The sequence below is a fragment of the Heterodontus francisci genome, chromosome 34 (genome assembly GCF_036365525.1).
Source record: "Heterodontus francisci isolate sHetFra1 chromosome 34, sHetFra1.hap1, whole genome shotgun sequence".
In the NCBI taxonomy this organism is placed as follows: domain Eukaryota; kingdom Metazoa; phylum Chordata; class Chondrichthyes; order Heterodontiformes; family Heterodontidae; genus Heterodontus; species Heterodontus francisci.
Window position 1 is genome coordinate 41876955 of NC_090404.1, and position 144179 is coordinate 42021133.

The 144179-nt window shown below is 44.4% G+C and overlaps 1 protein-coding gene, 1 non-coding gene and 1 pseudogene across 2 annotated transcripts; all 3 read right to left on the minus strand.

Moving 5' to 3' along the window:
- Positions 1 to 12918: 12918 nt before the first annotated feature.
- Positions 12919 to 68812, minus strand: LOC137348852 (zinc finger protein 135-like; annotated as a pseudogene).
- Positions 68813 to 98462: 29650 nt separating this feature from the next.
- LOC137348853 (gastrula zinc finger protein XlCGF49.1-like) lies at positions 98463 to 100244 on the minus strand. The gene is made up of 3 exons (XM_068014088.1): positions 100155 to 100244; positions 99081 to 99238; positions 98463 to 98703 (listed from the first exon to the last, which is right to left on the minus strand). The coding sequence occupies exons 1-3, from the start codon at positions 100242 to 100244 to the stop codon at positions 98463 to 98465; spliced, it is 489 nt and encodes a 162-aa protein (XP_067870189.1).
- A 32627-nt stretch (positions 100245 to 132871) lies between these two features.
- Positions 132872 to 132966, minus strand: trnai-uau (transfer RNA isoleucine (anticodon UAU)). The gene is made up of 2 exons: positions 132929 to 132966; positions 132872 to 132907 (listed from the first exon to the last, which is right to left on the minus strand). It is a non-coding gene; the product is annotated as a tRNA-Ile (tRNA).
- Between the last annotated feature and the right edge of the window lie 11213 nt (positions 132967 to 144179).

The following is a 144179-nucleotide window of genomic DNA, read 5'->3' on the forward strand; positions in this document are numbered from 1 at the left end:
GAAAGACAAAGCATTAGTACAGATTAGGTGTGAATATACTGAATATTGAACAGCAGCAAGTGCAAACCTGAAGAAAAACAACCTGAATTATCAGGATTATCCTATGAATCGAGGTCTTCGCTTTGGAAGATGGAAGTGAGATGAATTTCCAAGCACAAGTCATTCAAACTGCAGGCCGAGTGGTTGCGTTGTTGAATTGGTAATCCAGGGTTTGTGGATGAATAGCCTATTCAATATTTCCTCATTGCTGCAACTTTCGAGCCCTGGCAGCATTCTTGTAAATCTCCTCTGTACTCACTCCGGAACAAAAATGTCCTTTCTGAAATGTGGTGAGCAGAAATGTATGCAACACGCCAACAGTGGACTAAACAGCATTTTATACAGTTCCAGCAATACATCCCAGCTTTTTTCTTAGAGTCATAGAGTTATACAGCACAGACAAAGGCCCTTTGGCACATCTTGCCATCAAGGACCTAGCTATTCTATTCCCATTTTCCAGCACTTGATCCGTAACCTTGTATGCTATGGCGTTTCAAGTGTTCATCTAAATACTTCTGAAATGTTGTGAGGGTTCCTGCCTCTACCATCCATTCAGGCAGTGTGTTCCAGATTCCAACCACCCTCTGGGTGAGAATTATTTTCCTCAAATCCCCTCTAAACCTTCAGCACCTTACCTTAAATCTATTTAATAAATGCATCACCTCACAATTCTCAGGATTAAATTCCATTTGCCACTGCTGTGCTCATTTTACCAGCCCATCTCTATCATCCTGCAATCTAAAGCTTTCCTCCTCACTATGTACGACATCACCAATTTTTGTGTCATCTGCGAACGTACTGATCATACCTCCTTTATTCACCTCTAAGTTATTAATGTATACTGCAAACAGCAAGGGTCCCAACAGATCCTTGCAGTACAGCACTGGTCACAGCCTTCCAATCGCAAAAACTGTCAAACCTCATCCTCTGCCTCCTGCCACTAAGCCAATTGTGGATCCAATTTACCAAATTGCCCTTATTCAAGAAGGGTAGCAGAGATAAACCAGGTAATTACAGGCCAGTGAGTCTAACATCAGTGGTAGGGAAACGATTGGAAAAAATTCTGAGTGATAGGATTAATCTCCACTTGGAGAGACATGGATTAATCAAGAAGAGTCAGCATGGCTTTGTCAAGGGGAGATCATGTCTAACAAAGCTGATTGAATTTTTCGAGGAGGTGACTAGGTGTGTAGATAAGGGTAACGCAGTTGATGTAGTCTCCGAGGTCTTCAGTAAGGTTTTTGATGATGTTCTGCACGGGAGATTGGTCAAGCAAGTAAGAGCCCATGGGATCCAAAGTAATTCGGTAAATTGGATCCAAAATTGGGTTCGTGGCCGAAGGCAGAGGGTGATGGTCGGTGGTTGCTTTTGCAATTGGATCCTGTGTGCAGTGGTGTACCACAGGTATCGTTGTTGGGACCCTTGCTGTTTGCAGTGTACATTAATAACTTAGAGGTGAATAAAGGAGGTATGATCAGTACGTTCGCAGATGACACAAAAATTGGTGATGTCGTACATAGTGAGGAGGAAAGCTTTAGATTGCAGGATGATAGAGATGGGCTGGTAAAATGAGCACAGCAGTGGCAAATGGAATTTAATCCTGAGAATTGTGAGGTGATGCATTTTGGGAGGACGAACATGGCAAGGGAATATACAATGGATGGTAGGACCCTTGGAACTACAGAGGGTCAGAGAGACCTTGGTGTACTTGTCCATAGATCACTGAAGGCAGCAGCACAGGCAGATAAGATGGTTAGGAAGGCAGATGGGATACTTGCCTTTATTAGATGACATATAGAATATATGAGCACGGAGGTTATGATGGAGCTGTATAAAACGCTAGTTAGGACACAGCTGGAGTACTGTGTACAGTTTTCGTCGCCACAGTATCGGAAGGATATGATTGCATTGGAGTGGGTGCAGAGGAGATTCACCAGGATGTTGCCTGGGCTGGAGCATTTCAGCGATGAAGAGAGACTGGACAGGCTCGCTTTGTTTTCCTTAGAGCAAAGAAGACTGAGGGGGGACATGATTGAGGTATATAAAATTATGAGGAGCATTGATCTGGTAGATAGGAAGAAACTTTTTCCCATTGCAGAGGTGTCAATAACCAGGGGACATAGATTTAAGGTAAGGGGCAGGAGGTTTAGAGGGGCATTGAGGAGGAAAAAATCATCCAGAGGGTGGTTGGAATCTGGAACACACTGCCTGAAGGATTGGTAGAGGTCAGAACGCTCACAACATTTCAGAAGTATTTAGATGAGCACTTGAAACGCCATAGCATACAAGGCTACAGGCCAAGTACTGAAAAATGGGATTAGAATAGCTAGGTCCTTGATGACTGGCACAGGCACAGTGGGCCGAAGGGGCTGTTTTTGTGCTGTATCACTCTGACTCGATGACTCTATATGCTAAGGCAGAAATATTTTGTAGCACATTTCAATTACGATTTCATTCAGGATAGAAAGAAAGAGGCAGAGCTATGGAAAGAGAGAGAGTGATAGAGCACGAAAAGGAGAGACAGGGATGTAACCTGGATAGTATTTTAGGAGAACAGATTATGGAAATACAGGAACAGAGAAAGGTAAGAGACACAGAGATAAAGAGACAGAGAGGACACAAAAGGTCGGAAGGAGTGAATGTATCAATCTTTTAAGCATCTGATTTATAATCGTGATTTGGATGTTGCTGAGAGATTGTCTGTGAAACTGAGAGAGGGAACCCTGGACTCCGGTCTAACAATGTTCCTGCCTTGTTTATTAATCAACTCCCACCTACAACAGATTTATCTGGCTATGATCGAATTGCTGTTTGTGGGATCACGCTTTGCACTAATTTTGCAGTGTTTTCTGCATTGCAATGGTGTACAGCCCTATTTCTGTCTCTCTCCAGCCTCCTCTCTCTATTTCTCCACAGCCTTCTCTCCTTTTTTCTGTTTAAGCATTTGATAAATAATAAAAATGCTACAGACAGCGATGTGATTTGTTGTTATTATAAGTGGGAAAGAATGGGGAAGGAGTGGCTCCCATTTATCTGACTTTCATCACATTTCTACTTGTGGCATCTTGCTGTTCACACAATGCCTTCAGCGTTTTGGACTTTTCAACAATGGCCACACTTTACACATTAACTAATTGATTAATTTCACAGCATGAGGACTGCTTTCACAATGTTTGTTATAATTCCTGAATAATGCTTGTGTTTTAGGCAGTGAGATGCATTTTGATGTTCAAATGCAATGTGAAACAGCCATTTTAACTCATTTTCGAGCCATAGAGTCATTTACAACATAGAAGGTCATTCGTTGAGTTTCTGATTGTGGATTTCTCTCTATGTGTGTCTCTCTTCCTCCCTATCTTTCTCTCTGAATGAGAAAAATGGGAGAGTGAAAAAGGAGAAAGCGAGGGAAACAGTGCGTTGTCATCCTTTCATCTACGAAAGATGATCGACATGCAGCAAACAAGCCATTTCGGGGGGTGGGGGAAGGGGGGTATCTTCTCTTGGTTCACCTTTGCTAATGGCCATAAAAGCCAATCGTTGAGAGGCAGGCTCTGCCACAAGTGCTGCACATGAAGCTGCCACGTGATGCTGTGAGTTGTTGTGTTTGACATTGGCGTCTGTTGCCAAGCTGCTGCAGCAACTGGTCATCGTGGTAGTGCACACCAGTCCACAGGATGTGTTGCCATTTCCCTCTTTCGTCAGTTAGTGACTCACAAGTGCGATAGTCGACATTTAGGGCCTTCAGGTCAAGCTTGCAAGCATCCTTGAAGCGGAGCTTTGGGCGCCCACTGGTCGTCTGGTCCCGGCTACCTTGGTCCTTGGGTTTGCAGCCATCCTCTATCTTGTGGACTTGTCTGATCCACCAAAGCCACCTCTGTTTGATTAGTGCCAACACACTTGGGAGCTCTGCCTTTGAGAGGACTGCCACATTTGTGATTTTGTGCTGCCAGGATATACCCATAACGGGCCACAGACAGCAAAGTTGGAGATTATTGAGCTACTTTTTCTGGCAGTTGTCAATCACCCATGTTTCAGAGCCGTCGAGCAAGGTGTTGAGAACACAGACATGAAAACCATTGGCTTGGTCCTAATGGTCAGCATGATGTTATTCCATGCACCTTCCACAGTTGGACAAAAGTGGTAACTTCTTTCCCTCTGTGTGTGTCGAGCTCTGCAATCACGAGACAATTTATTTCTCACCGTGGAACCAAGGGAGGAGAATTTGCTAATCACTTTCAATTAGGTGTTATTTGTGTGATCAAGGCTGGAGTTTCAAAACCTTGTCTCATGACCCTGGTTTTCTTGATGCTTTTTGTCAAGGAGAACAAGTTACAGGCATGGGAAAGACAGTCCATGAGGCTTTGCAGTTGAGTTTCTGTGCGAGCGACTAGTATAGCATCATCAACATAGAGGAGTTCTCTTAGCAGGACGTGACGTGTTTTTATCTTTGTTTTCAGCCTTGAAAGATGTGGAGAGGCTGCGAGCCAGGAAGGTGCAGTGATAAAGTTGCTGGAAGAGATAGAGAGGGTGAAATATAGAGGTTACATCGTGTGCTCTGGAACAGCGGTTCTCAACCTTTGTGTTTCTGAGGCCCCCTCCCTCTCCACCTTGTTGTAAAAATATCTCAAACCCCCTAAAACACAAGACTTTTTTCTTTAGGTAAGAATGAGTGACACAGAGAAACGTATTTATTTATTGTTATTCCGCTCTGGATGAAGCACTTGTCCAAGGATACCTCGTGTCCAAACACACACACACTCTGCATTGACATGTTACAGCTGCTGACGTCTCCTGGAGTCAGAAATGAAATATTGTTGAGAACAATGTAAAGACTTTTTAAAATAAAAGACACATCAATAGCCCAGGGCTCCTTTTCTCTGTCACTCACTAACATTGACGACCTCTGCATCATTTACACATCGCCCACCGTAAACCCAGAGACTGTAAAGTGGGAACAGATTTAAAATGTGAGAGGGACTATTAGGTGCTGAGAGCTTGTCCATTGTCATGTTTATGCAGGTACCGGGGCTGCTTTGAACAGAGACATTCCAGGGAGCTGCTTTTGATGATCCGTGAACTTATTCCGACAAGGTCATTGTTGAGAACATTTACTGCATCTTTCAGCTAATCAACAGGGGAACAGTGACATGACCAGGCCCCAGTCTGTCCAGAAGCTGCAACACTCTCTTTAAAACTGCCATTATGGTGCTAATTACTTATCATTGTCCCAGGATTTATCTTTACACATCAGACCTATGGGAAGGGTGTGAGAAGGGAGTGGGGAGGGTGGTTTTCTATCCAGGCTGGGAGCTGGGCAATCACTGGAGAGCCCCAGAGACTGTGTCTCTCCCTCTGTGTTTAACCTGTCATTGCAATCTCTTTCTCTCCCTCTATTTCTCTCTGTGTCTCACCATCTGTTTATGCCTCATTGTAAAAACACAAACATTGGTGATTCCCCATCCCTTTTCTGTTCACTGTCCCCATACCCACTCAGCTCAGGATTCGTGTTCTGTACATTCAATGTCACAGTGCGAAGAAGCTGATGATTTCTTCGGGAGACCTTTTAAACTCACTGTCACAGGATTTACCTTTTTGCAAATCAGATCTTCTGGAAGGTGAAATAAAAACAGAAAGTGCTGAAAATACTCATATATAAATACATATAAAGTGTGCGGCACTGTATCAAATGCATTTTGAAAGTCCATGTACCCCACATCAACAGCATTGCCCTCATCAATATAATAAAAGTAAAACACTGCGGATGCTGGAAATCTGAAATATAAACAAGAAATGCTGGAAATACTCAGCAGGTCTGGCAGCATCTGTGGAAAGACAAGCCGAGTTAACGTTTCGGGTCAGTGACACTTTTTCGGAATTATTATTATTATTATTGTCCTCATCAAACCTCTCTATTACATCTTTAGAAACTCCAGCAAGTCAGGTGAACATGATTTTCCCTTAACAAATCTTTTGCTGGCTTTCCTTAATCAACCTAAATACTGAGTTAGGTGGCACATTGAGTATTCTGGAAGGGAGCAAAACATTACAAAGAGACATTGACAGATTTAGCGAGCAGAGAAAACAGTGACAGCAGGAGGTCAATGTGGGGAATTGTGAGGTCATTAACATTAGAGTCATGTATGGAACAGAGGAGACCATTCAGCCCATCACGTCCATGACAGTTCTCCACACAGTAATCCAGTCAGTCCTACTCCCCTGCTTGACTGTCGTCGCCCTGTAAGTTTATTTCCTTCAAGTGTCCATCCAATTTCCTCTTGAATTCAGTGATTGTCTCTGCTTCCACCACCCTCATGGGCAGCGAGTTCCAGATCATTTACTACCCACTGCATAAAAAAGTGCTTCCTTATATTCCCTCTGCATCTCTTGCCCAAAACTTTCAATCTGTGCCCCTAATTCTTGTACCATCAGTTAATGGGAACGGTTTTCCTTGTCTAACTTTTCCATGCCTGTCATAATCTTTTACACTTCGATTAAATCTCCCCTCAATCTCCTTTGTGCCAAGGAGAACAACCCCAGCTTTTACAACCTCACCTTGTAACTAAAATCTCCCATCACTGGAACCATTCTGGTAACTTAGATCTAAGGAAGATGAATCAGAATATTTTCTAAATGATTAAAAGTTAGGAACTGTGAAGGGACAGAGAGATTGAGGGTTTCATGCAGAAAAATCACTAAAAACTACAGGACTGGGAGAAAAGGAAATTAAAATGTCCAATGGAATATTTGCCTTTATCTGAAGGGTGAAAGTAATGCTGCAGTTATATGCAACTCTGGTTACACATCATCTGAAGTGAGATAAATAAAAGCAAAATACTGCAGATGCTGGAAATCTGAAATAAAAACAAGAAATGCCGGAAATACTCAGCATGTCTGGAAGCATCTGTGGAGAGAGAAGCAGAGTTAATGTTTCAGGTCACTGACCTTTCATCAGAACTGACAAATGTTAGAAATGTATAAGGTTTTAAGCTAGTATGCTGGAGTTTGCAAGTTCTCCCTCTGTCTGCGTGTGTTTTCTCCGGGTGCTCCGGGTTCCTCCCTCAGCAAAAGACTTGCATGTTGAGAGGTAAATTGGCCATTACAAATTGCCCCTAGTATTGGTAGGTGGTAGGGGAATTGAGGTAAGTTGGGGATGTGGTAGGAATATGGGATTACTGTAGGATTAGTATAAATGGGTGGTTGATGGTCGGCACAGACTCGGTGGGCCGAAGGGCCTGTTTCAGTGCTGTATCTCTAAATAAATAAATAAATAATAAACCGGGGATGGGGCAAGAGATAACAAAAGATATGTTTTTCTGGACAAGATCACAGAGAATAACTAACCAGTAGATCATGGCACAAAGACAAACTGTATGTTAATGGTGTGATGAAAGACAAAACGTGTGAGGTGTTCAGTTCTGGGCAGCACACCTCAGGAAGGATATATCAGCTGTGCAGGAGGTACACTGCACATTCACCTGAATGATATCAGGACTAAAAGGGTTAAATTGTGAAGACAGGTCATATAGACTGCGCTTGTATTTCATTGAGTATGAAGATTAAGGGGTGATATAATTCATGTAACAAAGAAGATTAAAGGTTTTAAGAGGGTCGATAAAGAAAAATGATTTCCTCTGTTGGTGGATTGCGGAATAAGATGGAACAACATTAAAATTAGAGCTGGGCCATTCAGGAGTGCTGTCAGGGAGCACTTCTTCACACATGTGATAGTGAAATCTGGAACACTGTCCCCCCAAAAAAGCTGCTATGGATGGGGATAAAATGAAAATGTCAAAACTTGAGAGTGACATATTTTTATTGGGTAAAGTTATTGGGATATGTAATCAACACTGGTAAAGGTAGTTGTGATCTGGATCAGTCATGACATAAATGAATAGACGAACAGGCTTGAGGGGCTGAATTGCCTCCTCCCACTCATACGTTCCTCTGTTTTACAGGATCACTGAGACTGATCCCCTGAGGCTCCTCTCATAATACCGAGACCGTCTACTCCTGACCATTATGGAGCAAGGGTTTTCAGGGTGGTCTAGAGAGGACAACAATCTCCCCTTCATAGATACATGATCCTGACTGTGAGGTGACAGTGCGTCTGGGAGAATGATGGGTGGACTCAGTGTGTGTTGTTATTTTAATGATAATCTGAACCTCAAGAAACAAACTACCCTCAGGAGTGAAATAAGGCTCGTTGGCTCTTGTTATCTGGGCTGTTTGAGCTGGACAAGGCCTGACCCAGCACTAACAGGACAGTATAAGTCCACTGGGAGATGACATAAGGCTGAATTAAGACTCAAATGCATCACTTTCATGAAATAATGAGCTGAGAAAGGGTTCATTAATAACCTTGTATTAAAGAGCCTCAAGGGAAGTGTAATCATAATATGGTCGTATTTTATATTGAGTTTTAAAGTCATTTAGTTCGGGACAATACTGCGGTCTTACATCCAAACAAAGCAAACTTTGCAGGATGAGGGGCGAGTTGGCTAAAGTAGATTGGGACACTATGTCAAAAGATATGATGGTTGATAAGCAAAGGCTTGCATTTTAAGAATTAATACATAATTTGTAACAAATGTGCATTCCTTTAAGTCACAAAAATCCCATAGAAAAAGTGGACCAACCATGGCGAACAAGACGAGTGAGAGGCAGTATTAGATTGAAGGAAGAGACTTATAATGATCCCCAAAAAAGTGGTATGCCTGAGGATTGGATGGATTTTAGAATTCAGCAAAGGAGGATCAAGAAATTAATAAGGAAAAAAATCTGAGTGCAGATTAACAAGAGACATAAAAACAGATTGTAAATGTTTCTATACCTAAAGAAATAGGAAGAGTGAGAGAAAGGAAATGTGGCCCCATTAGAGAGAGAGACAGTGGAAATTGAAATGGGGCAGAGGGAAATGACAGAGACATTAAACAAATGATTTGTATCTGTCTTCATGGTAGAAGACACAAAAACATTCCAGAAATAGTAAACCAGGTGTCTAGTGAGAATGAGGAAGTGAAAGAAATCAGTATAAGTAAAGAAATAGGAATGGAAAAATTAAAGGGACTAAGTGGCAACAAATCCCCTGGACCTGACAACCTTCATCCTCAGGTTTTAAAAGAGGTCGCTGCAGAAATAGTGGATGCATTGGTTTTGATCTTCCAGAATTCCATAGATTCTAGAGCGGTTCCCAAGGATTGAAAGGTAGCAAACAGAACCTTACTATTCAAGAAAGTAGAAAGAGAGAAAATGGGGAACTATCGGACAATTAGCCTCACATCAGTTGTCGGCAAATTGCTAGAATGTATTGTTCGGGGAAATGGTAACAGGACACTTTGAAAATCATAATATGATTAATCAGAAGCAACATGGACTTGTGAAAGAGAAATCACGTTTAACAAATCTTGTAGTTTCTTGAGAATGTAACTGGTAAGGTGAATAAGGGGGAAGCAGTTTTTCATTTGGATTTTTAAGACGCAAGAAGCATTTGATAAGGTGCAGAGGTTATTACCCAGTTAGGACTTATGGTGATTGATTTAATATATTAGCATGGATTGAGATTGGTTAATAGACAGAAAGCCGACAGTAGGAATAAATGGGTTATTTTCAAGTTGGCAAGCTATAACTAGTAGGATATAGGAAGGATCAGTGCTTGGGCTTCAGCTAATTACAATCTAAAGAAATGGCTCAGATGAAGGGATTGAGTGTAATGTATGCATGTTTGCTGATGATACAAAGTTAGGTGGGAAAGCAAGAAATGTGGAAGACAGAAAGAGGCTTCAGAGGGATACAGACAGGTTGGGTGGGTGAGTGGGTAAGAACATGGCAGATGGAATACAATATGGTGAAGTGAGACGTTATCCACTTTGATAAGAAAAAATATTTTTTTTTAAAAAATTTTTAATTGAATGTTGAGAAACTGAGAAATGTTTGCATTCAGAGGGACCTGAGTGTTGTTACGATCAAGGTGGGAGTAATGCACTGTTAATTCAGTCCCACTGTGTCTCCGGTCACAACATTTTAGTAAAGTTTCCCACCTACTGGAAATTAGACAAATTAAACACTTTATTTTTTCCCCAAGAATAAAGCACAAAAAACAAGATTTTTTCAAACAACAGCAAAATTAACTATTTATTAATAAACTAAATCTTAAACACTAATGGGATGTATCAATGCATTTATATAAAAAAATAACTTCTTATTCTTCCTAAGCCTCATGCACACACACATACATTCAAAAACCAGTTCACTGCGGAGAAAGAGTTTTTGGTGTTCAACTGTTTCTTCAGAATAATAAAATCGTTGGTGGTCTGGTAGGATATTTCCGAATCGGTGAGGTGGCCCAGAGTTGAAATGTCAGAAGCCACTCAAAGTCTCTCCAGGCAAGTTTGTTGAGCAGTCTGTGATGAGTAGACGGTCGTGGCAATTCGTCAATAGCAGGCGTCACACAGATCTTTCAGCAAAAGGTGTAGCAACAGGTCTACTTAAATTTTAAAGTAGCAGTCCAGCAATAGTAGCTTTCTTGAGATTTCAGGATCTCCCAAAAAGCACATGAGTAACAGGAATCACTCTTGAGGCAGAGATTTTTCAGAGACTGGAGGCAATAGGAATTTGCTACCTTTAACAATGCAAGGCTTCCTCTCAGCAAAGGAGCCTTTCTCCACAGGCAGCAGCAACTCCTCTTTGTCTGGGTCTTTTCCTCTCCAGGCAGAACACAGACACAACTCAAATGTGGAATTTCGTTCTCCAGATGCCTTCTTTCAATGGAAAGGCCTTTTTCGAGTCTGCCAAAGAACACAAGTCCCAGCCAGTTTGTTCTGCCTCCTGCCTGCCCAGTGCTGATCTTTCACAAAGTAAAGTGAAATTGAACTCTTAACAATGTCATGTGACCTATCATTTTCCTTGCTGTTGTTGCTTGGAAACAAGTTGCCTTGGAGACTGTTCCCCACACAGTTCAGCATTCAATTATCTCAGTCTTGCAAAACACAGAACTCCAAGTTTTTTCCATTGTTAAAAGCAAAGCACATGTAACAGTGTCCTTGTACATGAATCACAGGAAGCTAACATAGAGGTACAGCGAGCAATTAGGAAAGCAAATAGTATGTTAGCTTTTGTTACAAAGGGATTGGGGTAGAAGAGTAAAGAAGTCTTACTACAATTATACAGGACATTGGTGAGGCCCCACCTGGAGAAAAGTGTGCAGTTTTGGTCTCCTTACCAAAGGAAGGACATACTGCCATTGAGGGAATGCAATGAAGGTTCACTCGTCTGGTTCCTGGGATTGTTCTATTTATTCATGGACTGTGGGTGTTAATGAACTGACAAGCATTATTTGCCCATCCCTAATTGACCCTGAGAAGGTGGTTTTGAGCTACTTCCTTGAATATAACTGAGTGACCAGCTAGGCCATTTCATAGTGTAGTTAAGAGTCAATCACATTTCTGTGGGTCTGGAGTCAGACCAGATCGGGTAAGGACAGCAGATTTCCTTCCCTGAAGGAAATTAGTGAACCAGGTGGGTTTTTAGGACAATCTGTAGTTTCATGGTCACCAATATTGATCCTCGTTTTTTAATTGCAGTGGTGGGATTTGAATTCATGTCTCAGCATCATTAGTCCAGGCCTCTGGATTACTATTTCAGTAACAGAACCACTATTGCACAGCAACCCCCGCTACACTCCATCTACTCCTTTGAGGAGAGATTGAGTAGATTAAGCCTATATTCCCTGGGGTTTAGAAGAAGAAGATGTGATCTGACTGAAACATAAATCCTTAAGGGACTTGGCAAGGGCGATGCTGAGAAAATGTTTCCCCTGTCTGGGGAATCTAGAACACCGGGTCACAGTCTCAGGATAAGGGATCAGACATTTAGAACAGAAATGAGGAGAAATCTCTTCACTGAAAGGGTTGTGAATCTTTGGAATTCTCTTCCCCAGGGAGCAGTGGATGCTCAGTCATTGAGTATATTTAAGACAGAGATTGATAGATTTTTGGGTACAAAGGGAATTAAGGGATATGGGGATAGTGCGGGAAGGTGGAGTTGAGAAGATCAGCCATGATCTGGGTGAATGGCAGAGCAGATTCCAAGGGCCAAATGGGCTCCTCCAGCTCTTATTTCTTATGTTCATTAAACCTCAGTCTGGTTCCTCTCAAGCTGCTGAGTGAGTTAATTAAATCTTTCTCGTCAAACCACCAAGATACCAGATGACAAGTCATACCCGAAACATAATTTATTGGTTACAAATCACAACTTAGTTAAGTCTGGACACACAGACACTTTATAAACATGTAGAAACACATTTAAATGTAATTAGAGTTATCCAGCAGTTCAGCACTTCTAGTTAGAGTATTTCACAAAACAAGTAACAAAGATTAAACAGGCGATTCAGTGATTGACTGTAAATCAACACTCATAGATGCTGAGTATTAATTACAGCAGGGACTGGAGTCTGAGCTTATAAATTGGTGCGTTTACTTTAAGACTAATTCCTTCACTATCTGACATGTTAACAGTTGTGAACAGCCTGTCTATCCAACAGTCTACGAGTGCTTAGAAACGCACAGATCTTAAACAGCCTCATTCTTGAGCTAAAGAACAGACTTTCTCCTGTCAAGATAGAGTTACAGGATTTGCCTGTGATCTGTTTATTGTTCATCTTTTCTTCAGTACATTTACTGAGTGGATTTCAATTAAAAATAAGGTTTGAAGACACGATGGTCTATTCACACATGAATGAGAGATGCTGTGGGGCAGACGCTCAGTCCTAGAGGAGCAACTGACATCAGAAATAAACCTCAACTGTCAGAATGAACATGGTTGTGTCTGGATATGATTAACAGCAGCAACAGCAGAATCCAACCCCTGTAGTTAACTGTGAACTCACTGGTGTGTCAGCAGATAGGATGGCTGAGTGAATCCCTTCCTACACACGGAGCAGATAAATGACCTCTCCCCAGTGTGAATGAACTGGTGTGTCACCAGGTGGGATGACTGAGTAGATCTCTTCCCACATACGGAGTAGGTGAACGGCCGCTCCCCCGTGTGAACTCGAATGGTGCCTCAGCCGAGCGGATGAATTAGCAAATCCCTTCCCACACTCAGAGCAGGTGAACGGCCTCTCCCCAGTGTGAACTCGCTGGTGTATCAGCAGGGTGGATGAATAAGTGAAACCCTCCCCAAAATAAGAGCAGGTGAATGGACTCTCCCCAGTGTGAATTCGTTGATGTGCCAGCAGGTTTGATAACTGAGTGAATCCATTCCCACACTCAGAGCAGGTGAATTGCCTCTCCCCAGTGTGAACTCGCTGGTGTGTGAGTAGGGAGGATGAATGAATGAAACTCTTCCCACATTCACTCCAGGTGAATGGTCTCTCCCCAGTGTGAACTCGCTGGTGTGTAAGTCGGGAGGATGACTGAGTGAATCCCTTCCCACACTCAGAGCAGATGAACGGCCTCTCCTCAGTTTGACTGTGTCGAGGAGTTTCCAGCTCAGACGTGTAATTTAATTCTTTCTCAAGGTCCCCACATTTCCACAGCTTCTCCCCAGTGTGACTACACTTGTGTGTCGACAGACCAGATGATCGTCTGAAGCCTCGTCCACAGACAGAGCACGTGAACGGTTTCTCCACACTTTTTGCTTGCATGATCAAAGGCCAATGATATTCAGATCCTGATGATACGAGTGACTGTCATCTCTTGACGTCATATTTTGTTTGACTTTCCCGTCCGCAAATCCTCCCTTTCTAATACCCTGTAACATGAAGTTACAACAGGAAAAAGGGAGTGAGAGAGAACCCACAAAAACACAAAGACAAGTTGTGAAATTGAGCTGAATGAATCTGGCAATTTGTGGGACCAGAACAGAGAGTGGGCGGGGCTTCAGGGTCCCAGTGACCAGGAGAGAAAATCATTGACTCATTAATTTTATTCTCACTCTGCACACAGGGGCTGGAGAACTGAACCCAGCCACAGTAGAGGGAGGGAGAAAACTGGCAGAGGAAGAAAGAAATGGTGCAGATGGTGTCATGGGTTTGGATTTCAGCACAGGGAGGAGGGAGAGTGTGTGGGACTGCGATTTACAGCTTTGGGGAAACAAGAGAGGAATAAAATGTTCCATAGGATCTCGAATTGTCTGTTCTGAATTTCTATCCTGTACTGTCAGTGATGACTTTTATTACCTCCTTTTACAGGGTATTAGGAGAGGCTTTACACACATTGATTTTATGCTCACTCTGCACACAGGGGCTTTCGCACCATCTCTCCGGAAATTGCTGGAGTTACTGTTTACATCCCACTGAACTGTACGAGAGAATATCTTATTAGATGATCTTTAAGATAGTATTATATTATAATAATATAACGAGAGGCCGTTCACCTGCTCCATCTGTGGGAAGGAATTTAATCGATATCCAAAATGCTGAGACACCAGTGAGTTCACAAGTGACTGTAGCTGTTGCATTCTGTAATTATTGCTGCTGTTAATCACATCCAGGAGTGAACCATATTCATTCTGACAGTGGGGTTTATATCTGCTGTGTTAATATTCTTTATAGCTGGGGTGGAGTTTAATATTCCAGCAACTGATTTGCTTTACTTTGTAACGTTTACTCTTGAAATAGAATAGCTCCCTTTGGGCTATTCTCAGGGTTTTGTGGGATGAAAACAGACAGTGACTTACTTGTCCTTTTTGCAATTTTGTATATTATATTCACTGCTCACAATGAGACCTGTTCTACATTGGGACGACCAAACACATGTATGGGGTGATCACTTTGAGGAACATCTCCATTCAATCTGCAAGCATATTCCTGAGTTTCCAGTCACTTCCCATTTTAATTCTCCATCCCACTCCCACTCTGACCTCTCTGTCTTCGGCCTCCTGCCCTGTTCCAATGAAGCTCAATGGGAGCTCAAGGAACAGGACTTTACAACCTTCTGGACTCAACATTGAGTTCAGCAGTTTCTGTAACAACAGACAGTTGTCAGGATCTGGAATGCTCCACCTGAAAAAGGTGGCTGATCCTGATTCAATCAGTCATTTTGAAAGGGAGTTGACAGGTATTTGAGAATGAGGAACTTACAGGCTTACAAACAACAAGTGGGTGCACGGGACTAAACACAGTTGTTCTTTCAAAGGGCCAGCACAAGCACAAAGGGTTGAATGGCCTCCTTCTGTGCTGTAAGTTTCTATGATTCGAGGAGTTGCCCATTTAGCCCCTCGAGCCTGTTCCACCAGGCATTGAGATCATGGCTGATCTGTGATCTAACTCTATATACCCGACTTTGTCCCATTTCCATTAATACCTTTGGTTAACAAAGATCTATCAATGTCAGATTTAACATTAACATTGATCTCGCATCAACTGCTGTTTGTGGAAGAGAGTTTCAAATTTCTGCCACCCTTTGTGTGTAGAAATGTTTCCTAACTTCACTCCTGAAAGGTCTGGCTCTAACTTTTACTCTACGCCTCCTAGTTCGACACTCCAGAACATCCAGCCCATGGTCCAGAATCCAGCCTGCAAATGGTTTCCATCTGACCTGCCAAAACATTCAGTGACTGACAATAATTACAGCTCCTTTACCAACATGGCAGAGACGCTGCACTGCACATGTCTTCATTTACCAAGATGACAGACAAGCTTCAGGATCTGATATTTTGGCTCCTTTAGTAAGATGGTCGTGACCGAGCTGAGCTGCCTTTCTGGCAGCGCTTCCCGCCCAATCTCCATATCCAGTGCAGCCTTCCATGCCATGAGCTCATGACCCAGGCCAAGCACTGGCTCTGCCTGCGTATGGACTAGGCCTGGGCCTCAGGCTCTTCATCACCGTCCCCGAGCAGGAGCCATCTGAGGAGCCGCAGGCCCAGGAGCAAGGTGCTGTGGTAACTGGGCCCTGGGAGCAGGGTGCTGTGGTAACCGGACCCTGGGAGCAAAGTGCTATGGGAACCGGGCCCTGGCAGCAGGGTGCTGTGGTAACCGGGAGCTGGGAGCAGGGTGCTGTGGTAACCGGGAGCTGGGAACAGGGTGCCGTTGTAACCGGACCCTGGGAGCAGGGTGCTTGGACAATTGAGCCTCGGGAGTAGAGCAGAGAGACAGACAGACAGAGTGAGAGAGACAGAGAGACAAACAGAGACAGTCAGATAGGGAGTGAGAGAGAAACGGAGGCGGAGAGAGAGAAATGGAGGCAGAGAGAGAGACAGACAGACAGACAAAGAGAGACAGACAGACAGACAGAGAGAAATAGAGACACACAGAGACACAACGAGACAAAGACACACAGTGAGAGAGACACAGAGAAAGAGGTAGACAGAAACACAGAAACGAAGTGAGACAAACAGACAGAGAAAGAGAAAAACTGAGGCAGAGAGGGAGAGAGAGAGCACGAGGGAGAGAGACAGAGACAGTGAGAGAGCAGCAGAGGGACAGCGGCAGAGGGAGAGACAGTGAAAGAGATTAAGATCACTCCTCACAGGTGGAATCTATCTGGAATTCTCTGCATCGCTACATCAAGTGTGCAGGCAGACAATGTCTGCTACTGCAAGCAAAAACCATGCCAGGTAACTCACTAAATCAATGTTCAACATAGTGATGGGAAAGTAAGTTAATACATTCGTTTTCATTTAAAGATTATTCACAAAAATGCACATTTTTCTGGTTTTGATGAACAGTAAAATAAATTTCTAATACCTTTAACTTTCCGAAAGTTGCTCACCTCCGGCCCCCTATGTAGGACAAGATTTAGAACGTAGCCCCTCATGCAAAAAGGCTGGACACTAGTGATCCATACAATCAGGTCTATTATCCTGAAAATTTCGATCAACTCAACCCTTAATCTTCTAAATCCAGGGAATACAACCCTCATGATAAGATTGTCAGAATGGATGCAAAGAGGCAATATATGCTTAATGGCACAAATCTAAAGAGTGGGCAGGGACAGAGGGACCTGGGAGGTTCATATGCATAGATCATTGAAGTTGGCAGGACATATTGAAAACAGTTCACAGAATCACAGAATAATACAGTGCAGAAGAGGCCCTGCAGCCCATCGAGTCTGCACCGATGCATTAAAGACAACAGACCTGTCTGCCTAATCCCATTTGCCAGCATTTGGCCCATATCCTTGAATGTTATGACATGCCAGGTGCTCATCCAGGTACTTTTTAAAGGATGTGAGACAACCCGCCTCTACCACCCTCCCAGGCAGTGCATTGAGCATAGTATATAGGATCTTGGGCTTGCTAAAGAGGTATTGAGTGCAAAGGCAGGGAAGTTAAGGGGAACTTTTATAACACTCTTGTTCAGCCACAACAAGAGTATTACATCCAGTTCTGATCACCACACTTTAGGAAGGATGGGAAGGTCCTTGAGAGGGTGCAGAGGAGATTTACCAGAATGGTTCCAGGGATGAGGGAATTTACCTGCAAGGTTAGGTTGGAGAAGCTGGGATTGTTCTCCTTGGAACACGGGACGCGGAGCTTCTTATTGGGGGTGCTGAGGCCTACACTAGATGTTTCTGAAGCCTCCTCGCACATCCGCCAGCTTCATTCCTCCCCTGCACTCGGCGATTTCCCACCCACTGAGGATCTGTCACGACTGCTTCTGTCCAGCTCTTGCACCTTCACTGCCTTTGATTCTGTGAGCAACTCGTGCAATAAAACAAAAGCAAAGTCCTGCAGATGCTGGAAATCTGAAATAAAAGGAGAAAATGCCGGAAATACTCAGCAGGTCTCTGTGAAGAGAGAAACATATTTAATGTTTCAGGCATATCAAGCCGCCGGTGCCTGCAGCCTGGAACTCGGAGTGGGAGAGGGAAGAAGAATGAGGAGAGGCAATATAGTCTAACACTCACAGCAACCTACAATCCACCGACATTACCGGGATAGGGAGACAAAGTTTAGAAACACACAGCAACACGACTCCAGTAAAAGATCCCAGGAGGAAAAAGGGGGAGCAGTGTGTGTACCTGCCCTGATATCCCCCTCCCCAGGCCTGTCAGTCAAACCCCCCTCTCCTCCCAGTCCACAGCTCAGCCGAGCAGCTTGCAGCTTCCTGCACCTTGAGCCAGCCCTGCCCAGGTGTGGCCCAGTCCAAGGGGAGTCTTTGTGGAACAAGGGAGTGGGGGAGGAGGGGGGACCTCCTGCCCTGTGCTGTGTCCCAAATGGTTCCTCCCTCCCTCCCCTCCCCCAGGCCCCTTTATAACTGAGCTCAGTTTCCCGCAGCTACCGCCCCACTTGGTGCAAACGCGGGACCGGGAGTTTGTTATTGGGGATGTTGAGGCCTACACCGGGTGTTTCTGAAGCCTCCCCACGCCGCTTCCCGGCCGCAGAAGCGGCTCACAAGCGTCTCTCCGCCACCATCACACACTCGCTCCAAACACTGGCCCACAATGCGCCTGTGCACTCGGTACCTGACCTCTGACCTGTCAACTCACAATGTCCAGTTGATTGACGGCAGCTGGGTCTGTCCTGCTGGTGGTACACCTCGGGATGGTGATGGCAATGTCTGGGAAATTGTCTGTAAGGTATGATTCTCTGTCCAGACCTCTCATGATTTTGAATACTTCGATCAAAGCACCTCTCAGCCTTCTCTTCTCTCCACGGAAAACGGTCCTTACTTCTCCAATCTATCTTCATAACTGAAATTCCTCATCTCTGGAACCATTCTTGTGAATCTTTTCTGTACTTTCTCCAATTCCCTCACATCTTTCCTAAATTGCAGTGCGCAGAGTTGGATGCAGTTCTCCAGCTGAGGCCGAACTAGTGTCTTATACAAGTTCAACATAACTTCCTTGCTCTTGTACTCTATGTCCCTATTAATAAAGCCCAGGAAACTGTATGCTTTATTAACCTCTCTGTTAACCTGTCCTGCCACCTTCAAAGACTTATACACTTATACACCCAATTCCTTCTGCTGCAGCACCCAGTGTACCCTTTATTTTATATTGTCTCTCCATGTTCTTCCTATCAAAATGAATCACTTCAGATTTCTCTGCATTGAACTTCATCTGACTCCTATCTACTATACCACCAACTTGTCTATGTCCTTTTGGAGTTCTACACTATCCTCATCACAGCTCACAATGCTTCCAAGTTTCATATCACCAACAGACTTTGAAATTGTGCCCTGTACACCAAAGTTTAGGTCATTAATATATATCAGGAAAAGCAACCGTCCCAGCACTGATCCCTGGGGAACTCCATCACAAACCTTCCTCTAGCCTGAAAAGCATCCGTTAACCATGACTCTATTTCTGTCACTCAGCCAATTCCATATCCATGTTGCTACCATCCTTTTATTCCATGAGCTATAAGTTTGCTCACAAGTTTGTTGTGTGGCACTGTATCATTGTCTTTTGAAAGTCCATGTACACCACATCAACAGCATTACCCTCATCAACCCTCACAGTTACCTCCTCAAAAACTCCAGCAAGTTGGTTAACCATGATTTTCCTTGAAGAAATCTATGCTGGTTTTCCTTAATTAACTCCCATTTGTCCATGTGACTGTTAATTTTGTCCGAAGTTATTCTTTCTAGAAGTTTCCCCACCACCGAAGTTAAACTGACTGTCCTGTAATTGCTGGGATGATCTTTACACCCTTTTTTTGAACAAGGTTGTCACATTTGCAATTCTCCAGTCCTCTGGCACCACCCCCCAAATCGAAGGGAGACTGAAAAATTATGGCCAGTGACTCTGCGATTTCCACTCTCATTTCCCTCAGTATCCTTGGATGCATCTTATATTTTCCTGGTGCTTTATCCACTTTAACTGCAGACAGCCTATCTAGTACATCCTCTTTATCAATGTCAAACCCTTCTCGTGTCTGAATTACCTGCTCTTTTAACATTGCCTGGGTTGCATCTTCTTCCCTGGTAAAGACAGAAGCAAAGTATTAATTTAATACAGTTCCGAAGAAGGGTCACTGACCCGAAACGTTAACTCTGCTTCTCTTTCCACGGATGCTGCCAGACCTGCTGAGTGGTTCCAGCAATTCTTGTTTTTATTTCAGATTTCCAGCATCTGCGGTATTTTGCTTTTATCTTATATTAATTTAATACCTCAGCTATTCCCTCTGTCCCCTTAATGGTCCCTAATCAGCCCCACACATACTTTTACCACCCTTTTACTATTTATATGTCGATCAAAAATTTGGGGATTCCCTTTATTACTAGCTGTCAGTCTCTTTTTATGCTCTATCTTTCATTCTCTTTCTTGCTTTTTCATGTCCCCTCTGGACATTATATTCAGCCTGCTTCCAGGAATTTTCTACCTGCCATCTGTCATCAGCACAATTTTTCTTCTTTATCGTAATCTCTACCTCTTTTATAATCCAAGGAGCTCTGGATTTATTTGCCCTACCTTTCCCCTTCGAGGGAACATATGCTGACTGTGCCCGAACTACCTCTTTTTTGAAGGTAACCCATTGTTCAGCTATCAGGTTTCCTGGCAAGTTTTGAATCTCATTTATTCAGCCAGCTCCATTCTTACCCCATTGAAGTTGTCTTTCCCCCAGTTAATTACTCTTACTCTGGATTGTTCTTTGTCCTTTTCTATAGTCAGTCTAAATCTTATGATACAATGATCAATCTCCCCTACATGCTCCCCTACTGATCCTTGATCCACTTGGCCCACCTCATTCCCAAGAACCAGGTCCAGGAATGCCTCCTTTCTCAATGGACGAGCAACATAGTGCTGTGGAAAACTTTCCTGAACAACTCGATGAACACTTGTCCCTCACTGCCCTTTACACTACTACTATCCCACTATATGTTTGAAAAATTAAAGTCCCCCATTATAACTACCCTATAATTTTTGCACCTCTCTGTAATTTCCTTGCAATTTTTTCCTCCACGTTCTTCCCACTAGCTGGTGGCCTAAAGACAACACAGAGCAATGTAAATGCACCTTTTTTGTTCCTTCATTCTAGCCAAATTGATTCTGTCCTCGACCCCGATGGGACATCCTTTTTCCCCAGCACTGCAATGCTCTCCTTAATCAATAACGCCACTCTTCCCCCATTTTTCCCCTTTCCTATCTTTCCTGGACACCTTGTATCCGGGAATACTTAACACCCTGTCCTGCCCTTCTTTGAGCCAGGTTCGAGCCACAACATCATATTTCCACATGGCAATCTGCACATGTACCTCACCAATTGTATTAACCACACTCTGTGCATTCACATACAAGCACATTAAACCTGATTTAGACTTTATTATTTTCACCCTTACTTTGACTCTACCTAATAACTTTCTATTCCCACTCTAGAGCTACCTATCTCCCCCAGTATTCTGTACACCTTGGTGTTCCTGTCTGATATTTTCCCCTGGTTCCCATACCCCTGACAAGTACCAGTTTTGCTTCCCTCCAATCTGAGCTCCCTCTCAGATTTCCATCCTTTGCCAATCAAGTTTAAACCCTCCCCAACAGCACTCGTAATCTCCCTGTGAGGATATAAGTCCCAGTCATGCTAAAATGCAACCCATCCATCTTGTATGGGTCCCACCTGCCCCACAACTAGTCCCAGTGCCTCAGAAATCTGATGCCCTCCCTTCTACATCAGTTCTCCAGTCACCTGTTCAATCGGTCAATTCTCCTATTCCTATGCTCACTTGAACATGGTACTGGGAGTAATCCTAAGATTACTGCTTTTGAGGTCCTGCTTATTAATCTCCTTCCTAGCTCCCTAAAATTAGCTTTCAGGACCTCATTCCCCCTTTCAATCGATGTTATTGGTGCCAACGTGGACCACAACCTCTGGCTGTTCACCTTCCCCCAGATAAATGACCTGTAGCCATTCCATGACATCATTGATCCTGGTACCAGGGAGGCAACACACCATCCTCGAGCCCTATCTAGAGCCGCAGAAACACATGTGTGATCGCATAATTCATGAATCCCCTATCATTACTGCTCTTCCATTCTTCCTCCTTCCCTCCTGTGCAGCTGAGCCACCTGTGGTGCCACAAACGTGGCTCTGTCTGCACTCCTCTGAGAAACCATCACCCTCACCAGTATCCAAAATGGAAAGCCGATTAGCAAGTGAGATTGTATCAGGATGCTCCTGCACTACCTGCCTGGTTCTCTTAGACTGTCTGTCGGTCACCCATTCCTTATCCTCCTGCATGCTCCTAACCTGTGGTGTGACCACCTACCTAAACCTGCTATCCATGCAGTTCTCTGCCTTGTGGATGCAACACAGTGACTAGCCACTGCTTGCGAAGTCATACGGGATACTTGTCTTCATTGATGAGGCACAGAATACAAAAGTAAGGAGGTTATGCTGGGAATGGTTAAGCCACAGCTGGAATATTGTGTGCAGTACTGGTCACCACACTGCAGGAAATACATGACTGCATTAGAGAGGGTGCAGAGGAGATTTACGAGGATGCTGCCTGGATTGGAGAATTTTAGTTATGAGGAAAGATTGGATAGATGAAGGTTGTTTTCTTTGGAACAGAGGAGGCTGAGGGGAGACCGAATTGAAGTGTTTACATTTATACAGAGTCCACATAGAGTGGATAGGAAGGACCATTCTCCTTGGTTGAGGGGTCTATAACCAGGGGGCATAGATTTAGGGTTTAAGGTAGGAGATTTAGAGAGGATTTGAGGGGAAATGTTTTCACCCAGAGGGTGGTGGAATCTGGAACTTACTACCTGGGAGGGTGGCAGAGCAGAAACCCTCATAACATTTAAAAAGTACTTGAATACACACATCAAGTGCCCAAGTCGACAAAACAATGGATCGAGAGCTGGAAGGTGGGATTAGGCTGGATAGCTCCTTGGCATGAACATGATGGGCTGAATGGCCTCCTTCCAAAGCAAAAATTTCGATGATTCTAAGTTGAGGAGCAACCCCTTCAGGAAACTACACAGGGATTGAGACATCTCACACTTATTATATACATCATCCATGCATTCCCCTGGGTTGCAAACATCACATGCAGCCTGGCAGTGTGTAAAGCTGCTTAAAACCCTGTTGTCTAGGATGTTCCATCGCCTGGGCACTAGGATCCAGTTGGGAACAGAGTCTGTGAAGTCCTGTCCACACCCTGTGCGCTCACCAAGATGGCTGTACATGTGCCCTGACCCCGCCCTGTCCAAGATGGCGGCCAGTGACCCCCCCACCCCCACCCCATCCCCTCCCTCTCCCCCGGGACTGTCACCATGAGGTAAACATGGGGCCTCTGGCAAACCTCCAGGTGTCTATGAAGCCTCCCAGTCTACCCATGGCTCAAATTCCTGCCCTGAACCCACAATCTCTTCTCGTGCCCCGATCCACCTGGTCCATCTCAGTCCATCTCCATCACCTACACTGCACACAGGAAGGGCACAGTCTGATTCCGCGCTGGTGCACTGGGCTCCTGTAGTCATTGATAAGGGACGTTCTGGCTCAAGGAGAGTCCAGGGCTCCAAACTTTGAATGGATGATTTCGTGTCATCACATGGGGATTAGGGCTGGCAAGGCAGTGAAGAAAATTATTAAATTAATCATACAGAATCCCAAGTGCCCGGGCCATCAACTATGGTGTGAAGTACAATGGGAATTCTGTTCTTCACCCACATTTGGGCCCAGGAATTAGGGGAATGTTTTAATGATGTGCAGATGACACCAAATTGGGTGGTAGAACGAATAATGTGGAGGAGTGCATTGAAATCCAGGAAGACAGAAACAGGCTGGCAGACTAGACAGATAAATGGGAAGTGAAATTCAACATAGTGAAATGTGAGCTGGTTCATTGTGGGAGGAGGAATAAGGAGGCCAGTTATTGGTTAGAATGTAAGAAATTAAATGGAGCAGAGGAGCAAAGAGATCTGGGAACAGAGTCACTTAAATAACTAAAAGGAGCAACACAAGTCAATAAGAGAGCAAAGAAAGAGCTGATGTTCTTTTCGAGAGGAATACAATGTAACAGCAGGGAGGGAATGTTAAATTTATAGAGAACCTCACTTAGAAGTCCTGTGAGCAGTTCTGGTCTCCAGATTAAAAAAGGATATTGAAGACTGAAGAAAGTACAGAATAGATTTACAAAGATGTCACCAGAGAGGATGCTAACATCAAGCAAGATTGAGCAGGCTGGGGCTCCTTTCTCTGGAACAGCGAAGACTAGGAGGAGAACTGATCGAGGTCTTTAAAATTATCAGTCAGTCAGAACAAGGGGGCAGCAATATAAGACAGACATTAACAGGTCAAATAGAGAACTTCGGAAGAATTTCTCTACTCAGAGAGTGGTGAGAATATGGAACTCACTGCCATGTGGAGTGGTTGAAGCTGATAGCAATGATGTGTTTAAGGGGAGGCTGAATACGCTTATGAGGAGAAGGGAATAGAGGGATATGGGGACAGAGTGGGACGAGATAATCAGATTGGGAGGAGGCTCATGTGGATTATAAACAGCAGCACAGACTAGTGGGGCTGAACGGCCTGTTTCTGGCCTGTAATTCTGTATATATACAGCAGGGGTTCATTAATGTTTAAGTCGGCACATGGGTGGATTAATGTTCAGGTTTACAGGGCCCAGTGGTGGATTAATGCTCGGGTTTACAGGGTCCAGTGGTGGATTAATGCTCGGGTTTACAGGGCCCAGTGGTGGATTAATGCTCGGGTTTATGGGGCCCAGCGGTGGATTAATGTTCGGGTTTTCGGGGCCCAGTGGTGGATTAATGCACAGTTTTACAGGGCCCAGGGGTGGATTAATGCTCGAGTTCACAGGGCACAGTGGTGGATTAATGTTTGGGTTTACAGGGCCCAGGGGTGGGTTAATGCTCGGGTTTACAAGACCCAGGGGTGGATTAATGCTCGGGTTTACAAGGCCCAGGGGTAGATTAATGCTCTGGTTTATGGGGTCCAGGGGTAGATTAATGCTCGGGTTTATGGGATCCAGGGGTGGAATAATGCTCGGGTTTACAGGGCCCAGGGGTGGATTAATGCTCGGGTTTTCAGGGCCCAGGGTGGATTAATGAAAAGTCTGCCTCTAATTTTTATACTCTGACCTCTCGTATTTGGTTCCCCAAACATTGGAAATAGTTTCTGTCTATCTTACCTGTTCCAATTAATAGCTTGAAAACTTGGTTAAATGCACACCTTAATTCTCTAAATTCCTGGGAATACAACCATTGTGTGGTGATGCATTTTGGCACAAGGCATTGGGAGAGGCAATATATCCTTAATGGCACATTTATAAAGAGTGTTCAGGGACAGAGGGAGCTCAGGATTCAAGTGCAGAGATCACTGGAGGTGGCAGGACATATTGACAGAATAGTTGGGAAAGTATTTGGGATCTTCGGCTTCATAAACAGAGGTATTGAATGCAAAATCTGAGAAGTTATGCTGAACCTTTATAAAGCTCTGGTTAGGCCACAACTAGAGAATTACATCCAGGTCTGGTCACCACACTTTAGGAAGGATGGGAAGGTCCTTGAGAGGGTGCAGAGGAGATTTAACATAATGATTCCTAGGATGAGGGCACTTAGCTGCAAGATTAGGTTGGAAAAGCTGGTATTGTTCTCCTTGGAGGAAAGCAGGTGGAGGGGGAGATATGATAGAGGTGTCCAAAATTATAGAGGCATAGTATTATACAGCACTGAAATAGGCCCTTCGGCCCATCATGTCTGTGCCGGCCATCAAGCACCTAACTATTCTAATCCCATTTTCCAGCACTTGGCCCAGAGCCTTGCATGCTATGGCGTTTCAAGTGCTCATCTAAATACTTCTTAAATGTTGTGAGGGCTCCTGCTTCTACCACCCCTTCAGACAGTGTGTTTCAGAAAACAACCAACCTCTGAGTGAAAAATTGTTTCCTCAAATCTCCTCTAACCCTCCTACCCCTTACCTTAAATCTATGCCCCCTGGTTATTGAACCCTCTGCTAATGGAAAAAAGTTTCTTCCTTTCTAACCGATCAATGCCCCTCATAAATGTGTATACATCAATCATGTCCCCCCTCAGCCTTCTCTGCTCTAAGAAAAATAACCCTAGACTTTTCAGCCTCTCTTCATATCTCAAATGCTCCAGCCCAGACAACATCCTGTGAATATCCTCCAGTGCAATCACATCCTTTCTACAGTGTGCTGCCCAGAACTGTACAGAATACTCCAGCTGTGGCCTGACCAGCATTTTATACAGCTCCAACATAACCTCCCTGCTCTTATATTCTATGCCTCAGCTAATAAAGGCAAGTATCCCATATGCCTAACCACCTTATCTACCTGTGATGCTGCCTTCAGTGATCTATGGACAAGTACACCAAGGTCCCTCTGACCCTCTGTACTTCCTAGGGTCCTAACATCCATTGTGTATTCCCTTGCCTTTTTAGCACTCCCAAAATGCATCACCTCACACTTCTCAGGATTAAATTCCATTTGCCCCCCCCCCCCCCCATCTTACCAGCCCATCTATATCATCCTGTAATCTAAGGCTTTCTTCCTCATTATTTACAACGCCACCAATTTTCATGTCATCTGCGAACTTACTGATCATACCTCCTATATTCACGTCTAAATCATTAATGTACACAACAAACAGCAAGGGTCCCAGCACCGATCCCTGCGATACACCACTGGTCACAGGCTTTCACCCACAAAAACAACCCTCGACCATCACCCTCTGCCTCCCGCCACTAAGCCAATTTTGGTTCCAATTTGCCTAATTGCCCTGGATCCATGGGCTCCTATCTTCTTAACCAATCTCCCATGTGGGACCTTATCAAGAGCTTGCTGAAGTCCATGTAGACTACATCAACTGCTTTACCCTCATCTACGCTTCTATTCACCTCCTCAAAAAATTCAATCAAGTTAGTTAGATACGATGTCCCCCTGACAAAGCCATGCTGACTATCCCGAATTAATCCCTGCCTCTCCAAGTGGAGATTAATCCTCAGAATTTTGCCAATAGTTTCCCAACCACTGATGTTCGACTGTAATTGTCTGGTTTATCCCTACTACTCTTCTTGAATGATGATACAACATTTGCTGTCTTACAGTATTCGGATACCTCTCCTGTGGCCAGAGAGGATTTGAAAATTTGTGTCAGAGCCCCTGCTATCGCCTCCCTTGCCTCATATAACAGCCTGGGATATATCTCATCTGGGCCGGTCGATTTATCCACTTATAAGCTCACTGAAAGAGCTAATACTTCCTCCCTTTCAATTCTAATATGTTCAAGTATGAGGGGGAGGGTTTTAGATTCCTGGGACATTGGGACCGGTTCAAAGGGAGGTTGGTCCAGTACAAACTGGACGGATTACACCTGGGCAGGACCGGGACTAATGTCCTAGGGGGAGTATTTGATACAGTGGTTGGGGAGGGTTTAAACTAAAATGGCAGGGGGTTGGGAACCTTTGCAAGGAGTCAGAGGTGGGGTATCAAGAGCAAAAGACAGTAAGGGGAATAAGAAAAGTGATAGACAGAGAATTCAAGAGCCAGAATCAAACAGGGCCACAGTGAAAATAGTGGGAAGGGGACAAGTAATGTTAAAAAGACGAGCCTTCAGGCTTTGTGCCTTAACGCTCAGAGCATTCACAATAAAGGAAATGAATTAATTACGCAAATAGATGTAAACAGTAATAATATAGTCGGGATTACGGAGACATGGCTGCAGGGTGACCAGGGATTGGAAATGAACATCCAGGGGTATTCAGTATTTAGGAAGGACAGACAAAAAGTAAAAGGCAGTGGAGTTGCATTGCTGGTTAAAGCAGAAATTAACGCAATAGTGAGGGAGGATATTAGCTCTGACGAAGTGGAATCTGTATGGGTAGAGCTGCGAAACATTAAGGGGAAAAAACGTTAGTGGGGGTTGCAGATAGACCCCCAAACTGTGGTGGTGATGTTGTAAAATGCATTCAAAAGGAAATTAGTGATGCATGCGATAAAGGAACATCTGTAATTATGGGTTTAATCTGCATATAGTTTGGGCAAATCAAACTATTCACAATACCATAGAGGAGGAATTCATGGAGTGTATACGGGATGGTTTTCTGGACCAATACATTGAGGAACCAACTAGAGAACAGGCCATCCTAGACTGGGTATTGTGCAATGAGAAAGGAATAATTGACAATCTAGTTGTACGGGACCCTTGGGGATGAGCAACTATAAAACGATAGAAATCTTCATCAAGATGGAGAGTAATGTAGTTGATTCTGAGAAGAGGGTCCTGAATCTTAATAAAGGAAACTACGAAGGTATGAGATGCAAGTTGACTCTGATGGATTGGGAAACGTTACTTAAAGGAATGACGGTGGATAGGCAATGGCAAACATTCAAAGAGCGCATGGATGAACTTCATTACTTGTTTATTCCTGTCTGGTGCAAAAGTAAAATGGGAAAGGTAGCTAAACCATGGCTTACAAGGGAAATTAGAGATAGCATTGGATCCAAGGAAGAGGCATTCAAATTCACCAGAAAAAAAACAGCAGTTTTGGGAACAGTTTAGAATTCAGCAAAGTAAGACCAAGGGATTGATTAAGAAGGGGAAAATAAAGTACGAGAGTAAGCTTGCAGGGAACATAAAAACTGACTGTAAAAGTTGCTATAGGTATGTGAAGAGAAAAAGATTGGTGAAGACTAATGTAGGTCCCTTACAGTCAGAAACAGGGGAATTTATTATGGGGAACAAAGAAATGGCTGACCAACCATATGCATACTTTGGTTCTGGCTTCACAAAGGAGGACACAAATAACATACCAGAAATGTTGGGGAATACAGGGCTTAGTGAGAGGGAGGAACTGAAGGAAATCAGTATTAGTAGAGAAATGGTGTTGGGGAAATTGATGGGATTGAAGACCGATAAATCCTTAGGGCTTGATAATCTACATCCCAGAGTACTTAAGGAAGTGGCCCGAGAAATAATGGATGCATTGGTGGTCATCTTTCAAGCTTCTATCGTCTCTGCAACAGTTCCTACCGATTGGCAGGTAGCTAATGTAACCCCACTATTTAAAAAGGGAGGTGGAGAGAAATCAGGGAATTATAGACCAGTCAGCATGACGTCGGTAGTGGGGAAAATGCATTATCAAAGATTTTCTAGCAGAGCACTTGGAGAACAGTGGTAGAATCGGACAGAGTCAGCATAAATTTACGAAAGGAACATTGTGCTTGACAAATCGACTGGAATTCTCCAAGGATGTGACTAGTTGAGTTGATGAGGGGGAGCCAGTGGATGTGGTTTATGTGGACTTTCAGAAGGCTTTCGACAAAGTCCCACTTAAGAGGTTTGCACGTAAATTAAAGCACATGGAATTGGGGTTAGTGTATTGCGATAGATAGAAAATTGGTTGGCAGACAGGAAACAAAGAGCAGGAATAAATGGGTCTTTTTCTGAATGGCAGGCAGTGACTAGTGGGGTACCACAGGGATCAGTGCTAAGACCCCAGCTATTCACAAAATATATTAATGATTTAAATGAGGGAACTAAATGTAATATCTCCAACTTTTCAGATGACACAAAACTCTCTAGGAGGGTGAGTTTTGAGGAGGATGCAGAGAGGCTTCAGGGTGATTTGGACATGTTGAGTGAGTGGGTAAATGCATAGCAGATGCAGTATAATGTGGATAAATGTGAGGGTATCCACTTTAGTAGCAAAAACAGGTAGGCAGATTATTATCTGAACGGTTATAAACTGAGAGAGGGGAATATGCAGAGAGACTTGGGTGTTCTCGTACACCATTTGCTGAAGGTTGGCATGCAGGTGCAACAGGCGGTAAAAAAGGGCAAATTGTACATTGGCATTCATAGCGATATGATTCGAGTACAGGAGCAGGGATGTCTTGCTGCAATTATACAGGGCCTTGGTGAGGCCACACCTGGAATATTGTGTGCAGTTTTGGTCTCCTTATTTGAGGAAGGATGTTCTTGCTATAGAGGAAGTGCAGTGAAAGTTTATCAGACTGATACCTGAGATGGCAGGACTGAAGTATGAGGAGAGATTGAGTCGGTTTGGGTTATATTCGCTGGAGTTCAGAAGAGTGAGGGGGGATCTCATAGAAACCTATAAAATTCTAACAGGACTTGACAGGGTAGATGCAGGAAGGATGTTCCTGATGGTGGGGGAATCCAGAGCCAGGGGTTATAGTCTAAGGATACGGTGTAAACCTTTCAGGACTGAGATGAGGAGAGATTTCTTCACCCAGAGAGTGATGAGCCTGTGGAATTCGCTACCACAGAAAGCAGTTGAGGCCAAAACATTGTATGTTTTCAGGAAGGAGTTAGATATATCTCTTGGGTCTAAAGGGATCAAAGGATGTGGGCGGAAAGCGGGAACAGGTTACTGCATTGGATAATCAGCCATGATCATAATGAATGGTGGAGCAGGCTCGAAGGGCTGAATGGCCTACTCCTGCTCCTATTTTCTATGTTTCTATGTGTGAGAGATGCACAAGAACTGCAATGGATGAAATATCATGTACAATTCATGTTGGATTGTATTCTTTCATAATTTATACAATTTAACAATTAGACTCAGTGGATATTTCACCCCATTCTTTAACTCTTCTCTGAATTTACTTTGGGTCCCAGCATAGATAAACGGATTGACACAAGAGCTCAAAAGCTGAAGCATAAATCCAACTTCCTGCAGAATAAAATTTGATTCACTAAAATTGGAACCAGAAAAATAACTAAATTTAGCAATTCGGATGTAAAGGAAATGTATAAGAAGTGGCAAATATAACAGGATGAAACTGCCCGAGATGCATAAGAGTAAAACGATGGACTTTCTCCGCTTCTCCATCTCTGGGTTACTCTCAGTCTCTCCATTGCTATGGGCTTGGAGTCTCCTGCGAGCTCTACTGGCCACTAGAATGTGTCGGACAGTCAGAACATTGAGCAGTAAAATCAGAATGAATGGGAGACAAGGGGTTATACTGTGGCGAATCCAGTCATATGCGACCCATGCAGGTGCTGTATAGTATGCTAATTTTATGCCGCAGAACCATGGTATATTGCTAATTATATACAAAGGCTCATAAATAAAATAAAGGAAGCTATTTTTTAAACAGCTCAATGTAGACACGGTTCCTATAACTCGTGCCGCTGTTTTCTTGGTGCAATATTTTATTTTCAGCTTCTGGCAACAAATGGCCATAAATTGATCAAAGGTGAAAGTGACTGTTACCCAAACAGACCAGTCAAGGATCACATAATTTAAAACAGAGCGCATACTGCATACGGGTGTGATGGACAGGAAACTGTCTGGGAAATACGTCCCAACAATCCGGTTTAATATCACAACGGTAATAATGACCAGCAGATCAGTCACTGCCATAGACACCAGGTAATATGTGATACATCTGGAGCGACCGCATCTTCCTCGGGACAGGATCACAATCACTGCCAGGTTAGCTGTAACAGAGACAGAGAGACTAAGAGAAAGAGGGAAAGGGTATTTGTGTGAGCGAGCGAGAAGAGGAAAATCATTGGTCCAACTCTCAACAAAATCATCCATTTTACAGAATTCTATGCAAAATTCATAGCTTTGACACCTGATAGGGAGTGAAAAACTATTGCTTAACCTCTGGGCACTTGTTTCTGAGTCTGAAATAATCTGCATTCAAAATAAGACAGATCAATAACATCGGAATGTAAAATAATACAAACAAACATAATGGAGAACAAGAAGGCATCAGGAACCCATTGAAACCAAACCAGGAATATCAAACAAGCAAGAAAAATAACATCAGTAAAATATTCTGGAAGATATTATAGAGGGCGGCACAGTGGTGCAGTGGTTAGCACCGCAGCCTCACAGCTCCAGGAACCTGAGTTTGTAAGTTCTCCCTGTAACTGCGTGCGTTTTCACCGGGTGCACCGGTTTCCTCCCAAAGCCAAAGACTTACAGGTTGATAGGTAAATTGGCTGTTGTAACTTGCTCCTAGTGTAGGTAGGTGGTAGGGAATATGGGATTATTGTAAGGTTAGTATAAATGGGTGGTTGTTGGTCGGCACAGACTTGGTGGGCCGAAGGGCCTGTTTCAGTGCTGTATCTCTAAATAAATAAATATTGAAGACTGTAACTAATACAGGAACAAACAATAAAAGTGGAAACAAGCAGGGAAGTAGGAAACATTTGCCTTTAAAATGGATTCTAACCTGCTGAGGCGCTAAAAGCCCTCATCCAACAAATTACTGTAAAATACTATACTGTTGAAAAAACCGACTATCAACTTGTTCAAAAAGCTCCACAGAGAGAATCAAACAGACAGTTAGTGATTACTGACTTTGCGGAGGGGATGTTAGTCCCCTGGGAACTTCCATGCCAATCTGTACCAGCGAAAGTGGTGAACTATGAGGTCTCATTTGCGGAAAGGACCCTCCCACACTGCTACACTTCCTCAGTACCGCACTGTCGACATAGATGATCAGCTGAGTCCTATCATGGGTGTTGGAATTAAAACTTTTTTGACTCAGATGTGAAAGATGCCATCAGTTAAACAAATTATGGAGAAAAGATTGAAGACGGGAAAAACCTGAGAGATTACTAGGGGCTTGGTGCAGAAAGAGCATTCGGTCTCAGCATTGGCTGCTGTAGAGCAGTTAGCAGCAGATAATGTGTAAGAGGAGAGCCGGGCATCTCCAAGATGCACTGCAGCAACGCACCAAGGCTCCTTAGACAGCACTTTCCAAACCCGCGACCTTTACCACCTCAAAGGACAAGGGCAGCAGATGCATGGGAACATCACCACCTGCAAGTTCCCCTCCAAGTCACACACCATCCTGACTTGGAACTATATCGCCGTTCCTTCACAGTCGCTGGGTCAAAATCCTGAAACTCCCATCCTACCAGCACTGTGGGTATACTTACCTCACATGGACTGCAGCAGTTCAAGAAGGCAGCTCACCGACCTTCTCAAGGGCAATTAGGGATGGGCAATAAATGCTGACATAGCCAGTGATGCTCACATCCCATGAATGAATTTTAAAAAACAGTGAGAGTTAGGGACTGAGAGCGGAAACACTGAGCGCTGTGAGTTAAGGGTAAGTGCAGAATCAGTCATAAAAAGGCCACTTGTTACATCACTTATATTTCTGTGAATAACTCGATGCCTAATGATGTATCTTCAATGAATTCACTCATTCAATTCAGTCACGAATTATGCAATTTGAATAATTTCAATCAGTGATCATTTGCAAAGATCAGACAGCAGCTGTCAATATCATTAACGCATTAAACCTTGATGTACCCTATGGTAAAAGTGATAATTCACCCACAATAACAGCGTCAGTAACACAACAGAACTGCATTTACATCATGATAACAGTGTGATAATGCACCGACAGTAACAGTGTCAATAACACAGCAAAACTACATTTACACCCTGATAACAGGGTGATAATGCATCGATAGTAAGTGTCAATAACACAGCAGAACTACATTTACACCATGATAACAGTGTGATAATGCACCGACAGTAACAGTGTCAATAACACAGCAAAACTACATTTCCACCCTGATAACAGGGTGATAATTCACCCACAGTAAGTGTCAATAACACAACAGAACTACATTTACACCATGTTAACAGTGTGATACTTCACCCACAATAACAGCATCAATAACACAACAGAACTACATTTATACCATGATAACAGTGTGATAATTCACCCGCCGTAACTGTGTCAATAACACAACAGAACTACATTTACACCATGATAACAGTGTGATAATTCACCCGCAGTAACTGTGTCAATAACACAACAGAACTACATTTACACCATGATAACAGTGTGATAATTCACCCACAATAACAGCATCAGTAACACAACAGAACTACATTTATACTATGATAACAGTGTGATAATTCACCCACAATAACAGCATCAATAACACAACAGAACTATATTTACACCATGATAACAGTGTGATAATTCACCCACAATAACAGTGTCAATAAAAGAATAGAACACTGCACCAAATGCTGCTGGAGAGCAGAGTGTGAAGAAGGGAGCTTGGTAAGTGAGGGGATTTTAAGTGTTAATCTCTCTATAGTCTAGTCTTCTTTTGTTTACATTTAACAATTAGCTGAAGTTACTATTTAAGCTAAGATGACAGTTAAGTTTCATAAAGTTTTAAACAAGGGTATACAACCTCTCAGAATAGCTAGTTAAATAGGTAGTGTAACGATATATCAGGACAAAACCCCCAAGCAAAGTATATGATTTTGATTGCGGTGGGAGCAATGCACTGTCAATTCAGTCCCGTTGCTCCACAGGTGACATCATATTTCCTTAAGCTTTCCAAATCAAAGAAAGCAGCAGCCGAATTGAAAGAATATAGTAACCCACGAATGAGGCGAACCAAACCAGTTATCTTTAGATATCAACAAATTAACTACTTATTTAAAAATAAAACTAACTCCCGCATTCACATACATATACTCGGTTTTAAATTAGCTGTCTGAAAAAATAGAAAGAAAATAAAATCTTTGCAGATTACGCTGCTGATGAATGGTTTTCTAATTCAACACAGTCAAAGTTCACTTGCAGTCTTCCAAGGTCCCATGAGAAAAGGATCCTTCCAGAGATAAGGGTTCAACTGTTGAGTTCGGCAGCTGCAGTATTAAACTCTTCTTTCTTACAGCGGTGAACACAGTAGATCTCAATAATGTCTTGTGAAAGAAAAAAAAGTATATTTTCTTGTTACTTTATGGAATTAATTTGGTTTGAAGCTTTTTGAAATGTTGAAAGTGAAATTACACAAGGGTTAAATTGACTTAGAGAGCTCTCCTTCTTCCTTCACATGCTGGACCAGTCTGTCAACTGAAAAAAAAGCAATTTTTTGCAGCCTGATTTCAAAAGACAAAAGTGATACAGTGAATCTCTGTTCCCGCTCTCTGTATGGTTGTTGCCTGGCAACGTGAATGAACTTTAGCTCACTGACTCCGGAACTTGCTGCCTTAAAGATGTAGTGATGTTTTACACGCTTCAAGGTGCACCACAATATTTCTGAGGAGCAAAAAAAAAATAACAGGACCGTAACAATCGCTAGCTAAACTGGTTTCTGAGCTCCAACGAAGCTGATGTATCATTTTTCAGAGAGTACAAATTCAGGGGACTCTCAGTGCTGCTTGGCTGCACTGCGTGCTGTTGAAGGGCACAGAGTGTGAAGAAGGGAGTTTGGTCATTGAGGGAATTTTAAGCGTTAATCTCTCTAAAGTCTAGTTTGTGTTTTGTTTTCATCGAGCAATTAACTGAAATTGCTGTTTAGATTAAGGGGCAAGTTGGTAACTTATAGTTTTATCAGGGTCATACAAGCTCTCAGAGCAGCTGTAGCTAGTTAATTAGTTTGCTAGCTTAAACTGGTTTCTGAGCTCCAGCAAAGCTGGCATATCATTGTTTTCTGACAGTATAAATTCAAGGAGTGCTACTGGAGGGCACAGAGTATGAAGAAGGGAGTTCAGTAAGTGAAGGAGTTCGGTAAGGAGGTGAACTATAAATTAATTAAGAAAAATGAATTTAATTAAATTAGCATAATAAAGATGGGAGGACAGGCGATGCATCCCAGCTGCAGAATGTGGGAGCTCCTGGATACCAAGGCAATCCATGGAAACCAGGTGCTTAGTAAGTTGCTCCGGCTTGAAGAGCTTTTTCTCAGAGTCATTGAGCTGGTGGCTGAGCTGCAGACACTGTGATACATCAGGGAGGGAAAATATTACCTGCACACTTTGTTCCAGAATGCAGTCACACTCCTTAGGATAGGGTCGTCTCTTTTGGTCACTGGTCAGGGACAGGAGTGTGTGACTGAGAGTCAGACAGGTAAGGGGATTGAGAAGGTGGGAGTAGAGGAGCCTCAGCACTTGAAATTGAGCAGCAAGTTCGAGGTTCTGGTAACTTGTATGGACCAGAGCGAGGGCTGTAGTGTGGATGAGCAGACTGACCATGGCACCATGGTACAGGAAGCCGTTCAAGTGGGAGGAGCAAAAATGAAAATAGTGGTAGTAGGGAACAGTATAGTGAGGGGGATTGACACTGTTCTCTGCAGTAAAGAGCGAGAGTCCCGGTGCCAGTGTCTGTAACATCTACTCAGGGCTGGAGAGGAACTTACAGTGGAAGGGAAAGGATCCAGTCGTTGTGGTCCATGTAGGTACCAATGACATAGGCAGGACAAGGGAAGAGATTCTGCATAGTCAGTATGGGGAACTAGGCATCAAATTAAGAAGCGGAACCTCAAAGGTGATAATCTCTCGATTATTACCTGGGAAGTATGCAAATTGGAATAGGGCAAATAAGAATAAAGAAATGAATTTGTGGCTCCAAGACTGGCGTGGAAGAAATGTGCTTCAGTTCGTGGGGCACTGCCACCAGTACTGCAGAAAGTGGGGCTGTACGGTTGGGACTGTCTACACCTGCACTGTACTGAGTCCTGTGATCTATGAGCTGCATAACTAGGGAAGTAGAGAGGGTTTTAAACTAAATAGTGGGGAAAAGGCATCAAATTTCGGAAGAAGCGGTACATCAAACAGTAGAGTCAAAGCAAGAGAGAAAGGTATTAATCGGGAAAAGATAAATGGACCATGATAGGACTGGACAGTGAGTACAAATCTAAGAGGAGCTTAAATAATGTTTTTGGGATAGTTTCTTAGAACAGCACGTTCTGGAGCCAACCAGAGAGCAGGCTATACTTGACCTGGTATTATGCAACGAAATAGGACTAATTGATGACCTCATAGTGAATGCAGACCGAGGCAGCAGCGATGATATCATGATTGAATTTTACATTCAATTTGAGGGAGCAAAGAGTGGGCCAATGATGAGTATTTTAAACTTAAATAAGGGCAATTATGAGGACATGAAAACAGAGCAACAAAAGTGAACTGGCACAGTAGGTTAAGGGATAGATCAATAGAGATGCAGTGGCCAACATTTACGGGGATATTTCAGAATACACAGAATAGATACATTCCACTGAGAAAGAAAAATTCCAAGGGGAGGACCACCATCCGTGGTTAACTGAAAAAAGGATCAAACTTAAAGAAAAAGCATATAATTGTGCAAAGATGGGTGCAGGTCAGAGCTTCACACAGAATATATAAAAAAACAAATAATGACGAAAAGATTAACATGGAAGGAAAATTAGAGTATGAGAGAGAGCTGGCTCGAAATATAAAAACAGATAGTAAGAGTTTCTATCTTGAAAAAAGATATATTTTTAAAAAAGAAAAGTGTTCACAAAGTGAGCGTTGGTCCCATAGAAATTGAGTCTGGGGAATTAATAAGGGAAAATAAGGGGATGGCAGATGAACTGAACAGGTATTTTGCATCGGTCTTCACCATAGAGGATACCAGTCACATCCCAGAAATAGCTGTAAATCAGGAAATAGAAGGGAGGGAGGAACTCTAGAAAATTGCAATCGTCAGGGAAGTGCTACTGAGCAATTTGTTGGAGCTACTTGGTAACAAGTCCTCGGGTCCTGATGGACTTCATGCTAGGGCCTTTAAAAAGTAGCTGGTGAGATAGTTGATGTGTTGGTTTTAATTTTCCAAAATTCCCTAGATTTGGGGAAGGTTCCAGTTGATTGAAAAATAGCAAATGTAACTCCTTTGTTCAAAAAGGGAAAGAGACAGAAAGCAGGAAAGTACAGGCCAGTTAGCTTAACATCTGTCTGCGGGAAAATGTTAGCAGCTGTTATTAAAAACGTTATAGCAGGGCACTTAGAAAAATTCAAGGTAATCACGCAGAGTCAACATGGTTGTGTGAAAGGGAAATCACCTACAACCAAATTTTTGGAGTTTTTTGAAGGAGTAACGTGCTGTGTCTAAAGAGGAACTGATGTATGTACTGTACATACATTTCCAAAAGGCATCTGATAAGGTGCTACATCAGAGGTTATTGCAGAAAACAAAAGCTCATGGTGGAGGAGGTAAAATTTTGGTATGGATAGAAGATTGGTTAGCTAACAGGAAACAGAGAGCAGGCATGAATGGGTCATTTTCTGGTTGACAAGATATAACGAGTGGTGTGCCACAGGGATCAGTGCTGGGGATTCAACGTTTTACAAATTATGTAAATGACTTAGCTAAATTTGCTGACAACACAAAGATAGGTAGGAAAGTAAGTTGTGAGGAGGATGTAAAGAGGCTACAAAGAGATATAAATCGGTTAAGTGAGTGGACAAAGATCTGGCAATTGCAGTATAGTGTGGGAAAATGCGGAATTGTCCATTTTGGTAGGTAGAATTAAAAAAAACCATTATCCAAATGATGAGAGTTTGCAGAGCTCTGAGGTGTAAAAGGATCTTGGTGTCCTAGTTCACGAATCGCAAAAGGTTAGTATGCAGGTTCAGCAAGCAATTAGGAAAACTAGTAGAATGTTATCATTTATTGTGAGGGGAATTGAATACAAAAGTAGGGAGGTAATGCTATACAGGGCAATGGTGAGACCACATCTGGAGTACTGTGTACAGTAGTGGGCTCCTTGTTTAAGAAGGATGCAAATGCGTTGGAAGCAGCTCAGAGAAGATTTACTAGACTAATACCTGGAATGAGCGGGTTGTCTTATCAGGAAAGTTGGATAGGCTGGACTTGTATTCGCTGGAGTGTAGAAGAGTAAAAGGCAACTTGATTGAAACATATAAGATTCTTGATAGGGTGGATGTGGTAAGGATGTTTCCTCTTGTGGATGAATCTCGAACTAGGGGGTCACTGTTTAAAAATAAGGGGTCGGCCATTTAAGACAGAGATGAGGAGATTTTTTTTCTCTCTCAGAGGGTCTTGAGTCTTTCGAACTCTCTTCCTCAAAAGGCGGTGGACACAATGTCTTTGAATATTTTTAAGGCAGAATTCGATAGATTCTGATAGTCCGGTGAAAGGTTACTAGGGGCAGGCAGGAATGTGGAGTTGAAGTTACAATCCGATCAGCCATGATCTTGTTAAATGGCAGAGCAGGCTCGAGGGGTCGAGTGGACTACTCCTGATCCTAATTAGTATGTTTGTATATTTGTATTTACACCATGATTACACTATGATAATTCACCCACAATAACACTGTGAATAACGCAACAGAGCTATACTTACACCGTGATAACAGTGTGATAATTCACCCGGAGGGGCAATAACACAATAGAACTACATTTAGATTAGATTAGATTAGAGATACAGCACTGAAACAGGCCCTTCGGCCCACCGAGTCTGTGCCGAACATCAACCACCCATTTATACTAATCGTACACTAATCCCATATTCCTACCAAACATCCCCACCTGTCCCTATATTTCCCTACCACCTACCTATACTAGTGACAATTTATAATGGCCAATTTACCTATCAACCTGCAAGTCTTTTGGCTTGTGGGAGGAAACCGGAGCACCCGGAGAAAACCCACGCAGACACAGGGAGAACTTGCAAACTCCACACAGGCAGTACCCGGAATTGAACCCGGGTCCCTGGAGCTGTGAGGCTGCGGTGCTAACCACTGCGCCACTGTGCCGCCCTTTACACCGTGATAACAGTGTGATAATTCACCCAGAGGGGCAATAACACAATGGAGCTACATTTACACCGTGATAATAGTGTGATAATTCACACAGAGGTGCAATAACACAATAGAACTACATTTACACCGTGACAACAATATGCATTCTACCCAGAGTGGCTTTAGCATAATGGAACTCCATTTACACCGTGATAACTGTGATAATTCACCCACAGTAATAATACCAATTACTCAATAAAATTACATTTACACCGTTATCACCATGTGTCATAATTCACCCACAGTAAGTAGGTTAATATCACAATACAGTTCAGTTTGCAAAGTAATAACAGTACGATAATTCACCCACAGTAACAGTGCCAACAACACAATAGAACTACTTTTGCACTATAATACCAGTGTAATAATTCCCACGCTGTAACAGTGTCAATGACCCAATAACTGCATGTCCACCATGTAAACGGTTGATAATTCACCCACAGTAACAGTATAAATTACACAATATAACTGCATTTACACAGTGAAATGGCACACCCAAAGGGGGGACATATACAGTTCGATGCATTAAATTATACTTTCAAACAAGAGAAATAACACCGGTTAATGGGAGAATGATGCCGCTAAAGAGGATTAATTGTGCTGCTAAAGTGGAACGTGGGGCAAGTTATGCTGGTAATGTAAAGAAATTATACCATCAATGCAGAGAAATGACACTTCTAAAGGGAGAACCTACAATATTAATGATGACAAATTATATCAGTAAAAGCAAGACATCATGCATCATATCATTAAAATAGAGAAATAATACCTTTCAAGTGAAAAAATACCGTAAAAGGGGAAAAAATATACCAAATTATGGGAATAAATTGTCCCATCAAAGGTAAGAAAGGATATCCATCACGTGGAGTCGTGCTTAAATGAGAACAGTGACACAGCTAATCAATAACTCCTGTAACTATTAACTAACTACAATGCTTTACCTGGAACCCCAATAGCAGCAAGGACAGGATAGTAAATGGCAAACACTGGACCTTTGGCTGTTGCATGCATTTCTATCAGACGTTCTGAGCACACTCTGAACTCCAGTCAAATATTATCACATTTATAGCAGATGTCAGGCTCCAGGGAGATAATTAGATGGTTTGATGTTTTACATTAATTACACTAATTGAAACACACAGATTAGTGCAGCAGCTGCTGGACTGATGTTTTTGCTTTAATGGGATGAAATGTTTTTTCAAGGGATCAAGCACGGCTCTAAGGTGAAATACCCAGAGGCCACAATAAGATTATTTACGGTAATGCAAAGTTTAATAGGCGGTTGCAATGGTGAAAGTGATCTTTGTTTACAAGGAATCCCTGGATTTAAACACTTTAATGCTGAGTTAGGTGCCCTCAGCAGAATGTGTAACTGACCAGAGATATTCTGGTCCAGAAGGAAACTGCAGCCAAGTTCTCATCCCGATCACTATTCAACTCCATTCTGTGTGATCAGGGTCATATGCAGCTGACTCCAAATCCCTCTGAGATGGTGCATCCACTTCAACGCAGCTGACTGTATTCAGTGTGGACTGGTGTAGGTATGCACGATACTTTCAGTGTGCATAGGTGCAGTTGTGCGTGTTCATGATTTGTGTGGAAACGTCCAATTCAGCACGGTTGCCTTCCGTATTGATGGTCAAGTTCAATACGGTTATATTCAGTGGGGACATGTCCAATTGAGCACATGTACATTTAGTGTGGACTGCTCGAGGTAAGCATGGTTGTGCTGTGTGGAGATATCAAGTCCAACACGGATATTATCAATGTGCACACGTTTAGTTCAGCACGTTTACGTTTTTGGTGCTCAGGTTTAGTTCAATTCTGTTATCCTCAGTGTTAGCGGGTTCAGCCCTGTTACATTGAAAGTACACAGGTCCAGTTGTGCACGCTAATTCTCAGTGTTGGAAAGTCCAATTTGACACCGCTGTTTTCAGTGTTGACTGTTAAAGTTCATTAGAGCTGTGTTTGGTAGAGATTGATTCAATTAGCGTGGTAATATTCAGCGTGGTTTGATCCAGGCCTGCAGGGTAATATTCAGTGTCGAAAGTTCCATTTCAGCACATTCACATTCAGAGTGGACAGATCCAGTTCTGCATTGTTAGTTTCAGTGAGGGCAGCTTCAGTTCTGTCCAGCTCCATTGAATATGGACAGGACAAATTCAGCACCATCGCAGCCAATATGATTTTGTGCATGTTGGCGTGCTTATATCTAGCATGCAGAATCCTCGTTGAACACGGTTACTGCCAGCCTGCCCAGGTCCAGTGCAGAGGTGCATACGAACAAACGAACATACAAACATACAAATTAGGAGCAGGAGGAGGCCACTCGGCCCCTCGAGCCTGCTCTGCCATTCAATAATTTCATGGCGGATTTGATTGTAGCCTCAACTTCATATTCCCGCCTACCCCCAATAATCTTTCACCCCCTTGCTTTCTAGAATCTATCTACCTCTGCCTTAAAATATTCAAAGACTCTGCTTCCACCGTTTTTGAGGAAGAGATTTCCACAAACTCATGACCCTCTGAGAGAAAAAAGATTCTCCTCATCTTTGTCTAAAATGGGCTACCCCTTATTTTTAAACTGTAACCCCTAATTCTAGATTATCCCACAAGAGGAAACATCCTTTTCACACCCACCCTGTCAAGATCCATCAGAATCTTATCTGCTTCAATCAAGTCACCTCTTACCCTTCGAAACTCTAGTGAATACAAGCCTAGCCTGTCCAACCTCTCCTCACAAGTCAACCTGCCCATTACAGGTATTGGTCGAGTAAACCTTCTCTGAACTGCTTCCAATGCATCTACATCCTTCTTAAATAAGGAGACCAATACTGTGCACAGTACTCCGGATCAGCCGCCTTCAGACACAGAAGCACTGCCGAGGAGTACTTGCGAAATGACGCGTGGGAAATAATTTAAATGAACGGGGTGCTACTGTCGTCCCTGATGACGGAGAGCTGTCGGCCGCCACGCCCCAGCAATGGCGTATGGCACCAACGAGCAGGTGCCAGCACCATTTTTAAAGGGCTGCAAGCCCTTAGGAGAAATTTGAATTTTTAAAGTGATATTATAAAATATTATATATTAACATTTAATTAAATAATGTTTCCCACCCCCCCCCCCAATGATTTTTAGCATAAAAAGAAAGTTCATGACCAACCTGCATCTTGCCCCCAACCTCTTATCATTTGCCCTTCAACCCCTTTCCACCATCCCCACATCCAATAAAAAGTGATTTCCCCGCTCTCCCACCCCTCCCAAACTAAAAATGTTATTCCTCCCCTTCACTATCAGCGTATCACCTCAGAACTCCGTACAGAGTTCCAAAGGTGCATGAAGGATGCACGGCCACTGTAAAATCGGCGTGGGATGGCCGCTGCCTGCAGGTAGGTTTATTTCCATCTCATTAATGGTTATTTGAATATGCAGATAAAGGGCCCGGCGCCAGGCAGCGGGGTGGTGGGGTGTGCACCGAGGACCCCGGCCGCCAGTAATACGCGGCAGGCCCTTCTCAATGTCGTGGGTCGAGGAGGGCCTCTCGCTGCAAAATTTTACCAGCCCCCATCCGCGATCCGTAGCATCGAGGGGCCGTATAAATTCAGCCCGTAGTCTCGGCAATGCCCTGTATAGCTGAAGCATAACCTCCTGACTTTTGTATTCAATTCCCCTCTGAATAAATGATAACATTCTACCTGCGTTCCTAATTACTTGCTGCACCTGTATAATAACCTTTTGTGATTCATGAACAAGGGCACCCAGATCCCTCAGCATCTCAGTTGTGTGAAATCTCTAACCATTTAGATAATATGTTTCATGCATATTATGCATTAGATAATATGCATTAGATAATGATGTATTAGATGGTATGCTGATATACTGCACAGTTATTTTCAGTGTGGAGGGCCCCAGTTCATCAGGGTTACAATTACTCTAGAAAGGTTCAGTTGTGCACGGCTACATTCAGTGTGAACAGCATTTCATTAAGTAAGGGTGCATTCGGTGTGGACAGGCTTTGGGAAGTCAGGTGGTAAATTACTCACCGCAGAAATCCCAGCCTCTGAACTGCTTTGCAGCTAAAGTATTTATATGGCTGGTGCAGTTAGGTTTCGCCCACTGAATGTCAACCTTTGTTACCAGATTTTTTTATTTCTTGATATGTGTCAATGACAAGGCAGGCATTTGTTGTGCATCCTAATCACAGTTGATTTACAGCATATCCAACAGTATAGCTTCTACTAGGAGGCTTATTAACTGCTGTCATATGTCTTAGCTTCCTCTTGTTAATTCGTATCTCTCCCCATATTGATGATATTTCCTACTTTTTCGAGCCCAGATCCTTCCTTACTACTGTCCTTATGTGATCCATTATTAAGAGATCTGCTCCAACTCGCTCTTCATTTTGTCTTTTGCGAAATGTCAAGAACCCTGGAGTATTTATTTCCCAATCTTTTTCACCATGCAGCCACGTCTCAGTAATGCTATTAGATCATTACAAAACTTCCAGGCATTCAGATAAAGCAGTTCTAATTTTAACATCGATCATTTCCCCCTAATTTTACTTTGTTGTTGTTCTTCTTCTTCTTTGGCCTCCTTGTCTCGGGAGACAATGGGTAAGTGCCTGGAGGTGGTCAGTGGTTTGTGGAGCAGCGCCTGGAGTGGCTATAAAGGCCAATACTGGAGTGACAGACTCTTCCACAGGTGCTGCAGATAAAATTGGTTGGCGGGGCTGTTATACAGTTGGCTCTCTCTTTGCACTTCAGTCTTTTTTCCTGCCAACTGCGAAGTCTCTTCGACTCGCCACGCTTTAGCCCCGCCTTTATGGTTGCCCGCCAGCTCTGGCGATCACTGGCAACTGACTCCCACGACTTGTGATCAATGTTACAGGACTTCATGTCGCGTTTGCAGACGTCTTGAAAGCGGAGACAAGGACGGCCAGTGGGTCTGATACCAGTGGCGAGTACAATGTGTCTTTGGGGATCCTGCCATCTTCCATGCGGCTCACATGGCCAAGCCATCTCAAGCGCCGCTGACTCAGTAGTGTGTATAAGCTGGTGGTGTTGGCCGCTTCAAGGACTTCTGTGTTGGAGATATAGTCCTGCCACCTGATGCCAAGTATTCTCCGAAGGCAGCGAAGATGGAATGAATTGAGACGTCGCTCTTGGCTGATGTACGTTGTCCAGGCCTTGCTGCCATAGAGCAAGGTATTGAGGACGCAGGCTTGATACACTCGGACTTTTGTGTTCCGTGTCAGTACGCCATTTTCCCACACTCTCTTGGCCAGTCTGGACATAGCAGTGGAAGCCTTTCCCATGTGCTTCTTGATTTCTGCATCGAGAGACAGGTTACTGGTGATAGTTGAGCCGAGGTAGTTGAACTTTTGAACCACTTCCAGACTGTGGTCGCCGATATTTATGGATTTGCGACGTCCTGGCCCATGATGTACATTTTCTTGAGGCTGATGGTTAGGTCAAATTCGGTGCAGGCAGCCGCAATCCTGTCGATGAGTCTCTGCAGGCACTCTTCAGTGTAAGATGTTAATGCAGCATTGTCAGCAAAGAGGAGTTCCCTGAGAGTACTTTCCGTACTTTGGTCTACGATCTTAGACGGGCTAGGTTGAACAACCTGCCACCTGATCTTGTGTGGAGGAAAATTCCTTCTTCGGAAGACTTGAACGCATGTGAGGGCAGCAGGGAGAAGAAGATCCCAAACGGTGTAGGTGCGAGAACACAGCCCTGTTTCACGCCACTCGGGATAGAAAAGGTGTCTGATGAGGTGCCGCAATGCTGAATTGTGCCTTTCATATTGTCATGAAATTAGGTGATGATACTTAGTAGCTTTGGTGGGCATCTAATCGTTTCTAGTAGTCTGAAGAGACCACATCTGGTGACAAGGTCAAAGGCTCTGGTGAGATCAATGAAAGCAATGTAGAGGGGCATCTGTTGTTCACGGCATTTCTCCTGTAGCTGTCAAAGGGAGTACAGCATGTCAATCGTGGATCTCTCTGCTCGAAAGCCGCACTGTGCCTCAGGGTAGGCACTCTCAGCCAGCTTCTGGAGCCTGTTTAAAGCGACTCGAGCAAAGACTTTCCCCACTATGCTGAGCAGGGAGAGTCCACGGTAGTTGTTGCAGTCACCGCAGTCACCCTTGTTCTTATAGAGGGTGATGATATTTGCATCGCCCATGCCCTGTGGTACTGCTCCCGCGTCCCAGCACAGGCAAAGCAGCTCGCAGAGTGCTGAAAGTATTGCAGGCTTGGCACTCTTGATGATTTCAGGGGTAATGCAGTCCTTCCCGGGGGGTTTTCCACTAGCTAGAGAATCAATGGCATCAGTGAGTTCCGATTTTGTTGGCTGTCCGTCCAGCTCATCCATGACTGGCAGAGACTGGGCTGCATTGAGGGCGGTCTCAGTGACAGCATTTTCCCTGGAGTATAGTTCTAGGTAGTGCTCCACCCAGCGGTCCATTTGCTTGCATTGTTCAGTGATTGTGTCCCCTGATTTAGATTTGAGGGGGGGCAATCTTCATGATGGTTGGCTCAAAAGCTCTCTTAATGCAATCATATATTCCTCTGATATTTCTGGTGTCAGAGGCCAGCTGAATATGACTGCATAGGTGTTGCCAGTAGTCGTTTGTGCAGCGCCTGACTGTTCTTTGTGCAGTGCTTCTGGCTGCTTCAAGTGCTATGGATGTTAACTCGCTGGGGGCTTTCTTGTAGTTCAGCAGTGCGATGCACTTAGTGGCTATGACAGGTTCCAGCTCTTCAAAGTGAGATTGAAACCAGTCTGTATTCCGCTTCACACAATTGCCATAGGTGGTCATTGCTGACTCATAGATGGCGTCTCTGATGTGGGCCCACTTGGTCTCTGCATCCCCTGCGGAAGTGTTTTGAAGGGCTTTTTCGAGTGAATTTAGAAACTTACGTAACAGCTGTGGATGAAAAATTCTGCTAGTGTTGATACGCGGGCGGCCCTTCTGCTTGGAGTGATGCAGCTTCTTTGATTTGAGGCTAACCTTGCTGCACACCAGGGAGTGGTCGGTGTCGCTGTCCGCACTGTGGAAGCTGTGTGTGATTTGAACGCTGTTTAAAGAGGCTCGCCTAGTGACGATGAGGTCCAGCTGGTGCCAACGACGTGATCTTGGGTGCCTCCAAGAAACCTGGTGACAGGGTTTATTTAGTGTGAAAAAATGAGTTGGTGATGCAGAGGTTATGATAGGTACACAATTCAAGATGTCTCTGACCATTCCCATTCATCCTACCAGTGCCATAGCGCCAAGGCAGGAGGGCCATGAGTCATGGTCAGCCCCAACCCTGGCATTAAAGTCCCCCAGCAGTAACAGATGTTTGGTATTGGGGATGCCACTAATGATATTATGGAGTTCCTCGTAGAACTGGTCTTTAGCTTCAGGTGTGGAGCAGAGTGTTGGAGCATAGATGCTGAGTAGGTGTACTAGACCAGCGACGGTGGACAGTCGGATGGACAGTATGTGTTCCGAGCCATTTGAGGATGTCTCTCCCATGCTGAGCAAAGAGTTTCTGATGGCGAAGCCTACTCCATGCTATCTTGGTTCTTCAGGATCCCTACCCTGCCAGAAGAATGTGTAGTCTTGCTCTCTTAGAGATCCGCTCGCAGGGAGGCGTGTTTCCTGAAGTGCTGCAATGTCTACATTGAGTCTACTGAGCTCGTTGTTAATGATGGCGGTCTTCTGAGAGTCGTTGATTTGTGTAAGGTCTTCCAACAGGCCAGGACACATAGTTCTGACGTTCCAGCTTGCAAAACGAATGGCTGGTACCTTCTTTCCCTTTTTTGGTCGTGTTGTTAGGTGCGGTGTTGCAGTCCACTTGACGTCAATGACCCTGAAATCCAAGTACCCATTGAAGCAGGTGGACTGTGGCGGGACAGAACCTTACTGACCGTGGGCTGTCCGGTTTGAGGCCGGCGGTAGCTGTCCAGTGAGATACGATGACCTCTCCCACCGATAAATGCAACCCGTGGCGCCCAATCTCTACGCCAATTGAGCTGGACTTTTCACCTGCAACTACTGCCTTCCATGTTGATTTGGTCGCTGTGAGGCGACGATGGAGTGACCTCTCCATGGCGCATGCCTGGGCGGATGTATGGAGGTTGTGAGTTGCCCAAGCGTTAAAACCCCCCTCTCAGCCTTCAGGGTGGGGTCCAAAGGAATGCAGAGCACGACGTTTGGCACCGGTTTGGCTACGGGAAATGCCGAAAATGTGCCAAAGGTGACACATGATCGCCTTCGGGGTCCCGCTCCGGATTTTCTGTTCGGGTTTACTCCCTTAGCCGTGGTCTCTCCCGAGATGCCCCCAAGGCAGTGGGGTTGTGAGGGTCCCTACTCAGGGGTAGGTGGATGCTAGAGGGAGGAGGTGGGGGAAAGGGGTGCGGGGGAGTGTGATGCAAGGAGGAGGGGTGTGGTGGGAAGGGGTGAAAGGGAAGAGGGTGTGAAGGGAGCTGGGAACGAGGCTGCAGAGGGTAGGGAGAGGGATTCAGGGGAAGGGGTGCGAGGGGTAGATGGTGTATGGGGAGTCGAGAAGGGGGCTGCAGGGGGTAAGGGAGAGGGGTGCAGGGGAGGGGGTGCGAGGGGAAGATGGTGCGAGGGGGAGCAGGGAAGGGGGTGCGAGGGGTGTGGGGGGAGGAGGTGCAGGCCACAAAACACCTCATCAGCTCCCACCATCGTCCCTCCCACAATAATGCTGTTCTTACTGATAAACTATTGCAGTTAAAATCTCCTTCCCTTTCTTTCACATTCTGCTAACATTTTTCACTTTACATTTATAAATTACACATCACTTTAAGCCTCCCAAACCTTTTATTTTAAAGCCCCATCTTTAGGCTTGTTATTGGATCCCCAGTCCGGTTTAAGAGGACCTCAGCCTACGTCACAGTTCTCTCTTTCGCCAGTAATGGAGTCAATGACCCATGAAACGAAATGCCTGTCTCCAACACTACTATTTGAGCCATATCTTCAAGTAAGAGTATTGATCAGTCATTCCTACATCATTCATGAATACTGTCCCTTTCGTTGAACACCTGGGCAGGGTAAAGCTCCATTGATCAACTATTCCTCTGTTACCTGGACATACTGTCCAGTTCACCAAACACTGCGATCTGAGTAAAGTAATTTCAGCAGCTGTTATTCCATCAGCATAGAATTCTATTATTTGACCGAACAGCTGTAAAGCTACATTGATCAGTCAATCCTCTATTAACTGTACATTTTATCCCATTGACCAAACAGCTTGAGCCAGGTTAAGGTGCTTTGATCAGCTAATCCTCTATTGCCTGTACATTCCGTCACATTGACAAACACCTGACTATCCTTGATCAATCCCTGCCTCTCCAAGTGGAGATTAATCCTGTCCCTCAGAATTTTTTCCAATAGTAACCACTGATCTTAGACTCACTGGCCTGTAATTACCTGGTTTATCCAAGCTACCCTTCTTGAACAATGGGATCACATTAGCTTCCTCCAGTCCTCTGGCACCTCTGCTGTGGCCAGAGAGCATTTGAAAATTGTGTCAGAGCCCCTGCTATCTCTTTCCTTGCCTCACATAGCAGCCTGGGATACATCTCATCTGGGCCTGTGGATTTATACAATTGCAAGCCCGCTAAAACCGCCGATACCTCCTCCCTTTCAATGCTAATTTGATTAAGTATATCACAATCCCCTTCCCTGATCTCTGCACCTACATCATCCTTCTCCATAGTGAACACAGCTGAAAAGTAATCATTCAAAACCTCACCTATGTCCTCCGGCTCCACACACAGATCGCCACTTTGGTATGTAATGGGCCTTCTTTCCCTGGTTATCCTCTTGCCATTAACATCCTTATAAACCACCTTTATCTTGCCCGACAGTGTTTTTATGCCCCATTTTCGCTCTCCTAATTACTTTTTTATCTGCCCCCTACACTTTATTTACTCCTCTACGGCCTCCTCTGTTTTCAGCCATCTGAATCTGCCATAAGCCTCCTTTTTCTCCTTATCCAATCCTCTATATCCCTTGACATCCAGGGTTCCCTGGACTTGTTTGGCCTACCCTTCACCTTTACGGGAACTTGTTGGCCCTGAACTCTCACTATCTCCTTTTTTAATGACTCTCACTAGTCTTGTGTAAGTAGCTGCTCCGAGTCCAATTTGGCCAGATTCTGTTTTATCATATTGAAATCGCCTTTCCCCCAACTCAGTACCTTTATTTCCGGTATAGCTTTGTCCTTTTCCATAACTATCTACATGGTCACTAGCCTCGAAATGCTTCCCCACTACACTTCTACCACTTGTCTGGCTTCATTCCCACGATTAGTTCCAGTGCTGCCCCTTCTCTTGGAGGACTTTCTACTTGCTGGCTCAAAAACCTCTCCTGGATGCACTTTAAGAATTCTGCTCCCATTAAGCCTTTTGCACTCAGACTATCCCACTTAATATTAGGGACGTTGAAATCCCCTACGATTATTACCCTATTATTTTTACACCTCTGTGAGATTTGCCTGCATGTCTGCTCCTCTATCTCTCCCTGACTATTTGGAGGCCTGTAGTACACTCCCAACCAAGTGATTGCCTCCTTTTTGTTTTTAATTTCTACCCATATGGCCTCATTTGAAGAACCTTCTAAGATATTGTCCCTCCTTACTGCAGTAATTGACTCTTTGATCAACAGTGCAATGCGACCTCCTCTTTTACATCCCCACCCCCCGTGACAATTCTATACCCTGGAATATTGAGCTTCCAGTCCTACCCTTCCCTCAACAATGTCTCTGTGATAGTAATAATATCATGTTCCCATGTGTTATTAATGCCCTCAATTCATCTGTCTTTCTTGTCTGACTCCTTGCATTAAAATAGATGCAATCCAGCCTTGCATTATTTGCTTGTACCTTAACAGATCTATATTTGCTCTCCCTTCCAGACTGACAGTTCCTCTTCTATATTTCGCCGTGCATTACCCCCTACTGTACCTCCAATCTGTATGCTGTCCCCCTGCCAAATTAGTTTAAACTGCCCCCAACAGTACTAGCAAACCTCCCAGCAAGGATGTTGGTCCTGTTCCGGTTCAAGTGCAATCCGTCCAACTTGTACAGGTCCCACCTTTGCCAGAAACAGACCCAGTGATCCAGGAAACTAAAGCCCTCCCTCCTGCACCATCTCTTCAGCCACACATTCATCTGCTCCATCCTCTCATTCCTGTACTCACTATCACATGGCACCGGGAGTAATCCAAAGATTACAATCTTTGAGGTCCTGCTTTTTAATCTGCTACCTAGCTCCCTAAACTCTTGTTGCAGGACCTCATCCTTCTATCTACCTATGCCGTTGATACCAAGTGAACCACGACTTCTGACTGTTCACCCTCCCCCTTCAGAATGTTCTGCAGCTGCTCCATGACATCTTTGATCCGAGCACCAGGAAGGGAACTTACCATCCTGGAGTTTTGATACATTTCATTCTGATGCCTAAGAATCGACCAATTCCTCGTTCCATGCAGTAAGGAAAGACCGGCAGGCAGCTCACAGACGCAGCTCAGACCGGGACCGGCAGCTCTCCACAGGTAGCGGCTGGATTAGGGAACAGGGATCCTGAGCTGCTGTTGAGGTGGTTTGGCTGCTGCTTCCAGCTCTCACACTCAGAGAGCCCTGGTGGTGATCTGTACTGATCTCATTCCGAAGATTGGGTTTCATCTTCTCATTGTGGACCTCATGGTGCAGCAGTAGCACATCTCACTCTGGGCAGAAACCACGTGTTAAAATCACGTTGGGAGTCACAGCATTTCCACGGGGACTGGTTCCTGGATTTGGTGCCAGACATCAGGAGTTGAACTCCAACCACACTGCTGAGAAAGTAAGGGATTTGGTGACGTGCCCAAAATGGTATCCAACTCAAATGATAGCAGCAATGGGGTTAAATCGCTGTTGTTGCAGAGGACAGAACCACAATCGAGTGTATTAGGCTGCACGGCCACGCTGCCACCATCGTGGGTTTGTGGCCAAGAAAATGCTGTTTGTTGATTAAAAGGTGCTTTTCTTCAGAATTATCAGTGAATCGAAGCCTGTGCATTGAAAAAAGGAATTGAAACGAATTTCCAAGCAGAATACATTCAAACAGCAGGCAAGCGGTTGTATTATTGAATTGGTCATCCAGGGATCCTGGATAAATTGACTTTGATAAGACCATTGAAACTCAGGTTGGTTAGTTCAGTTGGTTGAAGCATTGTATTAATGACACCAAGGCGGTGGATGGAATCCATGTGTCGGCCAATCATTTTTTCTTCAGGGTGATGTGAGTAGTTGGCATCTGCCTGGAAGAGGTGGTGGTGCAGTGGCGACCTGGGTTCAAATCCCACCATGGTAGCTGGTACTTTTTATATTTAACAAATTAATACAAAGCTAGCCTCAGTCATGGTGCCGTGAAACTGTTATTGAATGGTGTAAAAACTCATCTGGTTCACTATTGTCCTTTAGTGAAGGAAATCTGCTGTCTTTACCAGGTCTATCCAACATGTGACTCCAGACCCATAGCAATGTGGCTCAGACTTAACTGCCCTCTGAAATCGCCAGCCATGTCAAGGGTGACGAGGGGTAGGCAACAAATGCTGGCTTTGCCAGTGATGCCTACATTCTATGAAAGAATAAAAGAAAAGTTTGAGTCCATTGGATCATTGCAATGAATGCTTTTGCTGACATACCTCTGTTCAAATTAACAAATAACAGATTGCCACCCAGAAGAACTGAGGTTCTAAGATGTTTCGTTTTGTATTCGTATCTGGGATGTGAGCATCACTGGCCCATCAATAATTGCTCTTGTGAAGTTGGTGGTGAGTCACTTTCTTCAACTGCTGCAGTCGATGTGGTGTAGGTACACCCACAGTGTTGTTAGGGAGGGAATTCCAGGATTGTGACCCAGTGACAGTGAAAGAACGGTGATATAGTTCCACGTCAGGATGAGGTGTGGTTTGGAGGGGAACTTGTAGGTGGTGGTGTTCCCATGCATCTGTTGCCGTTGTCCTTCAAGGTGGTAGAGGTCACGGGTTTGGAAGGGACTGTCGAAGGAGGCTTGGTTTTATGGGTGATAATGAAGAGAAAGCTGTAGACTGCAAAAAGATATCAATGGACGAGTGACATGGGCAGAATAGTGCCAATTGAAATTCAAATGGGATAGGTGTGAGGCGATGCATTTGGGGAAGGCGAACAATGCAAGTGAATGCACAATAAATGGAAGACATATAGAGGAACAGTGGGACCTTGGAGTGCATGTCTACAGATCGCTAATAGCGGCTGTTCTTGTCGTGTGTCTTTGAGTGGGTATGTCCATAATTTGTACACATCATCAGGGAGGGTATGATGTCGTTTGTCACGTGATACAGAAGTCGGAATGTGTTCGTTGACCAAACAAGACACACTAGTGAGAGCTCTCCAGCAATATTTGTATACTGCTGCAATCTTCAAATAAAGAACTCACAATATAGTTTACCAGGCTGGAACCTTAATCCAGTGCCTTAGACCACTCAGCCACGCTACCCCTTGACAAAGGGCTTGGCTGTTAAATAACTGATGGCTTGTCTTCTGAATTATCCTGTGAATCGAGGTCTTTGCTTTGGAAGATGGAAGTGAGACGAATTTCCAAGGACAATTCATTCAAACTGCAGGCCGAGTGGTTGCATTGTTGAATTGTTAATCCAGGGTTTCTGGATGAATAGACTTTGTCAAAGCCATTTGAACATAGAAATGACAGCAACATTCTGTACATGTTGGAAATCTGAAACCAAAACATCAGCATCTGTTGAGAGAGCAAGAGTTTGAATGAAAGGTCACAGACCTGAAATATTAACATTAACACGGACTATCCACATTGGAGCCTGTTAGTTCAGCTGCTTAGCGTGTGGTGCTCATCACACCAGGGTTGTGCGTTTAATCCCCATGCAGGCCAATGCTTTGACCAGCGATACTTTTTGTGGTTCCTTTGGGTTCATGATGCTGTTGTGTTGTCATTGCATTTATAATCCACAGGCCATGGCGTGCACTCAGGGACTGAGATTTCAATCCCACCAAGGCAGCCGCTGCTGCATTTTGGATTTCATTAACTAATGCAAATCCAGCTTATTTTAACTCTGCTCAGCGAAGGTGGCATGAAATTATCATCGATTGCTGGAAAAAAACCCTTATGGTTCGCTAATGTTATTTAAAACCACAGAAGAATTATGGCACAGAAGAGACCATTCAGCCTGTCGTGTCCATGGTGGCTGAAAAGACTAGCTGCACAATCTAATCCCCCTTCCAGCACCTGGCCTCTCGCCTTGCAGGTTACAGCATTTCAGCTGCATGTTCACGTGCATTTCAAAATAATTGAGTGCTTCTGCCTCCAGCACTCACCCTGGCAGTGAATTCCAGACTCCCACCACCCTCTGGGTGCAAAAGCATTTCCTCATGTCCCCTCTAATCCTTCTACCAATCACTTTAAATCTGTGCCTCCTGGTAATTGATCTCTCCACGATGGGAGACAGGTCCTTCCTGTTTACTCTATCTAGCCCCTCATAATTTTGTACACCTCAATTAAGTCACCCCTCAGCCTCCTCTGTTTCAAGGAAAAAAATGCTAGCCTATTCAATATTTCCTCATTGCTGCAACATACGAGCCCTGGCAGCATTCTTGCAAATCTCCTCTGTACTCTCTCTGCAACAAAAATGTCCTTTCTGTAATGTGGTGACCAGAAATGTACGCAACACGCCAACAGTGGCCTAAACAACATTTTATACTGTTCCAGCATTACATCCCTGCTTTTGTCTTCAAGTCAAAGAGTCATAGAGTTATACAGCACAGACACAGGCCATTTGGCCCAACTTGTCCGTGCTGGCCATCAAGGACCTAGCTATTCTATTCCCATTTTCCAGCACTTGGCCCGTAGCCTCGTGTGCTATGACGTTTCAAGTGCTCATCTAAATACTTCTTGAATGTTGTGAGGGTTCCTGCCTCTACCACCCCTTCAGGCAGTGTGTTCCAAGATTGCAACCAACCTCTAGGTGAGAATTATTTTCCTCAAATCCCCTCTAAACCTCCTGCCCCTTACCTCAAATCTATGCCACCTAGATATTGAGACCTCCACTAAGGGAAAAATGTCTTCCTATCTACCTGATCCATGCTCCTCATAATTTTGTATACCTCAATCATGCCCCCCCCCCCCCTCAGCCTTCTCTGCTCTAAGGAAAACAACTCGAGCCTTTTCAGTTTCTCTTCATAGCTGAAATGCCCCAGCCCAGGCAACATCCTGGTGAATCTCCTCTGCACCGTCTCCAGTCCAATCACATCCTTCCTATAGTGTGGTGCCCAGAACTGTACACAGTACTCCAGCTGTGGCCTAACTAGCGTTTTATACAGCTCCATCATAACCTCCCTGCTCTTATATTCGATGCATCGGCTAATAAATACAAGTGTCCCATATGCCTTCCGAACCACCTTATCTACCCGTGCTGCTGCCTTCAGTTATCTATGGACAAGTACACCAAGGTCCCTCTGACCCTCTGTACTTCCTGGGCTACTATCATCCATTGTATGTTCACTTGGCTTGTCAGTCATCCCAAAATGCATCACCTCACATTTCTCAGGATTAAATTCAATTTGCCACTGCTCTGTCCATTTACCAGCCCATCTACATCATCCTGTAATCTAAAGCTTTCCTCCTCACTATTTCTGACATCACCAATTTTCATGTCATCTGCGAACGTACTGATCATACCTCCTTTATTCACGTCTAAATCATGAATGTACACTACGAACAGCAAGGGTCCCAGCACCGATCCCTATGGTACACCACAGGTCACAGGCTTCGAATCGCAAAAACAACTGTCAAGCCTCATCCTCTGCCTCCTACCACGAAGCCAATTTTGGATCCAATTTGCCAAATTGCCCTGGATCCCATGGGCTCTTACATTCTTAACCAATCTCCCATGTGGGACCTTATCAAAAGCCTTTCTGAAGTCCATGTGGAATACATCAACTGCTTTTCCCTCATCTACACACCTAGTCACCTCCTCAAAAAATTCAATCAAATTTGTTAGACATGATCTCGCCTTGAAAAAGTCATGCTAACTCTCCTTGATTAATCCCTGCCAGTCCAAGTGGAGATTAATCCTGTCCCTCAGAAACTTTCCAATCGTTTCCCTACCACTGATGTTAGACTCACCAGCCTGTAATTACCTGGTTTATCCCTGCTACCCTTCTTGAATAATGGTACCACATTCGCTGTCCTCCAGTCCTCTGGCACCTTTCCTGTGGCTAGAGAGGATTTGAAAATTTGTGTCAGAGCCCTTGCTATCTCCTTCCATCTCATCTGGGCCTGGGGATGTATCCACCTTTAAGCCCACTAAAACTGCTAACACCTCCTCCCTTTCAATACTAATTTGTTCAAGTACATCACAATCTCCTTCCCTGATCTCTGCACCTGCATCGCTCTTTTCCATAGTGAACACAGATGAAAATTAATCATTTAAAACCTCACCTATGCCCTCCGGCCCCACACACACATTACCACTTTGGTGCCTAATAAGCCCTACTCTTTCCCTGGTTATCCTTTTGCCCTTAATATACTTATAAAAAGCCTTAGAATTTTCCTTTGTCTTGCTCGCCAGTGTTTTTACATGCCCCCTCTTCTCTCTCCTAATTACTTTTTAAGAAGTTCTATACTCCTCAAGAGCCTCCGCTGTTTTCAGCCCTCAGAATCTGCCATCAGCCCCCTTTCATTTCAGCGAATGTGGTACCATTGTTCAAGAAGGGTAGCAGGGATAAGCCAGTTAATTACAGGCCAGTGAGTCAAACATCAGTGGTAGGGGAATGATTGGAAAAAATTCTGAGTGATAGGATTAATCTCCACTTGGAGAGACAGGCATGAAACAAGGAGAGTCAGCATGGCTTTGTCAGGGGGAGATCATGTCTAACAAAGTTGATTGAATTTTTCGAGGAGGTGACTAGGTGTGTAGATGATGGTAAAGCAATTGATGCAGTCTACGTGGTATTCAGTAAGGTTTTTGAGAAGGTCCTGCACGGGAGATTGGTTAAAAAGGTAAGTGTCATCGCCTCATAGAGTCATAAAGTCCATGGGTTCCAAGGCAATTTGACAGATTAGATCCAAAGTTGGCTTCGTGGTCGGAGGCAGAGGGTGATGGTCGACGGTTGCATCAGCAATTGGAAAGCTGTGACAAGTGGTGTACCACAGGGATCGTTGTTGGGACCCTTGCTGTTTGTAGTGAACATTCATGGTTTAGACTTGAATAAAGGAGGTATGATCGGTACGTTCGCAGATGACATGAACATTGATGGTGCTGTAAATAGTGAGGAGGAAAGCCTTACATTACAGGACGATAGAGATGGACTGGTAAGATGGGCGGAGCTGCGGCAAATGGAATTTAGTCCTGAGAAGTGTGAAGTGATGCATTTTGGGAGGTCTAACATGGCAAGTGAATATACAATGGATGGTAGTACCATAGGAACTACAGAAGGGCAGAGGGACCTTGGTATATTTGTCCATAGATCACTGAAGGCAGCAGCACAGGTAGATAAGGTGGATAAGAAGGCAGATGGGATACTTGCCTTTATTAGCTGAAGCATCGAATATAAGAGCATGGAGGTTATGATGGAGCTGCACAAAACGCTAGTTAGGCCACAGCTGGAAGACTATGTACAGTTTTGGTCGCAACACTATAGGAAAGATGTGATTGCACTGGAGAGGGTGCAGAGGAGATTCACCAGGATGTTGCGTGGGCTGGAGCATTTCAGCTACGAAGAGAGACTGGATAGGCTCGGGTTGTTTTCCTTAGAGCAAAGAAGACTGAGGGCGGACATGATTGAGTTTTATAAATTTATGAGGAGCATTGATCAGGTAGATAGGAAGAAACATTTTCCCTTCGCGTAAGTGTCAATAACCAGGGGGCATAGATTTAAGGTAGGGGGCCGGAGGTTTAGAGGGGATGTGAGGTAAAAATAAAAATTCACCCAGAGGGTGGTTGGAATCTGGAACACACTGCCTGAAGGATTGGTAGAGGTAAGAACGCTCACAACATTTCAGAAGTATTTAGATGAGCACTTGAAACGTCATAGCATACAAGACCACGGGCCAAGTACTGGAAAATGGGATTAGAATAGCTAGGTCCTTGATGACTGGCACAGGCACGATGGGCCGAAGGGGCTGTTTCTGTGCTGTATAACTCAGACTCGATGACTCTAAATGCTAAGGCAGAAATATTTTGTAGCACATTTCAATTCCGATTACATTCAGGATAGAAAGAAGGAGGCAGAGCTATGGAGAGAGAGAGAGTGATAGAGCTCGAAAAAGAGAGACAGGGATGTAACCTGGATAGTAATTTAGGAGAACAGAGTTAGGGAGAGACAGGAACAGAAAAGTAAGAGACACAGAGATAAAGAGACAGAGAAAGAGATGGACACAAAAGGTCAGAAGGAGTCACTGTATCAATCTTTTAAGCATCTGATTTGTAATCGTGATTTGGATGCTGCTGTGAGATTGTCTGTGAAACTGAGAGAGGGAACCCTGGCCTCCTGTCTAAAAATGTTCCTGCCATGCCTTTTAATTAACTCCCACCTAAAACAGATTTATCGGCGATGATCACATTGCTGTTTGTGGGATCTTGCTGTGCACAAATTTTGCTGTGTACAGGTCTATTTCTGTCTCTCTACAGCCCACTCTCTATTTCTCCTCAGCCTTCTCTCCTTTTTTCTGTTTAAACTTTTGATAAATAATAAAAATGCGACAGACAGCGATGTGATTTGTTGTTATTATAAGTGGGAGAGAATGGGGAAGGAGTGGCTCCCAATTATCTAACTATCATCACATTTCTGCTTGTGGGATCTTGCTGTGCACACAATGCCTTGAGCGTTTTGGACTTTGCAACAATGGCCACACTTTACACATTAATTATTTGATTAATTTCACAGCATCAGGACTGCTTTCACAATGTTTGTTATAATTCTTGAATAATGCTTGTGTTTTAGGCAGTGAGATGTATTTTGATGTTTAAATGCAATGTGCAGCAGCCATTTTAACTCATTTTAGAGTCACAGAGTCATTTACAGCATAGGAGGAGGTCATTCGTTGAGTTTCTGATTGTGGATTTCTCTCTGTGTGTCTCTCTCTCTTTCTCCTTATCTTTCTCTCTGAATGAGAGAAGTGGGAGAGAGAGAAAGGAGAGAGAGAGGGAAACAGTGGGTTGTCATCCTTTCATCTACGAAAGATGATTGACATGCAGCAAACAAGCCATTTTGGGGGGTGGGGGGAGGGGGTATCTTCTCTTGGTTCACCTTTGCTGATGGCCATAAAAGCCAATCGTTGAGATGCAGGCTCTGCCACAAGTGCTGCACATGAAGCTGCCAAGTGATGCTGTGAGTTGTTGTGCTTGCATTTGGCGTCTGTTGCCAAGCTGCTGCAGCAACTGGTCATCGTGGTATTGCACTCCTGTCCACAGGATGTGTTGCCATTTCCCTGTTTCGTGAACTAGTGACTCCCAAGTGCGACAGTCGAAATTTCGGGCCTTCAGGTCACGCTTGCAAGCAACCTTGAAGCGGAGCTTTGGACGCCCACTGGTCGTCTGGCCCCGGCGACCTTGGTCCTTGGGTTTGCAACCATCCTCTATCTTGTGGACTTGTCTGATCCACCAAAGCCACCTCTGTTTGATTAGTGCCAACACACTTGGGAGCTCTGCCTTTGAGAGGACTGCCACATTTGAGATTTTGTGCTGCCAGGATATACCCATAATGGGCCACAGACAGCAAAGATGGAAATTATTGAGCTACTTTTTCTGGCAGCTGTCAATCACACATGTTTCATAGCCATACAACAACGTGTTGAGAACACAGACCTTATAAACTATTAGCTTGGTCCTAATGGTTAGCATGATGTTATGCCATGCACCTTTCACAAGTTGGCCAAAAGTGGTAGTTTCTTTCCCTCTGTGTGTGTCGAGCTCTGCAATCACGAGACAATTTATTTCTCACCGTGGAACCAAGGTAGCAGAATTCGCTCATCACTTCCAGTTAGGTGTTAATAGTGTGATCAAGGCTGGAGTTTCAACACCTTGTCTCATGACCATGGTTTTCGTCATGCTTATAGTCAACGAGAACAAGTTACAGGCATGAGAAAGACAGTTCATGAGCTTTGCAGCTGAGTTTATGTGTGAGCGACAAGGATAGCATCATCAGCATAGAGGAGTTCTCAGATCAGTACGTGATGTGTTTTTGCCTTTGTTTTCAACCTTGAAAGATGTGGAGAGGCTGAGAGCCAGGAAGGTGCAGTGATAAAGTTGCTGGAAGAGACAGAGAGGGTGAAATATACAGGTTACGTCGGGTGCTCTGGAACAGCGGTTCTCAACCTTTGTGTTTCTGAGGCCCCCTCCGCCTCCACCTTGTTGCAAAAATATCTCAAACCCTCTAAAACACAAGACTTTTATCTTTAGGTAAGAATGAGAGACACAGAGAAACTTATATATTTATTATTATACCCTTCTGGATGAAGCACTTGTCCAAGGATACCTCGTGTCCAAACACAAACACACTCTGCACTGACATGTTACAGCTGCTAACGTCTCCTGGAGAGAGAAATGAAATATTGTTGAGAACAAAGCAAAGACTTTTAAAAATAAAAGACACATCAATAGCCCAGGGCTCCTTTTTTTCTGTCACTCACTAAAATTGACAATCTTTGCATCATTTACACATCCCCCACAATAAACCCAGAGACTGTAAAGTGGGAACAGATTTAAAGTGTGAGAGGGTCTATTAGGTGCTGAGATCTTGTCCATTGTTATGTTAATCCAGGTGCCAGGGCTGTTTTGAACAGAGACATTCCAGGGAGCTGCTTTTTGATGATCTGTGAACTTATTCCTACAAGGTCATTTTTGAGAACATTTGCTGCATCTTTCAGCTAATCAACAGGGGGACAGTGACATGACCAAGCCCCAGTCTGTCCAGAGGCTGCTAAACTCTCTTTAAAACTGCCATTAAGGTGCTAATTCCTTATAATTGTCCCAGGATTTATCTTGACACATCATGCCTTTGGCAAGGGTGTGAGAAGGGGGTGGGGAGGGTGGTTTTCGACACAGGTTGGGAGCTGGGCAGTCACTAAACACTGGAGATCCCCAGAGCCTGTCTCTCTCCCTCTGTGTTTAACCTGTCATTTCAATCTCTTTCTCTCCCTCTATTTCTCTCTGTGTCTCACCATCTGTTTATGCCTCATTTTAAAAGCACAAACACTGGTGATTCCCCATCCCTCTTCTGTTCACTGTCCCCATACCCACTCAGCCCAGGATTGGTGCTTTGTACATTCAATGTCACAGTGTGAGGAAGCTGATGATTCCTTCGGGAGACCTTTTCAACTCACTGTCCCAGGATTTACTTTTTTGCAAATCAGATCTTCTGGAAGGTAAAATAAAAACAGAAAGTGCTGGCAATACTCATATATAAATACATATAAATTGTGCAGCACTTTACCAAATGTCTTTTGAAAGTCCATGTACCCCACATCAACAGCAATGTCCTCATCAATATAATAAAAGCAAAATACTGCAGGTGCTGGAAATCTGAAATAAAAACAAGAAATGCCGGAAATATTCAGCAGGTCTGGCAGCATCTGTGGAAAGAGAAGCAGAGCTAACGTTTCGGGTCATTGACCCTTCTTTGGAATTATTATTATTATTATCCTCACCAACACTCTCTGTTATCTCTTCAGAAACTCCAGCAAGTTAGTTGAACATGATTTTCCCTGAACAAATCCATGCTGGCTTTCCTTAATCAATCCACATACTGAGTTAGGTGACATATTGAGTATTCTGGAAGGGAGCAAAACATTACAAAGAGACATTGATAGATTTATCGAGTGGAGAAAACAGTGACAGCAGGAGGTCAATGTGGGGAAGTGTGAGGTCATTAACATGAGAGTCATGTATGGAACACAGGAGACCATTCAGCTCATCAAGTCCATGACAGTTCTCCACACAGTAATCCAGTCAGTCCTACTCCCCTGCTTGACCCCTGTAGTCCTGCAAGTTTATTTTCTTCATGTGTCCATCCAATTTCCTCTTGAAATCAGTGATTGTCTCTGCTTCCACCACCCTCATGGGCAGCGAGTTCCAGATCACTTACTACCCACTGCATAAAAAAGTGCTTCCTTATATTCCCTCTGCATCTCTTGCCCAAAACTTTCAATCTGTGTCCCCTAATCCTTGTACCATTAGTTAATGGGAACAGTTTTCCTTCTTTAACTTTTCCATGCCTGTCACAATCTTTTACACTTCGATAAATCTCCCCTCAATCTCCTTTGTGCGAAAGAGAACAACCCCAGCTTTTACAACCTCACCTTGTAACTAAACTCTCCCATCCCTGGAACTATCTGGTAACTTAGATCTAAGGAAGATGAATCAGAATATTTTCTAAATGATTAAAAGTTAGGAACTGTGAAGGGACAGAGAGATTTAGGGTTTCATGCAGAGAAATCACTAAAAACTACAGGACTGGGAGAAAAGGGAATTGAAATGTCTAATGGAATGTTTGCCTTTATCTGAAGGGTGAAAATAATTCTGCAGTTATATGCAACTCTGGTTACACATCATCTGAAGTGAGGTAAATAAAATCAAAACACTGCAGATGCTGGAAATCTGAAATAAAAACAAGAAATGCTGGAAATACTCAGCAGGTCTGGCAGCTTCTGTGGAGAGAGAAGCAGAGTTAATGTTTCAGGTCACTGACCTTTCATCAGAACAGACAAATGTTAGAAATGTAAAAGGTTTTAAACTGGTAAAACGGGGATGAGGCAAGAGATAACAAAAGATGTGTTGATTGGACAAGGTCACAGAGAATAACTGACCAGGAGGTCATGGAACAAAGGCAAACGGTATGTTAATGGTGTGATGAAAGACAAAACGTGTGAGGTGTTCAGTTCTGGGCAGCACACCTCAGGAAGGATATATCAGCTGTGCCGGAGGTACACTGCACATTCACCAGAATGATATCAGGACTAAAGGGTTGAATTGTGAGGATAGGTCATACAGACTGGGCTTGTATTTCCTTGAGTATGAAGATTAAGGGTGATCTATTTCAGGTATTAAAGAAGATTAAAGGATTTAAGAGGGTCGATAAAGAAAAATGATTTCCTCTATTGGTGGAATGCAGAATAAGATGGCACAACATTAAAATTAGAGCTGGGCCATTCAGGGGTGCTGTCAGGGAGCACTTCTTCACACAAAGGATAGTGAAATCTGGAACACTGTCCCCCAAAAAGCTGCTATGGATGGGGAGAAAAGGAAAATGTCAAAACTTGAGAGTGACATATTTTTATTGGGTAAGTTTACAGGGATATGTAATCAACACTGGTAAACGTAGTTGCGATATGGAACAGTCATGATATAACTGAATAGAGGAACGGGCTTGAGGGGCTGAATTGCCTCCTCCCACTCATACGTTCCTCTGTCGTACAGGATCACTGAGACTGATGCCCTGAGGCTCCTTTCATAATACCGAGACCGTCTACTCCTGACCATTATGGAGCAAAGGTTTTCAGGGTGGTCTAGACAGGACAACAATCTCCCCTTCATAGACACATGATCCTGACTGTGAGGTGACAATGCGTCTGGGAGAACGATGGGTGGACACAGTGCACGTTGTTATTTTAATGATTATCTGAACCTCAAGAAACAAACTACCCTGAGGAGTGAAATAAGGCTCGTTGGCTCCTGTTATCTGGGCTGTTTGAGCTGGAGAAGGCCTGATCCAGCACTAACAGGACAGTATAAGTCCACTGGGAGATGACATAAGGCTGAATTAAGACTCAAATGAATCACTTTCATGAAATAATGAGTTGAGAAAGGGTTCATTAATAACCTTGTAGTAAAGAGGCCTCGAGGGAAGTGTGACCATAATTTGGTCGAATTTTACATTGAGTTTTAAAGTCATTTAGTTTGGGACAATTCTGGGGTCTTATGTCTAAATAAAGCAAACTTCGCAGGATAAGGGGAGAGATGTCGAAAATAGATTGGGACACTACATCAAAAGATATGATGGTTGATAAGCAATGGCTTGCATTTTAAGAATTAATACATAATTTGTAACAAATGTACATTCCTTAAAGTCACAAAAATCCCACCGAAAAAGTGGTCCAACCATGGCGAACAAGAGGAATTTGAGGTAGTATTAGATTGGAGGATGAGACTTATAATGATCCCCAAAAAAGTGTTATGCCTGAGGATTGGATGGATTTTAGAATTCAGCAAAGGAGGATCAAGAAATTAATAAGGAAACAAATCTGAGTGCATATTAACAAGAGACATAAAAACAGCTTGTAAACGTTTCTATACCTATCGGAATAGGAAGAGATTAGAGAAAGGAAATGTGGGCCCATTAGAGAGAGAGAGACAGTTGAAATTAAAATGGGGAAGAGGGAAATGGCAGAGACATTAAACAAATGATTTGTATCTCTCTTCATGGTAGAAGACACAAAAACATTCCAGAAATAGTAAATCAAGTGTCTAGTGAGAATGAGGAACTGAAAGAAATCAGTATGAGTAAAGAAATAGGAATGGAAAAATTAAAGGCACTAAGGGGCAACAAATCCCCTGGACCTGACAACCTTCATCCTCGGGTTTTAAAAGAGGTAGCTGCAGAAATAGTGGATGCATTGGTTTTGATCTTCCAGAATTCCATAGATTCGAGAGCGGTTCCCAAGGATTGAAAGGTAGCAAACATAACCTTGTTATTCAAGAAAGCAGAAAGAGAGAAAATGGGGAGCTATCTGCCAATTAGCCTCACATCAGTTGTCGGCAAAATGTTAGAATGTATTATTCGGGAAAATGGTAACAGGACACTTAGAAAATAATAATATGATTAAGCAGAGACAACATGGACTTGTGAAAGAGAAATCACGTTTAACAAATCTGTTGCAGTTTCTTGAGGATGTTACTCGGAAGGTGAATAAGGGGGAAGCATTAGTTGATTTGGATTTTTAAGAAGCAAGAAGCATTTGGTAAGGTGCCACACCAGAGGATATTACACAGTTAGGACTCATGGGATTGATTTAATATATTAGCATGGATTGAGATTGGTTAATGGACAGAAAGCAGACAGTAGAAATAAATGGGTCATTTTCAAGTTGGCAAGCTGTAACTATTAGGGTATAGTAAGGATCAATGCTTGGGCTTCAGCAAGTTACAATCTATAGAAATGGCTCAGATGAAGGTATTGAGTGTAAGTGTAATGTTTGCAGGTTTGTTGATGATACAAAGTTAGGTGGGAAATCAAGAAATGCGGAAGACAGAAAGAAGCTTCAGAGGGATACAGACAGGTTGGTTGGGTGAATGGGTAAGAACATGGCAGATGGAATACAATATTGTGAAGTGAGAAGTTATCCACTTTGATCAGAAAAATTTAAAGAAAAACAATTTTTTTTAATGAATCTTGAGAAACTGAGAAATGTTTGCATTCAGAGGGACCTGGGTGTTGTTACGACCAAGGTAGGAGTAATGCTCTGTTAATTCAGTCCCACTGCTTCACAGGTCACAGCGTATTAGTAAAGTTTCCCACCTACTGGAAATTAGCCAAATTAAACACTTTATTTATCCCCTAGAATAAAGCACACCAAACCAGATTTCTTCAAACAACAACAAAATTATCTATTTATTAATAAAGTAAATCTTAAACAATAATGGGATCAATCAATGCACACATAAAAAAAACTTCTTATTCCTCCTAAGCCTCATGCACACACACATACATTCAAAAACCAGTTAACTATGGAGAAAGGGATTTTGGTGTTCAACTGTTTCTTCGGAATAATAAAAACGTTGGTGGTATGGTAGGATATTTCAGAATCGGTGAGGTGGCCCAGAGTTGAAAAGTCAGAAGCCACTCAAAGTCTCTCCAGGCAAGTTTGTTGAGCAGTCTGTGATGAGTAGACGGTCAAGGCAATTTGTCTATCGCAGGCGTCACACAGATCTTTCAGCAAAAGGTGTAGCAACAGTTCTACTTAAATTTTAAGGTAGCAGTCCAGCAATAGTATCTTTCTTGAGATTTCAGGATCTCCCAAAAAGCACATGAGTAACAGGAATCACTCTTGAGGCAGAGATTTTTCAGAGACTGGAGGCAATAGGAATTTGCTACCCTTAACAATTCAGAGCCTCCTCTCAGCAAAGGAGCCTCACACCACAGACATCAACAGCTCCTCTTTCTCTGGATCTTCTCCTCTCCAGGCCGAACACAGACATAACTCAAATGTGGAATTTTGTTCTACAAGAGATGCCTTCTTTTCAGGGATAGGTCTTTTTCGAGTCTGCCGAAAAAACACAAGTCCCAGCCAATTTGTTCTACCTCCTGCCTGCCCAGCACTGATCTTTCACAAAGCAAAGTGAAATTGAACTCTTAACAATGTCATGTGACATATATCATTTTCCTTGCTGTTGTTGCTTTGGAGACTGTGCCCCACCCAATTCAGCATTCAATTTTCTCAGTCTTGCAAAACACTTTGTTAAAAGCAAAGCACATGTAACAGTGTCCTTGTACATGAATCACAGGAAGCGAACACAGAGGTACAGCGAGCAATTAGGAAAGCAAAGAGTATGTTATCTTTTGTTACAAAGGAATTGGGGTAGAAGAGTAAAGAAGTCTTACTACAATTATACAGGACATTGGTGAGGCCCCACCTGGAGCAGTGGATGCAGTTTTGTTCTCTTTCCCAAAGGAAGGACAAACCACCATTGAGGGAATGCAATGAAGGTTCACTAGTCTGGTTCCTGGGATAAGGCGATTGTTCCATTTATTCACGGACTGTGGGTGTTACTGAAATTGCCAGCATTTACTGCTCATCCCTAATTGCCCCTGAGAAGGTGGTGGTGAGCTACTTCCTTGAATATAACTGAGTGTCTAGCTTGGCCATTTCATAGTGTAGTTCAGAGTCAACCACATTTCTGTGGGTCTGGAGTCAGACCAGATCGGGTAAAGACGGCAGATTTCCTGCCATGAAGGAAATTAGTGAACCAGGTGGGTTTTTAGGACAATCCGTAGTTTCATGGTCACCAATATTGATCCTCGCTTTTTAATTGCAGTGGTGGGATTTGAATTCATGTCTCAGCATCATTTGTCCAGGCCTCTGGATTACTAGTTCAGTAACAGAGCCACTATTGTACAGCATCCCCACTCTGCTCCATCTCCTCCGATGAGGAGAGATTGAGTAGATAAGGCCTATATTCCCTGGGGTTTAGAAGGAGATGTGATCTGACTGAAACAATAATTCTTCAGGGACTTGGCAGGGTCGATGCTGAGAACATGTTTCCCCTGTCTGGGCAATCTAGAACACGGGGTCACACTCTCAGGATAAGGGATCAGACATTTAGGACTGAAATGAGGAGAAATTTCTTCACTGAAAGGGTTGTGAATCTTTGGAATTGTCTTCCCCAGGGAGCAGTGGATGCTCAGTCATTGATATATTTAAGACAGAGATTGATAGATTTTTGGGTACTAAGGGAATTAAGGGATTATGGGATAGTGTGGGAAGGTGGAGTTGAGGTAGAAGATCAGCCATGACCTTGGTGAATGGCAGAGCAGGTTCGAAGGGCCAAATGACCTCCTCCAGCTCCTATTTCTTATGTTCATTAAAGCTCAGTCTGGTTCCACTCGAGATGCTGAGTGAGTGAATTAAATCTTGCTTGACAAATCACCAAGATACCCGAAACATCATTTATTGGTTACAAATCACAACTTAGTTAAATCTGGACACACAGACACTTTATAAACATGTATAAACTCATTTAAATGTAATGAGTTATCCAGCAGTTCAGCACTAGTAGGGAGAGTATTTCATAAAACAAGTAATAAAGATTAACCAGGCGATTCAGTGATTGACTGTAAATCAACACTAATGGATGCTGAGTATTAATTACAGCAGGGACTGGAGTCTGAGCTTATAAATTGGTGAGTTTACTTTAAGACTAATTCCTTCACTATCTGACACATTAACAGTTGTGAACAGCCTGTCTATCCAACAGCTCCAGTCTACGAGTGCTTAGAAACACACAGAGCTTAAACAGCCTCATTCTTGAGCTAAAGAGCAGACTTTCTCCTGTCAATATCGAGCTACAGGCTTGGCCTGTGATCTGTTCATTGTTCATCTTTTGTTCAGTTCACTTACTGAGTGGATTTAAATTGAAAATGAGGTTTGAAGACATGATGGTCTATTCACACATGAATGAGAGATGCTGTGGGGCAGACGCTCAGTCCAAGAGGAGCAACTGACTTCAGAAATAAACCCCAACTGTCAGAATGAACATGGTTCAGTCCTGGATATGATTAACAGCAGCAACAGCTGAATCCAACCCCTGTAGTTATCTGTGAATTCGCTGGTGTGTCAGCAGATAGGATGGCTGAGTGAATCCCTTCCTACACACGGAGCAGATGAATGACCTCTCCGCAATGTGAATGAACTGGTGTGTCACCAGGTGGGATGACTGAGTAAATCTCTTCCCACATGCGGAGCAAGTGAATGGCCGCTCCCCAGTGTGAACTCGTTGGTGCGTCAGACGCGCGGATGAAGTAGTGAATCCCTTGCCACACTCGGAGCAGTTGAATGGCCTCTCCCCAGTGTGAACTCGCTGGTGTATCAGCAGGGTGGATGAATAAGTAAAAGCCTTCCCACAATCAGAGCAGGAAACTGGCCTCTCCCCAGTGTGAATGCGTTGGTGTTTCAGCAGTTTCCATGACTGAGTGAATCTCTTCCCCCACTCAGAGCAGGTGAACAGCCTCTCCCCAGTGTGAACTCGCTGGTGTGCCAGCAGGTTTGATAACTGAGTGAATCCTTTCCCACACTCAGTGCAGGTGATGGCCTCTCCCCAGTGTGAACTCGCAGGTGTGTCAGTAGGGCGGATAAATAAACGAATCCCTTCCCACACTCAGTGCAGGTGAACGGCGTCTCCTCAGTGTGAATTCGCTGGTGTGTCTGCAGGTTTGATAACTGAGTGAATCCCTTCCCACACTCAGTGCAGGTGAATGGCCTCTCCCCAGTGTGAACTCGTTGGTGTGCGAGTAGGGAGGATGACTGAGTGAATCCCTTCCCACACTCAGAGCAGATAAACGACCTCTCCTCCGTTTGACTGTGTCGATGAGTTTCCAGCTCAGACGTGTAATTTAATTCTTTCTCACGGTCCCCACATTTCCACAGCTTCTCCCCAGTGTGACTACACTTGTGTGTCGACAGGCCAGATGATTGGCTGAAGCCTCGTCCACACACAGAACACGTGTACGGTTTCTCCACACTTTTTGCTTCCATGATCAAAGGCCGATGTTATTCAGATCCTGATGAATCGAGTGACTGTCACATCTTGAGGTGATGTTTGATTTTCCCATCCGCAAATCCTCCCTTTCTAATACCCTGTAACATGAAGTTACAACAGGAAAAAGGGAGTGAGAGAGAACCCACAAAAACACAAAGACAAGTTGTGAAATTGAGCTGAATGAATCTGGTAATTTTTGGGACCAGAACAGAGAGTGGGCGGGGCTTCAGGGTCCCAGTGACCAGGAAAGAAAATCATTGACTCATTAATTTTATTCTCACTCTGCACACAGGGGCTGGAGAACTGAACCCAGCCACAGTAGAGGGAGGGAGAAAAGTGACAAAGGAGGAATGAAATGTTGCAGATGGCGCCTTGGGTTTGGATTTCAGTCCAGGGAGGAGGGAGAGTGTGTGGGACCGGGACTTACAGCTTTGGGGAAACAAGAAAGGAATAAAATGTTCCATAGGATCTCGAATTGTCTGTTCTGAATTTCTATCCTGTACTGACAGTGATGACTTTTCTTACCTCCCTTTACAGGGTATTAGGAGAGGATTTACATTGATTTTATGCTCACTCTGCACACAGGGGCTTTCGCACCATCTCTCCTGAGGGTGCTGGGGTTCCTGTTTACACCCCACTGAACCGTAAGAAAGAATATCTTATTAGATTATATGAAAGATAGTATTATATTGTAATAATATAACGAGAGGCTGTTCACCTGCTCCGTCTGTGGAAGGAATTTAATCGATATCCAAAATTCTGAGACACCAGTGAGTTCACAAGTGACTGTAGCTGTTGCATTCTGTAATTATTGCTGCTGTTAATCACATCCAGGACTGAACTATATTCATTCTGACAGTGGGGTTTATATCTGCTGTGTTAATATTCTTTTTAGCTGGGGTGGAGTTTAACATTCCAGCAACTGATTTGCTTTACTTTGTAACTTTTACTCTTCAAATAAAGTAGCTCCCTTTGGGCTATTCTCAGGGTTTTGTGGGATGAAACGAAACAGTGATTTACTTGTACTTTTGGCAATTTTGTATATTATATTCACTGCTCACAATGAGATCTGTTCTACATTGGGAAGACCAAACACAGACAGGATGATCACTTTGAGAAATATCTCCATTCAGTCTGCAAACGTGTTCCTGAGTTTCCAGTCACTTCCCATTTTAATTCTCCATCCCACTCCCACTCTGACCTCGGCCTCCTGCCCTGTTCCAATGAAGCTCAATGGGAGCTCGAGGAACAGGACTTTACAACCTTCTGGACTCAACATTGAGTTCAGCAGTTTCTGTAACAACAGACCGTTGTCAGGATCTGGAACGCTCCACCTGAAAAAGGTGGTTGAACCTGATTCAATCAGTCATTTTAAAAGGGAGTTGACAGGTATTTGAGAATGAGGAACTTAAAGGCTTACAAACAACAAGTGGGTGTGTGGGACTAAACACAACTGCTCTTTCAAAGGGCCAGCACACGCACAAAGGGTTGAATGGCCTCCTTCTGTGCTGTAAGTTTCTATGAATCTTGGAGTTGCCCAGTTAGCCCCTCGAGCCTGTTCCACCAGGAAATGAGATCATGGTTGATCTGTGATCTAACTCTATATACCCGACTTTGTCCCATATCCATGAATACCTTTGGTTAACAAAGTTCTATCAATGTCAGATTTAACATTAACATTGATCTCACATCAACTGCTGTTTGTGAAAGAGAGTTTCAAACTTCTACCACCCTTTCTGTATAGAAATGTTTCCTAACTTCACTCCTGAAATGTCTGGCTCTAACTTTTACTCTATGCCTCCTAGTTCGACACTCCAGAACATCCAGCCCACGGGTCAGAATCCAGCCTGCCAATGGTTTCCATCTGACCTGCCAAAACATTCAGTGACTGACAATCGTCACAGCTCCTTTACCAACGTGGTGGAGACGTCTCACTGCACATGTCCTCCTTTACCATGATGGCAGACAAGCTTCAGTGCCTGATATTTTGGCTCCTTTAGTAAGATGGTGGTGCCTGGGCTGAGCTGCTTCTCTGCCGGCGCTTCCCGCCCAAACTCCATATCCAGTGCAGCCTTCCCGGCCGTGAGCTCAGGACCCAGGCCAAGCACTGGCTCTGCCTGCGTACAAACTGAGCCTGGGCCTCAGGCTCTTCATCATCATCTGAGGAGCTGCAGGCCCAGCAACAAGGTGCAGTGGTAACTGGGCGCTGGGAGCAGGCTGCCGTGGTGACCCAGCCCTGGGAGCAGGCTGCTGGGATGACCGGGCCCAGGGAGCAGAGAGGCAGACAGAGGCAGGCAGACAGACAGAGGCAGGCAGGCAGACGGACAGAGGCAGGCAGATAGGGAGCGAGTGAGCGAGAGAGAGCGGGGGAGAGAGAGAGAGCGGGGTGGGGGGGAGAGAGAGAGCGGGTTCGATTCTGGGTACTGCCTGTGCGGAGTTTGCAAGTTCTCCCTGTGACCGCATGGGTTTTCACTGGGTGCTCCGGTTTCCTCCCACAGCCAAAGACTTGCAGTTTTAAAGGTAAATTGGCCATAGTAAATTGCCCACAGTGCAGGTAGGTGGTAGGGAATATGGGGTTACTGCAGGGTTAGTATAAATGGGTGGCTGTTGGTCGGCACAGATTCGGTGGGCCAAAGGGCCTGTTTCAGTGCTGTATCTCCAAATAAAATAAATAGAGAGAGCAGGAGACAGGGTGAGTGCAAGATCAAGATCTTTCGTCACAAATGGAATCTATCTGGAATTCTCTGCATCGCTCCATCAAGTGTGCAGGCAGACAATGTCTACGACTGCAAGCAAAAACCATGCCAGGGAACTCACTAAATCAGTGTTCAACGTAGTGTTTGGAAAGTAAGTTAATACATTAGTTTCCTCATTTAAAGCTTATTCACAAAAATGCACATTTTTATTATTTTGATGAACAGTAAAATAACTTTCGAATATCTTTACTTTTCCGAAAGTTGCTCACCTCCGGCCCCCTATGTAGGACAAAATTTAAAATGTAGCCCCTCATGCGAAAAGACTGGACACTCCTCATCAAAACTATCAGTTCTAACATCCTGAAAATTTACAAGTTCTCAGAAGGGATAGAGAGAGGCAATATATGCTTAATGGCACAGATCTAAAGAGTGAGCCAGGACAGAGGGAACTGTGGGTTCATATGTATAGATCATTGAAGGTGGTAGGACATTTTGAGAACAGTTAGCAAAGAATATGGGATCTTGGGCTTGATAAATAGAGGTATTGAGTGCAAAAGCAGGGAAGTTAAGGGGAACTTTTATAAAACTCTGCTTCAGCCACAACTAGAATATCACATCCGCTTCTGATCACCACACTTTAGGAAGGATGGGAAGGTCCTTGAGAGGGTGCAGAGGAAATTTAACAGAATGGTTCCAGGGATGAGGGAATTTAGCTACAAGGAGAAGCTGGGATTGTTCTTCTTGGAACGCGGGGCTGGGAGCTTCTTATTGGGGGTGTTGAGGCCTACACTGGATATTTCTGAAGCCTCCCTGCACATCCACCAGCTTCATTCCTCCCCTGCACTCGGCGATTTCTCACCCACTGAGGTTCTGACACGACTGCTTCCGTCCAGCTCGAGCACCTTCACTGCTTTTGATTCTGTGAGCAACTCGTGCAATAAAACAAAAGCAAAGTCCTGCAGATGCTGGAAATCTGAAATAAAAGGAGAAAATGCTGGAAATACTCAGCAGGTCTCTGTGAAGAGAGAAACATATTTAATGTTTCAGGCACATCAAGCCGTCGGTGACTACAGCCTGGAACTCTAAGTGTGAGAAGGAGGAAGAATGAGGAGAGACAATGTAGTCCAACACTCACAACAACCTACAATCCACCGACATTACCGGGATAGGGAGGCAGAGTTTAGAAACATTCAGCAACACGACTGCAGTAAAAGATCCCAGGAGGAAACGGGGGAGCAGTGTGTGTACCTGCCCTGATATCCCCCTCCCCAGGCCTGACTGTCAAACCGCCCACTCCTCCCAGGCCACAGCTCAGCCTATCAGCTTCCTGCACCTTGAGCCAGCCCTGCCCAGGTGTGGCCCAGTCCAAGGGGAGTCGTTGTGGAACCAGGGAGTGGGGGAGGGGGGACCTCCTGCCGTGTACTGTGTCCCAAATTGTTCCTCCCTCCCCTCCCCCAGGACCCTTAATAACTGAGCTCAGTTTCCCGCAGCTGCTGGTCGCTCGGTGCAAACGCAGGACCGGGAGTTTATTATTGAAGGTGTTGAGGCCTACACCCGGTGTTTCTGAAGCCCACGAGCTGCCGCTTGCCGTCTGCAGAAGTGACTCACAAGTGTCTCTCTGCCGCCACCACTTACTCGCTCCAAACACTGGTCCGCAATACGCCTGCGCGCCCGGGACTAAAACTCTGACCCGTGAGCTCACAATGTCCAGGTGATTAACGGCAGCTCCGGACCAATAGGAAGAAGGGGCGGGACAGGAGGACAGATTCTGTGCAGTTCCTCCCTCATTTGCTTATCTTTGAAAGCCCGAGGATGAATCCATCAGCATCCGGGACCTGTCAGCCCGCAGCTCCATTAGTTCCTTTTCATACAACTGTCTCATTCCCTTTGAAATGTTTCAATTAAACCTGCCTCCACCACACTCTCAGACAGTGCATTCCACACATTAACCACTCGCTGGGTGAAAAAGCTTTTCATGTTATTTTTGTTTCTCTTCCCAATTACTTTAAATCTGTTCCCTCTCGTCCTCGATCCTTTCACCATTGGGAACAGTTTCTCTCCATCTACTCTCTTTGACCTGATGCCATGAGACATCATGGGGTCCGGAGCCCATGTTGAGGAATTCTTGGGCAACTCCCTCCTGACTGTATAACATTGTGCCGTCACCTCTGCTGGATCTGTCCTGCTGGTGGGACACCTAGGGATGGTGATGGCAGTGTCTGGGACATTATCTCTAAGGTATGATTCTCTGTCCAGACCTCTCATGATTTTGAATACCTCGATCAAATCACCTCTCAGCCTTCTCTTCAAGGAAAACAGCACACTTTTTCTTCTTTATCATAATCTCTACCTCTTATAATCCAGGGAGCTCTGGATTTATTTGCCCTACCATTCCACTTCGAGCGAATATATGTTGACTGTGCCCGAACTATCTCTTTTTTGAAGGTAACCCATTGTTCAGCTATTAGGTTTCCTGGCAACTTTTGAATCTCATTTATTCAGCCAGCTCCATTCTTACCCCATTGAAGTTGTCTTTCCCCCTGTTAATTACTCTTACTCTGGATTGTTCTTTGTCCTTTTCTATGGTCAGCCTAAATCTTATGATACAATGATCAATCTCCCCTACATTCTCCCCTACTGATACTTGATCCACTTGCCCCAGCTCATTCACAAGAAGCAGGTCCAGGAGTGCCTCCTTTCTCATTGGACTAGCAACATACTGCTGTGGAAAATTTTCCACAACAACTCGAGGAACACTTGAACCTCACTGCCCTTTACACTACTACTATCCCAATATATGTTTGAAAAATTAAAGTCCCCCATTATAACTAACCTATAATTTTTGCACATCTCTGTAATTTCCTTGCATTTTTTTCCTCCACGTTCTTCCCACCAGCTGTTGGCCGACAGACAACTCTGAGCAATGTAAATGCACCTTTTTTGTTCCTTTGTTCTAGCCAAATTGATTCTGTTCTCGACACCGATGGGACATCCTTTTTCTGCAACACTGCAATGTTCTCATTAATCAATACTCCACCACCCCTTTCCCTTTCTTTATTTGCTGAAGACCTTGTATCCAGGATTATTTAACACCCAGTCCTGCCCTTCTTTGAGCCAGGTCTCTGTTCTAGACACAAGATCATATTTCCACATGGCAACCACACTCTGTGCATTCACATACATGCACATTAACCCTGATTTACATTTTATTACTTTCTCCCTAACTCTGACCCCACCTTATAACTTGCTATTCCCACTCTAGTGCTATCTATCTCTCCCAGCATTCTGTGCACCTTGGTGTTACTGTCTGATATTTTCCCCTGGTTCCCATACCCCTGACAAGTTACCAGTTTTGCTTCCCTCCAATGGGAGCTCCCTCTCAGGTTTCCATCTCCTTACCAATCTAGTTTAAACCCTCCCCAACAACACTAGTAATCTCCCTGTGAGGATATTAGTCCCAATCCTGCTTCGATGCAACCCGTCCATCTTGTACAGGTCCCACCTGCCCCTGGACTAGTCACAGTGCCTCAGAAATCTGATGCCCTCCCACCAACACCAATTCTCCAGCCACCTGTTCATTCACTTAGTTCTCCTATTCCTATGCTCACTTGCACATGGGAGTGGGAGTAATCCTGAGATAACTGCTTTTGAGGTCCTACTTTTTTAATCTCCTTCCCAGTTCCCTAAAATTTGTTGTCAGGACCTCGTTTACCCTTTCCATCTATGTTAATGGTGCCAATGTGGACCACGACCTCCGGCTGTTCACCTTCCCCCAGATTTATGTCCTGTAGCCGTTCCATGACATCCTTGATCCTGGCACCAGGGAGGCAACACACCATCCTGGAGCCCGATCTAATGAATGCCCCATCACTACTGCTCTTCCACTCTTCCTCCTCCCCTCCTATGCAGCTGATCCAACTGTGGTGCCACAAACTTGGGTCTGTCTGCACTCCTCTGAGGAACCATCACCCTCACCAGTATCGAAAATGGAAAGCTGATTAGCAACTGAGATCATATCGGGGGACTCCTGCACTACCTGCCTGGTTCTCTTAGACTGTCTGTCGGTTACCCATTCCTTATCCTCCTGCATGCTCCTAAACTGTGGTGTGACCACCTCCCTAAACCTGCTTTCTATGTAGTTCTCTGCATTGTAGATGCACCACAGTGACTCCAGCCACTGCTCGAGATCCAAAACCTCCAGCTCAAGCTTCTGCAGCCGGTGACACTTCCTGCAGATGTGTTTGTCTGGGACACATGGAGCGTCCACGACATCCCACATGCCACAAGCTGTGCATTGCACTCAGCTAAGCTCCCCTGCCAGACCTTAACTTAACAGACTATTTAGAAGGAGAATATCTGACCAGTTAGTCAACCAACCAGCTCCTTCCACTGCACAGAAACAAGAACCAAATACTGGAGGAGAGAAAAAGTAGAAAAAAAGCAGCTCCTCTCCCCGTCCCTGAACTCACCACTCAGCAAACACATACATCCATACTCTGTTTGCAATCTGCACTCCTTATCAATCTTTTCATCATTCTTTGCTGCTTTTCTATATTCTGTCCAACATTCTGACCTGCCACCCATCTTTGTGCAATTGTTTGCTTTTACTTTAATTTTGATATGACCTTTAACATTTCTAGTAAACCATGGATAGTGGGTCCTCACCACTCCGAACCCTGTTCATACTGAGAATCCCAGGGTGGAGAGCTGGGATATCCTGTCTCAAAACACAGTCACAGAGACACAGCATCATTTACAGCACAGAACAAGGCCATTTGGCCCATCAATTCCATGTCAGCTCTCCAGGGAGCAATCCACTCAATCCCACTGCCTCACATCAGCCCATAGCCCTGCAAGTTTATTTCCTTCAAGTGACCATCCAGTTTCCTTTGAAAATCATTGATTACTTCCACTTCCACCACACACATTGGCAGCGAGTTCCAGGTCAGAACCACTTGCTGCAGAAGAAGTTCTTCCTCACATTCCTGCTGCAACTCTTCCTCAAAACCTTCAATCTGTGTTCCCTAGTTCTTGTACCATTAGTTCATGGGAACAGTTTTTCTTTGTCTAATTTATCAAAGTCTGTCAGAATCTTGTACATTTCTATGAAATTTTCCCTCAATCTCCTTTGCTCCAATGTGAACAACCCCAATTTCTCCAATCTACCCTTGTGAACTCTCTGCTGTGTCAGCAGGTGGGATAACTGAGTGAATCCCTTCCCACACACGGAGCAGGTGAACGGCCTCTCTCCAGTTTGAACTTGCTGGTGTGTCAGCAGGTGGGATAACTGAGTGAATCCCTTCCCACACACTGAGCAGGTAATGGCCTCTCTCCAGTATGACTGCGTTAATGAATATCCAGCTTTGATGGAGAACGGAATCCCTTCCCACAGTCCCCACATTTCTATGGATTCTCCATGGTGTGGGTGCCCATGTGTCTCTCCAGGTTGGATGATCAGTTGAAGCCTCGTCCACACACCGAACACGTGTACGGTTTCTCCCCGCTGTGAATTGTGTGATGTTTTTTCAGGCTGTGCAAATGGTTAAAGCTCTTTCCACAGTCAGTCACTGGAACACTGTCACTCGGGTGTGTGTGTGTCTCGGTGCTTTTCCAGTCACACTGATGTTTGAAATCTTTTCCCAGGCAGAACAGACAATCATTTCTCCTTCCACATTCAAAGGCTGATGATATTCAGGTCCCGATGAATCGAATGTTTCTGTCAGATCTTGATGTGATGTTTGGTTTGAATTTCCCGTCAGTAAATCCTCCCCTTCTAATACCCTGTAAAAGGAGTTTACAAAAGTCAGCACTGTCAGTCCAGGATAGAAATTCAGAACAGACAGTTCGAGTTTCTATGGAACATTCTTTTCCCTCTTGTTACCCCCAAACATGTGGTCCATTCAAACTAAAAGAAGCCAAAATAAGCAACAAATTGTAACAGAAGCAAAGGGAACCTTCCCAACTAAAACAAAACATTGCTCCCAGTGTCCACGAGACACTCTGTATCCTGAGGTGTCCACCGGTTACAGAAGGCCACCCCGGCACGGACAAGACCACGGAAGACAGGGCAGCAGCCAGAGTGACACCCCCACTCCCAACATGGTCCCTGTGCATCCTGGACCTACACATTGTTTCTCAGCCTGAGCGAGAGGGAGAGAGAGATGGAGAAGGTGAGAACTGAGTGTTTAAATATAAAAGACAGATAAAAACCTGGGTGTGTTTGGGGTGGATGAGGTGAGGGAGAGGAGGGCATTGGGGGGACTGGGGACTTTTGGAAGGGCAGGTCATCGAAAGGTCTGTGGGTGTGAGTGGTGTTTTAACCAGGCCCAAAAGCAGGTCCAGGAAAAGATCCTCCAACCTCCACACCCCACCTCTACACCGAGTGGCCACAGATGAGAAGAATGGGGTTAAACTGTAACCAAGGCCATTGATAAGGTCACACAAGGCAGACTGGTCATGAATGACAAGCCCATGGGATCCAACACAAAAGAGCAAGTTCGAGCCAAAATTGACTCAGAAGCAGGAAGCAAAGGGTAATGGTTGATGAGTATTTGTGTGACTAGAAGGCTGTTTTCAGTGAGGTTCTGCAGGAATCAGCACTCGGTCCTTTGCTTTTTGTTCCATAATTCAATGGTTTGGACTTGAATGTAGGAGGTATGATTTAGAAGTTTGCAGATGATACAAAACTTGACCATGTGGTTGATAATGAAGAAGAAAGCTGTAAACTGCAGGAAGATATCAATGGACTAGTCAGGTGGGAAGAATAGTGACAAATGGAATTCAATCCGGAGAAGTGTGAGGTAATGCATTTGGAGACAGGTAACAAGGCAAGGGAATACACAATAAATGGTAAGATATTGAGAAGTATAAAGGAACAGAGGGGCCTTGTAGTGCATGTTCATAGATCCCTGAATCTGGCTGGGCAGGTAGATAAGGCGTAAGAGATACTTGCCTTTATTAGCCAAGGCAGAGAATATAAGAGCATGGAGGTTATGCTGGAAATGTATAAAACACTGGTTGGAACACAGCTGGAGGACTGTGTACAGTTCTGGTCACCGCACTGTAGGAAAGATGTGGCTATATTAGAGAGGATACAGAGGAGATTTACGAGGATGTTGTCTGGATTGGAGAATTTTCGTTCTGAGGAAATATTGGATTGGTGAGGGTTGTTTTCTTTGGAACAGAGGAGGCTGAGCGGAGACCGAATTGAAGTGTAGAAAATGATGAGGGGTCTAAATAGAGTGGACAGGAAGGACCTATTCCCTTTGTCTGAGGGGTCCATAATCAGGGGCATAAATTTCGGGTAAGAGCTAGGAAATTTAAAAGGGATTTGAGGGGAAATGATTTCAGCCAGGGGGTGGTGGGAATCTGGAGCTCACTGCCTGGGAGGGTGGTCGAGGCAGAAACCCTCACAACAATTAAAAAGTACTTGGATATGCACTTGAAGTGCCCTAACCTACAAGGGTATTGTTACGACCGACCGCTCAAGTCAAAGCCCTCCAATCAAAATATACAGTTTTGATAGTGGTGGGAGAAATGCACTGTTGATTCAGTCCCGTCCCTCACAGATCGCCTGACATTTTAAACATTCCAAATTAAAGAAAGATCCAGCCAAATTGTGCCATCTATTAATCACCGAATAAGGCTAACCAAACCAGGTGTTTTTGGATCAACAAATTAACTGTTTAATTCGAAAAACTACATTCTTAAACACTACTACCATATAAACATTTAAAACAGAAAAAATAGTGACTTTGCATATTTACGCTCCTGCCGAAGTGAAATCTTCCTCCAATGTCGAATAGTCCAAGGTTGCTTGAAGTCCTCACAGCCATCTCATGGGGGGGAGAAAATAAAAGGTTCTTCAACAGTAGAACAGTCCACAGTCTAGTTCAGCAGTTGAATTGATGCTGTTCTTCTCCAGCGATAAATTTCAACAATTTCAGTTCAGTTGTTAAAGGAATTGGTTATTTTCTTTTAAGAAATTAATCTGGCTTGACATCAGAATTCTGAGAGTATCATAAATAGGGTTTAAATAAACCAAGAGAGAGCTCTCTTTTCCTTCAGTATATGCTGGATGATAATCTGTGTCTGTCTCTGTTAACGGTGTCTCAAAAGCCAGTTTTTCAACTAGTTTCAAATGTCAATTGGAAACAATGTATCTCTCGATCTTCAGTCTCTGAGTGGCTGTATCCCGGGGCAACGAGAATACATTCTTTGACTCAGTCTCTGGAGCTTGTTGCCTCAAAGCAGTACTGCTCTTTTTCCAGCCTTAAAGGCACATCACATTCTTCGTGGGAATAAAAAATACAGGATCATAACACTATGGACCAAGAGCTGGAAAGCAGGATTAGGCTGGATGGCTCCTTGGCAGCCAACGAGGACAATCTGGGCCGAATGGCCTCCATCCGTACTGTAAATTTCCAGGATTCTAAGCTGAGGAGCAGCCCCTTCAGGTAATGATACAGGGGCTGTAAACTCTCACACTGAATACATACATGGCCCATGGACTCTTCAAGGCTGCAAACATCACATGCAGCCTGAGAGTGGGTGAAGCTGCTTAAAACCCTAATGTCCAGGGTGCTCCATCTCCTGAGCATTCGGACCCAGTAGGAAACAGAGTTTGTCAGGTCCTGTTTGCTCTCTGTGCCCTCACCAAGATGGCTGTGCTTGCACCCTGAACCCGCCATGTCCAATATGGCGGCCAGTGACCCCTATCCCCCGGGCCTGTCACCACGAGGTAAACACGGGGCCTCCTGGCCTACCCCAGGTGTATATGAAGCCTCCCAGCCCACCCACGGCTCCAATTCCTCCCCTGTACCCACAATCTCCTCTCGCCTCCCGATCCACCCGGTCCATCTCAGTCCATCTCCCGTACCTACGCTGGACGTGCTCAGCGCACAGTCCGATCCCGCGCGGATGCACTGGGCTCCTGTGGTCATTGAAAAGGGACTGACCCTTATCACGGGATTCCTGGGTAATGAATCCTCCACTGAAAACTCCAAATATTGAATGGATGATTTTGTGTCATCCCATTGAGATCAGGGTCAGAGAGACAATGGAGAAAATTATTAAATAAATTATACAGAACCCCGAGTGCTCGGGAGATCAACTATAGTGTGAAGTAGACTGGGAATTCTGTTCTTCACCCACATTTGGACTCAGGAGTTAGAGGGATGTTTTCATAACTTGTAGTTGACACCAAATTGGATGATAGAGCTAAAAATGTGGAGGAGTGCATTGAAATCCAGGAAGACAGAAACAGGTTGGCAGACTGGACAGATAAATGGGAAATGAAATCCAACATAGTGAAATGTGAACTGGTTCATTTTGGGAGGAGGAATAAGGAGGCCAGTTATTGGTTAGAATGTAATTAAATGGAGCAGAGGAGCAAAGATATCTGGAAACAGAATCACATAAATCACAAAAAGGAGCAACACAATTCAGGAAGAGACCATAGAAAGAACTGATGTTCTTTTCTAGAGGAATACAATGTAACAGCAGGGAGGGAATGTTAAATTTATAGAGAACCTCACTTAGAAGGACTGTGAGCAGTTCTGGTCTCCAGATTAAAAAAGGATATTGAAGACTGAAGAAAGTGCAGAATAGATTTACAAAGATGTCACCAGACTGGATGCTACTATCCAGCAAGATTGAGCAGGCTGGGGCTCCTTTCTCTGGGAAAGAGAAGACTAGGAGGAGATCTGATAGAGGTCTTTAAAATTATCAGTCAGTCAGAACAAGGGGGCAGCAATATCAGACAGACATTAACAGGTTAAATAGTGAAGTTCGGAGGAATTTCTCTACTCAGAGAGTGGTGAGGATGTGGAACTCACTGCCATGTGGAGTGGTTGAAGGTGATAACAATGATGTGTTTAAGGGGAGGCTCAATACATTTATGAGGGAGAAGGGAATAGAGGGATATGAGGGCAGGGTGGGACGAGGTAATCAGATTGGGAGGAGGCTCACGTGGATTATAAACAGCAGCACAGACTAGTGGGGCTGAATGGCCTGTTTCTGGGCTGTAATTCTGTGTACATTCAGCCTGGGTGGATTAATGCTAAGGTTCACTGGGCCCAGGGGTGGATTAATGAAAGTGCTGGCTCTAAGTTTTAGACGAGTACTGCAGGTGATGGAGAAGAGTTTCTCTCTGTCCACCCTATCAGTTTCAATTAATATCTTGAAAACTTTGATCATATCACCCCTTAATCTTCTGAATTCCAGGGACTACAACCCTCACAGTGAGGTGATGCATTCTGGCAGAAGGAATAGGGAGAGGCAACATCCACTTAATGGGACAGTTCTAAAGAGTTTGCAGGGATAGAGGGACCTGTGGGTTTATGTGCAGAGATCACTGGAAGTGGAAAGATGTATTGAGGGAACAGTTGGCAAAGCAAATAGGATTCTGGGCCTCATAAAAAGAAGAATTGAACACAAAAGGAAGGAAGTTATGCTGAACATTTATAAAGCTCTGGTTAGGCCACAACGAGAGTATTGTATCCATTTCTGGTCACCACACTTTAGGAAGGATGTGAAGGTCCTTGAGAGGGTGCAGCGATTTATCATAATGGCTCCTGAGATGAGAGAATTTAACTGCAAGGTTAGGTTGGAGGAGCTGGTGTTGTTCTCCTTGGAGCAAAGGAGATTGAGGGAAGATCTGATAGAGGTGTTGAAAATGATGACAGGTTTAGATAAGGCAGACCGAGAAAAGCTGTTCCCATTAGCTGATGATACAAGGATAAGTGGACACAGATTTAGGTTTTGAGGTACAGGACGGATGTGAGGAAGCAGTTTTTTTACTCAGCGAGTGGTAATGACCTGGAACTCACTGCCTACGAGGGTGGTGGAAGTGGAGACGATCAATGATTACAAAAGGAAATTGGATGGGCACTTGAGGGAAATAAACCTGCAGGACTACAGAGATAGAGTGAGGGAATGGGACTGACTGGATTGCTCTACAGAGAGCTGGGATGGAATCAAAAGGCTCAATGTCCTCCTTCTGTGCTGTAATGACTCTATGATTCACTTGTGTAATCTCTCCCCGTAATTTAACCCTTCGAGTCCAGGTATCATTCAGGTTAATCTACACTGCACTCCCTCCAAGGCCATTATATCCTTCCTAAGGTGTGGTGCCCAGAACTGAACACAATACCCCAGGTGTGGTCTAACCAGGGCTTTGAGTATCTCAGTGTTTTTCCAACCACACAGATACCTGTAATCTTTTCCCACAGGCAGAACAGACAAACCTTTTACCTTCCAAATTCAAAGGCCGATGATATTCAGGTCCTGATGTTTCGAGTGACTCTGTCAGATCCTGATGTGATGTTTGGCTCGAGATTCCCCATCTGCATATCCCCTGCTTCTAAGCCCCTGTAAAAGGAGTTTACAAAAACCATCACTGTCAGTCCAGGACAGAAATTCACAACATTCTCTCCTCCTGCTTCCTGGCCCAGGATGACTGTGCATGCACCCTGCTGTACATTGTCCTGAAGGAGGCCACACACCAGCCTGGATTCATGTCTGCGGCTGCAGAAAAGCCTGTATATTCCCTTATCGAATCTCCGACCACTATCGCTCATTCAGTCAGCTTTGTGGCCCTCTGTGAAGCTGATCCAACTGTGCTGCCATGGCCTTGACTCTGGCTGCACTCCTTAGATGGATCATCACTTTCATCAGCATTCAGAACTGAATACTGGTTGAAGAGTGAGACGCACTCAGGGGTCTCCTGCACTCCCTGCCTGTTTCTTCTTGACTGTCAGTTTGCCCCCCATTGCCTCTCTCCCTGCATACTCTTAAGCTGCAGGGTGACCATATCTATAAACGAGCTGTCCACAAAGCTCTCACCTCATGGATGCACCGCAGTGACACCAGCTGCAGTTCATGCTCCGAAAACCGGAGCTCGAGCTGCTGCAACTTGTTTTATCTTCATCCATGTGATGTGGGTGTTGCTGGCTCGGCCAGTACTTATTGTCCATCCCAAACTGCCCTTGACAACTGAGAAGATCGCTCGGTCATTTCAGAGGGCATTTCAGAGTCAGCCACATTGCTGTGGATCTGGAGTCACATGTAGGCCAGACCAGGTAAGGACAGCAGATTTCCCATTAGTGAACCAGATGGATTTTTAAATTGCAGATTTATTAATTGACTTTAAATTTCACCATCTGCCATGGTGGGAATCGAACCCATGTTCCAGTGACATTACCCCGATGCCACCACCTCCCCCAATCATACTTCCTACACAAATGGTTATCTGGAGTTGGCACATTCCACAGGATGTGCATTCCAGACGTCGGAGCAGCCCCGCCATTGGCAGGAATTTGGGACTTGTAACTGCAAAGACTTTTGTCATCAAAAAGGACTGTGTAATATATCAGTGTGGTGTGATATAGTCAAGTGTTGTATAAGTAAAGAAAAATATCTTTGTAAATAGCTGACACCACAATTTACAATCAAAGTGCTATTTAGACAATTGGGGATTTCTTTTACTTTAGTTATTATAACAAAAGACTTAAAATGTGAAATTTGTGTAATTTATTATTGTGGTCTGGGGATTCATATCTCATATTTTTCATATTGACAATCTCTGAGGTCGTAACAACTGGAAAGTGGGATGAACAGATACAATGGGTGGAATGGCCTCCTCCTGTGCTGTAAATAGAGTTATAGAGTTATACAGCACAGGAGCAGGCCCTTCAGCCCATCGTGTCCGTGCTGGCCATCAAGCACCTAACTATTCTAATCCCATTTTCCAGCACTTGGCCCATAGTCTTGTCTGCTATGGTGTTTCAAGTGCTCATCTAAATACTTGTTAAATGTTGTGAGGGTTCCTGCCTCTACCACCTCTTCAGACAGTGCTTTTCAGATTCCAGCCACCCTCTGGGTGAAATATCTTTTTCCACAAATCCTCTCTAAAACCTCCTGCCCCTTACCTTAAATCTATGCCTCCTGGTTAGTGACACCTCCAAGAAGGGAAAAGGTTTCTTCCTTTCTAACCTATCAATGCCGCTCATAATTTTCTAAACCTCAATCATGTCCCCCCTCAGCCTTCTCTGCTCTAATGAAAACAACCCCAGCCTTTTCAGTCTCTTTTCATAGCTGAAGTGCTCCAAACCAGGCAACATCCTGGTGGATCTCCACTGCACCCTCTCCAGTGCAATCACATCCTTCCTATAGTGTGGTGCCCAGAACTGTACACAGTACTCCAACGAGCGTTTTATACAGCTCCATCATAACCTCCCTGCTCTTTCATTATATGCCTCAGCTAATAAATGCAAGTTTCCATATGCGTCCAAACCACCTTATCTACCTGTGCTGCTGCCTTCAGTGATCTATGGACAAGTACACCAAGGTCCCTCTGACCCTCTGCACTTCCTAGGGTCCTACCATCCATTGTATATTCCCTTGCCTTGTTAGTCCTCCCAAAATGCATCACCTCGCTCTTCGAAGGATTAAATTCCATTTGCCACTGCTCTGCCCATCTTACCAGCCCATCTATATCGTCCTGTAATCTAAGGCTTTCCTCCTCACTATATACGACACCAACTATTTTCGTGTCATCTGCGAATTTACTGATCATGCCTCCTATATTCACGTCTAAATCATTAATGTACACTACAAACAGCAAGGGTTCCAGCACCGATCCCTGTGGTACACCACTGGTCACAGGTTTCCACTCGCAAAAACAACCCTCGACCATCACCCTCTGACTCCTGCCACGAAGCCAATTTTGCATCCAATTTGCCAAATTGCCCTGTATCCCATGGGCTCTGACCTTCTTAACCACTCTCCCATGTGGGACCTTATCAAAGGCTAACTGAAGTCCATGCAGACTACATCAGCTGCTTTACCCTCTTCGACACACCTGGTCACTGCCTTGAAAAATTCAATCAAGTTAGTTAGAAACGATCTCCCCCGGACAAAGCCATGCTGAGTATCCCTGATTAATCCCTGCCTCTCCAAGTGGAGATTAATCCTGTCCCTCAGAATGTTTTCCAATATTTTCCCAACCACTGATGTTGGACTCACTAGCCTGTAAGTACCTGGTTTATCCCTGCTACCCTTCTTGATAATGGCACCACATTCGTAGTCCTCCAGTCCTCTGGTACCTCTCCTGTGACCAGAGAGGATCTGACAATTTATGTCAGAGCCCCTGCTATCTCCTCCCTTGCCTCACATAACAGCCTGGGATACATTTCATCTGGGACTGGGGATTTATCCACTTATAAGCCCGCTAAAACAGCTAATACTTCCTCACTTTCAATGCTAATATGTTCAAGTGTATCACAATCCCCCTCCCTGATCTCTACACCTACACCATTCTTCTCCATAGTGAACACACATGAAAAGTAATCATTTAAAACCACACCTATGTCCTCCGGCTCCACACACAGATTGGCACTTTGGTCCCTAATGGGCCCCATTCTTTCACTGGTTATCCTCTTGCTCTTCACATACTGAGAAAATGCCTTAGCATTTTCCTTTATCTTGCCCCCAGTATTTTTTCATGTCCCCTGTTTGCTCTCCTAATTACTTTTTTTTATACCCCCGCTACACTTTCTGTACTCCTCCAGTACCTCCGCTGTTTTCAGCACTTTGAATCTGCCATAAGCCTCCTTTTCTTTCCTGATCCAATCCTCCATATCCCTTGACATCCAGGGTTCCCTGGACTTATTGGTCCTACCCTTCACCTTCACGGGTACTTGTAACCTCTGAACCCTCACTATTTCCCCTTTGAATATCTCCCACTGGTCTGACGTACACTTTCCTACAAGTAGCTGCTCCTAGTCCACTTTGGTCAGATCCTGTTTTATCATATTGAAATCGGCCTTCCCCCAATTCAGTACTTTTATTTCCAGCCCGTCTTTGTCTTTTTCCAGAACTACCTTAAATCTTACAGAGTTATTATCACTAACCCCGAAATGCTTCCCCCACTGACACTTCTACCATTTGTCCAGCATCATTCCCTAGGATTAGGTCCAGTACTGCGCCTTTTCTTGTTGGACTTTCTAGGTACTGGCTCAAAAACGTCTCCTGTATATGTTTTACGAATTCCGCCCCCTTTAAGTCTTTTACACTAAGACCATCCCAGTTGATATCAGGTAAGTTGAAAACCCCAACTATTATTACTCCATAATTTTTACACCTCTCTGAGATTTGCTTACATATCTGCTCCTGTATCTCTCCCTGACTGTTTGGAGGCCTGCAGTACACTCACAGCCAAGTGACTGCCCCCTTTTTGTTGTTAAGTTTGACTCATCTGGCCTCATTTGAAGAACCGTCTCAGATATCATCCCTCCTTACTGCAGTAATTGACTTATTAATCAACAGTGCAAAGCGAACTCCTCTTTTATCTCTTCTCCTGTCACACCTGAAGATTCTATACCCTGGAATATTGAGTTGCCAGTCCTGCCCTTCCCTCAACCATGTCTCCGTGATAGCAACAATATCATAATCCCATGTACTAATCAACGCCCTCAATTCATCTGTCTTACTAGTAAGACTACTTGCATTAAAACAGATGCAATCCAACCTTGCATTTTACACTTGTGCCTTACCAGGTCTATATTTGCTCTGCTTAACAGACTGACTCAGTTTCTCTTCCATATTTGACTGAGAATCACCCACTCCGAAACCTCCACTCTGTATCCCATTCCTCTGCCAAATGTATTTAAACTGCCCCCAACAGCACTCGTCAACCTCCCAGCAAGGATGTTCGTCCAACTTGTACAGGTCCCACCTTTGCCAGAAACAGACCCAATGATCCAGGAAGCTAAAGCCCTCCCTCCTGCACCATCTCTTCAGCCACGCATTCATCTGCTCTATCCTCCTATTCCTATACTCACTAGCATGTGGTACTGAGAGTAATCCAGAGATTACAACCGTTGAGGTCCTGCTTTTTAAACTGCTCCCTAGCTCCAGAAATTCTTGTTTCATGTCCTTATCCCTCTTTTTACCCCCGTCGTTGGTAACAATGTGCACCACGACCTCTGACTGTTCACCACCACCCTCCCCCCCTTCAGAATGTCCTGCAGCCGCTGCGTGAGTACCTTGACCCGAGCACCAGGGAGGCAACATACCATTCTGGAGTCACGTTTGTGGCCACAGAAATGCCTATCTGTACCCCTTACGACAGAATCCATTATCAGTATACCTCTTCCACTCCTTTTCCTACCCTGCTGTGCAGCAGAGCCATGCATGGTACCACGCACTTGGCTGTTGCTGTTTTCCCCTTGGAGTTCATTCCGCCCGCCCCCGCAACAGTATCCAAAGCAGTATATCTGTTTGAGAGGGGAATGGCCACAGGACACTCCAACTGTACATGCCTGTGCCTAATACTCCATCTGGTGGTCACCCATCTCATTTCTGCCTGTGCAGCCATTACCTGCGGTGTGACCACCTTTCTATTAATGCTATCCACGACGTCCTCAGCATCGCAGATGCTCCACAGTGAATCCACCTGCAGCTCCAGCTCCGTAATGCGGGTAGCCAGTAGTTGCAGCTGGATACACTTCCTGCACACATGGTTGTCAGGGACACTGGAAGTATCCCTGATTTCCCACATAGTGCAGGAGGAGCATATCACGGGGCTGAGCTCTCCTGCCATGACTTACCTTTAGATTAATTAGTTATTCCCTGTAAAAAATAGAGGCTTCTTCTACTCCAAACACTGCCCACGACAATCTGAATAACTCTAATTTAAAAAAACACACTCTTAGTACTCACTTTATCGTTTGAGGTCCTTTTTCAAACAAAAAACAACTTTCCCCTTATTTTTTAAAGCTATTTAAATTGACTAACAGTTGTTACTTACCCAACTAATCACCTTGAAAATTTCCCGTGATATCACTCGAAGTCCTTTTTTCCCCCTCTTTCGAGTCTCAGCGCGCACCGAGAGACACAGGGAGCCTGTCACCACTCTGGATCAGCTTCCTCACAGGTCCGCCAGTCATTGCTCCACTACCAGGTAAGTAAGGACCTTAAGCCCCGCTCTTTATTGACAGACTGTCGCCGCTCCTGATCAGCTTCCTCACAGATCCGCTAGTCACCGCTCCACTCCCAAGTAAGTAAGGGCCTCGAGCCCCGCTCTTTATTTATAGCCTGCCATGTTTTATGTTTTCTATTTTCTATCGCACAGGATGTACACTGCAGAGGTTGGATCAGCCCTGCAATTCCTCTCGCTATTAGATAATAAACTTACTACTACTAGCGGCACAGTGGCGCAGTGGTTAGCACCGCAGCGTCACAGCTCCAGTGATTCTGGGTACTGCCTGTGCGGAGTTTGCAAGTTCTCCCTGTAACCGTGTGGGTTTCTGCTGGGTGCTCCGGTTTCCTCCCACAGCCAAAGATTTGCAGGTTGATAAGTAAATTGGTGATTGTAAATTGCCCCTAGTGCAGGTAGGTGGTAAGGGAATTAAGGGGATGTGGTAGGAATATGGGATGAATGTAGGATTATTATAAATGGCTGGTTGATGGTCGGCACAGACTCGGTGGGCCGAAGGGCCTGTTTCAGTGCTGTATCTCTAAATAAATAAATAATAAACCTCAATACTTAAAAATAAAAGACGGCTCACCGGCTACTCACTTCCCTTCTATTGGTGTCAGTTAAATCTCAGGAAGCTGCCCCTTATTCTGATGAAAACTGGAATGTTTAATTTCCAGCTCCTTGGAGTAACTTCCAAACTTTGGAGAAAGGGAAACAAAGTTACAAAACTTACCAGCCAATCAACTCACAGGCTTCCTGACTCGGTGAAAACGGGAGAAGAAACCGTGAAGCGGCGGCTCGGATGGAGGATTGGCTGCACCATCACTTTAATGGTGCTCCCTCCGAACCTGACCCCGACCCCCCGGGGCTCTCGCCGCACGTCGGCCGAACACGGCGTCTCTGATTCGGGGCCTGAGAGCCGCTGAAACTCGGTGTTACCCAGGCTACGCTCAGCTTCCAGGAACCGCACCGCGCATGCTCTGCGCAGACAGGCAGTCTCCGTGGGGCGGAGCCTTCTGACGCCTGAGTGGTGCAGTTCTTGGGGTCGAGATAGGCCGTATTTCAGCGCGCGGTGCATTCCGGGCAGTATAGGCTGCCATTTACCAATCGGAGAATGGACAGGAAGTTCATGTTTCATACTCAGAAAAATAAAATGGTATAAAACAGCGAACATATATTAACGACGCGTTTGCTGGCAACGTAATCAAAAAGGTGCTGCATCACTGGTACATGCGCAAATGCAGCCTCATCGACTGAAACGTCACTGTGCCTCAGGCAGCTACCAGGAGTAAAGATGGCGCTGCTGAATTTGACACAAAACACGAATAGAATCCAAACCGCCTCAATGGTTGCATTCAGGTCCCTGCTCCCTCCCGTGATCACCGCTTCAATCACAGCATTCAGTTTCATGCTCAATCACAGCTTATCTTCCCCACTCCCTCCGATGACCCTTGACTCGTCCTTTTCGATGACTCACCGCTCTTCCACTCGCCACTCCCTTCCAGCGCTTATATTGGGAAGTTCAATGGCGGGACTTCATCCCAACATTATCGGCGTTAAAAAAAAAATGTTCACGGTTCACGGCATTGGAGTCCAGGCATGCGCAGTTCCGAACTGCTTTTCACGGAAGCGCAATGCCGAGCAGTGTGAGTGATGGCGGCGAACAAGGTCCTTGAGAGTTGCATCACACACTACACCCCCTTTTCCTCCTAGGATGTTTCACTGGAGTTGTGTTGCTGAGTGTTTCGAAACTCTGTCTGCTAGAGCTGGAGGAGATTATAGAGACAGTGAGGCATGAGGGTATGGAGAGATTTGAAATCAAGGATGAGGATTTTAAAATTGAGGTGCTATTTCACTGGGAGCCTGTGTAGGCCAGTGAACACAGTGGTGATGGGTGAACAGGACTTGGTTCGAGTAACGACACAGGCAGCAGAGCTTTGGATGATCTAAAGTTTATGGAGGGTAGAATGTGGGATGCTGGCCAGGCACGAATGCTGGTGTTAGAATAGTCAATTTGAGAGGTAACAAATACATGGATGTAAGTTTCAGAGGCAGATGAGCTGAGAAAGTGGCGAAGTCTGGCGATGTTACTGAGGTGGAACTGGGCAGTCTGAGTGATGGTGCTGAAATGCAGTTGGAAGCTCATCTTCGGGGCAAATACAATACCAAGGTTATGAATGGTCTGGTTTAGCCTGAGACAGTTGCCAGGGAGAAGGATAAAGTTGGTGCCCAGGGAGTGAGGTTCGTGGCAGGAAGTGAAGACTTCCCAATCTTAAATTGGAGGAAATTTCTGTTCATCCAGTACTGGATGTCAGACTGTCAGGATGGTGTGTGAATTGGAGGGGAACTTTGAGGTGATGGTGTTCACATACACCTGCTACCCTGGTCCTTCTGGATGATGGAAGTTGAGGGTTTGGGAGGTCCTGTTCAAAGTTGTAATCCAATTGGACATACATAAAATCAACCTCCTCTCCTCCCTCCCTCTCTTTGTTTTCCTCTCCCTCCTTCCTCCTATAGAGGGCAGAGTCTTGTGTAGGTCCAGACTAGTTGGCAGGTTCCCTTCCTTGAAGGGCATTATTGAACCAAATGGGGTTGTACATCAATCCAGCAGCTTTCATGGTCACTTTTTCCTATTGCCAGTCCCATGAATTACCAGATTCATTCAGATCCATTTCACAACCTGCCTTTGTGTTTTTGTGGCTTCTCTCACAGACATTTTTTCAGTTTTCAAGCAATTTCACAGGGTTTTAGAAGAGGAGGATTTGCAGTTGCGAAATGCAAAGCAAATATTTGATCGGGTTCTGAAGGAAATGCCCAATTTATCATAACCCAAATATCACTGGATTTTGAACATAGAAGGAAAAAGCACTGATCACAGTGGGGAGAAACTGTACACGTGTTCTGTGTGTGGAAGAGGTTTCAGCAGATTATCGGGCCTGTCGAAACACAAGTGCAGTCACACTGGGAAGAAACTATGTAAATATGGGAACTGTGGAAAGGATTGAATTATCCATTTGAGCTGGAAACCCATCCATGCAGTCACACACTGGAGAGGCTGTTCACCTACTCTGAGTGTGGGAAGGGATTCACTCAGTCATCCGACCTGCTGACACACCAGCGAGTTCATACTGGGGAGAGACCTTTTAAATATCCAGATTGTGGGAATTGCTATAAATGTTCTACTGAACTGATGTCCCATCAACGTGTTCACACTGAGGAGAGACCGTTCAGGAGTTCTTATTGCAGTGCTGGGTTCAAACAATCATCTGAACTCACTGCACACCAGCGCACTCACACTGCAGAGAGACCGTTCATCTGCTCTGTGTGTGGGAAAGGATTCATCCCACCTGCTCAGCCACCAGCGAGTTCACAATGGGGAGAGGCCATTCACCTGTTCAGAACACAGTCGGGGATACACTACTTCATCACATCTTCTGACACACCAACGAGCTCTCACTCGAGAGAGGGCATTCACCTGCTCTGAGTGTGGGAACGGATTCACTCAGTCATCCATCCGGCTGACACACCAGCGAGTTCACATTGGGGAGAGGCCGTTCACCTGCTCAGAGTGTGAGAAGAGATTCACTACTTCATCCAACCGGCTGACACATCAGCGAGTTCACACTGGGAAGAGGCCGTTCACCTGTTCAGAGTGCAGGAAGGGATTCACGACGCCATCCCATCTTGTGACACACCAGCGAGTTCACACTGGGGAGAAACAATTCACCTGATCAGCGTATGAGAAGAGATTCACTGCTTCATAAAACCTGATGACACACCAGCGAGTTCACAAGTAACTCAGGGCTGAGAAATGTCCATGAAACAGCAGATTTCCAACATTGGGATTTTGGAAATCCACCAAAAGGTTCTCCCTTCCCGCTTTGACAAAAATTAAAGCAATCAGTTCTGATTTTCTTTTTTTAAAGTTGACCAAATACAAAACTGTTCGGTGGTCTTTTTACCTGTTTTTAAGTTGTGTTTATTGTTTATCATCGGTGGAAAGGAACTTGAAACAGGATAGTAAGTGGGTGGATCTGCATACTCCTCCACAACCTCTGTTTGTTAGTGTCCTGTAAATTTCCAAAAAGGAGGCGTGTTCACAAACAGACCAACTCCCAATGTTTGTTTTCGCCTTCATGGGATATCTTAGCATAGAGCACCTGAGAACTGACACAGCTCATTTGACATGACTTAAAATTAATGGTGCAGGAACAGCAGCTGGCAAGTCGCTGGTCTGGAGCAAAAACATTGGTCTGTCAATAGGAATTTGAAACTTGCTTCCATTTACATTTGAATATTTTGAAGACAGAGGTAGATAGATTCTTGATAAGCAAGGAGGTGGAAGGTTATCGGGGTAGGTGGAAATGTGGAGTAATCAGTTCAGACATGAATTTATTGAATGACAGAGCAGGCTTGAAGGGCTGAGTGGCCGCCTCCTGCTTCTAATTTGTATGTTTAGACACACACTGCTGTGTACATACAAAGTAATTTCTGAAAACACTGCACAAACTGGTTACTGAAAGTGAATATCCTGCAGTGAGCATGAGTTGTATAAACTTCATGTGTCCTGTGCATTGCAGCAACTGAAGTGATCTGGAATTTCCACTTATCGGTTTGCTCAGGTGTCTGGCTGAATTCCATTCATTGTTCATCTCCAATTTAACTGTCTACTGCCCCAGTCACAATGTAAACCTTGAGTCGGTGTGAAGCAGTCTTTTTCACCATAGTGATGTCGGGCAAGGAGAATAACTCTGGCCATCTTTTTTCAATGTGTGGTTTGACATCGCTTAAGATTATCTGGAAAAGCTGTCGTGCACCTGGTTTTGCTTTCTGCTTCGTTCAAGTGATTATCTCAGCACAAAGTAAGAAAAATGACCCCACTTATCATCAAGTTTCTGGATTGTCAACGTCTGTTAAATGTTTAGTTTTTATTAATTTATATACCTACTGATTTTTGCACATCACTTACCAAGGTACGAGAATGTGCAGTCCAGTATGCTTCTGAATGTTGCTTTCCAGTGAAGTTGACACATCTTCACAGAACACTTTTTACATGAAAAATCTATAAATAGACAGAAGCAGGACATTAAGAACATGAAGCTCTGTAAAACCAATTATCAGTTGTCAGGTAAGTCTCATGAAATCGTATTCTGAATATAGTGTAATTTTATTCATGACATATGCAAAATTGTACACAATTACCATGACACAATTAGTTTCCTTCATTAAAAGTGCTAAAATTATATGATTCCTTGTCAGAAAAAAATTCACACTTTTTGTCTTTAGCCACTAATTTTCAGACTTTTGATCTTTGGCCACTCACCCTTGCATTTGTTCCTTGTTTTTGTGAAATACTCTCCCTATTATTGCTCAACTGCTGGATAACTCTAATTACATTTATATGTGTTTTTTTTAATTCATGCATGGAGTGTGGGCGTCCCTGGCTAGGCCATCATTTATTGCCCATCCCTAATTGTCCTTGAGAAGGTGGTGGTGAGCTGCCTTCTTGAACCGCTGCAGTCCATGTGAGGTAGGTTACACCCACAGTGTTGTTAGGACGTAAGTTACAGGATTTTGACCCAGCGACAGTGAAGGAATGGCGATATAGTTCCAAGTCAGGATGGTGTGTGTCTTGGAGGGGAACTTGCAGATGGTGGTGTTCCCATGTATTTGTTGCCTTTGTCCTTCTAGTTGGTAGAGGTTGTGGGTTTGGAAGGTGCTGTCTGAGGAGCCTTGGTGTGTTGCTGCAGTGCATCTTGTAGATGGTACATTTTATGCATGTCCATAATGTGTCTACTCAGATTTAACTCAAATGTGATTTGTAACCATTAAATGATGTTTCGGGCATGAATTGTAGTCTGGTTTCTTGGTGATTTGTCAAGAAAGATTTAATTCATTCACTCAGCAGCCTGAGAGGAACCAGACTGAGGTTTAATGAACATAACAAATAGGAGCTGGAGGAGGCCATTTGGCCCTTCGTGCTGCTGTGCCACTCACCCAGATCAAACACTGGAATAAAAATCCTCCTCCTGGGGCAATTGGATGAGTCCAGGTCTGATAACAGTGTCTGATTCCTGGTATGATGCTACTGTAGGTAATGCACAAGTGGTGAACCTATTAGTTCCTGTTAATATCATGTTGCGTGCCCCTGTCTACCATGTGAAAAACTGGGGTTATATTCTGTGATGGGGTGATTGTATATTTTTAAGACATCAAAATGTTATATGGTGTCGTTTCATCTTAAAATACCACAGAGAAAATTAGAAGAGGGCATGTTCTCTTTGAGATCTTTCTTGAGCGGAGACAGTTTTGTCACCAGGTGCCCTCACACTACACAGTGGTAGATAATTGTGGTCTCCTCTCCACTGAGAGGGTAAATACAGACTGCGTGACCGCTTTGTGGAACAACTCCCTTCAGTCCACAAGCATGGCCCTGCGCTTCCTGTTTCTTCTCATTTTAATTCCCTACCTTGCTCTCAGTCTGACCTATGTACGAACATATGAACACATGATCTGAAAGCAGGAGTTGGCTATTCAGACCTTCGAGCCTGCTCCATCATTCTCCAAGATCATGACTGATCTGTTTGTGGATTCAGCTCCACTTTCCTGCCGACCCCGATATCCTTTGACTCCCTTGTTTGTAAAGGCTCTGTCCACCTCTGCCTTAAAAACATTTAATGACCCTACCTCCACTGAGTCCGGGGAAGAGAGTTCGTCAGGTGCACGACTCTCTGAGAGAAATAAATTTCTCTGTCACTCTGTCTTAAATGGGAGAGCCTTTAATTTTAAACTGTCCACCAGTTTTAGCCTTCCCCAGAAGGGGAAACATCCTTTCAACATCCACCCTGTCAAGTCCCCTCAGGATCTTACATGTTTGAATGAGATCTACTCTCATCCTTCTAAACTCCAATGAATACAGAACCAAACTGTTCACCTTTTCCTCAAAAGATAACCCTTTCTCCCAGGAATCAGTCGAATGAACCTTCTCTGAACTGCTTCCAATGCAACTATATCCTTTAAGTAAGGAGACCAACACTGTACAGAATATTCTAGATTTGGTCTCATCAATGCCCTGTACTACTGTCGCAAAGCAATTTTTATATTCCATTCACCTTGTAATAAATTACAGCATTGCATAATGGTTGTATCTGGGACAAACAAGATGCACTTTCCTTGGTAACGTCTGAGGCTGGCTTGTTCTCCCTCTCTATATGGCTGTATCAAACAGCAACCAGAATGCACCTTCTCTAACTCCAGAGGCTTGCTTGTTCTTAAATCAGTACTGATCATTTGCTGCCTTAAAGACACACCGCACACATCACCACCCCCCCCCCCTTCCCCCACACCCACTCCTCCACCCCCACCAAAAAAATAAGTAGGATCAGAACATCTCCACCCCTGGCAGAATGAAATACCATTCCGAAAATGCGTTTCATTACAATGTAAAAAATGAAATTGAAAAAACAAACGATAACACATTTCCACCCACATTTACAGATGTACACTTTTCAAGAATATTGGGACTACAGCAACAAGTTCCACCAGAACATTTTCAGTTTAAAATTTTTGAAAGATTGTCTCAATTAACCCATTTCAAATTACCAAGCATAGTCTTCCAGCTGTTTCGTGCTTTCCTTCCAAGTGTCCCTATTGTCCATCACCTCAGCCAGGTGCACTGCAGAGCTCGGAGCACTGACCACGACCGTGTTCACTATTCTCTGAGATGTTTCTCGAGTACCCCTTAACCTATGTGGCATCACGTGACACTGGAAAACCCAGTGCTGGGTAACAGAAGCTGATCTTGTCTTACCCTGGGGTGTCAAAGGAATTTGACAGTATCCCTCCAACACATCTGTCTCTCTGAGGCATATGGTGTTGCCCACTCTGTCCATGCAGTCCTTTAAATGAGAATTTGGGTAGGAGTCTGCCTTTTTTACCACAGTGACCTTTCTTTAGTCCAGGCAAGCTTGTGCCATCCCACCAGGTTTAGGCATCAAGACCAGCTGCGAATTCCAGCTGTACTGACTAGGTCCATCTAAGCTGCCCTTCAGCATGCATTGGACTCTGCTTCCACTTGAGCTGGTCTATCTGGACCTAAACGACAAGGATGTTGTTTTAAAGGAATGTTTTCCCCTACACCCACATCATATGTGCATCCTGGCTTATCCCTGCAAACGTTTTGAAACTTTGTGAAAAAAAACTGTTCAGTCTTCATGCCGTTTTGCCTCTAAGTGTAAAAGCATTTTGTCCAACATTCCTAGCCATTCTATATTCACTAATAGGATAGTTGGTGGTTAAATCTGAGAATTTCCTAGGCCTACCTTTGCCTCATCTCACAATCCGTGTCCTTGTTAACAGTCCTGTTTAACTGAAAAACTTGTATTGGCTTATCCTCCTCCCTGTGGGAATATTGTTCGAGCATATTAATGTGACACAACCAGTTCTCCTGGTGATCAGGGGTGTCAATAAAGTAATCTACCTTATCCAATCTTTATTTCAGTCTATATGGGCCAGTGAACCGTGCTTTTAATGGTTGTCCCTGTAATGTAACCACTAAAGTGATCAAACAACTTCCCTTCCTATCCCTCCTCAGACTTCTTCACCTCCCAGTCGACCACACCATCCTCCAACCCCTCTCCTCCACTGTCCAGGTGAGTGGGACTGACCTCCCTTGGCTCCATTCAGACCTATCCAATCATAGCCAAAGAATCTCAAGCAATGGTTTCTCTTCTCACCCCATTACCTTTGGAGTTTCCCAAGGATCTATCGATGGCCTCTATTCCCCATTATTCTGCTGCCCCTCACTGACATCATCCAAAGACACGACATCAAGTTCCACATGTGTGCTGATTTCACACATCTCTACATCACCACCACCTCTCTTGACCCCTCCAGTGTTTCTGTGTTGTCAGACTGCTTGTCTATTCTAATGCTCGTCTGACTGACCCCCACCCTGCATAAACTGCAGCTCATTCAAACTCTGCTGCTGTTTACTCCAAGCATCACAAATTTCCACTCATCCATCATTACTGAGCTCACTGATCTACAATGGCTCCAGGTCCTCTAATGCCTCACCCCTCCCGATATCTGTAATCTCCTCCAGCCGAACAACCCTCAGAGAACTCTGCATTCCTCCAACTCTGGCCTCTTACACACCCCTCACTGTCTTTTTGTCCATTGCCTGTGCCTTCAGTCACTGGCCCTAAACTCTGGAATTTCCTCCTTACACCTTTCTGCCAATCCACATCTCTCCTCCTTTAAGACCCTACTAAAAACCTACGTTTTTGACCAAGCTTTTAGTCAGTCATTCTAATTACCCTTCTTTGGCTCAGTGTCAATTTTTGTCTGATTTTTCAGTTTATGTTCTGAGATGCACCTTCACACACTTTCCTACTTTTAAGGTACAGTGTAAATGAAAGGCATTTTTAAATCCGATTGTAACAGACTGGGGAAGCCAGCATTAAAATAATATTTGGGTATAATGAAGTCAAGTCATAGATCGGCCATCTTCTCATTGAATAGCAGAACAGACTCGAGAGGCTAAAAGGTCAATTCATGTTTCTATGGCCCAATAGACTTGGACTGAAACACAACCGATGAATGGAAAGTCATGGGAGAACTGGGGAGAAGGCACTGCAACTGGAAACAAGCAGGTGAGCAGAGTTAGAGAGTGGGGGAAGTCTGGAGAGAAAGTACATATAGAACTGGAGCAGGCCATTCAGCCCCTCAAACCCGCTGCACATTTCAGTTAGATCCTGCCTCATCAATTAGTCTCCACTTATCTTGAAGAAATTAATATTTCTTGAAGATATATCCAAATATTAAACTTCAGCCCAGTTACTGGGATAATCAACATCAGCAGAAACAAACCCCAACTATCAGAATGAAAATCGTTATGTCCTGGATGTGTTTAACAGCAGCAATAACAGCAGAATCCAAACCCTGCAATCACTTGTGAACTCGCTGCTGTCACAACAGGTTGATTGACTGAATGAATTCGCTCCCACACTCAGAGCAAGTGTACGGCCTCTCCCGAGTGTGAACTCGCTGGTGTGTCAGCAGGTTGATTGACTGAGTGAATCCCCTCCAACACTCAGAGCAGGTGAACGGCCACTCCCTCGGATGAACTTGCTGGATCTCAGCAGGTTGATTGAGTGAATCCCCTCCCACACATGGAATAGGTGAACGGTCTCTCCCCAGTGTGAGCTCACTGGTGTGTCAGCAGGTTGATTGGCTGAGTGAATCCCCTCCAACACTCAGAGCAGGTGAACGGCCACTCCCTGGTATGAACTTGCTGGGTCTCAGCAGGTTGATTGAGTGAATCCCCTCCCACACATGCGGCAGATGAACGGTCTCTCACCAGTGTGAAATCGCTGGTATTTCAGCAGGTTGATTGACTGAGCAAATCCCCTCCCCCACTCAGAGCAGGTGAACGGTCTCTCCCCAGTGTGAACTCGCTGGTGTTTCAGCAGGTTGATTGACTGAGCAAATCCCCTCCCCCACTCAGAGCAAGTGAACGGTCTCTCCTCAGTGTGAACTCGCTGGTGTGTCAGCAGGTTGATTGATTGAGTGAATCCCCTCCCCCACTCAGAGCAGGTGAACGGTCTCTCCCCAGTGTGAACTCGCTGGTGTGGCAGCAGATGGGATGACTGATCGAATCCCTTCCCACACACAGGGCAGGTGAACGGCTTCTCCCCCGTGTGACTGCGTCGATGAGTATCGAGCTCAGATGGGTAATTGAATCCCTTCCCACAGTCCCCACATTTTCAAGGTTTCTCCATGGTGCAGGTGTCCTTGTGTCTCGCCAAGTTGGATGATCAGTTGAAGGCTCGTCTACAAACAGAGCACGTGTATGTTTTCTCCCCTCTGTGAATGGTGAGATGTCTTTTCAGGCTGATTGAAGCTCAGTCACAGTCAGTGCACTGAAACACTCTTACTCGGGTGTGGGTGCCTTGCTGTTTTTCCAGTCACAGTGATTTTTGAAATCTTTTCCCACAGACAGAACAAACATTTCTTGTATGACATTCAAAGGCCGATGACATTCAGGTGCTGATGAATGGACTGTTTCTTTCAGATCTTGATGTGATGTTTGGTTTGAGTTTCCCCGTCTACAAATCATTTTCTTCTAATACCCTGTTATAAAGGAGTTATAAAGGTCATCACTCTAAGTACAGGATAGAAATTCAGAGCAGACAATTCTAGCTTCAATGCAACATTTTTCCTCTTTTGTTCCCCAAAGCTGTAAATCCCCGTCTCACAGCTCTCCCTCCTCCCTGGGCTGAAATCCAAACCCATGGTATCATCTGCACTATTTCTTTCCTCTGCTGACAGTTTTCTCCCTCCCTCTACTCTGGCTGGGTTCAATACTCCAGCCCCTGTTTGCTGAGTGAGAAACAAATCATTGAATCAATGAATTTCCCTCCTGGTCACTGGGACTCTGAAGCCCCGCCCACTCTCAGTGTTGGTAACAGGATGGGAATGCAAGCGCTCTGCCCCCTGCTCAAGGTGGTGGTGCCTCAACCCTCCCGGCTTCCTTTTCAGAGGTGGCAGCCGTTAACCTGGGCAACCCAGGGATAACCCCGGAGCAGCAAATGCTGGAACTGAAGCTTCTTATTCGGGGCTTGAGGCCTACACCAGGTGTTTCTGAAGCCTCCCACCCACCGACTCCCCTGCGCCTCCATCAACTCTTAGCCGCTGCAAATGCGTCTCCTGGAGAACTCGCACGGCTGTGGTCAAAATGACACTGCGCATGCTCGAAATACAGGCCAGTGCTGCATCTGCGCGTTGTGCTCCTATAAAATGAATAGGGCATATTCACTATCGCTGGGAATGCTGGGTAACGGTCCCGCCATTGAAAGGCCAAATTAATGCTTACAAATTATATTCTGTGGCCGGATTGTAATTAAATTATTAATTAACTTAGAGAGAAAGCTAAGTGCATGGATCGTTGAGTCCTGGATATGATCAGTAATAGCTCTAGATATACTTGCATGAGAGGGAGTTCAGCTTAAGTTTACTGGATTCATTCACCGAATCATTGAAAGTTCACAGCACGGAAAGCGACTACAAGGTCCATGCTGTCTGCTCTGTCCAAAACATGACCCACCAAGCCTCATCCCACCTTCCAGCTTATGGTCCGTAGCCCTGCAGGTTACAGCACCTGATGTGCATAACCAGACATCTTTTAAATGAGTTGAGAGTTTCTGCCTCGACTACCACTTCAGGCAGTGAGTTCCCGACCCCTGCCACCCTCTGGGTGAAAAAATATCCTCATCTCCCCTCTAATCTTTCTACCAATCACTTTAAATCTCTGCCTTGGAGTCACTGACCTCTCTGAGAAGGTAACTTGACTCTTCAGATCCATTCTATCCATTCCCCCCACAAGTTTGTACAGTTCAAACAAATTTCACCTCAGACTCCACTGAGAATAGCCCCAGCCTATCCAATCTTTCCTCATATCTGCAATTTTCCAGCCATGGTAACATCCTCTTACATCTCCTCTGTAGCCTCTCCAGTGCAGTTTTTTAAAAATTCATTCATGGGGATGTGGGCGTCACTGGCCAGGCCAGCATTTATTGCCCATCCCTAATTACCCTTCAGCAGGTGGTGGTGAGCTGCTTTCTTGAACTGCTGCAGTCCATGTGGGGTGGCTATACCCACAGTGCTGTTAGGATGGGTGTTCCAGGATTTTGACCCAGCGACAGTGAAGGAACTGCGATATAGTTCCAAGTCAGGATGGTGTGTGACTTGGAGGGGAACTTACAGGTGGTGGTGTTCCCGTGTATTTGCTGCCCTTGTCCCGTGACCCCAGGGCTTTGGCATGAGGCTCTGAATAACTAGTTCAGTAACATTCCCACTATGCCACCATTCCCCATCTTCCCTTTTCCTCAAACAAGAATAACCACCCACTGTATTTGACAGGGTCCTCGATCATGTGTGATCAATTTCCCGCACTTCTGCTCTCACCCCTTCCCCTTCCTCCCAAAACCGTGATCGTGTTCGCCTTGTCCTCACCTTCCACCCCACCAGCCTCCACATCCATAGCATCATAGAATCTTAGAAAAGGTACAGCACGGAAGGAGGCCATTCAGCCTATCGTGACTGTGCCAGCTGAAAAAAACTAACTGCCCAATTAAATCCCACTTTCCAGCACCTGGTCCGTTGCCTTGCAGGTTACAGCACTTCAGATGCATGTCCAGGTACTTTTAAAAATGTTGCGGGCTTCTGCCTCCACCACCGATCCTGGCAGTTAATTCCAGACACCCATCACACTCAGGGTGAAAATGATTTTCCTCATGTCCCCTCTAAACCTTCTAGCAATCACCTTAAATCAGTCCTCCCTGGTAATTGACCTCTCTGCTAGATGAAACAGGTCCTTCCTGTCTACTCTATCTAGGCCCCTCATAATTTTGTACACCTCAATTAAGTCACCCCTCAGCCTCCTCTGATCAAGGAAAACAACCCTAGCCAATCCAATCTTTCCACATAGCTGCAAATTTCAAGCTTTGGCAACATCCTTACAGATCTCCTCTGTACTCTCTTCAAAGAAATTATATCCTTCCTGTAATGTGGTGACCAGATCTGTACGCAATGCTCCAGCTGTGGCCTAAAGGATCATCCTCCACCATTTCCACCACGTCCAGCATGATTCCACGACCAAACACATCTTCCCTTCTCCGCCCCTGTGAGCAAACCGAAGGAACTATTCCCACCATGACACCGTGGTCCATTCCCGATCACCCCAACACCTCGTCCCCTTCCCTCAGCACATTCCCATGCAATCACATGAAGTACAATACCTGCCCTTTTATCTCCTCTCTCCTCACCATCCAAGGCCCCAAATGCTCCTCCTAGGCGAAGCAGCAATTTACTTGCACTTCTTTCAATTTAGTATACTGTATTCGCTGCTCACAGTGCCGTCTCCTTTACATTGGGGAGGCCAAACGGAGATTGTGTGACTGCTTTGCAGAACACCTCCATTCAGTCTGAAAGTATAACCCCGGGCTTTCAGCTGCTTGCCATTTTAATTCACCGGGTTGCTGTCATTCCTTTCCTTGGACTGCTGCAGTGTTCCAGCGAAGCTGAATGCCAACTTAAGATTCACAACGATGTTGCCTGGTTTGGAGCGCTTGAGTTATAAAGAGAGATTGGATAGGCTGCGTCTTTTTTCCCTGGAGCGAAGGAGGCTGAGAGGGGACATGATAGAGGTATATAAAATTATGAGAGGCATAGATAGGGTAGATAGTCAGAGTGTTTCCCATGGTAGGGGTGACTAAAACTAGAGGGCACAGATTTAAGGTGAGAAGGAGGAGATTTAAAGGGGATCAAATGGGTAAATCTTTCACACAAAGAATAGTGGGTATCTGGAATGAGCTGCCAGAGGAGATGGTGGAGGCAGCAACAGTAGCAACATTTCAGAGGCACCTGGACAGGTGAATGAGCAAGGCATAGAGGGATATGGAATTAATGCAGGCAGGTGGGATTACTATTGATAGGCATTATGGTCGGCATGGATGTGGTGGGCCGAAGGGCCTGTTTCTACGCTGTGCGGCTTTATGATGCTCTATGACTCTATTAAGGAACAGCACCTCATCCAATTTTACAGTCTTCTGGACTCACAATTCAGTTCAGCAATTTTAAACCATGACTGCCATTTTGATTGTGTTGTTTTTAGCCATGTGCTCGTCTTAAACTTGTTTTTCATGTTTTTGCTTTTGGAAAGAGCTGATCATTATTCTGAAATGAACACACTCTCGCTTAAATTCGTTGTCTTTTCCTCCAACTATTACCAATCCCTTTTCTTTTTTCCACGACATCTTTGTCATTTAATCTCTCCCGCCCTCTGCCCTATCACAGACCTTCCCTTATGTTCTTCTCCTCACCCCGCCCCAACTCCCACCTCCCACCCCACCCCCCCCCCCCCCCCCCCACCCCACGGCACCTTTCAGTTGCTGAAAACCTGTTCCATTTCTAACCTTTGCCAGTTCTGATGAAAGGTCACAGACCTGAAACTTGAACTCAGTTTCTCTCTCCAAAGATGCTGCGAGACCTGCTGAGTATTTTCGGTTCTTTCTGCTTTTATTAGCAACTTAAAAAGTTTGCAAGGAAACTCACAGTGACCTGAAAACTGTGCTGCAAAACTTCAGTTCTGAGGAGCTTATCGACCTGAAACATTATCCTTGTGTTTGTCCTTCCACAGATGTTTCTGGGTCTGTGGAGTGTTTCTGAAAAAGTCCATATACAGCACCAGCTGCAGTTTTCTTTTCATTTAAGCACGATGTATTATTGCCCTTGTATTATCAAAATGGAAAAAAAACATAAATTGTAGAGGCCAGGGAACAGCATTAAGATAAGTTTGAGCATTTGTGGTTCATGGAAGAATTCCTGCTTCTGACAGTGGAGACATGGGTTTGAGTCTTGGCCAATTTTGATTACATATTCTCCTGGAGTATTCAAAAAACAACATGCTTGAAATTGCAAAAAGCTTTAAGAACAACCTGTCAGTAATTTAAATAATAAATTCACTTCCTCATGGAATGAATCCTCAATACAGCACCTTAGAACACCTGGCTGCACTACCACGCAGAGCCCACCTCAGTTTTGAAACAGGAGATTGCTGATTAAATGCTGGGTTTCTATCTGTTTGTCTTGTGAATCGAGGTCTTTGCTTTGAAAGAAGGAAATAAAAGGCATTTCCAAGCACTAGTAATGAAAACTGCTGGCCGTGTGCTTACATTGTTGTATTGTTAATCCAGCGATTCTGTGATTGAGTCCATTCAGAACTTGCATTAGATGCCTTTACATCGCTGGCTTATGTCTGTTTGCTCATATCTATTGGGGAGGGTTTGAACTAATTTGATAGGGGTGTGGGACGCAGGAGATAATTCTAGAGGAAAAACAAGGTTCACAAAGAATTGGGAGAGGTAGATAGCATTAGAGTAGAAAATATTAAGGCATTAGGTGGTGCCAACGTGAGATGGAATGTAATAAGATCTAAATTAGGCTTATTGCACTTGTACTTGAAAGTGCAGAGTGTGATAAATAAGGTTCGTGAGCTGCAGGTTCAGGTGGCCTCGTGGTAATATGATGTTGTGGTGACAACAGAGACCTGGATCAAAAATAACAGGACTGGGTATAAATATTCCTGGTTACTAGATGTTCAGGAAAGATAGGGAAACAAAAAAAGGAGGAAGGATAGCAGTATAGATTTAGGAGACCATCGCAGTGCTGGAGAAAGAGGATGTCATAGAGGGGTCAAGGATGAATCTATTTTGATAGAGCTAAGAAGCAATAGAGGTACTGTTACACAAAAAGATGTATTCTATTGTCCATCAACTAGTGGGAAAGATATAGAAGAACACATTTGCATGGAAACTATCAATAATTATTGAGTAGTTATAATGGTTATAATTATCTTCATATAGACTGGGATAGTAACAGTGTAAAGGGCAGAGAGCGGGAAGAATTCTGTCGATGAACATGCTTCTGGCCGAACAAAGCAGGAGGCATTGCTGGTTCTGAGGAATCAAGTGGATCAAATGTCAGTAAGGGAACATTTAGGGGGCAGTGATCGTTGTAGTATAAGGTTTAGGTTGTCTATGAAAAGGGACAATAACCAATCCAGAGTAAAAATAATTAATTGGGGGGAAGGCCAACTTTAATGGGGTGAGAACAGATCTGACCCAAGTAAATTGGATTGAAAGATTGGCAGGAAAAACTGTCATGGAACAATGGGCTGCCTTTCAAGAGGAGATGGTTTGGGTAGTGTCGAGATACATTCACATGAGGGGGTTAAGTAGGGCAAACAACGATAGCTCACTGGATGACAAAGGAGATAGAAAGTGGAATTTTATGGGCCATAAAGAGTGGCTTTGGTGGTGTGTAGGGTGATTCATTCGGATTTCTGATAGCGTTTTTGTGAGAAAAATTAAGTCAGGGGTGTGTTTGCGGTGGTCCAGGATTCACCGAGCATGCTGGCGGATTGCAGATTTGCATTCATTTATGAAAATACATACATACAAATTAGGAGCAGAAGTAGGCTGTTCGGCCCCTCTCGCCTCTCTGCCATTCAATAAGATCATGAGCCTGCAGTGGAGATGTGGCATATGGCCTGTATGTTAGCCACTTCATTGAAAGGGACATGTGTCTCCATTGAAAATATTGTAATGTATCATGGCATTAACCCGCTCATGTTGGAAGCTGCAACATTGCAGCACATTTTTGTGATCAGCAAATCTAATGTTCTCTGGCATACGATGGAATGGGGAACACAAGAACGTTCGGAAAGTAAGTGTGTGGCCGATTATCTATGAATGAAAAGTATGTCAGTACTTTGAAAATTGAAAAATATGCAGACGAAATACAGCCATCATTGAGGACTGGAGGCTAACGTCAAAGTGAAAAATGTGGACACTTTCTGAAAGACTTTGCAAATGAATGTATTCCTGCCAGACATCTCCAATAAACATTTTCCTTGTCAAATGAAACCAAGCAAATTACTTATGAGAGTGCATCAGATATTAATGTAAAGATGTATTGAAAATGGAGCAAAGTGTGCACAATATTTATCGCAACTGTGCCACCCATGTGTTCAAAAATTTTCATCGTACATTTCCTACCACTACATCTTGGTGCAACCCCAATATTAGCAGCTGAGATGGTGGCGGTCTGCTCAGTGTGCTGCCTCGTTGCTGTGGATGACCATGGCGGGCATCCTCTGGAGGCACAGGGCCTTGGAGGTTCCATCCTACTGGGGTCTGTAGCAATGGTGATTGAGTATCCCACATGTGCTGGAGGTAAGGGTGGGAGATGTGGGGGTGGGGCAATGTCGGGGGAAGGGCAAGATGCCGCCTGCCCTGGAGGTGTTCTGAGAGGAATGCCCTGAGAGAGCTGGCATGCTTCCCCTCCTCCATCTGTGTCCATGATGGCACTTTCCTGACTCCCTAAGAGGAAAGAGCACCCGTAGGGAGGTCCAGGTTCCTCGGCCCCCTCTTGCTTAGACTCTGTTGCATGGAACCCACAGAAACAGTGATGGAGTGCAGGTCAGATCGCATGTTGCTCGAGTGCTCAACTAGAGTTACCACAGAGCTTGCCAAACTCTCGACTGAGGAAGCCATATGCTCAAATACCTGGACAGGCCAGATGTCATGACTTACATGGACTCCTCCATGGCACATGCAAAGCCACACATAACCTCAGCGATCTCCAATATGTTTTTCACATGGCTTTGCTGCACATCCACGTAAAAGATTATTGCACAAATCAGGAGCTCATGGTGTAGGGGGTGACATATTAGCCTGGATAGATTATTGGCTGGCTGGTCGAAAACAGGTAGTATGCATAAATGGGTGCTTTTCTGATTGGTAGGATGTGATGAGTGGAGTACCGTAGGGGCCTGTGCTGTGGCCTGAACTTTTTTCAGTTCATATCAATGACTTAGATGAAGGGAGCGATGGCATAGCAGCTAAATTTGCAGATGACACAAAGATAGGTCGGAAGAAGTTTGGCATGTTGCAAGCAGCACATAAGGAGGTTGCAGAATGATATAGATAGGTTGAGTGAGTGCGCATAATCTGGCAGATGGAGTATAATGTGGGAAAATATGAAGTTGCTCACATTGGCAGGAAGAATAAAAAAGAGGAGTATTACTTAAAGAGGGAATGACTGCAGAATTCCGAGGTGCAGAGGGATCTAGGTGTTCTAGTGCATGAGTCACAAAAGGCTCGTATGCAGGTACAGCAAGTAATAAAGAAGGCTAATGGAATGCTATCCTTTATTACGAGAGGAATTAAAAATAAAAGTAAGGATGTTATGCTTCAGTTACACAGGGCATTGGTGCGACTGCATCTCGAATACTCTGTGCAGTTTTGGTCTCCTTATTTAAGGAAGGATGCGAATGCATTGGAGGTGATTCAGAGGAAGTTTACTAGATTGATCCCTGGTATCAGTGGGTTGTCTAATGAGGAAAGGTTGGACAGACTGAGCCTGTTTGTAATGGAGTTTAGAAGAGTGAAGGGAGACTTGATCGAAGTACATAAGATCCTGAACGCTATTGACAGGGTGGGTGCGGACAGGATGATTCCTCTTGTGGGTGAGTCCAGAACTAGGGGGCACTGTTTGAAAATTAACCACCAAACACGTCTTCCCTTCCCCTCCCCTCCCCTGTCAGCATTCAAAAGGGATCATCCCTTCTGTTACACCCTGGTCTCCTTCTCCATCACCCCAGACACCTCGTCCCTTTTCCACTGCGCTTTCCTATGCAATCACAGGAGGGGTTATTCCTGCCATTTTACCTCCTCTCTCCTCACCATCCAAGGTCCCAAAAACTCCTTCCAGGTGAAGCAGTGATTCACTTTTACTTCCTTTAATTTAGTATACTGTATTCGCTGTACACAGTGTGGTCGATTCTATATTGGGAAGACCAAACGCAGATTGGGTGACCACTTCGTGGAACACCTCCACTCAGTCTGAAAGCATGTCCCCGAGCTTCTGGTCACTTGCCATTTCAACACCACCCCCGCCCACCACCCCCCCCCCCCACCCCACCCCACCATTCCCCCCCCCACACCCCCCGCCCCACTGCTCTCTTGCAAACATTTCAGTCTTTGGCCTGCTCCAGTGTTCCAAAGAACATCAACACAAGCTTGAAGAGCAAAATCTGATCTTTCCATTCGGCACGCTACAGCTTGTGGACTGAACATTGAGTTCAATACTTTCAGATCATGACTCGCCTTTATTTAATATTTTTATATTTTGTTATTTTATTTTATTTTTTAACCATGCGCCTGTTTTTCGTGCAGACAGAGCTGCTCATTGTTCCACTATTAACACTGTCTCTGGACTAATGCTTTCCTTTCACCACAAGCATTAACACACTCTTTGCCTTTGTCCCAGGACAGTTTTGTTATTGATCTCTCCTGCCCTCTGCCCTATCACACACCTTCTATTTTGTTCTCACCATCCCTCCACCCCACCCTCAGTGACTTCATTGCTTAAAACCTGATTCTTTTCTAATCTTTGCCAGATCACAGACCTGAAATGTTAACTCTGCTTCTCTCTCTGAAGAAGTTCATGCTGTTCAGCAGAAGTAATGCAAGGACAGAACTAAAGTGCTGAAGTTAACAGTGAATGTTTTGATGAGGTGAGCAGCAATGAAGGATTGGCACCATTTAAAATGTCACTCAGCAGGTCTTGTTCCAAATCTGGTCATAGAATGACATGAAATTTTCTTTCCAATCTTTATGAATGTCATGAGCTGAAAAGGCACAGACACAAGGCAAGAAAATGTATTTCACTGTAATGTGTGTCAGAAAAAAAAGATTAAATCAGTCTCTTTTACCCAACCCCCTCCAAATTGTAAACATGATTGATGTTTGTCCAGAAAGTTATGAAATTTGTGGCGATGAGGATGAGATTCCGGATTCCCGAGCTGAAGAATCTTGGGTTGGAGCAGTTCCCAGCTAACCAACCGAGGGACTTCTGAGAGCTCCCTGTTTGAAAAAAAGGCTTAAAATTCGGTGTAAAGGTTGGGTGGTACATGTGGGTGGACTGACCTTCCAAGATGGCTGTGTCGAAGGGAATTACTGGGTTACTGAGGGGGTATGACCATGACTGAGAATCTTTCAGTGTGTTCGTGGAGTGGATAGAGCTGTTTTTCAGTGTTAACAATACCCTCGAACATCCTGATAATGTTGCTGTCAACCAGGCAGTATGGGCAAAGACAGAGGGATATTTTGGACTGAAGCAGGCCCGGAATGTATGAGATGCTCAATAATTTTCTCACCCTAGCAAAATCAAAGGACACGCCGCTGAAGGACATTTTGGTTAAGCTTGAGCAGCATTATAATCCTAAACCATTGAAGATTGCAGAAATCTATCAGTTTGGAACAAGGAATCAGCTGCCCAATGAGGACATTGGGGAGTTTATTGTGGCCTTCCAAAAGCTGTCACTTCATTGTGATTTTGGAGAATTTCAAGAGTGTGTGTTGTGTGACAGATTTGGTTGCAGATTAAAGGGTGAGCACATTCACAGTAAGTTGATGACATTGCCAAAGGTGAGTTTTGACATAGCTTTTAAAACAGCACTGTCCATGGACATGGCTGAATTTGACTCGAGAGAAGTGAGAGTTAACAACCGTCAGTCATCTGCTGAAGTAAATAAGCTGCAGATGAGTAAGTAGTAGGTCCCAATGACGGCACCTGGTGGTGATCATGTGGGTGTTGCTCGTAAGAAAACGGGAGGAGGCCATCAAGGTAGTAGCAGTGGTTAAATAAAATCCTGTTACCGGTGTTGAGGCCAACATTGAGCCCAGAATGTCCCGTTGTGAAGGCAGAGTGCTATAGCTGCAAGAAGAAGGTTCATCTTGCCAAGGCATGTCGCAAGAAGGTCATCGGTGAAAACACAGGCAGGAGGAAACATCATTCACTGCATTCGGTTGTTCAACAGCAGCAGGTTGATGAGGCATCATTTGAGATCCATGTGATCAGAAGCACAAGGATGTCCAATGAAAATTCACAGAGCATCGTGGTCCAAGTATCGTTGGATGAAACTCCAGTACATTGCAGCAACTCACTAAGGCTCCTTCGACAGCACCTTCCAAACCCACGACCTCTACCACCTAGAAAGACAAGGACAGCAGATGCATGGGGACACCACCGCCTACAAGTTTCCTTCCAAACCACACACCATCCTGACTTGGAACTATGTCACCATTGCTTCACTGTCACTGGGTCAAAATCCTGGAACTCCCTTCCAACAGCACTGTTGGTGTATCTACATCCCATGGACTGCAGCAGTTCAAGAAAGAAGCTCACCTCCACCACCACCACCTTCTCAAGGGCAATTAAGGATGGGCAATGAATTCTGGCTAAATACAACATGGAGGTCAACACAGTTGCATCAGTTAGCATAATTTCAGTGCCGATGTATCGTGAAAAGTTGAGTCAACATCCCCTGGAAAAATCATGAGTCGAGTCACACAGTTATGGAGGAGAGAATATTCCCCAAATTGGAAGTGTATTGGTTGCCATCACATACAATGAGCAATGTGCAAAATTGCCCATCATTGTTGTGAAAGGTGAAAAACCAGCCTTGTTTGGAAGAAACTGGTTAGCAGCATTTAAGTTAAATATGAGCGAGCTTTCTCGTATTGAGTTGAAATTCATATCACAAGATGAACTACCCTAAGGTAGTTGTTTGCCTTTTCCCCGTGACCTTTTGGTCAGCTATGTGGCCTGGTCCAATCTGCACCTTCTCCTTTGTTATCTCTTGCCCAACCCCCACCTCACTTGTTTATAATCTGTGACTTTTCTAATATTTGTCAGTTCCGAAGAAGGGTCACCGACCAGAAACGTTAACTCTGCTTCTCTTTCCACAGATGCTGCCAGACCTGCTGAGTGAATCCAGCATTTCTTGTAGTTTTTATTTACTTGTTCCTGGGATGTGGGCTTCAGACAAAGACGAGTTTCCAGTAACAGCAGATGACATTGATGGAACAACTCGTATTGGCAAAGGTGTACAAATATAAAACAAATGGGTGGGAAACACAGATACTGAATTTAGAATTCAGGTCATTTTTTGTGCATAAGACTGAGTTGTCGGTTGATCAAATTTATGTCCTGTGGGGAGCTAGAGTTGTAATCCCTGGAAAGTACATATTGCAGTTGCTATGTGATCTTCATGATGATCACTTAGGGATATGTTTGACGAAGAGTCTAGTGAGGAGATATCTTTGGTGGCCATAGTTAGAGAAGGACATTGAAAACATAGTGAAATCATCTGGAACATGTCAAGCAGTAGAAAGGAAGCCGCCATCCGTACCTTTTCAGCCATGGAAATGGCCAGCTAGAGTGTGGCAGAGGCTGCACATAGATTTCACAGAATTAGAAGGAGAGCAGATGTTAATTGAGAAAGAGACATTCGAAGACGATTGAGAGGTTTCCAATGAATTGAGGAACAACTAGCAAAACTCCAGACATTTTGTGCAGTTTGTTTTCTGCTTATGGGGTACCGGAGGAAACTTTGTCTGAAAACAGACCTCTGTTTGGTTCAGAAGAGTTTGTACAATTCATGAGAACAAATGGCATTAAAGACACTAGAGTTCCACTGTATCATCCTGCTTCCAAAGGAGCAGCAGAGCGCACAGTGCAGATTGTTAAGCATGCTCTTGTCAAGCAAATGCTGGATATCAATCTGAACAAAAGTCAGTTATCATTGCATCACAGGCTGCTGAACTTTCTGTTTATCTATTGTAACACCCCTCACACTGCTACCAGCATAACGCCAGCTGAATTGTTTCTTAGCTGACAGCCGAGAACGAGGTTTTCATTGCTGAAGCCACATTCAACACTGTTAGTAGAAGAGAAACAATCAAGACGGAAAGAGAGTCATGAGAGAGCTAGAGTGGGAGAAAGAAGTCAGAAGTTGAACCAGAAGGATAGATTGAAGAATCATCATTAGAAGTGGTTGAAGTGGTGACCAGTGATAGTGGTAGAAGATGTGGTCCTCGCACATATTTAGTTAAGATGTTTGGTAGTGGAAAGGTTAGGTTTATAGATATAGATCATATTTTACCTTCAGAGGTTCACAAAAAAGAAGGAAGTTGGAAAGAATCAAATGAGTCGAATGAATCAGATAGTTTGGTTATGAGTTGGGCACCAATAGTTACTCAAACACAAATCATGCCAGAAGCTCATGTAAGGGAAAGTCCGAGGTCAGATCTAAGGCAGAGACAGAGAGACATCTCTGATGAAGTGGAAATTTCAATTGTAGCTCAACGTCAAAATCAGCCTCTGTTGGAGAAACCTCTCCTCAGACCCAGTCCAAGATGGGTAACGGACTTTCCACAAGTTCTGGAAATTTGAGTCAGGATAGAAGGTGCCAGAGAATTGGAGAGTGGAAAATGTGACACTCTTATTGAAGAAATGTGTAAAGACAGTCCTCGCAACTATAGGCCAGTTAGTTGAACATCAGTGGTGGGTAAGATTTTCGAAACAATAGCCAGGGAAAATATCAATTTACACGTCGAGAGGTTCAAGTTAATTAAGGATAGTCAGCATGGATTTGTAAAAGACAGATCATGCATGCCTAATTTAAATGAATGTTTTGATGAAGTAGCAGGGAAGGTTGATGAAGGGAATGTGTTGAATGTTGTTCAGACGGATTTTAAGAAAATATTTGACAAGGTCCCACATTAAAGGTTTGCTAACAAAATTGTGGCTCATGGAAAGGGGGTTCTGTGTCCAATTGATAAAATTGTGGTTTACGGACTGAAAACAGCCAGTCAAAGGACATGTTTTTTTTTCAAACTGGAGGATAGTAGACGGTGGTGTTCCCCAAGGGTCAGTGCTGAGACCACTGTTTTTGTTTTACTTTATATAAATGACTTCAATCTTGGAGAACAGAGTAGAATATCAACATTTGCTGATGACACCAAACCTGGAGCTGCAGCAAACAGTGAGCATGATATGAACAGTCTGCAACAGGACAGAGATAGGCTAGCAGAATGGACAGAAAGGTGGCAGATGGAAGTTTATACTGAGAAGTGTGAGGTGATGCATTTTCCAGAAGGATTAGGGCGAGGCAATTTAGACGTAATGGCATAGTTCTAAAGAGTGTGCAGAAACAGAAGGACCTGGGGGTGCAGGTGCATAGATCCTTGAAGGTGGCAAGACATATTGAGAGAATGGTGAGTAAAGCACATGGAATCTTGGGCTTTATAAATAGAAGTACTCAGTACAATTATCGTGAATCTCTATAATTCTCTGTTTAGGCCTCAACTGGAGTACTGCGTCTAGTTCTGGTCACAGCATTTCAGGAAGTATGTGAGGGTCCTTGAGAGGGTGCAGAGGAGATTTATCCAAATGGTTCTGGGGATGGAGGATTTTAGTTTCTCGGTTAGGTTGGAAGAGCTGGGTTTGTTCTCCTTCGAACAAAGGAAATTGAGGGGAGATTTAATAGAAGTGTGCCAGATTATGATATGCTTAGATACGTTAGACAAGGAAAAATTGTTCCCATTAACAAATGCTATCAGAAGTCTGGGAAACAGATTGCACGTTCTGGGTGGAAAAGATGCAGGGTGAATATGAGGAAGTCCTGTTTTTACATAGCAAGTGGTAATGACATGGAACTCGCTGCCCACAAGGGTGGCGGAAGCAGAAATGATCAGTAACCTCAATAGGACGAATGAGATAAAATAGGCTTGCAGGGCTGCGTTGACACCTTGCCTCATGTTATTTTCTGCCCACCTCCGTTTTATTTGCTTAGAACCAGCGACATTTCTAACCTTTCTCAGTTCTGAGGAAAGGTCACAGACCTGAAATATTAACGCTGCTTCCCTCTCCACAGTTGCTGCCAGACCTGTTGGATATTTCCAGCATTTTTTTCAAATTCCTGTTATCGACTCTGATTGCACAGCTCCCTGCAGAGCCAGCATGGACCGAAATGTCTCCTTCTGTGCTGCAAATGACTATGATGTTCAGCAGTGCGCTCACTACAAGTGGCTCCTCTTCCTGTGATGTCACCTCAAAATTATTTTTTTCTGCTCTTCTGGTCAGTTCAGACTCACCGATCACAGCTCTCATCACTGCTGAGCTGCTTCACATTGCTCCCTGTCTCTAACATTTGTGCTCTCGGTGAGGCTCGAACTCACAACCTTGGCATTGTTCGCTAATTGCACTCCTGTCTAAGTAACACACGTTAACTAGTTGCACCACTGGAACCCCAGTTTAACATATTTAACATGGCGAACTGCAGGCCAGTTAGCCTAACATCAGTGGTCGGGCAAATGCTCTCATCGATGTTTAAGGAAGTCTGAACAAGCACTCAGAAAATAATAGTCTGATCAAACAAAGTCAACATGGTTTTACAAAATGGTAATCTTGCTTGACAAATTTATTACAGAATTCTGAGGATGTAACGAGAAGGGGAGATGAAGAGGAATCAGGAAATATAGTATAATTGGATTTCCAAAAAGCATTCAGTAAGATACCACAGAAGATTAATGCACTAGATAAAGGCTCATGGAATTGGGCTAATTTATTCGCATGCATAGAGGACATAGAGCTTAATGGACAAAAAGCAAAGAGTAGGGATAAATGGAGCATCTTCAAGTTGGCAGGCCTTAATGAGTGGAGGGCCCCAAGTAACATTGCTGGGGCCTCAGCTATTTCCAATGCTGAGAGTGAAGTGGAAGCATATTCAGTCCTGGGTTGAAGAGAGAATTGGTCCTCACCATCATAGATGCCAGTCTTTAGACAATTCGATTAAATCCACGTGATACCAAGAGATTGGTAAAGGCACTGGATACAGAAAAGTCCATGGGCCCTGAAAAAATCCCAGCTGTCATACGGAAGACCTGTTCTCCAGAACTAGCCGTGTCCTTAGACAAACTGTTCCAGTACAGTTGTAATATAGACATCTACCCGACAATGTGGAAAATTGCCCATTTATGTCCTGTCCATAAAAATCGGCAGAAATCCAATCCGGCCAATTACTGCCACATCAATCTACTCTCAATCATCAGCAAATTTGTGGAAGGTATCATCGACAGTGCTATCAAACAGCACTTACTCAGGAATAAATCACGAATGGATGCTCAGTTTGGAATCCACCAGGGGCACTCAATTCCAAACCTCATTACAGACTTGGTCCAAACATGGAAAATAGAGCTGAACTCAAGAAGTGATAGTGACTGCCTTTGTCAGCAAGGTAACAGTAGACTAAGTATGGTATCAAGGAGCTCAAGCAAAACTGGAGGCAATGGGAATCGGGGGAAAATGCTCCACGAGATGGAGTCCTACCGAACACAAAGGAACATGGTTGTGGTTCTAGAGGCCAATCATCTCAGCCCCAGTACATTGCTGCAGGAGTTACTTGGGCTGATCTCCGAGGCCCAACCATCTTCAGATGCTTCATCAATGAATTTCTCTCCATCATAAGGTCAGAAGTGGGGATGTACGCCGATAATTGCATAAAGTTCAGTACCATTCTCGATGCCTCAGATTCTGAAGTAGTCCAGGTCCACATGCAACAAGACCTGGACTACATTCAGGCTTGGGTTGATAAGTGGCTGGTAACATCCACACCACCCAAGTGCCAGGCAATTATTATCTCCAATAACAGATAATCTAAACATCTCCCCCTGACATTCAATGGCATTATCATCGCTGAATCCCCCACCATCAACATCCTGGGGATCAGCCTTGCCCAGAAACCTGGAACAGCGATAAACATACTGTGGCTGCAAGAGTTGGTCAGGGGCTGGAAATTCTGCAACTCATCTTCTAAATCCCCAAAACCTGTCCACCATCGAGAAGGCAGAAGTCAGGAGTGTGATGGAATATTCTCCACTTGCCTGAATAATTTCAGTCACAACAGTACTCCAGAAGTTCAACACCATCCAAGACGAAGCAACCCGCTTCATCACCACCCTATCCACCATCTTAAACATTCACTTCCTCCAGTACAATGCACAGTGGCAGAAGTGTGTATCATATACAAGATGCAGTGCAGCAATTCACCAATGCTCCTTTCACAACTCATTGCAAACTCGCAACCAGTCTCACCTAGAAAGACGAAAGCAGTAGATGCATGGGAACAGCACCACCTGCATGCCTCCCTCCAAGTCACACAACATCCTGACTTGGAACTATATTGCTGAGTCAAAATCCTGGAACTCCCTCCCTAACAGCACTGTGCATGTACCTCACCATGTGGACTTCAGCGGTTCAAGAAGGCAGCACACCACCAACTTCCCAAGTGCAATTAGGGATGGGAAGTACATTCCAGCATTGCCAGGGACCTTCATATCTCAAGAACGAATAAGAAAAAAAATGGATAATTATCTGAGGAAAAAAATGTGCAGAGCTGTATTGAAAAGGTGGGTGTGTTGAACCAGCTGAGTTGCTCTTGCAGAGAGCCTGCATTAATATAAAGGGCAGAAACACCTCCTTCTGTACTGTAACAATTTTATGATTAAATTCTATACTGTTATATAAAGGAGACGTTTTGCTCCAACTACACAATATTTTGGTTAGACCACACCTGGAGTACTGTGCATAGTTTTGGTCTCAGCCCTCGATGAAGGATACACATTGGCCTTGGAAACAGGGTAGTGAAAATTCACCAGAATGTAGCCAAGGCTCTCATGGTTAAATTATGAGGTGCGATTCATTAAAGCAGGCCTGCATTCCTTGGAATATCGGAGATGTCTGGATGATTTGATTGAGTATTTTAGGATTAGGAAATGAATTAGAACATAGAACATAGAACATAGAAGATAGAACATAGAACATAGAACAGTACAGCACAGTACAGGCCCTTCGGCCCAGGATGTTGTGCCGAACCTTTAACCTACACAAGATCTAAGTAACCACCTACCATTTATTCTACTATCATCCATGTACCTATCCAAGAGTCGCTTAAATGCCCCTAATGTATCTGCTTCTACTACCACCACTGGCAGCGCATTCCATGCACCCACCACTCTCTGTGTCAAGAACCTACCTCTGACATCTCTCCAAAACCTTCCTCCAATCACCCTAAAATTATGCCCCCTGGTGATAGCCCTTTCCACCCTGGGGAAAAGTCTCTGACTATCCACTCTATCTATGCCTCTCATCATCTTGTACCCCTCTATCAAGTCACCTATCATCCTTCTTTGCTCCAATGAGAAAAGCCCTTGCTCCCTCAATCTATCTTCAAATTAGTCGGGGAAATAGAGAGAAACTTCTTTTTTCCCTTGTTGCTTTAAATGTGGTGCGTTGCGTTCTCATCTTGAATCGTAGAATAACGGAAGTATAGAAAGTTTAAGGTACAGAAAGAAGCCACTTGGCCCATTGCGTCTGTGTGGCCAAAAAATGATCCACCCCTTCTAATTCCACCCTCCAGCATTTGGTTCGTAGCCCTGAAGATTATAACTCTTGAGATGCATATCCAGACTCCTCTTAAATGAGTCGAGGGTTTCTGCCTCAACTACCCTTTCAGACAGTGAGTTCCAAACCCCCAACACCCTCTGGATGAAAAGGTTGTTCCTCATCTCCTCTCTAATTTTTCTACCATTCACTTTAAATCTATGCCCCTAGTCACTGACCTCTCTGCTAAAATAAATAGGCCATTCACCTCCCCTCTACCCCTCAACATTTTGTACATTTCAATCAGATCTCCCCTCAGCAATCTCTGTTCCAAGAACAACCTCAAAATAAATTAACAACTCCATTTCCCAAAGCATTTCTAAAGATTCACAAAGCTGGAGACTAGATTTTACTTTTGGTTCCTTTCGGTTTTTCACACTCCCAACTGCAAATAGTTTCAAAACAGCCTCGCAATCCTTCACCTTTCATCATGCCCGGGGATGAGGAAATTCAGTTATGTGGAGATTCTGGACACGTGGCGGGCAAATACAAAGCAGCTGTCAGCAGGAAGGCCACCAGACAAAGGACTGGAAGTAGAGTAAGTGCTGCAACCTGTGTGATGGGGACAAAGGACAAGATTTACCCACAAAAGCAGCCTCAGTTACACACAGGCAGAAATAATCAAGGAGGAACAGGAGGAAGGAACAACAAACATGTCTGCTGCAAATTTCCAAAATGTGAACCACATTGACTCATATAGATGGAACAGTCATATACACCGAGAGTGACTGAAGCCGAAAGAGAGACAGCCAGGACAAACCAGTGCCACTAATTTGGCTGATTTCTGATAATTTCCCAACTTCTTAAAATTCATTTCGTGGGTTGTGGGCATCGCTGGCAAGACCAGCATTTATTGTCCATCTTTAATTGCCCTTGAGAAGGTGGTGTTGAGCTTCTTGAACCGCTGCAGTCCATGTGGTGCAGGTGCACCCACGGTGCTGTGAGGGAGGGAGATACAGGATTTTGATCCAATAACAGTAAAGGAATGGTGATATATTCCAAGTCAGGATAATGTATGGCTTGGTGGGGAACTTGCAGATGGTGATGTTCCCACTCATCTGCTGTCCTTGTCCTACCAGGTGGGATAGGTCACGCATTTGGAAAGTTCTGTCGAAGGAATTGTGGTGAGTTGTTCCAGTGCATGTTGTAGATAATACACACTGCTGCCACTGTGCATCGCTGGTGAAGGGAGTGAATGTTTGTGGTGGTGGATGGGGTGCCACTCAAGCGGGCTGCTTTGTCCTGGATGGTTTCGAGCTTCCTGAGTGAGTGCAGCTCCAACAAAATTCAGGTGAGTGGAGAGTATTCCGTCACACTCCTGACTTGTGTCATGTTGCTGGCAGACAGGACTTGGGGTGTCAGATGGTCGGTTACTCGTTGCAGAATTCCCAGCTTCTGACCCCCTCTTGTAGCCCCGGTAGTTATGTGGCTGGTCCATTTCAGTTTCTGGTCAATGGTAACTCCCAGGATGTTGATAGTCGAGGTTTCAGTGATCGTGATGTCACTGAACATCAAGTGGAGGTGGTTAGATTGTCTCTTGTTGGAGATGGTTATTGCCTGGCACTTGTGTGGCGTGAATGTTACTCACCACTTATCAGTCCAAGCGTGGATATTATCCAGGTCTTGCTGCATATGAACATCGACTGCTTCAGTATCTGAAGAGTCACGAATGGTGCTGAAAATTGTGCAATTATCAACAAACATCCTTACATCTGTCCTTATGATGGAGGGAAGTCAGTGATGAAGCAGCTGAAGATGGTGGCGCCTTGGACACTACGCTGAGGAACTGCTACAATAATGATCTGGAGCTGAGATGATTGTCCTCCAACAACCACAACCATCTTTGTTTGAGCACAGTATGACTCCAATCAGTGGAGAGTTATCCCCCTGATTCTCATTCGCTCCATTTTGCTTGGGCTCCTTGATGTTAAACTTGGTCAAATGCTGCCTTGATGTCAAGGGCAGTCAATCTCCCCTCACCACTGCAGTTCAGCTCTTTTGTCCATGTTTGGACCAAGGCTGTAACGAGTTCAGGAGCTGAGTGGCCCTGGTAGAACCCAAACAGAGCGTCACTGAGCAGGTGATTGCTGAGCAAGTGCTGCTTCATAGCACCATCGACAACACCTGCCATCACATTACTGATGATCGAGATTAGACTGATCGGGTGGTAAATGACCGGGTTGGATTTGTCCTGCATTTTGTGTACATTACATACCTGAGCAATTTACACATTGCCGTGTAGATGCCAGTATTGTCGCTGTACTGGAAAAGCTTGGCTCGGGGAGCGGCAAGTTCTGTAGCACAGGTCTTCAATTCTATTTTCAGAATGTTTTCAGGGCCTTTGCAGTCTCTAATGCCTTCAGCCGATTCTTGATATCACGTGGAGTGAATCATATTAGCTGACGACTGGCATCTGTGATGCTGGCGACATCAAGAGGAGGCCAAGATGGAACATCCACTCAGCAGTTTTGGCTGAAGTTGGATGCAAATTCTTCAGCCTTGTCCTTTGCACTGATGTGCTGGGCTCCCCCATCATTGAGGATGGGGATATCTGATGTAATCTGATAATGCGTTATCCTCTTTAATACATCCTGAGCGTTCTTTACCCTATCTGATAGATCCCGACCCTTCCTTAAACACTTTGAATCTCCTTCAGCTCATGATCTTCTCGAATATGCTCTATTATTTCTTTGATGTACTCTGAGAATCCCTTATTGTCACTGTACACACTTATAGTCTTTAGATCCTCTGGATAACATATTAACCCCTTATATTCCCTCTCAGCCTCTATAATCCCCACGTCCTTGTGAATTCACGAAGAAACGCTTAGACTCTCTGAAACGATGAGAAAAGGGTTTTGAAAGCCATGGCACAGATCGATGTGTGTGGAAACGGCTGACTTTACAGCGCATCCAGGAAAATAAAGAGCAAACTTTTATGTGAGAAGAACACAGAAAAGTTGCGCCTGGAGCTGCACACTTGGGGGAAGTAAACAAAAAAAAAAGGAAACCTTTAACGTGAAAGCAGAAAATTAAAAACAGATAATGCTAGAAACATTCAGCAGGTCAGGCAGCATCTGTGGAGAGATATTCCTTTCACCAGGAGACAATTATCCACTTTGATACTTCACATCGCTCTGATCTTATACTCTCCACGTCTCCCTGCAGGAAGTGTTTGGGCTGAAATGATGGTTTCGTAGATTTGAGCAAACAGAGTAAGGCAGCAATACATAACTCCCCCACTGCGGCCTGGGGAAGGATGGAACTCAGATTCAGGAATCTTGGATGTGTTGCAAAAAGGAATAAAAGAACACATTATTCTTCAACACAATAACCATGAAGATGGAATTCAAAACCATGTGTGCAGGTGTAATGGATTCATGGGCTATCGACTGAACCTCTCGGCCACATCGTCACAGGAACACGGCTCAGAAATTTCTCATATTTCCTTCATTCTCATTACAAAGCCCTGGACTCAGAGAGCGCACAGCAAGAAAACTCACTTTTAATTACCAGTCATCAGTGCCAGAATTTAATCTCTATTAGTGTGGTTATGTGGATTAATGTTCCAGTCTTATGAGCGACGGGGTTTCCAATCCCAATGCTGTCATAATTTGTGTAATATCGTCAGAAAAGCTGCTTAGATGGAAAGTTGAAAATAAAAGCAGAAGATGTTGGAAATATTCAGCAGGTCTGTTAGCTTTCGTGGAAAGATCATCTTCACTAAAAAGATTTTTGTCGAACAATCCATGTTAGACTATCACAGCTGATTGAGTGGGACTGTGACTGTATAATGGTGAATACTCTGTGTTGTGGTCACAGCAACACTGATCAAGACAGAGCTTGTTTTATGTCTTAAACCGGCTGCTGTATCTGATAATGGAATGCAGCAAATAACCAATCTTTACTCCATGAAAATGTATTTCTTCTTGATGGATGAAAACTATTGTCTCCTTTTACATAATCGCACTTACACATGCCTGTGCTTCAGGCTGCAAAATTCAAACCCACCTCTTCTCTCAGATTATTCCTTCCACTATTAATACTGACTTCCTTCCATTTCATTTTACTGCAGCTTAGCCGACTGTCACATTCACTTTCATGTTTTTTTTAAAGCCTTTTTTTCTTAAAGCCTTTCTGGGCGACCACCACTAATTCTAGGTTGCACCTGCTCCATTCGCACCAATGTTCATTTGGGCCTTGAACTCAGTCCATACATTTAGGTTTGAGTGACCGCTCGGCAGACACACACTGCAAAAGCAGGGCTGGCCTTTGGAAGGACAGAGTCGGAATGCTGATAATATTTCTTTGGGGAATTTTCTGAGACAAGGGATGTGAATTGAGGAACTGGGTTTTGATTTCATGGCAGTTGGTGTTTTTCTCATGAAACGTGTTCTTTGATGAAGTAACGGAGACATTTGCTGAGGGCAGTGGTAATGTGGTTGCTGTTGTGGAGATGGATTTTCAAAAGTCATTTGGTGAAATACCACATAATCAACTTGTTAGAAAAATTAAAGTGATGGAATTAAAGGACCAGTGACAGCCTGGATACATAATTATCTGAGGGATATAAAACAGAGAATAGCGAGAAGAGAAGAGGACTGATTTCCAGGGTGATGGGGAAAAGCTGGATTGTGGGATTAAGCTGACTGATCTTCCAATGAGCTGGCACAGGCTCGGCGGGTCGAGAAGCTTCCTTCTGTGCTGTAAAATTCACTGATTCCATCATGTTAATTTTCACATCAAATGGGAGATGTAATGCAATTCAAGGCTGAAAGACAATGATTGCCCAGAATATGTGTTGTCAAAGTCAATCGTATAAAGCATTGTACTGATAATTAAATACAAAGGCACATGTGTGTTGTACTGTGACGGCCGAGTGGTTAAGGCGTTGGACTTGAAATGCGGTGGAGCTTTTCCCGCGCAGGTTCAAACCCTGCTCACAGCGAAACATGTGTCATTTTCCTCGAGTTGGCTGCTCGATTAGCTTATTGGCAATGTTCAAATGTGTTAACATCAAACAGATATTGTGGAAGCTGAACAAAAGGTGAGAAATACTCCCAGTTTCTCCATCTCTGTCGCATCTGCTCTGATGATGCTACCTTCCATGACGGTGCTTCTGATATGACTTCCTTTTTCCTCAACCGAGGATTCCACCCTCCCCCCCACCCCCACTGTTGTTGTCAGGGTCCTCAACCGTGTCTGGCCCATTTCCCGCACCTCTACCCTCACCCCTTCCCCTCCCTCCCAGAACAGTGACAGGGTTCCCCTTGTCCTCACTTTCCACCCCATAAGCCTCCATATCCAAAGGATCATACTCCGCCATTTCCGCCACTTCCAGCGTGATGCCACTACCAAATGCATCTTCCCTTCCTTTCCCCTGTCAGCATTCTAAAGGGATCGTTCCCTCTGCGACACCCTGCTCCACTCCTCCATTACCCCTACAACCTCGTCCCCGTCCCATGGGACCTTCCCCTGCAATCGCAGGAGGTGTAATACCTGCCCATTTACCTCCTCTCTCCTCAATATCCCAGGCCCCAAACACTCCTTTCAGGTGAAGCAGTGATTTATTTGTACATCTTTCAATGTAGTATACAGTATTCGCTGCTCGCAATGTGGTCTCCTCTACATTGGGGAGACCAAACGCAGACTGGGTGACTGGTTTGCTGAACACCTCCCCTCAGTCCGCAAGCAGGACCCTGAGCTTCCAGTTGCTTGCCATTTCAACAGCCCCCTCCCTGCTGTCATGTTCTCATCTCTGTCCTGGGATTGCTGCAATCTTCCAGTGAACATCATCTCATTTACCGATTAGGTACAGCACAGCCAGCTGGACTGAACATTGAGTTCAATCATTTCAGAGCATGAGTGGCCCCCCATTTCACTTTTATTTTTAGTTCTTTTTTCTTTTTCACAACTTTTTTTTAATGTTTATTTCATTTCATCTCAGTTTGTTCAGTTTGCTTACCCACAGTTTTTTTTTTCATGTTTGTACTTGCTGCTGTTCAACCTTCAGTCTGTTAACATCCTATTTGTACTAATGCTTTGTCTTTCAACACACCATTAACATATTGCTTGCCTTTACTCCATGACCTTTTGGTCAGCTTTGTGGCCTTGTCCAATCTGCACCTTCTCCTTTGTTATCTCTTGCCCCACCCATGCCTCACTTGCTTATAACCTTTGACATTTCTAATATTTGTTAGTTCCGAAGAAGGGTCACTGACCCGAAACGTTAACTATGCTTCTCTTTCCACTGATGCTGCCAGACCTGCTGAGTGGTTCCAGCATTTCTTGTTTTTATTTCAGATTTCTAGCATCCGCAGTATTTTGCTTTTACAAAAATCAGCCGACTGGAAGTGAAAAAAAGGGAAAAGCAATTGACGAGCTTCACTGGTGGTCGAATGGTTGAAGTTCAATACACTTAATGCAACGACTTGGGTTCGATTCCCGGTCAGAAAATTGTCAGTTCTTGCTGCCCTGACAAATCACAAACATGATTTCCATTTAAATTGTTTTTTAAAAGCATAAATGGTCAGCACCTCTGGCCCTACTTGTGGAGAGCGTGGGAAACACAATTAAAGGTTCAGATCAGTGATTATGTACCAGAACTGACGAATTCAGAGATGTGACAGGTCGATGACAGAGCTCGGAAAGTTAAAGGGAACATGTGAAGGGCTGTGACAAATTACAACACAGAGTGATGTACTGATGAAAGAGAGGGTGGGGCAAAGAAAATATGGGTGGCAGGCAATGGGGCAGCTTTTTCTGCTTGCTGTTCAAACTGCACAAATATCATTCCTGATCAACCAATCACAACTGCTCTGTCAGAGAATCACACTGGACTGAATGACCTCCTTCTGTGCTGTACCTTTCTGTAATTGTATGTTTCCAAACACCACTGCTGCTGCCTTCAAAGTTATTCTACCATCTTACAACACATTGCAGCAAAATACACTTTCTTAACTTGTGTCCTTGACTTTTGACATGATGACACTAAAGAAATTCAGTGAGAAGTTTTCTTGTCATTTCTATCACCAGCTTTGGAAGCAGACCTGCTGAATGACATTTTAAATGGTGCCAACCCTTCACTGCAGCTCAGCTCATCAAAACATTCACTGTTATCATCGGCCTGTTAGGCATCTTCCTGAGTTACATCTGCTGAACAACATTAGCTTCTCGCAGCTCCGCTTTCTTCACATTGAAAGCCAGTGAGAAATTATGCACAATTTGAAATCTAAGCAATGGGTAAAAGATTGGAAGGAGAGTGTGACTGGGGATAATTGCTAATGGGAACAACTCTTGCACATTCCAGTATTCAGTATCTGGAAGAAGCAGGAAGATAAGATCACAGTGCGTGTTTATCCTTTTAACTGCAAAATCCATCGCTTCCCAATGTCCTCCATCTTTCATTCCCACTCCCTGCTTTCCAGGTAAAGCTGGGTTTCCTGAATCTGGTATGTTGACATGAAGTAACTAATTCACCTGGGAGCTGGAGGAGCAGAAGGATCAGGAGGAAAAGCAGTGAAAGAAGAAGAAGGAGATCCCACATGAAACTGGCAGAATTTGATGTGTGTCAGTTGTTTCTATTGATGTATGACGGCAGTGTGTTGCTTTGCACATTTCACAGGAGCTGCATTGATTAGGTTGGTGCATCTTGGAAATTGAAACTTGTACATCTTCAGCTTTATGCTCTTGTTAACACATTCTGTGCTGTCATTGCCGGAAGTCAATAAAGTACTTTTGAAGTGTGGTTTCTTCTGTAATCTCATGACAGAGAGAGACAGAGAGTTCGACAAAAATACTGATTCAGCAGATGCCAAAATATGATCTTAAGAATTGCATCTCAATATGGAAACTTTATTTCCAGGTCTGTATAAATCTTATTGTTTGTTTGATTCCGGTTCTGTAAATGTAAACCTGAAGCAGAGTGAATAAATTCGCCTCTAATCCCTGATGAAATAGGGACAAAGCTTCCCAAATTCTATCAGGTCACCTTCCAGCCTTCGCTATTCTCGAGGTTTTCCTGTGTGTTTTAACCTCTCCGTTCTGGTAAAAGTTGTGAGTGAACGTTTATTTTCCAGTTCACTGTGAGACCTGGCAGCAGTGGAAACAATTCCAAATCTCCTGTTTGAAATTCTTCTTTTTTTGTTTATTAATTCATTATCTCAATGTGTTTATTATCTTAACCACTCGACTATGATTTCTCGTTCTCTATCTGTTTAAATGTTGCTCAGTAAAAATTTCAATCATCCTCTGCTTTGTAACACACGGGCATTGAATCGCTGAACAGTCTCTGCTCGAGAAAATGCAGAAAGAGACAATCTCGTCTTGTATTATTTTTACCCTGCTATTTTCCTCTGTAACATGTTAAAATAACTCTATACAACTAAAATAAATCAAGTTTATGAAGGTAAAAATCCAGTCACCTCCTCGGGGATTTGAACCACATTGACACACAGAGAAACACACAGGATTTGTGCACCGAGAGTGAGGGAGGCCGAAAGAGAAACAGACAGCTGGAAAGAAAGTGTCTCCAATTTGGCAAATTTTTGTTCCATTTCTAAACGTAAATTTTGAAATGCAAATGAGAAAATCCTGGAGGGATTGAAAGGTGAAGGATTTTATTACCTGTAACTGATGATTGGCTCTGCAGGGACCTCGTTAAACTTTGAAATAATCAGAAAGGTAGACAGTAGGACACGAGCACTCACACAGAATTCACAACAGATTGTTAAGTTTATCATCTTAACCACTCGGCTACAACTACATGTAATAAAGCATTATGCCTGGTAAATGGAGTTCGGTCATAAAAGCAACAGCAAAGTTAAAAATAAACTCGCACAACTTGGGTTGAAGTTTAGTAGAAAAGTAACAAGACTGTGGTTGCTGAAAATCTGAAATAAAAGCAGAAAGTGATGGAAATACTCAGCAGGTTCGCCAGCACCTGTGGAGTGAGAAACCGAGTTAATGTTTCAGGTCAGTGATCTTTCAGCAGATCTCGATGTCACCTCTTCTTCTGCCAAAATTTTTCAATCTGTACTCTCTGGATCTTCAATCCTTCAGCCAATAGAAACAGTTCCTCTTTAATTCTTGGATCTCAGCCCTTCATTTAAGCATTCGATCAATTCTCCTCTCTCCTTCTCTGCTCGAAGATGAACAACCCCAGCTTCTCCAGTCTATCCATATATCTGGAATCTCACATTCCTGAATTATATTTTCCAGAAGATTGAAGACGTCAAAAGCAAAAACATTTGATGTTTTCAACACGGCTGCTGAAATAGCCAGAATGTCATGAGCTTCGAATCATTTATAGATCATTTAAAGATGACTTCGAAAAACATCACCTCGTGCTAATTTAAAATAACAGTTTAACATTCTGGTTTTGCTCCCCAGGTTGATTGCAGTGCAGTGTTTCCATAAGGTTAGAGTTATCATCATTCTTGTATTTGGGAACAGTCCCCAGTTCAAAACCACGTTGAAACCTTATCAAAAGGTATTCCATGAAATACCAGGAAACCTTGAGTGATAGACATTCGTCAAATCATGTTATCAAATTGCAATATATCACAGATTGTTACATTTGCTTTTCCTCTGTGCAGTTCTGTACACTCAAGCTGTTCACAGCGTCTTTCACTCAATTTCCTTTCTACCCCTGTCAGTGCAGAAAGTCGCCCTCAACGTTGAACATTCCAGCTGATTTCTGTTCAAATTTGTGAGCGATTATTAAAGGATCATTCCATGCTACCTCGGTTAATAACAGCCGGTCAAAGCTTTATGTTGCACATGGATACAGTTACATCAATTATTCACCCATTCCCAATGCCACAGTCAGTGAGACCCGGACAAGCAGCAATATTCTAAACCCACACTCTCCAATCATCCACTGTCAACAGAAAACAACAAATCAATCAGAGGGTTACTGTACATCCGTGGGACATGGGACACGACAGCCCGGGCCAAACATCCTCATACTCTGAGCACAATGAATGAGTCACAAGCAATAGTAACAAGTTTCGAAATCGTTCCCATGTAAAATGTGTTCATGTTTATTTAAAAGCTGACTGTTCTGTATCTGAAAGTGAGCACCATGGGATTTGTGTTTTTCGTGTTTGTCTGTTCGGTTTGCAATTCAATTTGTGGTGGATATTGAAGAGAATCTCATATCAAAATGAGGACACAACGTAGGTAAACAATAAATCCCAGAACAATTCCTCAGTAAAATGGATTGCAATCTTTGGAAGGCGGTGCAGCTAAAAAGTGGAAGATGGGAATGATGTTATTGATGATTGAGTGGAATGTATTGCATCCTTGGGCTTTTGTTGATCAATTTCCTTTTACATCTTGGAACACAAAAAAAGCTGAGGCACCAGGAGGAAACCAACAGTTATCTCACTTTATGAGAGATATGGCAACGCTACCGTGGGTTGCCCAGTTACCTCAGTCAATAGAGCATGAGATTCTTAATTTCATGCTCATGGGTTGGAGCTCCATGTTCACTGTGATTGTTTTAAGCTTTGTTGCTGCGTTCACGGGCGAATCCCAGCTCTCCATTCCTCCACCACTGTCACCCGCACTCAAACTGTATCTTTCTCCAGCACGCTGTTGTGAATATCACAATTCCTGATTTACAAGTGTCCTCCGAATCACTGGACATGTGAGAGACAAGTTTGTAGATGCAGCCGAATGCACAGTAAATGATAATACTTTGAAAGTGGGAAGTTCCAGTGCAGCTTTTGTACAAAACAAAAAACGTCTCGGTCACAGAATGAGAATGGTCACTTCCTGGGGGACAAATAGCATCGGATCCACGTCTAAAAGGATTACATTGACAATGATCGGATTCATTAGATTCAGGGAGAAAAACTCGGAAACTCATCCTGAACGTTATTTACATGCAGATCAGCTGAGGAATGATTGGATAAGGCTGGGTTTGTATTCCTTGGAACAGAGGAAGTTAAGGGGAGATGTAATGGAGGTGTATAAAATTATGGGGGACCTGTTTCTCATAAGACAGGCCAGAATGAGGTTTTCATTGCTGAAGCCACATTTAGCACTGTCAGTAGAAGAAAAACAATCAAGACAGAAAGAGAGTCATGATAGGGGTAGCGTGGGAGAAAGAATTCTGAAGTTGAACCAGAAGGTGAGAGTGAAGATTCATCATCACAAGTGGTTGAAGTGGCGACCAGGAAGAGTGGTGGAAGATGTGGTCCTCGTACATATTTAGTCAAGATGTTTTGTCGTGGAAAAGTTAGTTTTGTACATATCGTTCATTTTTTACCTTCAGAGGTTCGCAAAAAAAAGAAGGAAGTTGGAAAGATTCAAATGTGTCTGATAAATCAGATAGTTTGTTGCGAGTTGAGCACCAATAGTTACTCATGCCAGAAACTTGTGCAAGAAAATGTTTGAGATCAGATCCAAGGCACAGTTAGAGAGACATGTCTGATGAAATGGAAATTTCAAATGTAGCTCAAGGTCAAAATCAGCCTCTGTTGGAGAAACCTCTCCTCAGACTCAGTCCAAGATGGGTCAAGGTCTTTCCACGAGTTCTGGAAATTTGAGTCAGGATAGAAGGTGCCAGAGAAGGTGCCAACAAATGTGTAAGGTCAGTCCTCGCAATTACAGGCCAGTTGGTTTAACATCAGTAGTGGGTAAGATTTTCGTAACAATAGTCAGGGAAAATATCAATTTACACGTAGAGAGGTTCGAGGTAATTAAAATAACCAGCATGGATTTGTAAAAGACAGATCATGCATGACTAATTTAATTGAATTTTTTTTTGAAGTAAAGGAGAATTTTGATGAAGGGAGTGTGCTGAATGTTGTTTATATGGATTTTAATAAAATATTTGATAAGGTACCACATTAAAGGCTTGTTAATAAAATTGTGACTCATGGACCAGGACGGTCAGTGTCCAGTTGGATAAAATATTGGCTTAAGGACTGAAAACAACAAGTCAAATAAAATGTTTGTTTTTCAGACTGCAGGATGTTAGATAGTGATGTTCCCCAAGGGTCAGCGCTGATTTTTGTTCTTCATGTAAATGACGTGAATCCAGGAATAGATAGCACAATTTCAAAATTTGATGATGACACCAAACTTGGAGCTGCAGCAACCAGTGAGCATAATATGAACAGCCTACAACAGGCCATAGATAGGACAGTAGAATGGACAGAATGGTGGCAGATAGAATTTTATCCTCACAAGTGTGAAGTGATGCATTTTGACAGAAGAATTAAGAAGAGGCAATGTAGATGTAATAGCATAGTTCGAAAGAGCGTGCTGGAACAGAGTGACCTGGGAGTGCTGGTGCATAGATCTTTGAAGGTGGCAAGATATACTGAGAGAATAGTTAGTAAAGCATAAGGAATCTTAGGCTTAATAAAAAGAAGTACTCAGTACAATTATGGTGAACCTTTATAAAGCTCTGGTTAGCCACAACTCTGTCCTGCTCGTGTCACCACATTTCAGGAACGATATAGGTAGGGGAGGTCCTTAATGAATCCTTTGCTTCAGTATTCACTTGTGAGAGGGACCTTGTCGTTTGTGAGGACAGCGTGGAACAGGCTGATATGCTCGAACAGGTTGATGTTAAGAAGGAGGATGTGCTGGAAATTTTGAAAGACATGATGATAGATAAGTCCCCGGGGCCATAAGGGCTATACCCAAGGTTATTACGGGAAGCGAGGGAAGAATTTTCCGTGCCATTGGCGATGATTCAGTTTAGTTCAGAGATACAGCATTGAAACAGGCCCTTCGGCCCATCGAAGCTGTGCCGACCATCAACCACTCATTTATACTCATCCTACACTAATCCCATATTCCTACCACATCCCCACCTGTCCCTATATTTCCCTATCACCTACCTATACTAGGGGGCAACTTATAATGGCCAATTAACCTATCAACCTGCCAATCTTTGGCATGTGGGAGGAAACCGGAGCACCCGGAGGAAACCCACGCAGACACAGGGAGAACTTTGATGATCCTTGCGTCCTAACTGTCCACTGGAGTGGTACCACATGATTGGAGGGTGGCAAATGTTATTCCCTTGTTCAAGAAAGGGAATAGGGATAACCCTGGGGATTACAGACCAGTCAGTCTTAACTTGGTGGTGGGCAAATTATTGGACAGGATTCTGAGAGACAGGATTTATGATTATTAGTTTAGTTTAGAGATACAGCACTGAAACAGGCCCTTTGGCCCACCGAGTCCGTGCCAACCATCAACCACCCATTTATACTAATCCGACACTAATTCCATATCCCTGCCTCATCCCTAACTGTCCCTATATTTTCCCTACCACCTACCTATACTCGGGGCAATTTATAATGGCCAATTTCCGTATCAACCTGCAAGTCTATGGCATGTGGGAGGAAACCGGAGCACCCGGAGGAAACCCACGCAGACACAGGGAGTACTTGCAAACGACACACAGGCAGTACCCAGAATTGAACCCGGGTCACTGGAGCTGTGAGGCTGCGGTGCTAACCACTGCACCACTGTGCCGCCCAGGCTTGCAAAAGCATAGTTTGATTCGAGATAATAAGAATGGCTTTGTGAGGGGTCGATCATGCCTCACAAGCCTTATTGAATTCTTTGAGGATGTGACAAAACACATTGATGAAGGAAGAGCAGTGGATGTGGTGTATATGGATTTTAGCACGGCGTTTGATAAGGTTCCCCATGGTAGGCTCATTCAGAAAGTAAGGAGGCATGGGATACAGGGAAATTTGGCTGTCTGGATACAGAATTGGCTGGCCCATCGAAGACAGAGGGTGGTAGTTGGTCGAAAGTATTCAGCCTGGAGCTCGGTGACCAGTGGTGTTCCGCAGGGATCTGTTCTGAGACTTCTGCTCTTTGTGATTTTTATAATGACTTGGATGAGGAAGTGGAAGGTTGGGTTAGTAATTTTGCCGATGACACAAAGGTTGCTGGAGTTGTGGATAGTGTGGAGGGCTGTTGTAGGTTGCAACGGGACATTGACAGGATGCAGAGCTGGGCTGAGAAGTGGCAGATGGAGTTCAACCTGGAAAAGTGTGAAGTGATTCATTTTGGAAGGTCGAATTTGAATGCAGAATACAGGCTTAAAGACAGGATTCTTGGCAGTGTGGATGAACAGAGGGATCTTGGGGTCCATGTCCATAGATCCCTCAAAGGTGCCACCCAAGTTGATAGGTTTGTTAAGAAGGCATATGGTGTGTTGGCTTTCGTTAACAGGGGGATTGAGTTTAAGAGCAGCGAGGTTGTGCTGCAACTCTATCAAGCCCTGGTTAGACCACACTTGGAATATTGTGTTCAGTTCTGGTCGCCTCATTATAAGAAGGATGTGGAAGCTTTCGAGAGTTTGCAGAGGAGATTTACCAGGCTGCTGCCTGGTCTTGTCTTATGCAGAAAGATTGAGGGAGCTCGGGCTTTTCTCATTGGAGCGAAGAAGGATGAGAGGTGACTTGATAGAGGTGTATAAGATGATGAGAGGCATAGATAGAGTGGATAGCCAGAGACTTTTTCCCAAGGTGGAAAGGGCTATCACCACGGGGCATAATTTTAAGGTGACAGGAGGAAGGATTAGAGGAGATGTCAGAGGTAGGTTCTTTACATGGAGAGTGGTGGGTGCATGGAATGCACTGCCAGCGGTGGTAGTTGAAGCAGATACATTAGGGACATTTAAGCAACTCTTGGATAGGTACATGGATGATAGTAGAATGAAGGGTATGTAGGTAGTTTGATCTTAGAGTAGGTTAAAGGGTCGGCACAACATCGTAGGCCGAAGGGCCTCTACTGTGCTGTCCTGTTCTATGTTCTATGTTCTTTGATATGAGGGTCCTTGAGAGGGTTCAGAGGAGATTTAGGAGAAGGGTTCCAGGGATGGAGCATTTTAGTTTCAATGTCAGGTTCGCATCCGCAGTATTTTGCTTTTATTTTCGGTTGGCAGAGCTGGGGTTGTTCTCCTTAGAACAAAAGAGATTGAGGGGAGATTTAATAGAAGTGTACCAGATTATGACAGGCTTGGATAAGTTAGACAAGGAAAAATTGTTCCCATTAACAGACTGCACAAGGAGTAGCGACCACAAATTGCCAGTTCTGTGGAAAAAAAGGATGTGGGGGAGTATGAGGAAGCACTGTTTTTATATCTCAAGTGATAATGACCTGGAACTCGCAGCCCACAAGAGTGGTGGAAGCAGAAATGATCAATGCCTTCAGGAGGAATTCTGAGAAAAGCAGACTTGCAGGGCTACAGGCATCGAGCCTGCCTGCGTTGCTCCGTGCAGAGATGGCATGGACCGAGTTGTCTCCTTCTCTGCTGGAAATAACTATGAAGTTTTGCAGTGCTCTCACCACACGTGGCTCCTGTTCCTTTGATGTCACCTCACAGTGATATTGTTCCCCTTCTTCTGGCCAGTTCAGACTAACGAACCACTGCTCTCTGCACTGTGCAGCTGTTTCTCATTGCTCCCCGTGTCTAAAATTCTATGCTCCAGGTGAGGCTCGAACTCACAACCTCGGCATAGCTCATTAATTGCACTGCTGTATAAGTACCACGCGCTTACCGATTGCGCCACAGGAGCCACATTGTTCCCAATATAGTATGGCGAATTACAGGCAAGTTAGCCGACAATCAGTCATCTGGAAAATGTCCGAATCAATCATAAAGGAAGTATTAACAAGCACTGGGAAAATCATTCTCTGATCAAACGAAGTCAACATGTTTTTACTGAATGGAAATCTTGATTGACAGATTTATTCCAGAATTCTGAGGATGTAACTGAAAGGGCAGGAATGTAGTATAATTGGATTTCCAAAAGGCATTCGGTAAGATACCATCGAAGATTAATACACTCGATAAAGGCTCATGGAATTGAAGTAATATGTGAACATGCAAGGAGGACTTAGAGGTTAACAGACAGAAAGCAACGAGTAGGGATAAATGGAGCATTTTCAAGATATCAGACTGCAACTCGTGGAGTGCCTCAAGGATCAGTGCTGGGGCCAAACTTTGTCCAACACCGAGTGTGTGGTGGAAGTGGATTCGGTCCTGGGTTGAAGAGAAGATTAGTCCTTATCATCATTGATGCCAGCCTCGAGAGAATTCCATTAAATCCACGTGCTATCAAGAGACGGGTGAAAGCACTGAATATAGAAAACACGATGGGCCCTGACACAATTCCAACTGTCATCCTGAAGATCTGTGCTCTCGAACCAGCTGTGGCCTGAGAGAAGCTGGTTCAGTACAATTGCAAAAAGCACTTCTTCCTATCAATGAGCAGGGATATTCGATGGTAGTTGTTGCAGTCACTGCGGTCACCTTTGTTCTTATAGAGGGTGATGATATTGGCATTGTGCATATCCTGTGGTACTGCTCCCTCGTCCCAGCACAGGCAAAGCATTTCGTAGAGAGCTGAGAGTAGAGCAGGCTGAGCACTCTTGATTATTTCAGGGGCAATGCCATCCTTCCCAGGGGCTTTTCCACTGGCTAGAGAATCAATGGCATCAGTTCCGATTTTGTTGGATGTACGTCCAGCTCATCCATGACTGGCAGAGACTGGGCTGCATTCAGGGCGGTCTGAGTGACCACATTTTCCCTGGAGTGCAGTTCTCGGGAGCGCTCCACCCAGAGGTCCATTTGCTTGCGTTGGTCAGTGATTGTGTCCCCAATTTGGATTTGAGGGGGCGATCTTCTTGATGGTTGGCCCAGAAGCTCTCTTAATGCCATCATACATATCTCTGATGTTTTCGGTGTCGGAGGCAAGCTGAATATGGCTGCATAGGTGTTGCCAGTAGTCATTTGCTCAGCGTCTAGCTGTTCTTTGAGCAGCGTTTCTGGCTGCTTTAAGTTCTACGGATGTCAGCTCGATGGGGGCTTTCTTGTAGTTCAACAGTGCAATGCACTTCGCGGCTATGATAGGTTCCAGCTCTTCAAACTGAGATTGAAACCAGTCTGCATTCTGCTTCACACGTTTTCCATAGGTGGTCAAAGCTGACTCATAGATGGCGTCTCTGATGTGGACCCACTTGGTCTCTGCATCCCCTGTGGGAGTGTTTTGAAGGGCTTTTTCAAGTGAATTTAGAAATTTATGCAACAGCTGTGGATAATAAATTCTGCTCGTGTTGATGTGTGAGTGGCTCTTCTGCTTGGAGTGATGCAGCTTCTTTGGTTTGAGTCTCACCTTGCTGCACACCAGGGAGTGGCCGGGATTAGCAATAAATTGGATGAATTAATTGCACAAATGGATGTAAATGGGTATGATATAGTTTGGATTACGGAGACATCGCTGCAGGCTGACCAGAGATGGGAAACGAACATCCAGGGTTATTTGAAATAAAAACAAAAAATGCTGGAAATACTCAGCAGGTCTGGTAGCATCTGTGGAGAGAGAAGCAGAGTTAACGTTTCAGGTCAGTGACCCGTCTTCAGAACTGGCAAATATTAGAAATGTAAAATGTTATAAGCAAGTAAAGTGTGGGTGGGGCAAGAGATAACAAGGAGAAGGTGTAGATAGGACAAGGCCACAGAATAGCTGACCAGAAGGTCATGGAGCAAAGATATGTTAATGGTGTGCTAAAAGACAAAGCATTCGGACAGAAAGGGTGTTAACGGACTGCAAAATTGAACAGCCACAAGGGCCAAAATGAAAAAAACAGTGGGTAAGCAAACTGAACAAACTAATGGATGGCAGATGAAGTATAATGTGAATAATGTGAGGTTATCCACTTTGGTCGCAAAAACAGGAAGGCAGATTATTATCTGAATGCCTATAAACTGAGAGAGGAGAATATGCAACGAGACCTTGGTGTTCTCGTATGCCAGTCACGAAATGTAAGCATGCAGGTGCGACAGGTGTTTAAATAAAGGCAAATGTTATGTTGGCCTTCATTGCGATAGGATTCGAGTAAAGGAACAGGAATGTCTTGCTGCAATTATACAGGGCCTTGGTGAGGCCACACCTGGAATGCTGTGTAGCTTTGGTCTCCTTATCTGAAGTAGGATGTTCTTGCTATAGAGGGAGCGCAACAAAGGTGCACCAGACTAAATTTTGGGATGGCGAGACTGACATGTGAGAGATTGAATTGGTTAGGATTATATTCGCTGGAGTTCAGAAGAGTGAAGGGGCGGGGGGGGGCGCGGTGGTGGGGTGGGGGTTAGGCGCTGGATCTCACAGAAACCTATAAATTTCTAATAGGCCTTGATAGGGTAGATGCAGGAAGGATGTTCCCGATGGTGAGGGAGTCCAGAACCAGGGGTCATAGTCTCAGGATACGGGGTAAACCATTGCTCAGTGATGCTCAGTTTGGGTTCTGTCAGGGCCAATCAGCTCCTGACCTCATTACAGCCTTGGTTCAAACATGGACAAAAGAGCTGAACTCAAGAGGTGAGGTGAGAGTGACTGCCCTTGACATCAAGGCAGCATTTGGCTGAGTATGGCATTAAGGAGCCCTAGCAAAACAGAGGTCAATGGGAATCAGGGGGAACATCCTCCGCTGGCTGGAATCATATCTAGCGCAAAGGAAGATGGTTGTGGTTGTTGGAGGTCAATCATCTGAGCTCCAGGACATCACTGCAGGAGTTCCTCAGGATAGTGTCCTAGGCCCAACCATCTTCAGCTGCTTCATCAATGGCCTTCCTTCAATCATAAGGTCAGAAGTGGGGATGTTCACGGATGATTGCACAATGTTCAGCACCATTCGTGACTCCTCAGATACTGAAGTCTGTGTAGAAATGCAGCAAGACCTGGACAATATCCAGGCTTGCGCTGATAAGTGGCAAGTAACATTCCCGCCATACAAGTGCCAGGCAATGGCCATCACCAACAAGAAACAATCTAACCATCTCCCCTTGACATTCAACAGCATAACCATCGCAGAATCCCCAACTCTCAGCATCCTAGGGGTTACCATTGACCAGAAACTGAACTGGAGTAGCCATATAAATATCGTGGCTGCAAGAGCAGGTCAGAGGCAAGGAATCCTGAGGAGAGTAACGCACCTCCTGACGCCCCAAAGCCTGTCCACCATCTACAAGTCAGGAGTGGGATGGAATACTCTCCACTTGCCTGGATGGGTGCAACTCCAACAACACTCAAGAAGCTCGACACCATCCAGGACAAAGCAGCCCACTTGATTGGCACCCCATCTGCAAACATTCACTCCCTCTACCACCGACGCACAGTGGCAGCAGTGTTTACCTTTCTAGAGTTGGCTGCTCACTTTGCTGGTTGGAAATGTTCAAATGTCTCAGTATCAATCAGAGATTGAGGATTTGTCGTAAACTGAACAAAAGGCAAAAAATGGGTGAGAAATAAACAAACAAATCAGCCTGTTGAAGGGGAAGAAATGGGAAAAGCAGCTAATATTAAAAGGCGTGGGCGAGCTTCACTGGTGTTCGAGTGGCGTGGGCTCAATGCATTCACTCTCGCGTTCTGGGTTTGATTCCTGGTCAGAAAGTAATCAGTTTCTTTTACTGTTATGACAACTCTCACAAACGTGACTGGCATTAAAAAAAAAGCAAATGGTTCGCAACTCTGCCGGTCATAGAGTTATACAGCAGAAAAACACGCCCTTTGGCCAATTGTGTCTGTGCTGGGAATGAAGCACCTAATTCTTCTAATCCCATTTTTCAGCACTTGGTCCGTAGCCATTTCAAGTGCTCATCGAAATACTTGGTAAATGTTGTGAGGGTTCCTGCCTCTTCCAATCCTTCAGGTGGTGTTGTCCAAATTCCAACCGCCCTCTGAGTGAACTTTTTCCCTCAAATCCACTCTAAACCTCCTGCCCCCCCACCTTAAATCTATGCCCCCTGGTTATTGACCCCTCCGCTAAGGTAAACGTTTCTTCCTATCTAACCTATCAATGCCCCTCATACTTTTGTATACCTCAATCATGTCCCCCTTCAGTCTTCTCTGCTCTAAGGAAAATAACCAGAGCCATTTCAGTCTCTCTTCATAGCGGAAATGCTCCAGGTCAGGCAACATCGTCGTGAATCTCCTCAACACCCTCTCCAGGGCAATCACATCCTTTCTACAGTGTGCTGCCCAGAGTACTGTGCACAGTACTCCAGCTGTGGCCTAACTAGCGTTTGATACAGCTCCATCATAACCTCCCTGCTCTTATATTCTATGCCTCGGCTGATAAAGGCAATTATCTCATATGTCTGCCTAACCACCTCATCTACCAGTGCTGCTGCTTTCAGTGATCTATAGACAAGTACACCAAGGTCCCTCTGACCTTCTGTATTTCCTAGAGTCCGACCATCCATTGTATATTCCATTGCCTTGTTAGTCATCCCAAAATGCATCACCTCACACTTATCAGGATCAAATTCCATTTGCCACTGCTCTGCCCATCTTACCAGCCCCTCTATATCGTCCTGTAATCTAAGGCTTTCCTCCTCACTATTTATGACGCCACCAATTTTCGTGTCATCTGCGAACTTAGTGATCACACCTCCTATATTCATGTCTAAATCATTAATGTACACTACAAACAGCAAGGGTCCCAGCACTGATCCCTGCGCTACACCACTGGTCACAGGCTTCCACTCACAAAAACAACCCTCGACGACCACCCTCTGCCTCCTGCCACTAAGCCAATTGTGGATCCACTTTGCCAAATTTCACTGCATCCCATGGGCCTTTACCTTCTTAACCAATCTCCCATGCGGGACCTTATCAAAAGACTTACTAAAGTCCATTTGACTACATCAACTGGTTTACCCACATCTACACATCTAGTCACCACCTCAAAGAATTCAATCAGGTTAGTTAGTCACGATCACCGCCCCCCCCCCCCAACCCCTCCCTCTTACAAAGACATGTTGACTATCTCTGGTTAATCCCTGCCTCTCCAAGTGGAGATTAATCCTGTCCCTCAGAATTTCTTCCAATAGTTGCCCAACCACTGTTGTTAGACTCACCAGTCTGTCATTACCTGCTTTATCCCTGCTACCCTTCTTGAATAAAGGTACCACATTCGCTGTCCTCCAATCCTCTGGTATGTCTCCTGTGGCCAGAGAGGATCTGGAAATTTGTGTCAGAGCCCCTGCTATCACCTCCCTTGCCTCACATCATAGCCTGGGATACATCTCATCTTGGCCTGGGGATTTATCAAATTTTAAGCCCGCTAAAACAGCTAATGATTCCTCCCTTTCAATGTTAATATGTTCAAGTATATCACAATCTCCCTCCCTGATCTCGACACCCACATCATCCTTCTCCATTGTGAACACAGGTGAAAAGTAATCTTTTAAAACCTCACCTATAAGCTCCGGCTCCACACACAGATTGCCACTTTGGAATGTGGTTTAGATTAGAGATACAGCACTGAAACAGGCCCTTCAGCCCACCGAGTCTGTGCCGAACATCAACCACCCATTTATACTAATCCTACACTAATCCCATATTCCTACCAAACACCCCCATCTGTCCCTATATTTCCCTACCACCTACCTATACTAGTGACAATTTATAATGGCCAATTTACCTACCAACCTGCAAGTCTTTTGGCTTGTTGCGCTCCCTCGACAGCAAGAACATCCTACCTCAGATAAGGAGACCAAAACTACACAGTATTCCAGGTGTGGCCTCACCAAGGCCCTGTATAATTGCAGCAAGACATTCATGCTCCTGTACTCGAATCCTATCGCAACGAAGGCCAACATAACATTTGCATTTATTTGAACACCTGTCGCACCTGCATGCTTACGTTTAGTGACTGGTGTACGAGAACACCCAGGTCTCATTGGATATTCTCCTCTCTCAGTTTATAGGCATTCAGATAATAATGTGCCTTCCTGCTTTTGCCACCAAAGTGGATAAACTCACATTTATTCACATTATACTTCATCTGCCATACATTAGTTTGTTCAGATTGCTTACCCACTATTTTTTTCATGTTGGCAATTGCGGCTGTTCAATTTTCAGTCCATTAACACCCTTTCTGTACGAATGCTTTGTCTTTCAACACACCATTAACATATCTTTGCTCCATGACCTTCACAGCTATTCTGTGACCTTGTCCTATCTACACCTTCTCCTTGTTATCTCTTGCCCCACCCACACTTTACTTGCTTATAACCTTTTACATTTCTAATATTTGCCAGTTCTGAAGAAGGGTCACTGACCTGAAACGTTAACTCTGCTTCTCTCTCCACAGATGCTACCAGACCTGCTGAGTATTTCCAGCACTTTTTGTTTTTATTTCAAATAACCCTGGATGTTCGTTTCCCATCTCTGGTCAGCCTGCAGCGGTGTCTCCGTAATCCCAACTATATCATACCCATTTACATCCATTTGTGCAATTAATTCATCCAATTTATTGCTAAACCGGCCACTGCCTGGTGTGCAGCAAGGTTAGACTCAAACCAAAGAAGCTGCATCACTCCAAGCAGAAGAGCTACTCGCACATCAACATGAGCAGAATTTCTTATCCACAGCCCCCATCGAGCTGACATCCGTAGCACTTAATGCAGCCAGAAACGCTGCTCAAAGAACAGCCAGGCACTGAGCAAATGACTAATGGCAACACCTATGCAGCCATATTCAGCTTGCCTCCGACACCGGAAACATCAGAGATATGTATGATGGCATTAAGAGAGCTTCTGGGCCAACCATCAAGACGATCGCCCCCTCAAATCTAAATCGGGACACAATCACTGACCAACGCAAGCAAATGGACCTCTGGGTGGAGCGCTACCTAGAACTACACTCCAGCGAAAATGTTGTCACTCAGACCGCCCTGAATGCAGCCCAGTCTCTGCCAGTCATGGATGAGCTGGACGTACATCCAACAAAATCGGAACTGATGCCATTGATTCTCTAGCCAGTGGAAAAGCCCCTGGGAAGGATGGCATTGCCCCTGAAATAATCAAGAGTGCTAAGCCTGCTCTACTCTCAGCACTCGACGAAATGCTTTGCCTGTGCTGGGACGAGGGAGCAGTACCACAGGATATGCGCGATGCCAATATCATCACCCTCTGTAAGAACAAAGGTGAATGCAGTGACTGCAACAACTACCATCGAATATCCCTGCTCAGCACAGTGGGAAAAGTCTTCACTCGAGTCCCTTCAAAAAGGCTCCAGATGCTGGCCGAGCGTGTCTACCCTGAGGCACAGTGTGGCTTTCGAGCAGAGTGATTGACCATTGATATGCTGTTCTCACGTCGTCAGCTGCAGGAGAAAGGCTGTGAACAGATGCCCCTCTACGTTGCTTTCATTGATCTCACCAAAGCCTTTGACCTCGTCAGCAGACGTGGTCTCTTCAGACTACGAGAAAAGATCGGATGTCCACCAAAGCTACTAAGTATCATCACCTCATTCCATGACAATATGAAAGGCACAATTCAGCATAGCGGTGCCTCATCAGATCCCTTTCCTATCCTGAGTGGCGTGAAACAGGGCTGTGTTCTCGCACCCACACTGTTTGGGATCTTCTTCTCTCTGCTGCTCTCACATGTGTTCAAGTCTTCAGAAGAAGGAATTTTCCTCCACACAAGATCAGGGGGCAGGTTGTTCAACCTTTCCCGTCTAAGAGCGAAGACCAAAGTACGGAAAGTACTCATCAGGGAACTCCTCTTTGCTGACGATGCTGCATTAACATCTCACACTGGAGAGTGTCTGCAGAGTATCATCGACAGGTTTTCGGCTGCCTGCAACGAATTTGGCCTGACCATCAGTCTCAAGAAAACGAACATCTTGGGACAGGACGTCAGAAATGTTCCATCCATCAATATTGGCGACCATGCTCTGGAAGTGGTTCAAGAGTTCAGCTGCCTGGGCTCAACTATCACCAGTAACCTGTCTCTCGATGCACAAATCAACAAGCGCATGGGAAAGGCTTCCACTGCTATGTCCAGACAGGCCAAGAGAGTGTGGGAAAATGGCGCACAGACACGGAACACAAAGTTCCGAGTGTATCAAGCCTGTATCCTCAGTACCTTGCTCTACAGCAACGAGGCCTGGACAACGTATGTCAGCCAAGAGCGAAGTTTCAATTCATTCCATCATCGCTGCCTCCGGAGCATCCGTGGCATCAAGTGGCTGGATCGTATCTCTAACACAGAAGTCCTTGAGGTGGCCAACATCCCCAACTTATACACCCTACTGAGCCAGTGGCACTTGAGATGGCTTGGCCATGTGAGCTGCATGGAAGATGGCAGGATCCACAATGACACATTGTACAGTGAGCTCGTCACTGGTATCAGACCCACCAACCGTCCATGTCTCCGCTTCAAACATGTCTGCAAATGCGACATGAAATCCTGTGACATGGATCACAAGTCGTGCGAGTCAGTTGTCAGTGATCTCCAGAGCTGGTGGGCAGCCATAAAGGCGGGGCTAACGTGTGGCGAGTCAAAGAGACTTAGCAGTTGGCAGGAAAAAAGTCAGAAGTGCAAGGGGAGAGCCAACTACGGAACAGCCCCGACAACCACTTTTATCTGCAGTACCTGTGGAAGAGTCTGTCACTCTCGAATTGACCTTTTTCGCCACTCCAGGCGCTGTTCCACAAACCACTGACCACCTCCAGGCGCTTACCCATTGTCTCCCAAGACAAGGAGGCCAAAGAAGAAGATTGTTAATACTCCACACGTTAAGTCACAAAGCCTTAAGGCTTGTCTTTTTTACGTTGCTTGTCTCCTTCCCACTATTTTTCACAGTGGCCCTGTTTGATTCAGGCCCTTGATTTCTCTGCCTATCACTTTTCTTATTCCCCTTAATGTCTTTTGTTCTTGTCCTTGATCCCCCTTCCTCTGACTCCTTGCAAAGTTTCCCATCCCCCTGCCATTTTAGTTCAATCCTCCCCCCCCCCCCCAAACCACTCGAGCAAACACTCCCCCTGGGACATACCTTTGTGAAGGTAAGACGTCATCTCGTGGAGCATTTTCCCCCTCTTTCCCATTGCCTCCAGTTTAGCTCGGGCTCCTTGATCCCATACTAGGTCTAATGTTATTTTTATGTCAATTTCAGTCACTGTCACCTCTTGAATACAGCTCTATTTTCCATGTTTGGTCAAGGTTGCAAGTCTGGAATTGAGTGCCCCTGGTGGAACACAAACTGAGCATCGGTCAGCGATGTGTTACTGAGTAAGTGTTTATTGATAGCACTGTCAACGATACCTTCCACAACTTTGCTGATGATTGAGAGCAGACTGATGGGGTAATTAATGGGCGGATTAGACTTTTCCCGATTTTTGGAGACAGGACATAGCTGGGCAATTTGCGCATTGTCAGGAAGATGTGCTTTTTGCAATTGTACTGAAACAGCTTCTCTCAGGCCACAGCTGGTTCGAGAGCACAGGTCTTCAGTATGACAGTTGGAATTGTGTCAGGGCCCATCGTGTTTTCTATCTTCAGTGCTTTCACCTGTCTCTTGATAGCACGTGGATTTAATGGAATTCTCTCGAGGCTGGCATCAATGATGATAAGGACCAATCTTCTCTTCAACCCAGGACCGAATCCGCTTCCACCACACACTCGGTATTGGACAAAGCTTTGGCCCCAGCACTGATCCTTGAGGCACTCCACGAGTTGCAGTCTGATATCTTGAAAATGCTCCATTTATCCCTACTCGTTGCTTTCTGTCTGTTAACCTTTAAATCCTCCTTGCATGTTAATATATTACTTCAATTCCATGAGCCTTTATCTAGTGTATTAATCTACGATGGCATCTTACCGAATGCCTTTTGGAAATCCAATTATACTACATTCCTGCCCTTTCAGTTACATCCTCAGAATTCTGGAATAAATCTGTCAATCAAGATTTCCATTCGGTAAAAACATGTTGACTTCGTTTGATCAGAGAATGATTTTCCCAGTGCTTGTTAATACTTCCTTAATGATAGATTCAGACATTTTCCAGATGACTGATGTTCGGCTAACTTGCCTGTAATTCGCCATACTATGTTGGGAACAATGTGGCTCCTGTGGCGCAATCGGTAAGCATGTGGTAGTTATACAGCAGTGCAATTAATGAGCTATGCCGAGGTTGTGAGTTCGAGCCTCACCGGGAGCACAGAATTTTAGACACGGGGAGCAATGAGAAACAGCTGCACAGTGCAGAGAGCAGTGGTTCGTTCGTCTGAACTGGCCAGAAGAAGGGGAACAATATCACTGTGAGGTGACATCAAAGGAACAGGAGCCACGTGCGGTGAGAGCACTGCAAAACTGCATAGTTATTTCCAGCAGCGAAGGAGACAACTCGGTCCATGCCATCTCTGCACAGAGCAACGCAGTCAGGCTCGATGCCCGGAGCCCTGCAAGTCTGCTTTTCTCAGAATTCCTCCTGAAGGCATTGATCATTTCTGCTTCCACCACTCTTGTGGGCTGCGAGTTCCAGGTCATTATCACTTGAGATATAAAAACAGTGCTTCCTCATACTCCCCCACATCCTTTTTTTCCACAGAACTGGCAATTTGTGGTCGCTACTCCTTGTGCAGTCTGTTAATGGGAACAATTTTTCCTTGTCTAACTTATCCAAGCCTGTCATAATCTGGTACACTTCTATTAAATCTCCCCTCAATCTCTTTTGTTCTAAGGAGAACAACCCCAGCTCTGCCAACCGAAAATAAAAGCAAAATACTGCGGATGCGAACCTAACCTTGTAACTAAAATGCTCCATCCCTGGAACCCTTCTGCTAAATCTCCTCTGAACCCTCTCAAGGACCGTCATATCATAGAACATAGTACACAGAACAGTACAGCTCTGTACAGGCCCTTCGGCCCACGTTGTTGTGCCGACCCTTTTACCGACTCTAAGATCAAACTACCTACATACCCTTCATTCTACTATCA

Bases quoted from the DNA above. Each gene is read 5' to 3' on its own strand.
- LOC137348853 (XM_068014088.1), bottom strand. From the start codon at position 100,244: ATGCGCAGTGTCATTTTGACCACAGCCGTGCGAGTTCTCCAGGAGACG. The intron at 99,239-100,154 runs GTGGGTGGGAGG...GACTGTGGGAAG, and splicing joins ATGGAGGCGCAGGGGAGTCG to GGATTCAATTACCCATCTGA. The intron at 98,704-99,080 runs GTGGGGGAGGGG...CTGACACACCAG, and splicing joins AGACCGTTCACCTGCTCTGA to TGAGCTCACACTGGGGAGAG.